We start from the raw sequence: 142,492 nt of genomic DNA, 5'->3' as shown, positions 1-142,492 counted from the left end.
TTATAAACTGCTAAGTGAAGTCAAAGGCAAGGCCCTCATGTGCCCTACATGATGAAAAAGTCTTCCTGTAAAATTACGGGTTTCTAATATATTTTTAAAATTTTGGTAACTGAAAACTGAAGTTTTTTTTTTAAATATGTGCTTATATGTTTTTAATTATAATACCCAAAGAATGTATATAACTTAACCCAATAAAAGGAGTGGATTGTCTGAGGAGAAAATGAATAAAGACATGTAGACACATGAATACAGACTGTTGGAAGGTTGGGACTCAAAAGGAAAGGCAGCTGCACTTGAAAGGCTGAAATTAGTTTAGTTTTAGAATTTGGGCTACCAGAGCACAGTGTCTGTAGATGAATCTAGAGAGGGAGGCAGGACCTGCATAGCAGAGGGTTAGGTACATCATATGTCGGAGTTCGGAGTCAGTTTCCATTAAAGAGCTGAAACTCCTCAAGCTCTGCTATGCTGATTTCCTTCTCTCCCAGTAGTACCTGGCATGTGAATCTCAGTGACTAAAATTAACCAGGCGGTAGTGGCTCACTCTTGCAATTCCAGCTACTTGGGAGGCTGAGGCAGGAGAATTACTCAAGCCTGGGAGGCAGAGATCATGGTAATCCGAGATGGCACCACTGCACTCCAGTCTAGGTGATAGAGTGAGACCCTGTCTCAAATAATAATAGTAATAATAATGGTTCATTCCCTATTTATGGCTGGGTCACTGCTGGTAAGTCTGACTTACGGCCATCTTTCAGACAGGTGAGTGTCATCTCACCTTCTTTGGGGCTATTTATCAAATGATATATTCATTTCTTTATTTTAGAAATATTTAGTGAGCTCTAACTATGCTTTGTATGTGCTATGTGCTGATCTCTCTTTCTTGCTGCAGGAAGCTACAGCTGATTAAGAATATTTGGTATTTGAATTAGAAATTATAGTTGGCTATGATCTATTCATTGTACCACATAAACGAGAACAGAAAAAGACATCCAAATCAGATTCAAAGAAGTTTCAGGAAGGGATTTTTAGAGTTGATCACAAGATTTTAAGTTTCCATGTAGAAGTTCAATACAGGGAGAAGAAAGGGGTTTGAGGCAGAAGGTGTCTTCGTGTTTGAAAGCGCAAATTTGTGAAACAGTGTTATGGGCCTTGACAATGTTGTGAACCACCTAGACCCTGTGAGATAAATTATTACAGACACTTTTTGATTGGCCATATTTTCATACCTGCAGTGTAAGTGCTCATGTGCAGTGGGTGGTCATCATTATAAAATCTGAGGGTTGGTCAGGCCCTGTAGCTCATGCCTGTAATCTCAGCACTTTGGGAGGCCGAGGTGGGTGAATCACGAAGTCAGGAGTTCAAGACCAGCCTGGCCAACATGGTGAAACCCTGTGTCTACTAAAAATATACAAAAATTAGCCAGGTGTTGTGGCACATGCCTGTAATCCCAGCTCCTCGGGAGGCTGGGGTAGGAGAATCGCTTGAACCCGGGAAGCAGAGGTTGTAGTGTGCCAAGATAGTGCCATTGCACTCCAGCCTAGGTGACAGAGTGAGACTCCTTCTCAAAAAAAAAATACATAAATAATAATAAAATAAAGTCTGAGGGTTGTTTAGCACTGTGGTGCTCACAGGATGGGAAGACACTGCCCCTCTATCCTGAATGCTGATCCTGCGGATGGCTTTAATAGGTAATTTTTGTAACCACATAAGGTAAATAAATTAAGAACCTAGGATGACTTGGCTTGAGGATGAGATGTTTGGGGCTTCCTGTGTCCTGGCAGAGCTCATTCTGGAGGAGGTAGTCAACCACGGCTGTTGCTCAAGCATGTCACCCTCAAGAACACTGAGGGGAGTTTAGATGCTCAGTGCCACCTGATAGCCTTAGTTAAAACTTGTGACCTTTGAGTCTATCCCACTTGCATATTACCTGTATAGGTTTCCGGGTCAGAGAGTTCATTTTCCCCTTGTGTTCAGACTTAGGCCTCTGTACCATTAATTCAAATAGCAGAATTAAACAAATGAATTTAAAAAGTGAATAAATAAGTTTTCTCAGTTCATAGGTCCAAGTTAAGATCCATTAGCAATAGGATGATAGGCAGAGGGGGCCAAGATGGCCTAGTAGAAGCAGCTGCAGTTGGCAGCTACCACCAAGAAGAGTGAAAATGGGAGTGAATCCTGTGCCTTCAACTGAGGTGTCCAGTTTCTCTCATTGGGACTGATTAGGTGGTTGGCATTACCTACTGAGAGCAAGAAAAAGCAAGGTGAAAGGAAGGCCCACCCAGGAGCTACATGGAGTAAAGGGAGCCCCCACTCCCAGCCCAGGGCGGCAGTGAGTGTTTGTGGTACCCTGCCTGAGAAACAATGCTCTTTCCACGGATCTGTGCAACCCATGGATCAGGAGATCCCTTCATGAGCCCACGCCACCAGGGCCTTGAACACAAGCACAGAGCAGTGCAGGCTCTCGGTGGCAGCTCAGGATGCAACAACCAGCGGCAACAGGATGGAGACTGTCTAAGATGACCACCATCACTGTGGCTCCATTCGCTGTTCTCCCCTGCTGGTGCCAGGATGACTGAGCAGTTTGGACCAGTAGGAATTCTCCACACAGCACAGAACAGTGGCTGTGGCAGATCGTGGCCAGACTGCTTCTTTAGGTGGGACCTGGATCCATCACTCTTCACTGCCAGGGTCTCCCTGCCAGAATTTCAGCACCTCTGGTCAGGTGTTTAGGACAGAACTCTGATCTCCCTGGAACGGAGCCCCTGGTGGGAGGGGCAGCCACGGTCTTCGTGGTTTAGCCGAATTAGACTTTCCTGCCTGAGAGCTCTGAAGAATCCAAGTAGTGCAGACAAGGGGATTCCCCCCAGCACAGTAGACCAGCTCAGCCACGTGGCAGAGTGCTTCACTAAGCAAGTCCTTGATCGCCTCCCTCCTGACAGGGTGAGACACCCCACACACAATGGGGGTCGCCAGACACCTTATACAGGAGTATTCCAGCCAGTATCAGGTTGGTGCCCCTCTGGGACAGAGCGTGGTCCATGGGCCCCAGCAGAGGTGCTCTCCTACTGGTCCAGCTACAGAGCCACAGCAGCACCTGGTCCAGCGAGCCCTTTGTCTGGAGCCCACGCAGCCAGTGTGGGCACACCCCGGGCCAGCCGCTAGGGCGCCTGGAGACTCATAATAAACTCTGGCAACTCCAAGTATTCCGCATTGCGCTGCAGCCAGCTGCGCTCAGGGAAGCAGTGCAGAAGCATTAGGAGCACCCCCGGCAGGTAACCCATGGTGTAGTGGTAAAGGAAGCCGTCCTGGTCCAGAAAGAGGTGCCTTTGCTGTCCTGGGCCGTCTCCTGTGACTGCTGCTGCGTGCACATGCCCCAGAGCAGTGAGTGGAACACTGACATCCCGGGCAACGTGGGTCAAGTACACCTGGCCACCACGTTCAGCTCCACCATATCAGAAAAGAGTGGTTTCAGCAGAGGTTGGGGCTGAACCGCTGTCTCTGCCACCCGCAGGGTAAGAGCGCTTGGGCGCAGCCCGTGGAAGTCACTGGAACTCACAGGAACGGAGCATAGAGTGACCGGCTACCACTGCTGGGCTAGGCGCGGCTTTTTGCTGCTCCAGTGGTGGTATCATCCAGAGCTCAGGGCAGAGCTAGCGTCCGGGCACCTGAGTGCTGTACCACTCCCTGTCGCTGCCCTGGCCCCACCACCTATTTGTCATGACTCTGGTGGACAACACATGTGGCATAATCCTTTTAATATGCTGTTGCTTTTTTTTTTTTTTTTTTTGCTAGTTTTTTGGCGCAAATCTTTGCATGCATGATAAAAGATATTGTTCTGTCGTTTTATTTTCTTGTGTCTTCATCAGGCTTTGGTATCAGGGTGATGCTTGCTTCATAGAATAACACTAAAGGTCATATACTAAAGCAACTTCAGCAAAGTTGGACAGCTGTACAGGAATTGTAAAAATATCTTTGTTGATTCTATAAGCTTTTCTATTAAGTTTATTTTTTGCTTTTTAAGCTTTCGTTGTTGAAACTAAAGACCAAACCCTCACATTAGCCTATGCCTATGCAGGATCAGGGTCATCAATATCATCGTTTTCCACCTTGACATCTTGTCTCACTATAAGGTCTTCTGGAGTAATAACATGCATGGAATTGTCATCTTCTAGGACAGCAAAGTCTGTCTGTGTAAATGGTACTCCCATCCACCTTGTTATGCAACTAATAAATTAGCACTTTATCCTTTGGCTATTTACTTTTACTTATTCCAAACAAGCCAGCACAAATCTAGTCAATTCTTACTTACACACTGAGATCATAAAAAAAAATGGTAGCGTTGACCAACTTGATATGGCTCTATTCCAAAATGCAGAAAGAACACTCATGCTATGTTGTCACATTTAACTGCAGGCACATGAAAATATTAGTATTTGCCTGGGTTGGGAAAGAAATTCTCAGGCAAAAGTTGTGTGCAGGGGTTTTATTAAGGCATGCTCTTAATGTAAGTGCATTATGAAATGTGATTGGTTGGTGCTAATCGTTGAACCATAATCTAGTTGCAAAACAGGCCTGAAGCCATGCCGTGGGGAGATATGAACCTGGAATGTCCCTTCAGAAAAGTCTAGAATGGAGCCACAGAAGGAACCCTGTTTGCCTGCATTGGAGAGGCTAATGACAGGCTGGTAGGCCTCAACTCTAAGTCATTATGGATATTTGATTGGTTAGTGCTTCTTCCCTTCTTCCATGATGTTCCTTGTAATACAGAGACCTTCACACCTCATGTCTACTCCATAGGTGCATCCCCATGCTTCTTTACCAGACCTTTTTCCTTCCTATTATTCAATCTTTCTATTTATAGGTCCAGTCCATCAGCTAATCTAGCTAGCTCCATCTCAAACTAAACTAGCTCTATCTGGAGCTCCTTCTAGTCTGTGTATATCTTACCTCGGTATTATCCTATTTATAAACAAAGTAGATAATCAGTTGTATTACTTGAAGCTCAATGCATGAGGGAGCTATCAGTCATCACTGACTATCAAGACTTCCAGAGTGCAGCATTACTTCATTAAGTTTTACTTTTCCCACATACCAAGTCCTTCTATACCTGAACCTAGCAGGGCTGTTTACTTCTGCATCTGATCACAACAGACACTCAGGCAGCTATGGGTATGCACTGAGGTGAGACACAACATTGGTGGACAGCATCATCTCTGAAACACTGGGATGTACAGTTAAGACCTTTTGTTAAGTACTCCCATTGAATTGAGATCCACATGCCAGCTCCTACTAGAAGAAATAAAAACCAGCATAGTAGAGTTTTGCAGCAACTTATTACCCCTCATAGTGGCCTGATCAAAACTCCTTAACATGACCCAAATGTTTCATTATAACAGACCTCTATCTTCCTCTCTAGCTACTCTTTTCTTTACTATTGGATCTTTGTCATTCAGGTATCAGCTTACATGTAACTTTCTCTAAGAAGCCACCTCTAAAACTGTAGGTTATATTAATAATCACTTTTGCTCCATACTTAGTGTGGTTCTCAAATTTTGCCATAGAGTACAATCATTTGTGAACCTTAAAAAATTTAATGGATGTTGACTTTCACTGCAGACTTCTCCTATGACTGCTCTGGGTGTAGAGTCTGGGCATGGGGATTCTGAAGAACCTTTCAGGTGTTTTTAATTGCAACCACAGGCTGAGTCTTACTGACTTGGCATACAATGTATAATAAAATATATGAAATCATTGCTTAAATTTTGGTTTCCCAAGAATGAAAGCACTATGATAGCAAGGTACATGTCTACTTTTGAAATCACTAGACTTATATAATATTAGTAGAAGCAATTAATATTTGCTGAAAGAAGGAAGAATAACACGTACATGTGATGAAATGCTAGTAGCATGTTAATTACTCATGTCATTTGTAAGCACTCTGGTTGTATATGCAGGAGGTTATCAAGGCCTCTTACCCAGTCATGATGGTGGGGTGGAAGGAGCTTTGCCAACATTTTTCTGGCCTCAGGTTTAGAGATTCTCAGGAGGACATCCTTGCTGAGGATCGCGGTGTCATTGTCAAAGACAATGACATTGTCTATGATGTGCACCCAGCAGTGGTGACCAGGGTGAATGCAGTGAAGTTCTCCATGCAACATGAGGGCAAACCGTAAGGGTGGAGATGATAAGAAAAACCATCTGAAGGGTCTGAAATCTCCCCAAGCCGCCAACTTGATCCAAGAAGTCCCAAAAGGCCACAGAGGATGAAGAGATTATCCCTAAGAGGAGGTAAAATGACTGTATTTATGTAAGTTCAAAGAGAAAAAAATGTTTCCTTTCCTGAAGTCCCACTGAGTGTATGTTGATCCACTGTCTTTCAATAGGCCCTGCATTCACATTTGCAGCAGGGCCGTGGAAGGTTACACATCTTACTACCATTTGGGGAGTAGAAAGCTAGCAATTTTTATTAATGTCAAAGAAAAATATTTTGCTCGGATCGTCCACCTGTTGTCAATGAAATCTGTTTAAAGTTCTACTTTGTGAAAATTTACATCATCAGTGGCACCTCGAAAATGCATCAGCCTTTGATCTCCACATTTTCTGTAAATAAATGTGGAAATCAAATAAAAGGAAAATAAACATGCAATATTGTTTGCAGTCTTTTCCAGAATATGTAATTTGTGACAATCAGAAGGGATGTACTTTAGAAATTTCCTGCAAAAAGTACTGAAAGTAAGTGCCTGGCTTGTTCAGTACTGAATTTTGACTGAAAGGCTTAGTGTAAGCTAATTAGAGCAATTCAAACATGGTACAATCCTTCTCCTTTAACAACTATCTGCTTCAGATCAAATCACACCAGAAACTCGTTTCGAAAAGGGTTTCAGAATGGGCAGAGTTAGGGTAGTGAAGGAGGGCAGGGCAGAATAAGCCATGATAAGCTGATTTTTCTGGGCTTGTTGATTTATTCACACAGCAGTTGTGAGGAACTCTTCTAGGCTCATTCCAGGGATATAGTTAAGTGCAAGATAAGGTCTTCAAGGTTCTTATAGTGAGTAAGGGATAGGAACTTAAATAATCACACTCTGATATAAAATATTTATAGTCATCTATCACATAACAACAGGAATATGCCCTGAGAAATGCCTTGTTAGGTGATTTTGTTGTGTGAACATCATGGAGTGTCCTTACACGACTAGATGGTGTAGCCTAGGCTATACAGTGTAGCCTGTTGCTCCTATCCTACAAATCTTTACAGTATGTTACTTTACTGAATGCTCTAGGCAACTGCAACACATTGGTGCCTGTGTGCCTAAACACAGCTAAATATAGAAAAGTTACAGTAAAAATAAAGTATAAAAAATAAAAGATGTTACACCTTTGCCATGATTCGATCTTGCAGGACTGGAAGCTGCTCTGGGTGAGTCAGTGCATGGGTGTTGAGTAAATGAACCAGCACTTTTAGAGATCTGGGTGTCAGCCATTTTCATTAGAGTTCAAGCAAAAATTTTTGCTATGTTAATTCCAAGAGATTATAATAAAATTTGTTTGAAGTTTAAATAATAATATATACCTTATAAACACTGTACACTTGGGCTGCACTAAATGTATAAAGAAACACTTTCCTTTCTTCAATAATAAACTATCCTAGGCTTACTGTAATTGTTTAACTTTATAAACTTTTGAATTTTTGAAAGACTTTGCCTCTTTTGTAATAGCAACTTAAAATATAAACATGTTGTACAGCTGTACAGGAATTGTAAAAGTATCTTTGTTCATTCTATAAGTTTTTCTATTAAGTTTATTTTTTGCTTTTTAAGCTTTCGTTGTTGAAGCTAAAGACCAAACCCTCACATTAGCCTATGCCTATGCAGGATCAGGGTCATCAATATCATCGTTTTCCACCTTGACATCTTGTCTCACTATAAGGTCTTCTGGAGTAATAACATGCATGGAATTGTCATCTTCTAGGACAGCAAAGTCTGTCTGTGTAAATGGTACTCCCATCCACCTTGTTATGCAACTAATAAATTAGCACTTTATCCTTTGGCTATTTACTTTTACTTATTCCAAACAAGCCAGCACAAATCTAGTCAATTCTTACTTACACACTGAGATCATAAAAAAAAATGGTAGCGTTGACCAACTTGATATGGCTCTATTCCAAAATGCAGAAAGAACACTCATGCTATGTTGTCACATTTAACTGCAGGCACATGAAAATATTAGTATTTGCCTGGGTTGGGAAAGAAATTCTCAGGCAAAAGTTGTGTGCAGGGGTTTTATTAAGGCATGCTCTTATGTAAGTGCATTATGAAATGTGATTGGTTGGTGCTAACTGTTGAACCATAATCTAGTTGCAAAACAGGCCTGAAGCCATGCCGTGGGGAGATATGAACCTGGAATGTCCCTTCAGAAAAGTCTAGAATGGAGCCACAGAAGGAACCCTGTTTGCCTGCATTAGAGAGGCTAATGACAGGCTGGTAGGCCTCAACTCTAAGTCATTATGGATATTTGATTGGTTAGTGCTTCTTCCCTTCTTCCATGATGTTCCTTGTAATACAGAGACCTTCGCACCTCATGTCTACTCCATAGGTGCATCCCCATGCTTCTTTACCAGACCTTTTTCCTTCCTATTATTCAATCTTTCTATTTATAGGTCCAGTCCATCAGCTAATCTAGCTAGCTCCATCTCAAACTAAACTAGCTCTATCTGGAGCTCCTTCTAGTCTGTGTATATCTTACCTCAGTGTTATCCTATTTATACACAAAGTAGATAATCAGTTGTATTACTTGAAGCTCAATCCATGAGAGAGGTATCAGTCATCACTGACTATCAAGACTCCCAGAGTGCAGCATTACTTCATTAAGTTTTACTTTTCCCACATACCAAGTCCTTCTACACCTGAACTTAGCAGGGCTGTTTACTTCTGCATCTGATCACAACAGACACTCAGGCAGCTGTGGGTATGCACTGAGGTGAGACACAACATTGGTGTGCAGCAGGGGTCTGAACCACCAGACTGTGCAGTTATGACCTTTGTTAAGTACTCACAATGAACTCAGATTGGAGCCCAGACGAAAGGTTCGCTAAAGATGGTTAAGGATATTACATTCAAACTATCTCAAAGAAAAATACAGGTCTGAGAATCTTAATGTCATTACCTCTCAGCAGAATATTATAGCCCATCTGTATCAGTGTTTTATGGAGGTATCTCAGGTGTTGCTCTGGTCTAATGGAGTACATTCCAGTAAGAGTCACAGTCACAAGAGACCAAAAAAAAGTTTAACAGAAGTACCTGGGCAGAAACACTGGTAGTTGGGACTGAAACTGACAGAAAATGTACAAAATGAAATGGTGCTATTTACCTCCCCATCCACTTCTGGATTCTACTTTCAGAGAGCAGGTGCACAAAACCACACACCTAAAACCACTTACTAACATTAATATAAAAGGATAGATGTCTCATAGGCAGAACCCAAAGACCAGATGTCAGATCCAAGAACTATATAGAATAACTCATTGGCAAGAGTAGGATAGTTTCTTCATCAAGGAGCACCCAACATTTGCCCAGCAGAATTTCAGAACCACTAGACAGCGATGACACTTGCATGACTCCTGTTTTCCTACATAGGAATAGTGTCATATTTAATAGACTTTTAAAATATAGTTACTTCCTAGGCATGCATTTTTAGGTCTGACATAAAGTTATTTGAAACTGAGCCATACCCCATCACCTTCTGCCCAGTTAAAATTTCCTCTTCTTGTATAATTGTGATATAGTCAGCTTGTTCCTCATGCCAGTGACACAAAACTAGCACACACTACAGCTGCTGACCACAGTAAAATCTAATGGTCAACACCAAAGTCGTGTAAATAAGTTATTCCTTAATATGTGTTTTCCTTAAACTAGACAATCTACAACCTGCACAGAAAAGCCTAGGGAATAATGCCCATGGATGTTAATAAAGGCAGAGTTCCATGGGTCCTCTTTCTCTTTGCCAGTCCCCACCTGGACTTTTTATTTTGAAGAAAGGAAAGTGTTTCTTTATAAATTTAGTGCAGCCCAAGTGTACAGTGTTTATAAGGTATATATTATTATTTAAACTTCAAACAGATTTTATTATAATCTCTTGGAATTAACATAGCAAAAATATTTTGCTTTGACTCTAATGAAAATGGCTGACACCCGGATCTCTAAAAGTGCTGGTTCGTTTACCCACCACCCGTGCACTGACTCACCCAGAGCAGCTTCCAGTCCTGCAAGATCGATGCATGGCAAAGGTGTAATATCTTTTATTTTTTATACTTTATTTTTACTGTAACTTTTCTATGTTTAGCTGTGTTTAGACACACAGGCACCAATGTGTTGCAGTTGCCTACAGCATTCAGTAAAGTAACATACTGTAAAGCTTTGTAGGATAGGAGCAACAGGCTACACTGTATAGCCTAGGCTACACCATCTAGTCGTGTAAGGACACTCCATGATGTTCACACAACAAAATCACCTAACAAGGCATTTCTCAGGGCATATTCCTGTTGTTATGTGATAGATGACTATAAATATTTTATATCAGAGTGTGATTATTTAAGTTCCTATCCCTTACTCACTATAAGAACCTTGAAGACCTTATCTTGCACTTAACTATATCCCTGGAATGAGCTTAGAAGAGTTCCTCGCAACTGCTGTGTGAATAAATCAACAAGCTCAGAAAAATCAGCTTATCATTTCATCACATGTAGGTGTTATTCTTCCTTCTTTTATTTTTTATTGCATTTTAGGTTTTGGGTTACATGTGAAGAACATGCAAGATTGTTGCATAGAGACACTTGTGGCAGTGTGATTTGCTGCCTTCTTCCCCATCACCTGTATCTGGCATTTCTCCTCATGCTATCTCTCTCCAACTCCCCAGCCCCTGCTGTCCCTCCCCTATTTCCCCCCAACAGACCCCAGTGTGTAGTGCTCCTCTCCCTGTGTCCATGTGTTCTCATTGTTCAACACCCACCTATGAGTGAGAACATTCGGTGTTTGATTTTCTGCTCTTGTGTCAGTTTGCTGAGAATAATGGTTTCCAGGTTCATCCATGTCCCTACAAAGGACACGAACTCATCATTTTTGATGGCTGCATAGTATTCCATGGTGTATATGGTGCCACATTTTCCCTGTACAGTCTATCATTGATGGGCATTGGGGTTGGTTCCAGGTCTTTGCTATTGTAAACAGTGCTGCAATGAACATTCGTGTGCACGTGTCCTTATAGTAGAACAATTTATAATCCTTTGGATATATACCTAGTAATGGGATTGCTGGGTCAAATGGAATTTCTATTTCTAGGTCCTTGAGGAATTGCCACACTGTCTTCCACAATGGTTGAACTAATTTACACTCCCACCAACAGTGTAAAAGTGTTCCTATTTCTCCACATCCTCTCCAGCATCTGTTGTCTCTGGAGTTTTTAAGGATCGCCATTCTGACTGGCGTGAGATGATATCTCAATGTAGTTTTGATTTGCATTTCTCTGATGACCAATAATGCTGAGCATTTTCTTTTTGTTGGCCTCATTTATATCTTCCCTTTTAAAGTATCTGTTCATATCCTTTGCCCACTTTTGAATGGGCTTGTTTGTTTTTTTCTTGTAAACCTGTTTTAGTTCTTTGTAAATTCTGTATATCAGCCCTTTGTCAGATAAGTAAACTACAAAATTTTTTTCCCATTCTGTTGGTTGCTGATTTACTCTAATCACTGTTTCTTTTGCCGTGCAGAAGCTGTGGAGTTTGATTAGGTCCCATTTGTCTATTTTGGCTTTTGTTGCCAATGCTTTTGGTGTTTTGGTCATGAAGTCCTTGCCTATGCCTATGTCCTGAATGGTTTTGCCTAGGTTTTCTTCTAGGGTTTTTATGGTATTAGGTCTAATGTTTAAGTCTTTAATCCATCTGGAGTTAATTTTAGTGTAAAGTGTCAGGAAGGGGTCAAGTTTCTGCTTTCTGCACATGGGTAGCCAGCTTTCCCAACATCATTTATTAAACAGGGAATCCTTTCCCCGTTGCTTGTTTTTGTCAGGTTTGTCAAAGATCAGATGGTTGTAGATACGTTGTGTTGCCTCCAAGGCCTCTGTTCTGTTCCATTGGTCTATATCTCTGTTTTGGTACCAGTACCATGCTGTTTTGATTACTGTAGCCTTGTAGTATAGTTTGAAGTCTGGTAGTGTGATGACCCCCAGCTTTGTTCTTTTTGCTTAGAATTGACTTGGCTATGCGGGCTCTCTTTTGGTTCCATATGAAGTTTAAGGTGGTTTTTTCCAGTTCTGTGAAGACGGTCATTGGTAGCTTGAAGTGGATAGCATTGAATCTGTAAATTACTTTGGGCAATATGGTCATTTTCACGATATTGATTCTTCCTAACCATGAACATGGAATGTTTCTCCATCTGTTTGTGTCCTCTCTTATTTCATTGAACAGTGGTTTCTAGTTCTCCTTGAAGAGGTCCTCTATGTTCCTTTTTAGCTGTATTCCTAGGTATTTTATTCTCTTTGTAGCAAGTATGAATGGCAGTTCATTCTTGGTTTGGCTCTCTTTATTGGTGGATAGGAATGCTTGTGAGTTTTGCACATTGATTTTGTATCCTGAGACTTTGCTGAAGCTGCTTATCAGTTTCAGGAGACTCTGGGCTGAGATGATAGGGTCTTCTAGATATACAATCATGTCATCTGCAAATAGAGACAATTTGACTTCCTCCTTTCCTATTTTAATACCCTTTATTTCTTTTTCTTGCCTGATTGCTCTGGCTAGAACTTCCAGTACTATATTGAATAGGAGTGGGAAGAGAGGGCATCCTTGTCTAGTGCCAGATTTCAAAGGGAATGCTTCCAGTTTTTGCCCATTCAGTATGATATTGGCTGTTGGTTTGTCATTAATAGCTTTTATTATTTTGAGATACGTTCCATCAATACCTAGTTTATTAAGGGTTTTTAGCATAAAGGGCTGTTGAATTTTGTCAAAGACCTTCTCTGCATCAATTGAGATAATCATGCGGTTTTTGTCTTTGGTTTTGTTTATGTGGTGAATTACATTTATGGACTTGTGTATATTGAACCAGCCTTGCATTCCTGGGATGAAGCCTACTTGATTACGGTGGATAAGCTTTTTGATGTGCTGTTGCAATCAGCTTGCCAGTATTTTATTGAAGATTTTTGCATCTATGTTTATCATGGATATTGGCCTGAAGTTTTCTTTTCTTGCTGAGTGTCTGTCGAGTTTTGGTATCAGGATGATGTTGGTCTCATCAAGTGATTTGGGAAGGATTCCCTCTTTTTGGATTGTTTGGAATAGTTTCAGAAGGAATGGTACCAGCTCCTCTTTGTATGTCTGGTAGAATTCAGCTGTGAATCCATCTGGACCTGGGCTTTTTTTGGGTGGTAGGCTCTTAATTGCTGCCTTAACTTCAGACCTTGTTATTGGTCTATTCAGGGTTTTGACTTCTTTCTGGTTTAGGCTTGGGAGGAGGCAAGTGTCCAGGAATTTATCCATTTCTTCCAGGTTTACTGGTTTATGTGCATAGAGTTGTTTGTAATAATCTCTGATGATGGTTTGAATTTCTGTGGAATCTGTGGTGATCTCCCCTTTATCATTTTTCATTGCATCCATTTGGTTATTCTCTCTTTTCTTTTTTTTTTTTAATTGTGGCTAGTGGTCTGTCTATTTTGTTGATCTTTTTGAAAAACCAGCTCCTGGATTTATTCATTATTTAAAGGATTTTTTTGTGTCTCTATCTCCTTCAGTTTTGCTCTGATCTTAGTATATTCTTCCTTCTTTCAGCAAATATTAATAGCTTCTACTAATATTTTATAAGTCTAGTGATTTCAAAAGTAGACATGTACCTTGCTATCATAGTGCTTTCTTTCTTGGGAAACCAAAATTTAAACAATGATTTCATATATTTTATTATACATTGTATGCCAAGTCAGTAAGACTCAGCCTGTGGTTGCAATTAAAAACACCTAAAAGGTTCTTCAGAATCCCCATGCCCAGACTCTACACCCAGAGCAGTCATAGGAGAAGTCTGCAGTGATAGTCCAGATTCATTAAATTTTTTACGATTCACAAATGATTGTACTCTATGGCAAAATTTGAGATCCACACTAAGTATGGAGCAAAAGTGGTTATTAATATAACCTACAGTTTTAGAGGTGGCTTCCTAGAGAAAGTTACATGTAAGCTGATACCTGAATGATAAAGATCCAATAGCAAAGAAAAGAGAAGCTAGAGAGGAAGATAGAGGCCTGTTATAATGAAACATTTGGGTCATGTTAAGGAGTTTTGATCAGGCCCCTCTGAGGGGTAATAAGTTGCTGCAAAACTGTACTATGCTGGTTTTTATTTCTTCTAGTGGGACTTGGTATGTGGATCTCAGTCACTGAATTTAGTGGCTATATTCCTATTCATGTAATGGTGGGGAAAGGCATCCAGTATGGCCATTTATCAGATAGATGAGCATCTCTGTTTCAAAGATCACTAATAGTGAGTATTTTCATCACAATGACTCACACCTGTAATCCCAGCACTCTGGGAGGCCAAGGCGAGTGGATCACAAAGTCAGCAAATCAAGACCATCCTGGTTAAAATGGTGAAACCCTGTCTCTACTAAAAATACAGAAACTTAGCTGGGCATGGTAGTATGTGCCTGTAGTCCCAGCTATTCCGGAGGCTGAGGCAGGAGAATTGCTTGAACCTGGGAGGCAGAGGTTGCAGTGAGCCTAGATTGCACCACTGCACTCCACCCTGAGCGACAGAGTGAAACTCTGTCTCAAAAATAATGTTTTTTATTGCAAATCACACTGTGTTAGGGCTACCTTGGTCTCCAGAAATCTAGAAACACAAATGAAGAACTACAATCTGTGTGATGGGGGCTATCTCGTCAGTACTGAGTGTTGTGTACAAGACACAGAAATGACATGTCTATTAAACCTGACAGTATTAAAGATGCCTGAATAGAGGCAGCTCTGGAATGCAATTCCCAGCAAGACAGATGCAAAAGTTGAGTGGCCTCCACAGTTCCAAATGAGGTACCAGGTTCATTTTGTAGATCTGGTTGGACAGTGGGAATAAATCAAAGAGGGCAAGTTGAGACAGGGCAGGGCACTGCCCCACCTGGGAGGTGCATGCAACTTGCCAGAGGATCGGGGGCTCTCCCCCTGTGGGACTTTGGTTCGGACACTGTGCTTCACCCAAGCCCTCCACAACCCACGGAACAGATCTTTCCTGGGCTGAAAAGCCCCCATGAGCTGTCTGAACAGGCTGAGCAGCAACTCCGGCCAGTGCTGGGGTTGTTGGCACAGATCTAGACAGAAGCAGTGGCTGATGCTGAGAAAGCCAGCAGGATGGAACTACCATCCCCCCAAGAAAGAAGAGGAAACCAAAAGTGGGAATCAGACCATAAGGCAGGATGGGTCCCTCCCCTAAAAACCCAGCAGGCTGAAGCACTGTCACTTGAGTTCCACAGCCAGCCTATCAGTTATAGCATGATCAGGAATGATCGAGCTTGGCGGGGGGAAGGGCATCTACCATTGCAGATGCAGGCCTAATCTTCCTGAGTAAACAAAAGATGAAGGAAATATACACAGCAGCTCCACTGAATACATGGCAGCCCAGCAGTGCCTCTGCAAGCAGACAAAAGAAAGGCCGCCTCCCCAAGCAACTACCTGAGATCAAGCTAGATAAATCCAAGATGATGGGAAAAAAACAGCACGAAAAGGATGAAACCATCAAAAACCAGAATGTCTCTCTCCCACCATGGGATCACAACTCATTACCAGCAAGGGAACAAAACAGGATGGAGAACAAATTTGATGAATTGACAGAAGCAGGCTTCAGAAGATGGGTAATAAAAAACTTCTCTGAGCTAAAGGAACATGTTCTAACCCAATGCAAAAAAAACTAAGAACCTTGAAAAAAAGTTAGACGAAATGCTAACTAGAATAACCAGCTTAGAGAATAAGTACATAAACGACTTGATGGTGCTGGAAAACACAGCACAAGAACTTTTTGAAGCATACACAAGTTTCAATAGCCGAATCAATCAAGCAGAAGAAAGGATATCAGAGATTAAAGATCAACTCAATGAAATAAAATGAGAAGACAAGAAAAGAGAACAAAGAGTGCAAAGAAATGAACAAAGCCTACAACAAATATGGGATTATGTGAAAACATCTAATCTATGCTTGATCAGTGTACTGGAAGATGATGGGGAGAATGAATCCAAGCTGAAAAACACTCTTCATGATGTTATCCAGGAGAACTTCCCCAACTTAGCAAGGCAAACCAACATTCAAATCCAGTAAATACAGAGAACACCACAAAGATACTCCTCAAGAAGAGCAACCCCGAGGCATATAATTGTCAGATTCACCAGAATTGAAATGAAGGAAAAAATTCCTAAGGGCAGCCAGAGAGAAAGTTTGGGCCACCCACAAAGGGAAGCCCATCAGACTCACAGTGGATCTCTTGGCAGAAACCCTACAAGCAAGAGAAGAGTTGGGGTCAATATTCAACATCATTAAAGAAAAGAACTTTCAACCTAGAATTTTATATCCAGCCATGTAGGGCATGTTGGGAGCCAGATGTATAGCTGACAGCCCCACAGGGTGGTGGGGTGAGCCTTATGCTGTGCTGAGGTGCAGGATCCGAGAAATAAAGAGACAGGATGCAGAAGTACAAAGAAAATGCAGCTGGGCTCAGGGGCCACACCACCTATATGCAGAGTCAGGTGAGGCCCCGAATGTCCAGAAGCATGAGTATTTATTGTGTATAGGTTAGGCGGCAGGGCAGTGAGTGAAATCATTTTTAAGGATAGTGATAGGGTCATGAGCAATAAAACATAGGGTCCACTCCCATTAGGTCATCTAGGCCAGGAGGTGGACAGTGCACAGCAAGGGACCCATTCCTGTGAAGGCAAGGGCTGTGTGCAGTAAGGGGTCCACCCCCATTAGGTCACCGAGGCTTGAAGGTGGGCCGTGTGCAGTGAAGAGGGTGCAGTGTGCAATACTTCTATCCATGGACAAACTACTTCTAAAAAGATGTATAGGAGGATGCTTTAAGTCACATAGCAGTGACAGAGCTGTCAAGGTTACCGCCACCTTCTGGCAGCTTCCAATGTGTTCTATGGGAAGATGCTTTTCAAGCAGCACAGTAGCAAGAACTGATGAAGTTCACAGTCACCAAGGTAGATTGCCGTTCTGAGGGCAGCCTTCCACAAGAACTGGAGCAAGGTCCTACAACTCCTTTATCAGGAGGAATGGCTCTCGCCCGAAGCCTGCCATACAGCAGGTATCTTTATGATACTGAACACTGCCACCTGGGTCATGGATTCTTGTCCTGGTATAACTGTTTTCCCTTAAATCATGCTCTGCAATGTGTCTGCTCTAGACATTCCTCCAATTATAAGCTGCTTATCCCTTAATTCATGCTCTGTACTGTGTCCACTCTAGGCATTCCTCCAATTATGAACTAAGATATAATTATAGGTATATATGTAGGGAAATATTCTTTAGGCACTAATACTATCAAGTATCATGTGATTATATATAGAGGACTATACAAAGGGATTCTTCAAGTTCTATTTCTATAAACTAATGTAAGATTATGTAAAGGATTATATAACAGAAAGTAGATGAGTCGTAACACTATAAAGTGAGATATTCCTCAAGCCCTAACTGTGCCAGGGTTATGCTTAGCTCTCATTCCTCAGTGCCTATATGGGGTGTTACCCACAAGCCAAACTAAGCTTCATAAGTGAAAGAGAAATAAAATCCTTTATGGACAAACAATTGCTGAGAGATTTAGTTGCTACCAAACCTGCCTTACAAGAGCTCCTGAAGGAAGCACTAAACACAGAAAGGAAAAACCAGTACCAGCCACTGCAAAAACATACCAAATGGTAAAGACCAGTGATGCAATGAAGAAATTGCACCAACCAAAGGGCAAAACAACAAACCAGTAACAAAATGGCAGGATCAAATTCACACATAACAATATTAACGTTAAATGTAAATGGACTAAATGCCCCAATCAAAAGACACAGAATGGCAAATTGGATAAAGAGCCAATACCCATCAGTTTGCTGTATTCAGGAGACCCATCTCACTTGCAAAGATACATATAGACTCAAAACCAAGGGATGGAGGAAGATTTACCATGCAAATGGAGAGAAAAAAAAAAAAAAAAGCAGGGATTGCAATCCTAGTCTTCGATAAAATGGACTTTAAACCAACAAAGATCAAAAGAGACAGAGAAGGGCAGCATAATGGTAAAGGGATCAATACAACAAGAAGAGCTAATCCTAAATATATATACACCCAATACAGAAGCACCCAGATACATAAAGCAAGTTCTTAATGACCTACAAAGAGACTTAGACTCCCATACAATAATAGAGGGAGATTTTAACACTCCCCTGTCAATATTAAACAGATCAACAAGACAGAAATCCACAAGGAATTCCAGGACTTGAATGCATATCTGGACCAAGTGAACCTAATAGACACCTACAGAACCCTCCACCCTAATCTTCTGAGCACCACATTGCATTTACTCTAAAATCGACCACATAATTGAAAGTAAATCGCTCCTCAGCAAATGCAAAAAACAGAAATCATAACAAACAGTCTCTCAGACCACAGTGCAATCAAATTAGAATTTAGGATTAAGAAACTAACTCAAAACCACACAATTTCATGGAAACTGAACTGGCTCCTGAATGTCAACTGAATAAACAATGAAATGAAGGCAGAAATAAAGATGTTCTTCAGAACCAACAAGAACTAAGACACAATGTACCAGAATCTCTGGGTCACACTTAAAGCCATGTTTAGGGGGAAATTCACAGCAATAAATCCCCAAATGAGAAGTGAGAAAAGATCTAAAATCAACACCCTATCATTACAATAGTTTTAAGAAACTAGAGGAGCAAGATCAAACAAATTCAAAAGCTAGCAGAAGACAACAAATAACTAAGTTCAGAGCACAACTGAAGGAGATAGATACACAGAAACCCCTTCAAAAAAAATCAGTAAATAGAGGAGCTAGTTTTTTGAAAAGATCAACAAAATAGACAGAGTGCTAGCCAGACTAATAACAAGAAAAGAGAAAAAAATCAAATAGATGTAATAAAAACAATAAAGGGGACATCACCACTGCTCCCACAGAAATACAAACTACCATCAGAGATTACTATAAACAACACTATGCACATAAATCGGTAAATCTGGAAGAAATGGATAAATTCCTGAACATTTGCACTCTCCAAAGACAAAACCAGGATGAAGTTGAAATCATAAATAGACGAAAAACAAGGGCTGAAGTTGAGGCAGTAATTAATAGCCTACCAACTTAAAAAAATCTAGGTTCAAATGGGTTTGAAGCTGAATTCTACCAGATGTTCAAAGAGGAACTGGTACCATTCCTTCTGGAACTATTCCAAACAGTACAAAAAGAGGGAATCCTCCCTAACTCATTTTATGAGATCAACATCATCCTGATACCAAAACCTGGCAGAGACTCAACTGAAAAAGAAAACTTCAGGTCAATATCCATGATGAACACAGATGCAAAAATCTTCAATAATATACTGGCAAACAGAATGCAACAGCACATCAAAAAGCTTATTCATCACGATCAACTAGGCTTCATCATGGGGATGCATGGCCGGTTCAACATACACAAGCCTATAAATGTTATACATCACTTAAACAGAACCAAAGACAAAAACCACATGATTATCTCAATAGAAGCAGAAAAAACCTTCAACAAAATTCAACAGCCTTTTATGCTAAAAACCCTCAATAAACTAGGTATCGATGGAACATTTCTCAAAATAATAAAATATATTTATGACTAATCCACAGCCAATATCATGCTGAATGGGCAAAAACTGGAAGTATTCCCTTTGAAATCTGACACTAGACAAGGATGACCTCTCTCACCACTCCTATTGAATATACTATTGGAAGTTATAGCCAGAGCAATCAGGCAAGGAAAAGAAATAAAGGGTATTCAATTAGAAAAAAAAATAAGCCAAATTATCTCTATTTGCAGATGACATGATTGCATATTTAGAAGACCCCATCGTCTCAGCCCCAAATCTCCTGAAACTGATAAGCAACTTTAGCAAAGTCTCAGGATACAAAATCAATTTGCAGAAATCATAAGCATTCCTATACACCAATAACAGACTAACAGAGAGCCAAATCATGAGCGAATTCCTATTCACAATTGCTACAAAGAGAATAAAATACCTAGGAATACAACTTACAAAGGATATAAAGGACCCCTTCAAGGAGAACTACAAACCACTCTCAAGGAAATAAGAAAGGACACAAACAGATGAAAGAACATTCGATGCTCATGGTTAGGAGGAATCAATATCATGAAAATGGCCATACTGCCCAAAGTAATTTCTAGAATTAATGCTATTCCCATCAAACTACCAATGATCTTCTTCACAGAACTGGAAAAAACCACTTTAAACTTCATATGGAACCAAAAAAGAGCCCATATGGCCAAGACAATCCTAAGCAAAAAGAACAAAGCTAAAGGCATCACGCTGCCTGACTTCAAACCATACTATGAGGCTACAGTAATCAAAACAGCATGGTACTGATACCAAAACAGACATAGACCAATGGAACTGTTTGGTACTGGTACCAAAACAGACATAGACCAATGGAACAGAAAAGAGGCCTCAGAAGCAACACCATACATCTACAACCATCTGATCTTTGACAAACCTGACAAAAACAAGCAATGGGAAAGGATTCCCTGTTTAATAAATGGTGTTGGGAAAACTGGCTATCCATGTGCAGAAAGCAGAAACTGGATCTCTTCATGACACCTTACACTAAAATTAACTCCAGATAGATTAAACATAAGACCTAACATCATAAAAACCCTAGAAGAAAGCCTAGGCCAAACCATTTAGGACATAGGCATAGGCAAGGACTTCATGACTAAAACATCAAAAACAATGTCAACAAAATCCAAAATAGACAAAAGGGATCTAATTAAACTCCAGAGCTTCTGTACAACAAAGAAAATATCATTAGAGTGAACCAGCAACCAACAGAATGGGAAAAATTTTTTGCAATCTGCCCATCTGACAAAGGGCTAATATTCAGAATCTACAAAGAACTAAAACAGATTTACAAGAAAACAAACAAACAAACCCATTTACAAGTGGGCAAAGGATATGAACAGACACTTTTGAAAAGAAGACATAGATGAGGCCAAGAAACATATGAAAAAATGCTCATCATCACTGGTCATTAGAGAAATGCAAATCAAAACCACATTGAGATACCATCTCACTCCAGTTAGAATGGCGATCCTTAAAAACTCCAGAGACAACAGATGCTGGAGAGGATGTGGAGAAATAGGAACACTTTTACACTGTTGGTGGGAGTGTAAATTAGTTCAACCATTGTGGAAGACAGTGTGGTGATTCCTCAAGGACCTAGAAATAGAAATACCATTTGACCCAGCAATCTCATTACTGGGTATATCCAAAGGATTATAAATTTTTCTACTATAAGGACTCATGCACACGAATGTTCATTGCAGCACTGTTTACAATAACAAAGACCTGGAACCAACCCAAATGCCCATTGATGATAGACTCCACAGGGAAAATGTGGCACATATACACCATGGAATACTATGCAGCCATGAAAAATGATGAGTTTGTGTCCTTTGTGGGAACATGGATGAATCTGGAAACCATTATTCTCAGAAAACTGACATAGGAACAGAAAATCAAACACTGCATGTTCTCATTCATTGGCAGGTGTTGAACAATGAGAACACATGGACACAGGGAGGGGAGCATTGCACACTGGGGTCTGTTGGGGGAGCACACTGAGTGGGAGGTGGGGAGGGTAGGGAGGGATCATGCGGGGAGAAGTGCCCACAGGCGATGAGGGGATGGAGGCAGCAAACCACCTTGCCATCTATGTATCTATGCAACAATTCTGTATGATCTGTACATGTACCCCAGAACCTCAAGTACAGCAAAATAATAATAATAATTTAAAAAATAAAAAAAACCTTATGGTATCTCAGGCCAGGGTTTGGAAATGTGATGCCACAATGCGTGATTTAGAAATATGAGAACAGTTACTCTCTTAGTCCATTTTCTGCTGCTATAATAGGAGGTCACAGAATAGGTAATTTATTAACAATAGAGGTTTATATGTTTCATAGTTATGGAGGCTGGGAGGCCCAAGAGTTTGGCACCAGCATCTGATGAGTAACTTTGTGCTGAATCATCTCACAGCAGAAGGTGGAAGGGCAAGCAAAGACACAAAGAGAATGGGAGCTGGATTTCATACTATTATCAGGAGCCCCTCCTGCAGTAACAACCCACCTCCATAGTAACTACATGAATCTATTCACCTCTTAAAGGTCTCATCTCTTTTTTTATTTCAACTTACATTTTATATACAGAGGGCACATGTACAGGTTTGTTATGGGTATATTGCACTCAGGTAGTGAGCATGGTACCCAACAGAGGGGTTTTTCAACCCACACCTTTCCTCCCTCCTTCCTCCCTCTAGTTGTCCACAGTGTCTATTGTTCCCATGTTTATGTCCATCTGTGCTCCATGTTTAGCTCCCACTTATAAGTAAGAACGTGCAGTATTTGGTTTTCTGTTCCCGTGCCACCTCTTAATATAATCACAATAGGAATTAAATTTCAACATGAGTTTTGGAGCAGACATTTTAAACCATAGCAGTTATCTATGGGAACTGAAAAACAGATATTTCATGACATGGGATTCAGCCTGTTTGAAGATGAAGATATGGAAAACAGTGTTGTATGGTGGATACAAGAGAACCACAGCCCAGACAGGGGAACCAGTAGATAGTTAGAAGATGAAAGCATTAGGTAAGATGAGCATGAAGAAACCAAGAAGCATACGGTTAATTTTTTAAAAAAAGAAGAAAAAGGAATTTTCTCTTTCAAGGGTTTTTGGGAGACAAAATGGCCTGTGCTGGTTCATTATAGCCAATGATATATACCACCAGACAAACACTGGAGTGGGCAGATGCCTCTGAAAACCATGAGTGTACTCGGTAATTCTGTGAGTTTGACATGTTAAATACCTCATATAAATAGAATGATGCAGAATCTGTTGTTCTGGAGCTAGCTTATTTAATTTAGTGTAATGCCCTGAATGCTCATCCGTGTTTAAGTGTATAGCAAGATATTCTTCTTTTTTATGCTTGTATAATATCCTACTGTGTATGTATGTGTATACCTGAATGCAATATTTGCCTAAGGTGTTCTGGGCACTAGAGCAGGCCCATTGCATTATCCCACACTCACCAGTCAAGTACCCAAGTATTCCCTGAGGTTACAGAGGGAGGGGCCAGAATTGTCACCTGTTAAAAGTCATTCCTCATGGAAACATGAGAATTAGGGAGAAAGTGCCCCCACTCCAAAACCTCCAGTACATCCTTGGTGATTTATTTTCATCCACTTTTTTTTTTGCATGTATAATTTTTTTTATTGCATTTTAGGTTTTGGGGCACATGTGAAGAACATGCAAGATTGTTGCATAGGTACACAAATGGCAGTGTGGTTTGCTGCCTTCCTCCCCATCACCTATATCTGGCATTTCTCCCCATGTTATCTCTCCCCAACTCCCCACCCCCCACTGTCCCTCCCCTATTTCCCCCCAACAGACCCCAGTGTGTGATGCTACCCTCCCTGTATCCATGTGTTCTCATTGTTGAACGCCCACCTATGAGTGAGAACATGTGGTGTTTGATTTTTCTGTTCTTGTGTCAGTTTGCTGAGAATGATGGTTTCCAGGTTCATCCATGTCCCTACAAAGAACATGAACTCATCATTTTTTATGGCTGCATAGTATTCCATGGTGTATATGTGTCACATTTTCCCTGTCCAGTCTAACATCAATGGGCATTTGGGTTGGTTCCAAGTCTTTGCTATTGTAAACAGTGCTGCAGTGAACATTTGTGTGCATGTGTCCTTATAATAGAATGATTTATAATTCTTTGGATATATACCCATGTGTCAAGTATACCTTAGAGAGGAGGAGATAGAGACTTGTCTTTCAGGCAGAAATTGCCTGACTCATGTCTCTTACTATCAATAGCTTTTATTATTACATGTAATACATGTGCAGAGCTATGGACCCCCTCAGGGGAGCAGCTTTGGCAATCAGTATGGGAGTGAGGGTCATGTGGGCCAGTTTCAAGCACAGCACTCTGGCCTTGGTGGTGTGTCGCATTGTCAGCAGGATTACACAGGGCCTTTCTCTCCAGGGAGTGCTCAGTATCAACAGCAGGCTTCCAGCCAGCAGCAGCAGCAGCAGCAACAAGTCCAGCAGTTGAGACAAGAGCTTTACCAGTCCCATCAGTCCCTGCCGCAGGCCACTGGCCAGCCAGCATCCAGCTCATCCCACCTACAGCCAATGCAGCAGCCCTCAACTCTGCCATCCTCTGCTGCTGGTTACCAGTTAAGAGTGGGTCAGTTTGGCCAACACTACCAGTCTTCTGCTTATCTTGATCAGACCTCAAGATGAACTATACTACCAAAGTCTTATCTGAACTAGGGGAGGAAATTTTGTCAAATCCAGCTCCCTCAAGACTTTCTACCTCACCCAAAGAATAAAAAGACAAAAATCTTCCTAAGATCACTTCCCAGGGAAAAATGCCAAATACATTATGCCTAGGTTTTTACAAATCATGATAAAAGGCAAGAAAAAAACACAATCTGAAGATTCAATGTAAGCATCAGAAACAGTCTCAAATAGTGCAATAATTTTGGAATCACCAACCAGAAATTTAAAATAACTATGATTAATATGCTAATTGAATTCCTCTAATGGAAAAAGTGAACAACAGGTGAGAACAATTGAGTAATATGATCATAGAGATGGGAACTCTAAAATGAATCAAAAACATGCTAGAAATCAAAATCACTGTAATCAAAATAATAAATAACATTGAGAGGCTCAACAATAGACTGGAGAAACTAAGGAAAGAATTAGTGAGCTTGAAAATATTTCAAAAGAAAACTCTAAAACAAAATGCAGAGAATAATAGAATAAAATATAAAACAAAGTATCCAAGAACTGTGGTAGATTTTAAAATATATATGTAATGGAAATACCAAAGAAGAAAGAGGAAGAAAAGAGCAAAATAAATACTTGAAGTAATTAAGGCTGAGAATTTTCCAAAATTAAGGATGAATTCTGTCTTAGTCTATTTTATGCTGCTGTAACAGAATATCTAAGACTAGATATGCTGCTGTAACAGAATATCTAAGACTAGATATTCTGTTTTATAATAAACAGAGATTTATAATAAACAGAAATCTGTTGGCTCATACCTCCGGAGGCTGGGAAGTCCCACATCAAGGTACTGGTTTCAAGCAAGGGCCTTATCGCTCTCTCATCACATAGCAGAAGAGTAGAAGAAAGAAAAAAAAAAGAGGGTAAAAGAGAGAAACAGGGGGCTGTACTCACCCTTTTATAATGGCTGCCAATCCCTCCCATTACAGTGGAGCTCTCGTGGCCTAAACGCCTCTTGGAAGTCTTGCCTCTGAATACAGTTACAATGGCAATTAAATTCCAACATGAGTTTTGGAGGACGTAAACATTCAAACCATATCAAATTCCCTGCAAGAAAAAATTAAAGGAAAGATGCTAAGATTTATTTCCCTTAAGTGGAGATAAGTCAATGAAGGCAGAAATTGCATTAGTGGTTAGCAGCTTTTGGGTGGAGACAATCAAACTGTGAATGAAAATGGTGATTCTTCAGGAATTGAGGAAACTATCTAATTACATAGTTATCTAAAATTAGGTATCTAATTATTTTAGATAATTATATCTAAATTAGGTATCTAATTAACATCCAATTATCTAAAATTAGATCATCCTCATGGTTACAAAGTTTTCCCAGATCCATTTAGCAAAGACTTCAAAAAACCTCTTGTAAATATGCTCAAATAACGTGTTTAAGAACTAAAAGAAAGGCAACATAACTGTGACTCATCAAAGAGAAAATATCAATAAAGATGTAGATATTACTTTGTAAACCATATGGACATTTGGAAGTTGAAGAGCAAAATAACTAAAGTACAACTCCATTAAGGTTCTCAGCAGTAAATTTGCATTGGCAGAATAAAAGAGTCAGTGAGTGTAAAAATAGAATAATACAGATTTTGAAACATGAACAGAAAAAAAAAAGAATAAAGAAAGCTAAGTAGTACACATAAAACTGACACAGAGATTATGGTGGTAAATGCTTAAAGGACAAATGTTCATTTGCAGGGACAAGGATAAAGCTGGAAACTATCATTCTCAGCAAACTGACACAAGAACAGAAAACCAAACACTGCATTGTTCTCACTTATAAGTGGTTGTTGAACAATGAGAACACACGAACACAGGGAGGGGAACATCACATAGCAGGGCCTATTTGGGAGTCAGGGAGGCTAGGGAAGGGATTGCTGTGGGTGGGGGTATTGGGGAGGGATAACATTAGGAGAAATACGTAATGTAGATGACGGGGGGGATGGATGAAGCAAACCACCATGGCATGTGTATACCTATGTGACAATCCTGCACGAACTGCACACGTACCACAGAACTTAAAGTATAATAATTTTTTAAAAAATTAATGCTTTCCCCAAAAGTTCAGGAATGATACAGGGATGTCTACTGTTGCAACTTTTACTTAAAATTGGACTGCAGATTCTACCCAGGAAAAGTAGGCAAGAAAAAGAATTAATAAGTACTTAGATTGAAAAGGAAGAAGTAAAACTATATCTATTCACAGATGATGTCATTGTGCATGTAGAAAATCCTAAAGATTTAATAAAACCTGTTAAAACTATAAATGAGTTAATCAACAAAAAAGAGAAGAGAAGATGAAGAAAAAGAAGAAGGAGGAGGAGAGAGAAAGAAAAGAAAGGAAGGGGAGGGAGGGGAGGGAGGAATAAAGGAAGGGAAGGAGAAAGGAAAGAAGGGAAAAAGAAAACATTTTATAAAGGAGTACAAGACCAGTGCACTGAAAACTAAAAACCATTGTTGAAAGAAATAAAAAATAGGAATGGCGGGGGGTGGGGAGGTGGAGGAGAGATAACAGGGGAAGAAATGTCAGATATAGGTGACAGGGGGATGGAGGCAGCAAACTAACTTGCCATGTATGTACCTAGGCAACAGTCCTGCATGATCTGCACATGTACCCCAGAACCTAAAGTACAATATAAATGAATGAATAAATGAATGACTGAATGAATGAAAAAAGAAAGAAAGAAAAAATCTAAAAAATTGAAGAAATATCTCATTATCTTGTTCTAAAGTTTTAATATTGTTAAGATGGCAACATTCATCAATTTACCTACAGATACAACTAAGGAAGTAAGGAAGAAAGGAAGGGGGAGGGAGGGAGAAAAGGAGGGAGGAGATAAAAAAGGGAAAAAGAAAACATTTCATAAAGGAGTGCAAGACTTGTGCACTGAAAACTACAAAACATTGTTCAAAGAAATAAAAAAATGTAAAAAATTGAAGAAACACAACACTCATCAATTTACTTCTAGACACAACTACTCCTCTTAAAATACCAACAGGCATTCTGCAAAACTTGACAAATTGTTTTCTGTATTAATATGGATATTCAACAATTATGAAATAGACCCAAAAAAAATTAAAAGCAAATGGGATATATAAAATCTTACCAATTTCAAAACTTCTAACAAAACTAAGGCAATCAAGACTGTGTCAATTCTGGTCTAAGGACACGTATATATGTATATATATGTATACAGATATATATATATATATGAATATATATATACAGGTATATGTATGAATAGAACTGAAATCCAAGAACTAAACCATAACATTTATGGTTAATTGATTTTCCACAAAAGGCCAAGAAAAAGGTAAAAATTCTTTTTAAAAACATAGCAGTGAGACAACTGGATATCAAGCAAAAATGTGTTTGTGCACCTGCACCACACCATGAAAAATAAAGGAACTAAAAGTAATTTATAGGCCTAAATGTAAACTCTTAGAATAAGACATAGGAGTATGTTTTTATTTTCAATTATGTGATTCTTAAATGTTGATAGCAACACTGATATAATAGCCAAAATGTGAAACCAACCGTGACTAGATAAGCCTACAATACAGATGAAAGTTGAAACTTACATTAAGTGAAACACACCAGATATAAAGAGTCGAGTATTTTATGATTCAATTTGTAAGTCCAATGTCCACAATAGGCAAATCCATAGAAACAGAGAATAAATTAGTGGTTTCCAAGGGCAACGGGCAAATAAGAAATACAGAATCATAGACCAATGAGACAGAAAATTAGCAAGGATATCCAGGACTTGAACCAGACTTGGACCAAGCAGACCTAATAGACATCTACAGAACTCTCCACCCCAAATCCACAGAAAATACATTCTGCTCAGCACCACATCTTACTCTAAAATTGACCACATAATTGGAAGTAAATCACTCCTCAGCAAAGTATATTAAAAGAAAGAAATAAAGAATTGCTGCTATGGATATGGTTTCCTATCTGGTGATAAAAAATATTTTTATTATTATTATTATTATACTTTAAGTTCTAGGGTACATGTGCAGCTCATGCAGGATTGTTACATAGGTATACACATGACATGATGGTTTGCTGCATCCATCCCCAATCATTTACATTCACTATTTCTCCTAATGTTATCCCTCGCCGATCCCCGAACCCCTGCTATCCCTCCTCTAGGCCCCCCGCCCTCCAACAGGCCCTGGTGTGTGATGTTCCCTCCCACTGTCCATGTGTTCTCATTGTTCAATGCCCACCTATGAGTGAGAATATGCAGTGTTTGGTTTTCTGTTCTTGTGTCAGTTGGTTGAGAATGATGGTTTCCAGTTTCATCCATGTCCCTGCAAAGGACATGAACTCCTCATTTTTTATGGCTGCATAGTATTCCATGGTGTATATGTACCACATTTTCTTTATCCAGTCTATCATTGATGGGCATTTGAGTTGATTCCAAGTCTTTGCTATTGTAAACAGTGCCTCAGTGAACATACGTGTGCATGTGTCTTTATAATAGAATGATTTATAATCCTTTGGGTATATGGGATTGCTGGGTCAAATGGCATTTCTATTTCTAGATCCTAGAAGAATTGCCACACTGTAATCCACAATCATTGAACTAATTTACACTCCCACCAGCAGTGTAAAAGTGTTCCTATTTCTCCATATCCTCTCCAGCATCTGTTGTCTCCTGATTTTTTAATGATCACCATTCTAACTGGCATGAGATGGTATCTCAATGTGATTTTTATTTGCATTTCTCTAATAACCAGTGATAATGAGCACTTTTTAATATGTTTATAGGCTGCATATATGGCTTCTTTTGAAAAGTGGCTGTTCCTATCCTTCACCCACTTTTTGAAGGGGTTGTTTGTTTTTTCTTGTATATTTGTTTAAGTTCTTTATAGATTCTGGATATTAGCCCTTTGTCAGATGGGTAGATTGCAAAAATTTTTTCCCATTCTATTGGTTGCCAGTTCACTCTAATGATTGTTTCTTTTGCTGTGCAGAAGCTCTGAAGTTTAATTAGATCCCATTTGTCTATTTTGGCTTTTGTTGCCATTGCTTTTGGTGTTATTGTCATGAAGTCTTTGCCCATGCCTATATCCTGAATGGCATTGCCTCAGTTTTCTCTTAGGGTTTTTATGGTGTTAGGTCTTATGTTTAAGTCTTTAATACATCTGGAGTTAATTTTTGTATAAGGTGTAAGGAAAGGGTCCAGTTTCAGCTTTCTGCACATGGCTAGCCAGTTTTCCCAAAACCATTTATTAAACAGGGAATTCTTTCCCCATTGCTTGTTTTTGTCAGGTTCGTCAAAGAGCAGTGGTTGTAGATGTGTGGTGTTACTTCTGAGGCCTCTGTTCTGTTCTATAGGTCTATATCTCTGTTTTGGTACCAGTACCATGCTGTTTTGATTACTGTAGTCTTGTAGTGTAGTTTGAAGTCAGGTAGTGTAATGCCTCTAGCTTCGGGGTTTTTATTATTATTATTATTGTTTAGGATTGTCTTGGCTATGTGGGCTCTTTATTGGTTCCATATAAAGTTTTTTTAATTGCTTTTTAGGTTTTGGGGTACATGTGAAGAACATGCAAGATTGTTGCATAGGTATACACTTGGCAGTGTGATTTGCTGCCTTCTTCCCCATCACCTATATCTGGCATTTCTCCCCATGCTATCTCTCCCCAACTCCCCACTCCCTGCTGTCCCTCCCCTATTCCCCCCAAACAGACCCCAGTGTGTAGTGCTCCCCTCCCTGTGTCCATGTGTTCTCATTGTTCAACACCTGTCTATGAGTGAAAACATGCGGTGTTTGATTTTCTGCTCTTGTGTCAGTTTGCTGAGAATGATGGTTTCCAGGTTCATATAAAGTTTAAGGTGTTTTTTTCCAGTTCTGTGAAGATCAATGGTAGCTTGATGAGGATAGTGTTGAATCTATAAATTACTTTGGGCAGTATGGGCATTTTCACGATATTAATTCTTCCTAACCATGAGCATGGAATGTTTTTCTCTGCTTGTGTCCTCTCTTATTTCCTTAAGCAGTGGTTTGTAGTTCTCCTCGAAGAAGTCCTTTATGTCCTTTGTTGTATTCCTAGGTATTTTATTCTCTTTGCAGCAATTACGAATGGGAGTTCTCTCTTGATTTGGCTCTCTGTTTGTCTGTTATTTGTGTGTTAAAATGCTTGTGATTTTTGCATACTGATTTTGTATCATGAGACTTTGCCAAAGTTGCTTATCATCTTAAGGAGATTTTGAGCTGAGATGATGAGGTCTTCTAAATATACAATCATGTCATCTGCAAATAGGAACAATTTGACTTCCTCTTTTCCTAACTGAATATGCTTTATTTCTTTTTCTTGCCTGATTGCTCAGGCCAGAACTTCCAATACTATGTTGAATAGGAGTGATGGGAGAGAGCACCCTTGTCTTGTGCCAGTTTTCAAAGGGAATGCTTCTACTTTTTGCTCACTCAGCATGATACTGGCTGTGGGTTTGTCATAAACAGCTTTTATTATTTTGAGATATGTTCCATCAATACCTAGTTTATTGAACAGTTTTAGCCAAAAGAGCTGTTGAATTTTATTGAAGGCCTTCTCTGCATCTATTGAGATAATCATGTGGTTTTTATCTTTGGTTCTGTTTATGTAATTGATTACATTGATAGATTTGCGTATTTGAACAAACCTTGCATCCCCAGGATGAAGCCAACTTGATCATGATGAATAAGCTTTTTGATGTACTACTGGATTTAGTTTGCCAGTAAGGATTTTTGCATCAATGTTCATCTGGATTTTGGCATGAAATTTTCTTTTTTGTTGTGTCTCTGCCAGGTTTTGGTATCAGCATAATATTGGTCTCATAAAATGAGTTAGGGAGGATTCCCTCTTTTTGTATTGTTTTCAATTGTTTCAGAAGGAATGGTACCAGCTCCCTTTTGTACATTTTGTAGAATTCAGCTGTGAACCCGTCTGGTCCTAGACTTTTTTTGGTTGGTAGGCTATTGCTGCCTCAACTTCAGCCCTTGTTTTTGGTCTATTCAAGTATTCAACTTCTTCCTGATTTAGTCTTGGGAGAGTGTAAGGGTCCAGGAACTTATCTATATCTTCTAGATTTACTGGTTTATGTGCATAGAGGTGTTTTTAGTAATCTCTAATGTTAGTTTGTATTTCTGTGGCATTGGTGGTGATATCTCCTTTGTCATTTTTTTATTTCATCTTTTCTATTCTTCTCTCTCTTCTTTTTTATTAGTCTGGTTAGTGACCTATCTATTTTGTTGATCTTTTCAAAAACCAGCTCCTGCATTCATTGATTTTTTTTTTAAGGATTTTTTGTGTCTCTATCTCCTTTCATTCTGCTCTGATCTTGGTTATTTCTTGTCTCTGCTAGCTTTTGAATTTGTTTGATCTTGCTCCTCTACTTCTTTTAATTGTGACATTAGGTGTCAATTTTAGATCTTTCCCCATTTCTCATGTGAGCATTTAGTGCTATAAGTTTTCCTCTAGAAACTGCATTAAATGTGTCCCAGAGATTCTGGTATATTGTGTCTTCATTCCCATTGGTTACAAATATCTTTATTTCTGCCTTAATTTTGTTTTTTACCCAGTAGTCATTGAGGAGCAAGTCATTCAGTTTCCATGTAATTGTGTAGTTTTGAGTGAGTTTCTTAATCATGAGTTCTAATTTGATTGCACTGTGATCTGAGTTTGTTATGATTTCTGTTTTTTGCATTTGCTGAAGAGTGATTTACTTCCAATCATGTGGTCAATTTTAGAGTAAGTGCAATGTGGTGCTGAGAAGAATGTATATTCTGTGGATTTGGGGTGGAGAGTTCTGTAGATGTCTGTTAGGTTCACTTGGTCCAGATCTGAGTTCTGCAATGACATAGTGCTGATGCTTGCACAACTCTTTGAATAACTGAAATACAATTGTATACTTTAAAAGGCTGAATTGTATGGTAAATGAATTATACCTCAATGAGGTATACATCTTAATAGAACTCTGAGTCCTAGTCAAGGTGCCATTTTCTCCTATATTTTATCTCCAATTCGTCCATAGCACATTGTGTACCTCACATAATATTTATAATATCAGATTAATTGTTTATGTACTCTGTCTTACTCACTGAACTATAAGATTTTTGAACCTTGTTGTACACATTATTCAAGATACTGACAGAGAAAAGGACCTCACAAATACTATCTGAAAGAATCAATATGCTAGTAAAAGTAAACCTTTATATGAGATTAACACTGGCTTACTCCTCTGGTTCTCATCACTACCACTCTCTCCACATTTCAAGTAACATTTCCAGTGTGAGTTTGTGGTATGATTTAGCATAAAGCAGAACATCGGTCACCAAAATGGAAGGCTTGCACCGTATTACTCATTTTAATTCAACTCAGATTGTGTTTATTAACTCTTAACCAAAAATTGGTACTTAACAAGTAAAACATTTGCTTTCTGTTCTTTTCGCAAAGAAATAAAAAAGCACTTCACCTTTGAGTCCCACAAATTACTCTTTCTGGAAAGGCTGCATGCCAAGTAGCAGGTTTATTTTAGTTTGTTTACAGAAAATGTGCAGACCAAAGTTCAATGCTGCTATTATGGAGCTACTACAGACATCAATAAGTAGAACATTAAACACATTTCATTGAAAGTGATACCTACCTGACTCCACAACCACTTGAGGAAATTGCTTCCATAACCCTGCTTCAAAGAGGAGAGAGGGCCGATTTAAAAGAGAGTGGGTCAGAATCAACACACGCTTAGGGTGATTGAAGGAAAGGAAATATTTTCTCCTTGAACTTATCTGGATACAGTCATTTTGTCTCCTCTTGGGGACTACCTGTTCAGCCTCAATGGCCTTTCAGGACCTCCTGAATCAAGTTAGGGGTCTGGGGAGATTCCAGATCCTCCAGATGGTTTTCCTTATAATGTTCAGCATCATAGTATACCATCACACTCGGCTGGAGAACTTCACTACGTTCACACCTGATCATCGCTGCTGGGTTCATATACTGGACAATGACACTGTTCCTGACAACAACTCTGGGACCCTCAGCCAGGATGCCCTCCTAAGAATCTCTATCCCATTCGACTCAAATCTGAGGCCAGAGAAGTGTCGTCGCTTTGTCCGTCCCCAATGGCACCTCCTTCATCTGAATGGGACCTTCCCCAACACAAGTGAGCCAGACACAGAGCCCTGTGTAGATGGCTGGGTATATGACCAAACCTCCTTCCCTTCCACCATTGTGACTAAGGTAAGAGGCTTCATTTTCCTCTCATGTGTATGTGATCTGGATATTTGAATAACACAAGAAATGAATGTGCTTCCAGCCTTTAGCCACAGGTGGGTGCTTATTCTTCATTCTTTCAGCAAACATCAATTGCTTCTCTATTGAATGCTAGATACCTGCACATTTAATAAGTCTAATGAATTCAAAAGTAGACATGACCCATAGTTCTTTTATTCTTGGTAAAACCAAAATTTAAGCAAGTATGTATGTATAATGTGTTTTTAAAAAAAATGTTCAGCTAAGTCAGTGATGCTCAGCCTGTGGTTGAAAATTATAAACCTCTGGGAGATTACTTAAAAACCCCATGTCCAGATTACACCTTACAATAGTCATATAAGAAAAAGTCTAGGAGTAAAATTTAGGTCTCCAAAAATATTTAAAAGTTCTCAAATGATCTCACTGTATGGCCAAGGTTGAGAACCATTCAATATGGAATAAAACTGGGCACTAATAATACCTAAAAGTTTAGGAATAGCTTTCAAAAGAAAGTTGTGTTTAACACCTGAATAGTGACTATCAGGTAATGCAGAAAAGGGAAGCTAGAGAGGAAGACAGAATGAAATTTGTAGGCCATTTTAAGACATTTTGATCAGGTTACACTGAGGGGCTATAAGCATTGATATGCTGGTTTCCTTTTCTTCCAGTGGAATCTGGTATGTGATGCTCAGTCACTGAATTCAGTAGCTAAATTCCTATTCATGGCTGGAATGATGGTGGGAGGCAACCTATATGGCCATTTGTCAGACAGGTGAGTGCCTATGGACCATAGGTCTCTTTAAGAGTATTCTCATTAATTCATGAATAATTTTTCATCTGGGAATACTTATTGCAAATTACACTATCCTGCGGCTCTCTTGCTCCCCAGGGATCTGCAGGCACAAAAGGAAAATTACAGTTAGTGTGGTGAGTGCTATTTTTTAAAGTGTGGGTGCTGTGCACAGGTCACAGAAATTTTATCTCCATCTGACCTGGAGGTGTTTCAAGATAGGATTTTGATAAACCCCAGGGAGGGCAGAGCAAGATGACAGAGTAGAAGCTTCCACTGATTGTTCTCCCCACAGGAATACCAAATTTCACAACTATCTACACAAAAATGCACCTTCATTCGACTCAAAAATCAAGTGAATGATCATAGTACCTGGTTTGAATTTCAATGAAGTGGGTAGGAAAGATAGTCTTGAATTGCTGACAACAAGTTACCTCTGTCCCCCAGTACTGGCCATATGGCACAGAGAATCTGAGCTCTTGGGGGAGGAAGACCACAGCAATTATGGGACTGCGTTGGAACTCAGTGCTGCCAACACAGGGCAGAACTCAGTCAGCACCTGTGAAGGAAGCATTTAGATCAACCATTGTCGCAGGGGTAAATTACCCATCCCAGTGGTTAGAATGTGAGTTTTGGTAATCCTTGCCATAACAGGCTAAAGTGCTCTGGTCCTAAGTAGACTTGAAAGACTGTCCAGGCCACAAGGACTGCCACTCCTAAACCAGTTCTAGTGCTGGGCTGGGCAAAGAACCAATGGATGTAGGGAACATAGGATCTAATGAGTAAAGAGCTTGGGTGGCTAATGGAGTGTTTGTATCACTCCCTCCCCACCACAGACAAGGCACCTTGCAACTCCAAAAGAGACTCCTTCATTCCACTTAAGGGGAGAAGAGGGAAAAATAAAGATGACTGCTTTGCAACTTGGATACCAGCTCAGCCACAGTGAAAAAGGGCACCAGGCAGAGCCATGATGCCTTCATTCCAGGACCTAGCTCCTGGATGACATTTCTAGACACACCCTGAGCCAGAAAGGAACCTGCTGCCTTAAAGAGAAGGAACCAGTCCTGGCAAGAAGTAGCACCTGCTGACTAAATATCCCTTGACTCCTGAATAATCAGCAGTGGCAACCAGGTAATACGTGCCATTGATATTCAGTGAGACTCTGACTTCAGGTGTGACCCAGCATATTCACATCTGTGATGGCTACAAGGAAATACCTTTTCTGTTTGAGAAAAGGAGAGAAAAGAATAAAGGGGACTTTGTCTTGCACTTTACGTACCAGCTCAGCCACAGTGGGGAAGACCACCAAGCAGGCCTCTGGGGTTCCCAATTCTAGGTCTTAGCTCTTGAGCAGCATTTCTGGACCTACTCTGGGCTAGATGGGAGACCACTGCCCTAAAGGGTGAGTCCCAGGCCTGGCAGCATTCACCACAAGCTGACCAAAGAGCCCTTGTGCCATAAGTTTGCACTGGTGGCACCCTGGAAGTACTCCATATGGGCCTATGGTGGTAGTGGACACACAGAGACATTCCTCTCCTGGTGGAAAGGGGAGAGAAGAGTGGAAAGGATTTTGTCTCGTGGTTTTGAGGGCAACTTCACTGCAGTAGAATAGAGTGATGAGTAGATTTATAAGGTTTCCAACTCCAAACCCTGGCTCCTGTACAGCATCTCTGGATTTGCCTGGGGCCCAGGATAACTTGACACCCTGAAAAAAAGGACACAGGTTGGCTGGTTTCACCACCTCCTAATTGTACAACCCTAGGACTTTGAGGAAATATAGGTTGTAGCAAGGAAATGGTTACCTTGGCCTTGGGCAAGACCTAGTGCTATACTGTCTTCAAGTCTGACCCAGGACAGTCCTAGTGGTAGTGGCCTCAGGGAGTTTTTGTCATCCCATCCTCATCTACAAGAGCTCAGAACAGAGAGAAAGACTCCATTTGTTTGGGAGAAGGTAAAGATCAAAAAAAAAAAAAAAAAAGAGTCTCTTCCTGCTAGTCCAAAGAATTTTTCCAGATCTTATCCAAGACCACCAAGACAGTCTGCAAGAACTACAGCATTACTAGGTTTGGAGGCCCCTAATGTGGGGGGATGTGGTTGAGGTGATCAAAAACTTAGATCACAACACTCAAGTCCCTTTGAATACCTGAAAAGCCTACTCAAGAAGAATGATTTCCAGCTTCATCCATGTCCCTGCAAAGGACATGAATTCATCCTTTTTATAGCTGCATAGTATTCCTTGGTGTATATGTGCCACATTTTCTTTATCCAGTCTATCATTGATGGGTATCAAACTGACACAAGAACAGAAAACAAAACACTGCATGTTCTCCCTCATAAGTGGGTGTTGAACAATGAGGACACATGGACACAGGGAGGGGAACATCAGACACCGGGGCTTGTTGGGGAGAAGAGGCTAGGGGAGGGATAGCAGGGGTTGGAAGGATTGGAGAGGGATAACATTAGGAAAAATACCTAATGTAGATGATAGGGGAATGAATGCAGAAAACCGCCAAGGCAAGTATACCTATGTAACAAACCTGCACGTTCTGCACGTGCACCCCAAAACTTAAAGTATAATAATAAAAAAAGAAGGATGAGTATGAGCAAGCCCAGATTGTGAAAACCATAATAAATATCTAACTTTTTGATGCTCAGACACCAACAAACATCCACAAACATGAAGACCACCTAAGAAATTATGACTTCACCAAACGAACTAAATAAGGTACCAGGGACCAATATTGAGGAGACAGAGATATGTGACCTTTTAGATAGAAAAGTTGAAATAGTGATATTGAGGAAAAATGAAGAAATTCAAGATAACACAGAGAAGGAATTCAGAATCCTATTAGATTAATTTAACAAACGCATTGGAATAATTTTAAAAAATCAAGAAGCAGAAATTCTGGAGTTGAAAAAATGCAATTGGCATATAGAAGAATGCACAGAGTCTCACTCTGATGCCCAGGCTGGAGTGCAGTGGCATGACCTTGGCTCACCACAGCCTTCACCTCCTGGGTTTAAGCAATTCTCTTGCCCCAGCTTTAAAAGTAGCTGGGACTACAGGCAAGCACCACCGTGCCTGGCTAATTTTTGTATTTTTAGTAGAGAAGGGGTTTCACTATGTTGGCCAGGTTGATCTCCTGTCCTCATAATCTCCGCCTCAGCCTCCAAAGTGCTGGGATTACAGGCATGAGTCACCGAATCTGGTAATATAAGGTTTTTATGATTATTATTTTTAAGTATTTTTTTTTCTTTAAGATGGAGTCGTGCTCTTCTTGCCCAGGTTGGAGTGCAATCTTGGCTCACCGCAACCTCTGCCTCCTGGGTTCAAGAGATTGTCCTGCCTCAACTTCCCAAGTAGCTGGGATTACATGCATGTGCCACCAGGCCTGGCCAATTTTTTTTTTTTTTTAAAGTATAGACGGGGTTTCTCCATGTTGGTCAGGTTGGTCTCAAACTCTTGACCTAAGGTGATCTGCCTGCCTCAGCCTCCCAAAGTGATGGGATTACAGGCATGAGCCACTGTTCCAAGCCAGTATTAGAATCTCTTTTCTTTTCTTTTTTTTTTTTTTTAATTATACTTTAAATTCTGGGGTACATTTGCAGAACATGCAGGTTTGTTACATAGGTATACACGTGCCATTGTGGTTTGCTGCATCCATGTCCCCATCAACTACATTAGGTATTTCTCCTAACATTAACCCTCCCCAATCTCTCCACCCTCTGCTATTCCTCCCTTAGGCCCCCACCCCCTTGACAGACCCCACTGTGTGATGTTCTCCTCCCTGTGTCCATGTGTTCTCATTGTTCAACACCCACTTATGAGTGACAACATGCACTGTTTGGTTTTCTGTTCTCGTGTCAGTTTGCTGAGCATAATGGTTTCCAGATTCATCCATGTTCCTACAAAGGACATGAACTCATCTTTTATGGCTGTATAGTATTTTATAGTGTATATGTGCCACATTTTCCCTGTCCAGTCTATCATTGATGGGTGTTTGGGTTGGTTTCCAAGTCTTTGCTATTGTAAACAGTGCTGCAATAAACATACATGTGCATGTGTCTTTATAATAGAATGATTTATAATCCTCTGGATATATACTCAGTAATGACATTGCTGAGTCAAATGGTATTTCTATTTCTAGATCCTTGAGGAATCATCACACTGTTTTCCATAATGTTAGAACTAATTTACACTCCCACCAACAGTGTAAAAGGGTTCCTATTTTGCCACATTTTCTCCATCATCTGTTGTCTACTGATTTTTTAATGATTGCCATTCTAACTGGCATGAGATATCTAACTGTGGTTTTGATTTGCAATTATCTAATAACCCGTGATCATGAGCACTTTTTCATGTTTGTTAGCTGCATAAATGTCTTCTTTGAAAAGTGTCTGTTCATATCCTTTGCCCACTTTTTGATGGGGTTGTTTTTTTCTTGTATATTTGTTTAAGTTCTTTGTAGATTCTGGATATTAGCCCTTTGTCAGATGGGTAGATTGCAAAAATTTTTTCCATTCTGTTGTTTGTCCACTCACTCTACAATCATCTAACCTTTGACAAACCTGACAAAAACAAGCAATGGGGAAAGGATTCCCTATTTAACAAATGGTGTTGGGAAAACTGGCTAGCCATAGGCAGAAAGCTGAAACTGGATCCCTTCCTCACACCTATACAAAAATTAGCTCCAGATGAATTAAAGACTTAAACATAAGACCTAACACCGTAAAAACCCTAGAAGAAAACCTAGGCAATACCATTCAGGACATAGGCATAAGCAAGCACTTTATGACTAAAACACCAAAAGCCTAGGAACAAAAGCCAAAATAGACAAATGAGATCGAATTAAGCTTAAGAGCTTCTGCAATAGCAGAATCTCTTAACAGCAGAATTGATCAAGCAGATCAAAGGATTAGTGAGTTTGAAAACAGGCTATTTAAAAACACAAGTCAGAGGAGACAAAAGTAAGAAGAATTTAAAAGAATGAAGCACTCCCACAACATCTAGAAAATTATCTCAAAACAACAATCTAAGTGTTATTGGCCTTAAAGAGGAGGGTGAGAGAGAGACAGGGGTAGAGAGTTTATTCAAAGAGATAAGAGAAAACTTCACAAATGTAGAGAAAGATATCAATATTCAAGTACAAGAAAATGATAGAATATCAAGCAGATTCAACCCAAAGAAGACTACCTCAAGGCATTAATAATCCAACTCCCTAGGTCAAGGATAAATAAAGGATCCTAAACACAGCAAGAGAAAAAACACAAATAACATCCAATGGAGACCCAATATGTCTGGCAGCAGAATTTTCCATACAAACCTGATAGGCCAGAACAGAGTGGCATGACATACTTAAAGTGCTGAAGAAAAGTAATACAAACTTTTACCCTATAATAGTATATTTGGCCAAAAATATCCTTCAAACATGAAGGAGAAATAAAGACTTTCCCAGACAAACAAAGGCTGAGAGGTTTCATCAACGCCAGACCTGTCCTACAAGAAATGCTAAAAGAAATTCTTCAATCTGAAAGTAAAGAACAGTAATGAGCAATAAGAAATTAAATGAATGTACAAAACTCCCTGGTAATAGTAAGTACATAGAAAATCACAGGATATTATAGCACTGTGGCATATAAACTACTATCTTAAATAGAAAGAATAAAAGATAAACTGCAACTTTTCAAGACATAGATAGTACAATAAAATATAAACAAAGCAACAAAAGGTCAAAAAGCAGGGAGATGAAGGTAAAATATGGAGTTGTATTAGTTTTCTTTTTGCTTGTTTGTTTTTCATATTTATGTAATCACTTTTAACTGGCTATCAGTTTAAAATAATGAGTTTTAAGATATTAATTGCAGGCCTTATGGTAACCTCAACTCTAAACACATACAATGAATACACAAAAAATAAAAAACAAGAAATTAAAACATATCACCAAAGAAAATCTCCTTCACTAAAAGGAAGACAGAAAGGAAAAAAAGAAGAAAGAGAAGACCACAAAACAAAACAAAACAAAACAAAACAAAACAAAAAAAAACAGAAAATAAATAACACAGTGGCAGGAGTAAGTCCTTACTTACCAATAATATCATTGAATGTAAGTGGATTAATCTTTGCAATCAAAAGACAAAGAGAGGCTGAAAAGTAAGAACAAAAACAGTGAACTATTGCCTACAAGCAATGCATTTTACCTATACACATGTAGACTGAAAATAAAGGGACAAAAAAAAAAGTTTCATTCTAATAAAAACCAAAAAAGAGGAAGATTCACTATACTTATATCAGAAATAAATAGATTACAAGAACAAAAAATGTAAAAATAGATGATAAAGGGTAATTTAGCAAGAGGATATAAAAATTGTAAATATATACACACAACATTGGAGCACCCAGATATATAAAGGAAATATTACATATCAAAGAGAGAGATAGGCTCCAATATAATAATAGCTGGTGATTTCAACACTCCACTTTCGACATTGGACTGATCTTTCAGAGAGAAAATCAACAGAGAAATGTTGGACTTAATCTGTGTTGTCAACACAATGGACCTAATCAATATTTACAGAATATTTCATGCAATGGCTGCAAAATACACATTCCTCTCCTCAGCACATGGATCAGTCTCAAAGATAGATGATACGGTAGGCCACAAAACAAGTCTTAAATCACTCAAAACATTTGAAATAATTTCAGATATCTTCTCTGACCATACTGGAATAAGAGAAATCAACACAACAGATTCTGGAAACTATACAAATACATAAAAATTAAAGAGTATGCTCCTGACTGACTAGTGGGTATGAATACATTAAGAAGAAAATTGCCAGGCACGGTGGCTCAAGCCTGTAATCCCAGCACTTTGGGAGGTCGAGGCAGGTGGATCACAAGGTCGAGAGATCGAGACCATCCTGCTCAACATGGTGAAACCCCGTCTCTACTAAAGATACAAAATATTAGCTGGGCATGGTGGCGCGTGCCTGTAATCCCAGCTACTCAGGAGGCTGAGGCAGGAGAATTGCTTGAACCCAGGAGGCGGAGGTTGCGGTGAGCCGAGATCGCGCCATTGCACTCCAGCCTGGGTAACAAGAGCGAAACTCCGTCTCAAAAAAAAAAAAAAAAAAAAAAAAAAAAGAAGAAGAAGAAAATTGAGGGAGAGATCCAAGATGGCTGATTACTAGCAGCTCAGGATTGTAGCTCCCAGTGAAAGTGCAGAGAAGGAGAGGAGGCCACACTTTCAGATGAATTTTTGTTGCCCACGGACCAGGAGATTCCCAGCAGAGGAGCCCCACGGGTCGCCAGTGTGACTCTTGTGGCTGGTGCAGCGGTTTTGCGGGAGCTCTGGCTCGGCCATTCTCGGTGCAGAGGAAACAGGACTGGGTCCTCTTTTCGTCGATGTTTGGAGCTCCAGGAAGGCAGAGTCACCTATTCAGCTGATTGAAAAAGGGACTCAAGAGAGAAGCCAGACTGCAGATTCCTGGGCAGAAAAGCACCAAGAATCTTAACACCACTGTTGCTGTTTTAGCCGGCACAGCGGGTTGCTCAGATTTCTGTGCTGGGAATCAACAAGTTGGATGTCCACTCAGAGACCTAATTTGTAAGTCAGTAATTACAAAGATGACAGGTGGATAAATTTACGACAGGAAGAAACCATCGTAAAAAGGCTGAGAATACTCAAAATCAGAATGCCTCTCCCTCTACAGGGGATCACAGATCCTCATCAACAAGGGAACAAGGCCTGATGGAGAATGAGTTCATTCCAATAACAGAATTAGGCTTCAGAAGGTGGATAATGAGAAACTTCTGTGAGTTAAAAGAACATGTTCTAGCCCAATGTAAAGAAACTAGGAACCTTGAAAAAAAGTTTGATGAAATCCTAACGAGAATAGACAATTTAGAGAGGACTATAAGTGAATTAACGGTACTGAAGAACACAATACAAGAACTTCCCAAAGTATGTACAGGTTTTAACACTCGAATTGATCAAGCAGAAGAAAGGATATCAGAGGTCGAAGACCAACTTAATGAAATGAAATGAGAAGACAAGATTAGAGAAGAAAAAGTAAAAAGGAATGAGCAATGTCTCCAAGAAATATGGGACTATGTGAAAAGACCTAATTTATGTTTAATAAGTGTACCTGAATGTCATGAAGAGAATGAATCCAAGCTGGAAAATATTCTTCAGGATATTATTCAGGAAAATTTTCCTAATCTAGTAAGATAGGACAATACTCAACTCCAGGTAATACAGAGAACACCACAGAGATATTCCTCAAGAAGAGCAACCCCAAGACACATAATTGTTAGATTCACCAGGGTTGAAATAAAGGAGAAAATTCTAAGGGCAGCTAGAGAGAAAGGTCAGGTAACCCATAAAGGGAAGCCTATCAGACTCACAGCAGATCTCTCAGCAGAAACCCTAAAAACTAGAAGAGAGTGGGGGTCAATATTCAATATCCTCAAATAAAAGAATTTTCAACCCAGAATCTCATATCCAGCCAAACTAAGCTTCATAAATGGAGGAAAAATAAAATCTTTTGTGAACAAGCAAGCACTCAGAGATTTCATCACCACCAGGCCTACTTTACAAGAGCTTCTGAAAGAAGCACTACACAAAGAAAAGAAAAACCAGTATCAGTCATCCCAAAAACTTACCAAAAGGTAAAGAGTATCTTCATAATGAAAAATCTATATCAACTAATGGGCAAAATAGTCAGCTAGCATTAAATGACAAAATTAAACTCACAAATATCAATATTAATCCTAAATTTAAAAGGATTAAACACCCCAATCAAAGACACAGACACACAAATCGAATAAAAAGTCAAAACCCATCTGCACACTGTATCCAGAGCCATCTCATAAGCAAGGACACACAAAGACTCGAAACAAAAGAATGGAGGAAGACTCACCAATCAAATGGAGAGAAAAAAAACAGGAGTTGTAACTTTCGTCTTTGACAAAATAGAATTTAATAGTAACAAAGATGAAAAGAAACAAAGAAGGACATTACATAATGGTAAAAGGATCAATGTAACAACAGGAGTCAATGATCATAAATATATATGCACCCAATATAGGGCACCCAGATACATAAAACAAGTTCTTAATGACTTATAAAGAGACTTGGACTCCCGCACAATAATAATGGGAGACTTTGACACCACATTGTTAATATTCGACGGATCAACGAGATAGAAAATTAACAGGGACATTTATGATCTGAACTCAGACCTGGAACAAGTAAACCCAGTGAATATTTATAGAATTCTTCACCCCATGTTCACAGAACATACATTTTTTTTCAGTATCACATTATAGCTGTTTTGAAAGTGACCACATAAATGGAAGTAAATCACTCTTCAGCATTTGCATAGCATTTCACAGATTTAAATGAAATATTGGTTAGCTGTTTGTTATTTGCGTCCCTTATTCCTTCCTGTCTCTGCTGTTAAGTACAACTATTGGCATAAAAGAGGTTTTTAATACCTATTTTTAGATTGCATTTCAGCCTGGGCAATAGAGCAAGACTACTGTTCTCTCTCCCCCTTTCTCTTTCTCTTTCTTTCTTTCTTAAAAAAAAAAAAGAAAAAAGAAAGAAAGAAAATTGAGAAATTTCTTAAAACAAATGATAATGATAATGGAAACACAATATACCAAAATCAATGGAATATGGCAAAAGCAGTACTAAGAGGGAATTTTAGAGCTACAAGTGCCTACATCAAAAAGGAAAAAATAAATTTTAACCAAACAACATAATGATGCATCTTAAAGTACTAGAAAAGCAAGAGCATATAAATCAAAAATTAACAGAAGAAAAGAAATAAAGATCAGAGCAAGAATAAAGGAATTTAAAATGAAAAGAACACAAAACATCAACACAACAGAAGCTTGGTTTTCTAGGAAGAGAAACAAAATCGACAAAACTTTAGCTAGACTAAGAAAAAAGAGAGAAAACCTAAATAAATAAAATCAGGATGGAAAAAAGAGACATTACAACTGATACCACAGAAATTCAAAGGGTCATTAGAGGCTACTTGAGCAATTATGGGCCAATAAATTGTATCCAAACCGAAGTCCCAGAGTGGGAGATCCCCTGGTCCTCCAATTGGTTGCATGCACCTCCTGGGTGTGGCAGTGTCCTGCCTTGCCTCAACTTGCCCTATTTGGTTTATAACCACTGTCCAACCAGACCCACAAAATGAACCTGGTACCTTGTTTGGGATTGTGGAGACCACTTGGCTTCTGCATCTCTCTCTGGGAGCTGCCTCTTATTCAGCCATCTTGGGTCCCTTAATGTCTAAAATCTGCAGGTTATATTTCAAGGTGTCATTGATGGTGTCTTGAGAAATCATGCCTGGAACCTTGATTTTTTTTTTTTTTTTTTGTCTTTGCCAAAACAGCTTTTTAGAGGTATTACAACCATGAAAGGTAAGTAATCTAAGGACAATATTGTCACAGACTGTAACATGGGAAGTTTGGGGTATGCTCTACCGAACCACATGTCTTCTGAAATGGCAGGAAACCATTATCATCACCCAACCATGTCTCCACTGATGGTGACAAGGGACTTGAGGTGCCCATTGCCATCCACCAGCATCGTATCTTTCTGGAAAAATGTGAATCTTGAATGTATGACAGTATAATATATAAAAGAGTTGAGAGTCAGAGGGTTAATTTCCAACAGTCCAGTAACCCAGCCCTCTGGGACAATGCCATGGGAAAATGTGAATAAGCCAATTTTAATGGATTATAGGGTGGTAGAAGATAAGATAGGGATACCAGGCAGGAGATGACAGTGGAGAACCAGCTGAAGTTGAAGGGGCAAGGTAATCTAACAATTTGGAGCTTTATCACAAATCTAGGGGAAAATATTAAATGATTATATGCAGAGAAAGCCATGATCAAATTGATACTTTTGATATAACACACTTAACTGTTCATGATATCCCCAAACTAGAAATATTCTAGAATTCCATTAATAATAGAATGAATAAATAAGATGCAGGATATTCACATAATGGATTTTTTTACAGCAAAAGGAATGAAGAACTTACTCTGTACAATAACATGGATGAATGCCAAAACCATTTTGTCACAAGAACAACAAAAATCATTGCATACTATACCACTTCACTTATGTAAAAGTGAAGAAAAGCAACTATCATGTTTGGAGTCAGAAAAATTATTCTCTTTAGGATTTCTTTGGGATTGCATTAAATTTATATAGCAGTTTGGGTTAAATTGCCTTTTTAAAATATTGAATTTTATAGACTGTGAATGTAATATCACTCTCCATTAATTTAGATTTTATTTAATTTCCTTTGTAATATTTTAGATTATAGAAAAAGTCATGCATGTTACCATTAAATTTATTCTAATTAACTTAGTTTCTTGGTTTTTTGTTTTGTTTTGTTTTGTTTTTTGAGACGGAATTTCGCACTTGTTACCCAGGCTGGAGTGCAATCGTGCGATCTCGGCTCACCACAACCTCCGCCTCCTGGGTTCAGCCTCCTGAGTAGCTGGGATTACAGGCACGCGCCACCATGCCCAGCTAATTTTTTGTATCTTTAGTAGAGACAGGGTTTCACCATGTTGACCAGGACGGTCTCGATCTCTTGACCTCGTGATCCACCCGCCTCAACCTCCCAAAGTGCTGGGATTACAGGCTTGAGCCACAGCGCCCGGCCTTAACTTAGTTTTTGAGGCCAAAAAGTTGTTCACCATAATTTTAATTTCCCATTATTTATAGCTACTATATATGAAGGTAATTGTCTTTTTTTATATTAAGCTTACATCCTGCCAACTTGATAACTAGTTCTAGTAGTATTTAGTGGATTCCCTAAAATTTTCCACTGCATAATTATGCTATTTGCATAATTTTGGAGAAATTATGTTCACAAGAACATGTGAGTGTGTGTATACTTTTGATAGAACAATTATTTTTCTATCATTTGCTTTGTATTATGTTTCTGTCAGTAGCTAGGACCTTCAATACAAAAACAAATGACAATTCACGAGAGCTGAAATTCTGCCTCACCACAGGCCACATTGTCCAAGTTATCTACAGAGAGGTCCTCTTTCCCAGAAAATAATAAAACACAGGATTCCCTTTCTATTTTTTTAACCCTCCCTGAAAATCTTAACCCACTTTGGTGTTTTGTTTCATGGGTGTTCCTTTCACATCCTTTTACTCATGGCCTGCACAGTCCTAAAATCTCATGTATAGAATTAGATCTCTTGCCTGTCACCCACTGTACAGACTCCCTACTACGCTAAAGTACGTAGGAGAGAACTTGTGTTTATAGAGCACTGTATGTTAATATAGAGGATATTTCTCTTTTTTAATTTCAGCTTTTATTTTAGATTCAAGGGGTACATGTGCAGGTTTCTTACATGGATATGTTGCATGATGCTGAAGTTAGGGGTATAAATGAACCCATCACCCAGGTAGTGAGCATAGTATCCAATCGGTAGTTTCTCAAACCCTTTTCCACTCCCTCCCTGCCAACTCTTGTAGTCCCCAGTGTTTATTGTTCCCTTCTTTATGTCCCTGTGTATTTAATTTTTAGTTCCCACTTATAAGTGAGGACATGTGATATTTGGTTCTCTATTCCTACATTAATTCACTTAGGAAAGTGGCCTCCATCTGCATCCATGTTGCTGCAGAAGACATGATTTCATCTTTTTTGTGGCTACATAGTATTTCCATTTATTGTTGATGAGCATTTAGGTTATTCCATGCCTTTGCTATTGTAAATAATGCTTCAATGAACACGTGAGTGTGTGTATCTTTTTGGTAGAACAATTTATCTTCACAAGGGACATTTCTGGTGTGTTCAGATTTCAATACCCCAGCCTGCCTTACATGTTTTCAATTTGTATCAATGATTTACTGGCAGCAGACTGGAGAAGAAACTTTGATGCACTCAGTATCTATTTACAAACAGGGAACATTCCTTCCAAGAAGAACTGCCATTGATTAACTGTTGATTCTTTTTTTTTTTTTTTTTTTTTGAGATGGAGTTTCGCTCTTGTTACCCAGGCTGGAGTGCAATGGCGCGATCTCGGCTCACCGCAACCTCCGCCTCCCGGGTTCAGGCAATTCTCCTGCCTCAGCCTCCTGAGTAGCTGGGATCACAGGCACGCGCCACCATGCCCAGCTAATTTTTTGTATTTTTTAGTAGAGACGGGGTTTCACCTTGTTGACCAGGATGGTCTAGATCTCTTGACCTCGTGATCCACCCGCCTCGGCCTCCCAAAGTGCTGGGATTACAGGCTTGAGCCACCGCGCCCGCCAACTGTTGATTCTTTAGCATTTCAAGTGTAAGGTTTCATTTGTTAAATGTTCTTTAAGTTTCAAAGTGTGGTTTCCCTTTGCTAATTTTTCCCAAAGGTTGTTATTGTTCCCATTATCTAACCTGCCCCTGTTTGTCAGGTTTGGAAGAAAGTTGGTGCTCAGATGGTGTTACCTCCAGCTCGCCATTGTAGGCACCTGCGCAGCCTTTGCTCCCACCATCCTCGTTTACTGCTCCCTCCGCTTCTTGGCTGGGACTGCTACTATTGGCATCTTTACAAATACTATTTTATTAAGTAAGTCAACACTTTAGATCCACATTTTCCAAGCCTTGGCTGTGACATTGAAACTCCACCTTTGTTTGAAGCTAAATCTTGTTTGTGTCTTCTTTTAGTTGTAGAGTGGACACCTCATCAATTCCATGTGATGGCATTGACATTGATGCTTTGTGCTAGTGGTATTGGACCTATAACTCTGGGAGGCCTGGCTTTTGTGATTCGAGACCAGCAGATCCTCCAGTTGGTGATGTCTGCACCATGCTTTGTCTTCTCTCTGTTCTCAGGGTATTAAGCTTGCATTCTTCTTTCATCATATGAGGTCCTTGAGTGCAGATGTACATGGAATTAGAACACATGAAACACATGAATTCCATTTGATTCTCTGTCTAGCCCTGAGTACAAGTTCTCCTAATCTGTGCTTAATGTGCAATTCAAGAAGCAAAACACATAGGGTTCCCTGATGAAATTAAGGACAATTAATTAAATTTGAATATAAGATAATCAAAAAATATTTCTATAAAATATCACAAATATTGCAAGAGATGTACTAAAACTCAAAATTATTCACTGTTTACATGAAATTTCATTCTACCCTAGAGTTCTATGTTTTACATAACTGAATAAAACACAGGAGGTCTCATTTAATTCAAATTTCAGATCAAAAACAAATCATTTTTAGTATAATGATATTCAAAATATGAGACATGCTTATTCTAAAATTTAAAAAATGCTGCTTATTAGAAATTTAAATTTATCCAAGCCACTTTTTAATAACAAAATATTTTTTAAAAACTTTTATTTATTTTTTTTTGAAACGGAGTTTCGCTCTTGTTACCCAGGCTGGAGTGCAATGGCGCGATCTCGGCTCACTGCAACCTCCGCCTCCTGGGTTCAGGCAATTCTCCTGCCTCAGCCTCCCAAGTAGCTGGAACTACAGGCATGCGCCACCATGCCCAGCTAATTTTTGTATTTTTAGTAGAGACGGGGTTTCACCATGTTGACCAGGATGGTCTCGATCTCTTGACCTCGTGATCCACCCACCTCGGCCTCCCTAAGTGCTGGGATTACAGGCGTGAGCCACCGCGCCCAGCCTTAAAACTTTTATTTTAAGTTCAGGCAAGTACAGGCTTTTTACTTACTTTGTTACCTAGTAAACTTGCATCATGAGGGTTTGTTGTACAGGTAATTTTTTCACCTAGGTATTAAGCCTAGTATCCATTTGTGATTTTTCCTGATCCTCTGTCTCTTCCCACCCTTCACTTCATCCTCCTATAAGCCTCAGTGTGTCTTGGTCCCCTCTATGTGTCCATGTGTTCTTATTATTTAGCTCTCACTTATAAATGGGAGCGTGTGGTATTTGATTTTCCGTTCCAGTATTTAGTTTGCTAAAAATAATGACCTCCAGTTCCATCTATTCCCTGTAAAAAAACACACACACACACAATTTTGTTCTTTTTTATGGCTGCATAACATTCCATGGTATATATGTACCACATTTTCTTTGTCCAGTCTATCATTGATGGACATTTAGGTTGATTCCATGTCTTTGCTGTTGTGAATAGGGCTTTAATAAACATACATGTGCATATGTCTTTATAATAGAACAGTTTCTAGTCCTTTGGGTATGCCCAGTAATAGGACTACTGGGAGTAATGATATTTCCTTCTTTAGTTCCTTGAGGAATCAACACACTGTATTCCACAATGGTTGAATGAATTTACACTCCCAACCTAGCCAGTATCTCTTATTTTTTGACTTTTTATTAATAGCCATTCTGACTAGTGTGAGATGGTATCTCATTGTGGTTTTGATTTACATTTCTCAATTATCAGTGATGTTGAGACTTTTTTCACGATGCTCAGTCAGATTCATGTCTTCTTTTGAAAAGTGTCTGTTGCCAGGTTCATCCATGTCCCTACAAAGGAAGCAAACTCATCATTTTTGATGGCTGCATAATATTCCATGGTGTATATGTACCACCTGGAAAGCATCATTCTCAGCAAACTGACACAAGAACAGAAAATCAAACACCGCATGTTCTCACTCATAGGTGGGTGTTGAACAATGAGAACACATGGACACAGGGAGGGGAGAACTACACACTGGAGTCCATGGGGGGGAAATGGGGGAGGGATGGGGGCATGGGCAGGTGGGAAGAGATAGCATGGGGAAAAATGACAGATACTGGTGAGGGGAAGGAAGGCAGCAAACCACACTGCCATGTGTGTACCTATACAACAATCTTGCATGTCCTTCACATGTACCCCAAAACCTAAAATGCAATTTAAAAAATAAAAAATAAAAGAGAAAAGTGTCTTGCAAATGTTCATTGTAGCTCTACTGACAATAACAAAAATATGGAATCAACCTGAATGCCCATCAATAACAGATTAATGAAAATATGATACATACACACCATGGATTATCATGCAGCCATAAAAAAGAATGAGACTACCTCTTTTGCAAGAACATGAGTGGAGCTGGAGGATATCATTCTTAGCAAACTAACACAAGAACACAAAACCAAATACCACATGTTCTCACTTATAAGTGGAAGCTAAATAATTAGAACTTATGAACACAAAGAAGAAAACAATAAACACTCAGGTCCACTTGAGAGGGGAGATTGGGAAGAGAAAGAGAAGCAGAAAAGATAACTGTAGGTACTGGGATTAAGACCTGGGTGATGAAAAATCATGTACAGCAAAATTCCATAATACGTGTTTACCTATGTAACAAACCTTCACATGTGCCCCAAATCTAAAATAAAAGTTAAAAAAAATCATCTGTTCAAGTCCTTTGCCCACTTTTTTTTTCCTTCATACTTTAGGTCCTGGAATACATGTGAAGAACAAGCAGGCTTGTTACATAGGTAAACATGTACCATGGTGGTTTGCTGCACCCATCAACCCATCATCTACATTAGGTATTTCTCCTAATGCTATCCCTTCACTAACCCCCTACCCACTGACAGGCCATGGTGTGTGATGTTCTCCTCCCTGTGTCCCTGTGTTTGCATTGCTCAACTCCCACTTATGAGTGAGAACATGTGGTGTTTGGTTTTCTCTTCCTGTGTTAGTTTGCTGAGAATGATTATTTCCAGCTTCATCTATGTCCCTGCAAATTACATGAATGCACTCTTTTTATGGCTGCATAGTATTCCATGGCATATATGGGCCACATTTTCTTTATCCAGTCTATCATTGATAGGCATTTTTGTTGGTTCCAAGTCTTTGCTACTGTGAATAGTGCCGCAATAAACATACTTGTGCATGTGTCTTTATAGTAGAATGATTTATAATCCCTTAGGTATGTACCCAACAATGGTATTGCCAGATCAAATGGTATTTCTGGTCCTAAATCCTTGAGGAATCGCCACACTGTCTTCCACAATGGTTGAACTAATTTACATTCCCACTAACACTGTAAAAGTGTTCCTATTTCTCCACATCGTCCCCAGCATCTATGGTTTCCTGACTTTTTAACGATTACCATTGTGGTTTTGATTGCATTTTTCTAATAACCTATGATAATGAGCTTTTTTTCATATGTTTGTTGGCCACATAAATGTCTTCTTTTGGGAAGTGTCTGTTCATATTCTTCACCTACTTTTAACTAAAGTTTTTTTTTCTTATAAATTTGTTTAAGTTGCTTTTAGATTCTGGATATTAACCCTTTGTCAGATGAATAGATTGCAAAATTTTTCTCCCATTGCTTAGGTTGCCTGTTCACTCTGAGGATAGTTTCTTTTGCTGTGCAGAAGGTCTTTAGTTTAATTAGATCCCATTTATCAATTTTGGCTTTTGTTGCCATTGCTTTTGGTGTTTTAGTCATGAAGTATCTGTCCATGCCTATGTCCTGGATGGCATTGTCCATGTTTTCATCTAGGGATTTTATGGTTTTAGGTCTAACATTTAAGTCTTTTATTCATCCTGAGTTAATTTTTGTATAAGGTGTAATGAAGAAGTTCAGTTTCAGTTTTCTGTATATGGTTAGCCAGTTTTCCCAACACCATTTATTAGAGAATCCTTTCTCCATTGCTTGTTTTTGTCAGGTTTGTCAAAGATCAGATAGTTGCAGCTGTGTGACGTTATTTCTGAGGCATCTGTTCTGTTCCATTGGTCTATATATCTGTTTTGATACCAGTACAATGCTGTTTTGGTTACTGTAGCCCTGTAGTATAGTTGGAAGTCAGGTAGCATGATGCCTCCAGCTTTGTTCTTTTTGCTTAGGATTGTCTTGGCTATACAGGCTCTTTTTTAGTTCTATGTGAAATTTAAAGTAGCTTTTTCTAATTCTATGAAGAAAGTCAATGGTAGCTTGATGGGGATAGCACTGAATCTATAAATTACTTTGGGTGGTATGGCCATTTTTACGATATTGATTCTTCTGATTCATGAGCATAAAAATTTTTTTTATTTGTGTCCTCTCTTATTTTCTTGAGCAGTGGCTTGTAGTTCTTTCTGAAGAGGGCCTACATGTTCCTTGTGAGTTGTATTCATAGGTATTTTATTCTCTTTGTAGCACTTGTAAATGGCAGTTCACTCCGTGTTTGGCTCTCTGTTTGTCTATTATTTGTGTAAAGGAATGCTTGTGATTTTTGCACATTGATTTTTGTATCGTGAGACTTTGCTGGAGTTGCTTATCAGCTTTAAAAAATTTTGGGCTTTGATGATGGGGTCTTCAAAATCATGTCCTCTGCAAATAGAGACAATTTGACTTCCTCTTTTCTTAATTGAATAGCCTTTGTTTCTTGCTCTTGCCTGATTGCACTGGTGAGAAGTTCCATTACTATCTTGAATAGGAGTGGTGAGAGAGGGCATCCTCGTCTTGTGCCAGTTTTCAAAAGGAATGCATCCAGCTTTTGCCCATGCAGTGTGATATTGGCTATAGGTTTGTCATAAATCGCTATTATTATTTTGAGATGTGTTCCATCAAAACCGAGTTTATGGAGAGTTTTTAGCATGAAGGGGTGTTGAATTTTAGTGAAGGCCTTTTCTGCATCTGTTAAGATAATCCTGTGATTTTTGTCATTTTTTTTTCTGTTTATAATGGATTAGGTTTATTGATTTGCATATGTTGAATCAGCCTTGTATCCCAGGGATGAAGGTGACTTGATCACGGTAGATAAGCGTTTTTTTTTTTTCTATTGTATTTTAGGTTTTGGGGTACATGTGAAGAACATGCAAGATTGTTGCATAGGTACACACATGGCAGTGTAATTTGCTGCCTTCCTTCCCCTCAGCTATATTTGTCATTTCTCCCCATGCTATCTCTCCCCACCTCCCCACCCCCATCCCTCCCCCATTTCCCCCCAATGGACCCCAGTGTGTAGTGCTCCCCTCCCCATGTCCATGTGGTGTTCTCGTTGTTCAACACCCGCCTATGAGTGAGAACATGCGGTGTCTGATTTTCTGTTCTTGTGTCAGTTTGCTGAGAATGATGGTTTCCAGGTTCATCCATGTCCCTACAAAGGACACGAACTCATCGTTTTTGATGGCTTCGTAATATTCCATGGTGTATATGTACCACATTTTCCCTGTCCAGTCTATTATCGATGGACATTTGGGTTGGTTCCAGGTCTTTGCTATTGTAAACAGTGTTGCAATGAACATTTGTGTGCATGTGTCCTTAATTGAGATACCATCTCACACCAGTTAGAATGGCGATCATTAAAAAATCTGGAGACAACAGATGCTGGAGAGGGTGTGGAGAAATAGGAACACTTTAACACTGTTGGTGGGAGTGTAAATTAGTTCAACCATTGTGGAAGACAGTGTGGCGATTCCTCAATGACCTAAAAATAGAAATCCCATTTGACCCAGCGATCCCATTACTGGGTATATATCCAAAGGATTATAAATCATTCTACTATAAGGATAAGCTTTTAATGTGCTGCTGGGTTCAGTTTGCCAGTATTTTATTGAGAATGTTTGCATTAACGTTCATCACGAATATTGACCTGAAATATTTTTGTGGTTGTGTCTCTGCCAAGTTTTGGTATCAGGATGACGCTGGTCTCATAAAATTAGTTAGAAAGAAGTCTCTTTTTTTCCTACAGTTTGGAATAGTTTCAGAAGGAATAGTACCAGCTACTCCTTGTAATTCTGGTAGGATTTGGCTCTAAATCCATCTGGTCCTGGGCTTTGGTTAGTTGGTAGTCTACTAATTACTGCCTCAATTTCAGAACTTCTTTTTGATCTATTCAGTGATTTGATTTCTTCCTGTTTTCGTCTTGGGAGGCTTATGTGTCCAGGAATTTATCCATTTCTTCTAGATTTTCTAGTTTATTTGTGTAGATGTGTTTCTACTATCCTCAGATGGTGGTTTGTATTTCTGTAGGATTAGTGGTGATATCCCCTTTATCATTTTTTATTGTGTTCATTTGATTATTCTCTCTTTTCTTCATTAGTCTGGCTAGTGGTCTATCTATTTTGTTAATCCTTTTTTAAAAAATCGGCTCATGGTATGTGGTCTATCTATTTTGTTAATCCTTTTTTAAAAAATCGGCTCATGGTATACAATCATGTCAGCTGAAAATAGAGACAATTTGACTTCCTCTTTTCCTAATTGAATACCCTTTATTTCTTTTTCTTAACTGATTGCTCTGGCTAGAACTCCCAATACTATGTTGAATAGGAATGGTGAAAGAGGCCACCCTTGTCTAGTGCCAGTTTTCAAAGGGAATGCTTCCAGTTTTAGACCAGTATGATGTTGGTTGTGGGTTTGCCATAAATATCTTTCGTTATTTTGAGATACATTCCATCAATACCTAGTTTTTTAAGAGTTTTTAGTATAAAGGACTGTTGAATATTGTCAAAGGCCTTCTTTGCATCTATTGAGATTATTATGTTGTTTTTGCCTTTGGTTCTGTTTATGTGATGGATTATGTTTATAGATTTGCGTATGTTGAACCAGTCTTGCATCCCTGGGATGAAGCCTACTTGACCGTGATGGGTAAGTTTTTGATGTGCTATTGCATTCTGTTTGCCAGTATTTTACTGAAGATTTTTACATTGATGTTCATCATGGATATTGGCCTATGATTTTCTTTTTTAGTTGTATTTCTGCCCAGTTTTGGTATCAGAATGATGTTGATCTCATAAAATGAGTTAGGGAGGATTCTTTCTTTTTGTATTGTTTGGAATAATTTCGGAAGAAATGGTACCAGCTCCTCTTCATATGTCTGATAGAATCCAGCTGTGAACCCATCTGGACTTGGACATTTTTTGGTTGGTAGGCTATCAATTGCTGCCTCAACTTCAGACCTTGTTATTGGTCTATTCAGGGATTCAACTTCTTCCTGGTTTAGTCTTGGTAGGGTTTAAGTGTCCAGGAATTTATCCATTTTCTCTAGATTTACTGGTTTATGTGCATAGAGTTGTTTGCAGTAATCTCTGATGGTAGTTTGTATTTCTTTTTTCTTTTTTTTTTTTTTTTTTTTTTTTTTTTTTTTTTTTTTTTGTCTGTCGCCAGGTGCCAGGCTGGAGTACAGTGGCGCAATCTCTGCTCTCTGCAACCTCCACCTCCCATGTGCAAGCAATTCTCCTGCCTCAGCCTCCTGAGCAGATGTGACTACAGATGCGTGCCACCACGCCCAGCTAATTTTTATACTTTGATAGAGACAGGGTTTCATTATGTTGGCCAGGATGGTCTCGATCTCTTGACCTCATGATCCGCCCACCTCGGCCTCCCAAAGTGCTGGGATTACAGGTGTGAGCCATCGTGCCTGGCCAGGGTAGTTTGTATTTCTGTGGAATCAGTGGTGATATGCCCTTTATCATTTTTTATTGCATCTATTCAATTCTTTTCTCTTTTCTTTTTTATCAGTCTGGCTAGCAGTCTCTCTATTTTGTTGATCTTTTCAAAATCCACCTTCTGTATTCATTGATTTTTTTGAAGGATTTTATATACTTAGAACACCCCATCATCTCAGCCCAAAATCTCCTTAAGCTGATAAGCAACTTCAGCAAAGTCTCACAATACAAAATGCAAAAATCACAAGTATTCCAACACACACACAAAAAAACAGACAGAAAGCCAGATCATGAGTGAACTCCCATTCACAAGTGCCATAAAAAAAAATAAAATACCTATGAATAAAACTAACAAAGGATGTGAAGGACCTCTTCAAGGAGAACTACAAATCACTTCTCAAGGAAATAAGAGAAGACACAAACAGAGGAAAAAACATTTCATGCTCATGGTTAAGAAGAATCAGTATCATGAAAATGGCCCTACTACCCAAAGTAATTTGTAGATTCAGTGCTATCTCCATCAAGCTACCATTGACCTTCACAGAACTGGGATAAAAACACCTTAAACTTCATATAGAAACAAAAAAGATCCCATATAGCCAAGTCAATCCTAAGCAAAAGAACAAAGCTGGAGGTATCACACTACCAGACTTCAAACTATACTGCAAGACTACAGTAATCAGAACAGTGACCTATTTTGGAACCAAAACAGAAATATGGAACAATGGAACAGAACAGAGGCCTTGGAGGCAATGCCACACATATACAACTATCTGATTTTTGACAAACCTGACAAAAACAAGCAATGGGGAAAGGAATCCCTGTTTAATAAATGGTGTTGGGAAAACTGGCTAGCCATGTGCAGAAAGCAGAAACTGGGCCCCTTCCTTACACCTTATACAAAAATTAACTACAGATGGATTAAAGATTTAAACATAAGACCTAACATCATATAAACCCTAGAAGAAAACCTAGGTAATACCATCCAAGACATAGGCTTAAGCAAGGACTTTGTGACTAAAACACCAAAGGCATTGGCAACAAAAGCCAAAATAAACAAATGGGACTAATTAAACTTCAGAGCTTCTGCACAGCAAAAGAAATAGTCATTAGTGTGAACCAGCAACCAACAGTATGGGGAAAAAAATTTGCAAGCTACCCATCTGACAAAGGGCTAATATCTAGAATATACAAAGAACTAAAGCAAATATACAAGAAAAAGAAAAAACAAACAACCGCATCAAAAAGTGGGTAAAAGATACGAACACTTTTCAAAAGAAGATATTTATGCAGCTAACAAGCATGAAAAAATGCTCATCATCACTGGTCATTAGAGAAATACAAATCAAAACTACATTGAGATACCATCTCACACCAGTTAGAATGGAGATCACTAAAATATCTGGAGACAACAGATGCTGGAAAGGATGTGGAGAAGTAGAAATGCTATTACACTGTTAATGGGAGTGTAAATTAGTTCAACCATTGTGGAAGACAGTGTGGTGATTCCTCAAGGATCTAGAAATAAAAATACCATTTGATCCAGCAATCCCATTACTGGGTATATATCCAAAGGATTACAAATCGTTCTGCTATAAGAACACATGCAGCCCTGTTTACAATAGCAAAGACCTGGAACCAACCCAAATGCCCATCAATGATAGACTGAAAAAAAGAATATGTGGCACATATACACCATGGAATACTATGCAGCCATAAAAAGGGATGAGTTCATGTCCTTTGCAGGGCCACGGAAGTAGCTGGAAACTGTCATTCTCAGCAAACTGACACAAGGACAGAAAACCAAACACTGCATATTCTCACTCATAAGTGGGTGTTGAACAATGAGAACACATGGACACAGGGAGGGAACATCATACCGCAGGGCCTGTTGGAGGGCAGGGGGGCGAGGGAAGGGATAGCAGGGGTTGGGGATATTGGGGAGGGATAACACTAGGAGAAATACCTAATGTAGGTGATCGGGAGATGGAGGTAGCAAACCTCCATGGCATGTATATACCTATGTAACAATCCTGCAAGATCTGCACATGTACGCCAGAACTTAAAGTAAAATTAAAAAAATAAAACAGGAGAGAATGCATGAGGGGAAGAAGGAGAATAGGGACCTCAGAAGAGTGGGGAGAGGTAATAGTACTGGTTTAGGAAATGTTAAAAAAAAGAAAAAAAAAAAACAGCTCATAGATTCATTAATTTTTTGAAGGGGTGTGTGTGTGTGTGTGTGTGTGTGTGTGTGTCTTTCAGCTCTGCTCTAATCTTAGTTGTTCTTTGTCTTCTGCTAGCTTTTAGGAAATGTTTTAAAAACAGCTTATGGATTCATTAATTTTTTTGAAGGGTTTTTTTGTGTCTCTATCTCTTTCAGTTCTGCTTTAATTTTAGTTATGTCTCGTCTTCTGCTAGCTTTTAAATTTGTTTTTTCTTGCTTCTCTAGTTACTTTAATTGTGATATTAGAGTGTCAATTATAGATGTTTTTCTCTTTCTTCTGAAGGCATCCCAGAGATTCTGGTACGTTGTGTCTTTGTTCTCACTGATTTCAAAGAACTTATTTATTTCTGCCTTAATTTTGTTCTTTACCCAGTAGTCACTCAGGAGCAAGTTGTTCAGTTTCCATGTAGCTGTGTGGTTTTGAGTGAGTTTCTTAATGCTGAGATCTAATTTGATTGCACTGTGGTCTGAGAGACTTTTTGTTATGAGTTTCATTCTTTTGCATTTGCTGAGGAGCATTTTACTTCCAATTAGGTAGTCTATTTTAGTTAAGTGCAATGTGGTGCTGGGAAGAATGTATACTCTGTTGATTTGGGGTGGAGAGTTCTGTAGATGTCTATTAGGTCTGTTTGGTCCAGAGCTGAGTTCAAGTCCTTAATACCGTTATTAATTTTCTGTCTTGTTGATCTATCTAATATTGACAGAGGGGTGTTAAAAGTCTCCCACTATTACTGTGTGGGAGCGTAAGGCTCTTTGTAGGTCTCTAAGAGCTTGCTTTATGAATCTGGGTACTCCTGTATTGCATGCATATATATTTAGGATAGTTAGCTCTTCTTGTTGCATTGATCCCTTTACCATTATGTGATGCTCTTCTTTGCTTTTTCGATTTTTGTTGGCTTAAAGTTGTTTTATCAGAGACTGCTTTTTTTTTTCTTTCTATTTGCTTGGTAAGTATTCCTTAATCTCTTTATTTTGAGCTTGTTTCTTTTCATGTGAGATGGGTCTCCTAAGTACAGCAAACTAATGGGTCTTGACTCTATGTCCAATTTGCCAGTACAGAGTTTTTCTTTTTTCTTTTTTTCTTTCTTTCTTTTTTTTTTTTTTTTTTTTTTTTTTGAGATGGAGTTTCACTCTTGTTATCCAGGCTGGAGTGCAATGGCGCAATCTTGGCTCACCGCAACCTCCATCTCCTGGGTTCAAGCAATTCTCCTACCTCAGCCTCTCGAGTAGCTGGGACTACAGACGTGCGCCATGCCCAGCTAATTTTTGTATTTTTAGTAGAGATGGGATTTCACCATGTTGACCAGGATGGTCTCGATCTCTTGACCTCATGATCCACCCGTCTCAGCCTCCCAAAGTGCTGGGATTATAGGCGTGAGCCACCACACCCAGTCAGAGTTTTTCTTTTAATTGGGGCATTTAGCCCATTTACATTTATGATTAATATTATGTGTGAATTTAATCCTTTCATTATGATGCTAAGTGGTTATTTTGCCCATTAGTTGATGCAGTTTCTTCATAGTGTCGATGGTGTTTACAACTTGGTATGTTTCTACAGTGGCTGGTACTTGTTCCCTCCCAACCCTCCCATATTTAGTGCTTCCTTCAGGAGCTCTTGTAAGGCAGGCCTGGTGGTGACAAAATCTCTTAGCCTTTGCTTGTCTGTAAAGGATTTTATTTCTCCTTCACTTATGAAACTTAGTTTCACAGGATATGAAATTCTGGGTTGAAAATTCTTCATTTAAGAGTGTTGAATATTGGCCCTCCACTCTCTTCTAGCTTGTAGGGTTTCTGCAGAGTGATCTGCTCTTAGTCTGATGGGCTTCCCTTTGTGGGTAACCTGACCTGTCTTTCTGGCTGCCCTTAACATTTTTTTCCTTCATTTCAACCTTGGTGAATCTGATGATTATGTGTCTTGGGGTTGTTCTTCTTGAGGTGTATCTTTGTAGTGTTTCTGTATTTCCAGAATTTAAATGTTGGCCTGTCTTGCTAGGTGGGGAAGTTCTCCCAGATAATATCCTGAAGAGTGTTTTCCAACTTGATTCCATTCTCCCCGTCACTTTCAGGTAGACCAATCAATCGTAGGTTTGGTTTTTTCCCGTGGTCCCATATTTCTTGGAGACTTTGTTTGATCTTTTTTTTCCTCTCTCTCTAATCTTGTCCTCAAACTTGAATATTTCATTAAGCTGATTTTCAATCTCTGATATCCTTTTTTCTGCTTGATTGATTCGGCTATTGATACTTGTGTATGCTGCACGAAGTTCTCATGCTGTATTTTTCAGCTCCATTAGGTCATTTATGTTCTTCTCTAAACTGGTTTTTTTAGTTAGCAATTTCGCTATCCTTTTTTCAAGATTCTTAGCTTCCTTCCATTGGGTTAGAATGTGCTCTTTTATCTCAGAGAAATTTGTTATTACCACCCACCTTCTGAAACCTACTTCTGTCAATTTGTCAGGCTCATTCTCTGTCCTGTTTTTTCCTTTTGCTGCCAAGGAATTGTGATCCTTTGGAGAACAGGCATTTTGGGTTTTGGAATTTTCAGGCTTTTTGTACTGGTTTTTCCTCATCTATGTGTAATGTATCTACCTTTGGTCTTTTAATGATGATGACCTTCAGATGGTGTTTTTGTGTGGATGTCCTTTTTACTGATGTTGATGTCATTCCTTTCTGTTGGTCAGTTTTCCTACTAACGATCAGGCTTCTCTGCTGCAGGTCTGATGGAGTTTGCTGGAGTTTTACTCCAGACCCTGTTTGCCTGTGTATCACCAGTGGAGACTGCAGAACAGCAAAGATTGCTGCCTGTTCCGTCCTCTGGAGGCTTCATCCCAGAGGAGCACCCACCAGATGCCAACCTGAGCTCTCCTATATAAGATGTCTTTCCACCCCTGTTGGGAGGGACATCAGGAGGCATAGGGGTTAAGGACCCACTTGAGGAGGCAGTCTGTCCCTTAGCAGAGCTCAAGCACTGTGCTGGGAGATCCACTGTTCTCTTCAGAGCCAGCAGGCAGGAATGTTTAAGTCTGCTGAAGCTACACCCAGAGTTGCCCCTTCCCCTAGGTGCTGTGTACCAGGGATATGTGCATTTTATTTATAAGCCCCTGACTGGGGCTGCTGCCTTTCTTTTAGAGATGCCCTGCCTAGAGGGGAGGAATCTGGGAGGCAGTCTGGCTACAGCAGCTTGGCCACCAAGCTGTGGTGGGCTCTGTCCACTTCAAACTTCCCCGTGGCTTTGTTTACACTGTGAGGGAAAAACCACCTACTCAAGCTACAGTAATGGTGAATGCCCCTCCCCCCAACCAAGCTCCAGTGTCCCAGGTTGACTTCAGACTGCTGTACTGTCAGTGAGAATTTCAAGCCAGTGGATCTTATCTTGCTGGGCTCCATGGGGGTGGGAGCCGCTAAGCTGGATCACTTGAATCCCTGGCTTCTGTGCCCCCTTTTCTGGGGAGTGAATGATTCTGTCTCACTGGCACTCCAGGCACCACTGGGTGGGGGGGGGGGACTCCTGCAGATAGCTTGGTATCTGCCTAAACTGTCACCAAGTTTTGTGCTTGAAACCCAGGGACCTGTTGGTGTACGCACCTGATGGAATCTCCTGGTCTGTGGATTGTGAATATCATGGGGAAAGTGTAGTATCTGGGCCTGAATGCGCCATTCCTCACAGCACAGTCCCCCATGGCTTCCCTTGGCTAGGGGAGATAGGTCCCCACCCACTTGCACTTCCCAGGTGAGGCGACACCCCACTCTCCTTCTGCTTACCCTCCATAGGCTGTACCTACTGTCTAACCAGTCCCAATGAGATGAGCCAGGTATCTCGGTTGGAAATGCAGAAATCACATGTTTTCTGCATTGATCTCACTGGGAGCTGCAGACCAAAGCTTTTTTTATTCAGCCTTCTTGCCAGCCACGCTATTTTTCCCACTTTTAATGGGGCCGTTTGTTTTTCTACTGAAATTTTGATTAAATTCCTTATAGATGCTGAATATCAGAGCTTTATTGGATACATAGTTTGCAAAAATTTTCTCCCATTCTGGAGGTTGTCTGTTTACTCTGTTGATAGTTTCTACTGTGCAGAAGCTCTTTAATTTAGTTAGATGCCATTTGTCAATTTTTGCTTTGATTGATTGCACTTGCTTTGAGTGTCTTTATCATAAAATCTTTGCCTGTGCCTGTGTCCTGAATGGTATTGCCTAGGTTGTCTTCCAGGGTTTTTATAATTTTGGATTTTACATTTAAGTCTTTAATTTATCTTGAATTAATTTTTGTATATGGTGTAATTAGGGAGTTCAGTTTCAGTCTTCTGAATATGGCTAGCCAGCTATCACAGCACCATTTATTGAATAGGGAATTATTTCCTCATTGCTTGTTTTTGTCAGTTCTGTTGCATATTAGAGAGTTGTAGGTTTTTGGTTTTATTTCTGTGTTCTCTATTCTGTTCCACTGGTCTATTTGTCTGTTTTTGTACCAGCACCATGCTGTTTCAGTTACTGTAGCCTTGTAATATAGTTTGAAGTTGGGTAATATGAATGCATGCCTCCAGCTTTGTTTCTTTTGCTTAGGATTGTTTTGGCTATTCAGGCTCTTTTTTTGTTTCATATGTATTTTTAAATAATTTTTCCTAGCTCTCTGAAGAATCTCAATGGTAGCTGAATAGCAGTAGCATTGAATCTATAAATTGCTTTGGGCAATATGACCACTTTAACAATATTGACTCTTCCTATTTATGAGCATAGAATTTTTTCTGTTTGTATCATCTCTGATTTCTTTGAGCAGTGGTCTGTAGTTCTCCTTGTAGAGATCTTTCATCTCATTAGTTAGCTGTATTCCTAGGTATTTTATTATTTTTGTGGCACTTGCGAATGGGAGTTCATTCATTATTTGGCTCTTGGCTTGGCTGTTGTTGGTGTATAGGAATGCTGGTGATTTTTGCACATTGATTTTGTATCCTGAGGCTTTGCTGAAGTTGTCTATCAGCTTAAGAAGCTTTTGGACTGAGACTATGGAGCTCTCTCAATATAGGACATGTCATCTGTGAACAGAGATAGTTTGACTTTCTCTCTTCCTATTTGGATGCCATTTATTTCTTTCTCTTGCCTGATTGCGCTATCCAGGAATTCCAATACCGTCTTGAATAGGAGTGGTGAGAGAGGGCAAACTTGTCTTGTGCCTATTTTCAAGGGGAAAGCTTCCAGCTTTTGCCCATTCAGTATTATGTAGTCTGTGAGTTTGCCACAGATGGCTTTTACTATTTTGAGGTATGTTTCTTTAATTGCTGATTTATTGACAGTTTTTAATGTTAATGGATGTTGAATTTTATTGAATGCCTTTTCTGCATCTCTTGAGACAACCATGTGTTTTTTGTCTTTAGTTCTGTCTATGTGATTAATCACATTTATTGATTTGTGTATACTGAGCCATCCTTACATCCCAAGGATAAAGCCTACTAGATGGTAGGCTTTATCTAGATCATGCTGGATAAGCTTTTCAATGTGCTGCTGGATTCTATTTGCCAGATTTTTTTTTTTGAGGATTTTTGAATTGATATTTATCAAAGATATTGGCCTCGAGTTTTCTATTTTTGTTGTATCTCTGCCAGGTTTTGGTGTCAGGATGATGCTGCCCTCATAGAATGAGTTAGGGAGAAGTTCCTACTCCTCAGTTTTCTGGAATAGTTTTGGTAGGAATAGTATCAGCTCTTCTTTGCACATCTGGTGGAATTCTGCTGTGAATCCATCTGGTCCTGGACTTGTTTTGGTTGGTATGTGTGAGAAACAAACTTAGCCGACCAAACCAAAAGAATGGACTCAGAGACCTGGAGAACAGCAGAAGTGAGACTTTCAACAATGGTCTTGCAAGATCAGGTGTCTGGCATGCAGGCACATGCAGTACAGTTTCAACAAGCAATTTATTTCCTAGTGAGCAGATCCCTTCCCTGGTTTCTCACAGGCTGAGTACTATGAGGTTACAATCTTCCTGGATGTTGCCTATTGATTGTTGGGTAGTGGCTTTGGGTGTCTCTTTTAGGGTTGTCTTGCTGCATTTTTAAACCCATAATGCATTGCAATTCTAGTTAGCTCAGGGGCATTTTAAGTATTTGACTTATAACCCAAGTAGCTGGACAGGCTGATAAGAATACACAAAGTGAGTTATTCTGGAGACTAGTAAATTTTATCTTAGACTAAATCTCTTTGGTTCAAGGGAGGGCAACTAAGTTGGGGGGAAGTGGGAAGGAAAGTCTGATAAATAGGCATCAGCTATACAAGCAGGGGCCTAGTGTATTTTGTTTCTTCTGTAGTTTGTTGGCTTGTTTGGATTGGTATGTGTGAGAAACAAACTCACCTGTCCAAATACAAAGAATGCACTCAGAAACCTGGAGAACAGCAGAAGTGAGACTTTTAAGCCAATTCAAGGCACTTTGTCTTGGAAATAGACTACTCTATACATTTTTTTTTTTTTTCAGTAGGCTATTTATTACTGCCTCAATTTCGGAGCTTGTAATTGGTCTGTTCAGGGATTCAAATTCTTCCTGTTTCAGTCTTAGGAGGGAGTATGTGTCCAGGAATTTGTCCATTTCTTCCAGATTTTCTACTTTATGTGCATAGAAGTGTTCATAATATTCTGGGGTTTGTTTGTTTTTGCCACCTTCCTGTTGATTTGCATCTCTGATAGTTTTTTGTATTTCTGTGGGGTCAATAGTAATATCCCCCTTGATGTTTCTGATTGTGTTTATTTGAATCTTCTCTCTTTTCTTCTTTATTCGTCTAGTTAGGGGTCTGTTTTATTAATTTTTTCAAAAAATGAATCTTCTGGATTAGTTGATCTTTTGAATGGTTTTTTGTGTCTCAATCTCCTTCAGTTCAGCTTTAATTTAGATTTTTTCTTGTCTTCTAGCTTTGGGATTTATTTGCTCTTGTTCTATAGTTCTTTCCATTGTGATGTTAGGTTGTTAACTTGAGATCTAACTTTTTGATGTGGGCATTTAGTAGTATAAATTTCTGCCTTATCACTGCCTTAGCTGTGTCCCAGATATGATGGAATGTTGTATCTTTGTTCCCATTAGTTTCAAAGAACTTCTTGATTTCTACTGTAATTTTCTTATTTATCCAAAAGTCATTCAGAAACAGGTTATTCAGTTTTCATGTAATTGTATGGTTTTGAATGAATTTCTTGTCTCCGTTTCCAATAGGATTGTGCTGTGGTTTGAGACACTGTTATGATTTCAGTTATTTTGCATTTGATGAGGAGTGTTTTACTTCTGATTATGTGATTGATTTTAGAGAATGTGATATGTGGCAATGAGAAGAATGTATATTCTATTGGTTTAGGTGGAGGATTCTGTAGATATATATATCAGGATCATTTGATCCAGTGTTGATGTCAGGTCCTGAATATCTTCATCAATTTTCTGTCTTGATGATCTGTCCCATATTGTCAGTGGGGTGTTGTAAAGTCTCCCACTATTATTGTGTGGGAATCTGTCTTGTTGAATGTCTCTAAGAACTTGCTTTATGGATTTGGGTGCTTCTGCATTGGATGAATATATATTTAAGATAGATCTTCTGTTGAATTGAACCCTTTACCATTATGTAATGCCTTCTTTATCTTTTTCATTTTTGTTGGTTTAAAGTCTGTATCATCAGAAAGTAGGATTGCAACCCCTGGTTTGGTTTTTTGTTGTTCCTGTTGTTGTTTTGTTTTGTTTTGCTTTTTTAATTTGTTGATTTTTCTCCATCAGTTAACTTTGAGCCTGTGTGTTATTGCACATGAGATGGATCTATTAAAGACAGCACACCAATAGGTCTTGGTTTCTTTATCCAGCTTTCCACTCTGTGTCTTTTAACTGGAGCATTTAGCCTGTTTACATTTAAGGTTAATATTGTTATGTGTGAATTTGATCCTGCCATTTTGATACTAGCTGGTTGTTTTGCCCATGAGTTGACGCAGTTTCTTCATTGTGTCAATGGTCTTTATAATTAGGTACATTTTTGCAGTGGCTGGCACTGGTTCTTCCTTTCCATGTTTAGTGCTTCTCTCAGGAGCTCGTGTAAGGCAGGCCTGGTGGTGATGAAATCTCTCAGCAGTTGCTTATCCATAAAGGATTTATTTCTTCTTCATTTATGAAGCTTATTTTGGCTGGATATGAAATTCTGGGTTGAAAGTTCTTTTCTTTAAGGATGTTGAATATTGGCCCCCACTCTTCTAACTTACAGGGTTTCTGCCAAGAGATCCGCTGTGAGTCTAATGGGCTTCCCTTTGTGGGTAACCTGATTTTTCTCTCTGGCTGCCCTTAGCATTTTTTCCCTTCATTTCAAACTTGGTGAACCTGGCAATTAAGTGCCTTGAGGTTGCTCTTCTTGAGGAATATCTTTGTGGTATTCTCTGTATTTTCTGGATTTGAATATTGGCCTGCCTTGCTAGGTTGGGGAAGTTCTTCTAGATAACATCATGAAGAGCGTTTTCCAGCTTGGATTCATCCTCCCCATCACATTTAGGTACACTGATCTAACATAGATTAGGTCTTTTCACATAATCCCATATTTCTTGGAGGATTTGTTCATTTCTTTTTCCCCTTTTTTCTCTAATCTTGCCTTCTCATTTTATTTCATTGAGCTGATCTTCAATCTCTGATATCCTTTCTTCTACTTGATTGATTCAGCTATTGAAACTTGTGCATGCTTTGTGAAGTTCTCATGCTGTGTTTTTCAGCTCCAATAAGTCATTTATGTTATTCTCTAAGCTGGTTATTCTAGTTAGCATTTTGTCTAACCTTTTTTCAAGGTATTTAAGTTTTTTTGCATTGCGTTAGAACGTGTTCCTTTAGCTCAGAGATTTGTTGTTACCTACCTTCTGAAGCCTGTTTCTGTCAATTTGTCATTCTCCATCCAGTTTTGTTCCCTTGCTGGTGAGGAGTTGTGATCCTTGGAGGAGGAGAAGGGTTCTGTTTTTTTGTGATTTCCTTTTTGCACTGGTTTCTTCCCATCTTCATGGATTTATCTACCTTTGATCTTTGAAGTTAGTGACTTTCGGATGGGGTCACTGTGTGAATGTGCTTTCTGTTGATGTTGAAGATATTTCTTTCTGTATTTCAGTTTTCTTTCTATCAGTCAAGTCCCTCTGCTGCAGGACTGCTGGAGGTCCACTCCAGATCCTGCTTGCCTTGGAATCACCTGCAGGGGTTGCAGAACAGCAAGGATTGCTGCCTGTCCTTTCCTCTGGTAGCTTCACCCCAGAAGGGTACCCATTAGATGTCAGCCAGAGCTCTCCTGTATGAGGTGTCTTCTTGGATATACGGGGGTCAGGGAGCCGCTTGAGGAGACAGACTGTCCCTTATCAGAGCTCAAGTGCTGTGCTGGAACCTCCATTGCTCCCTTTAGAGCTGCTGGGCAGGGACACTTAAGTCTGATGCAACAAAACTCACAACCACCCTTGTTCCCAGTTGCTCTGTTCCAGGAAGGTGTGACTTTATTTACAAGTCCCTGATGGGCTGCTGCCTTTTTTCAGAGATGCCCTGCCCAGCAATGAGGGAGTCTAGTCACAGTCTGTCTGCAGAGGCTTTTCTGAGCTGCGTGGGCTCCATACAGCTGCTGTGTAAATCTCTTTGTAATTTTGTTTACACAGGTAAGATTAGAACTGCTTCAGCAATGGTGGACAACCTTCCCCCCCACCAAGCTTGACCATCCCACGCCAAGCTCAGACTGCTGTGCTGGCTGCTAAAAATCTCAATTCAGAGGGTCTCAGTTTGCTGGGTTTTATGGGGTTGGGACTGACCTGCCAAGCCAGCTCACTTGGCTCCCTGCCTTCAGCTCCCCTTTTTTCAGGGGAATGGGCAGCTCTGTCTTGCAGGCATTCCAGGCACCAGCCAAAATGGCCACTCAGATTTGTGCTGAAAACCTGTGGTGCTTGTTATCTCAGTGGGAATCTCCTGGTCTGTGGGCTGTAAAGACCGTGGTAGAAGCACAGCATCTGAACCAGAGTGCTGGAGTGGCTCGAAAAGTCCCCAATGGCCTCTGTGGGGTAGGAGTAGGGGGTCTTCTGGTCTGTTGCACTTCCCAGGTGAGGCAGTGCCCTATCCTGCCTCGGTTTGTCCTCCTTGGGCTACACTCAATGTCCAACCAGTCCCATTGAGATGAACCTGGTAGCTCAGCTGGAAATGCAGAGATCATTCGCCTTCTCTGTCGCTCTCACTGGGAACTGTGCTCCAGAACTGTTCCTATTCAGCCATGTTGGCAGAAGTCTCTTCAGTGTGTTTTTGTAATGGCTGGTGATGGTCTTTCCTTTCCGTATTTAGTGCTTCAGGAGCTCTTGTAAGGCAGGTTTGGTGGTAATGAATTCCCTCAGTATTTGCCTGTCTGAAGAGAGATCTTATTTCTCCTTTACTTCTGAAGTTTAGTTTGGCCAAATATGAAATTCTGTGTTAGAATTTCTTCTATTTAAGAATCTTAATTATTGGTCCCCAATCTCTTTTTCCTTGTAGGAGCTTCAGCTGAGAGGCCCACTGTTACTCTGATGGGCTTCTTTTTGTAGGTAACCTGGCCTTTCTCTCTAGCTGCATTTAACATTTTTCCTATTATTTCAACCTTGGAGAACCAGATTATTATGGGTCTTGAGGATGATATTCTTGTGAAGTATCTTACTGGAACTCTCTGCATTTCCTGAATTTGAATGTTGGCCTCTCTAGCTGAGTTGGGAAACTTCTTATGGAAGATATCTTGAAATATGATTTCCAAGTTCGTTCCATTCTCCCAATCTCATTCAGATACATCAATTAGTTGTAGATTCAGTCTCCTGTTGTTTTTTATTCTTTTTTCTATATTCTTATCTAACTGTCTTATTTCAGAAAAGCAGTCTGCAAGCTCTGACATTCTTTCTTCTGCTTATTCTGTTTGTAATACTTGTGATTGCACTATGAGATTCTTGTAGTATGTTTTTCAGCTCTATCAGGTCAGTTACATTGTACTCTATACTGGCTATTTTTTCTGTCAGCTCCTTCATTCCTATTCATATTCTGAATTCTGCTTCTGTCATGTCAGCCATCACTACTGAGTTTTTATTTTCTAAACCAATAACCCATGAGACGGAACATAGCAATGAATCATTGCCTGGTAGTTATTCATGTTTGTGGCCATCCTTGCCTCAACAAGTATTGTGGAAACAGAAATATTACAAAAATATCTTTCCCAATAGAAGAAAATGTTTGAGTAGATATCCTTAATTGTGATCTATGTTTACATGTACACCCCTAGAGAGAAATTTGTGATGAAGTTTCAGATGGTTTTCATTGTTGCAGGTGACATTGATGACAGGAAGGGACAGCAAATTTACTTCTATACATTTCTAAGAAATACATGGTTGCTCCAGTTAAAAACATAAAGGCAAAATGAACAATTTACATCTTTTCTTGTGCTCTCTCTTCCTTCTATTTACTTTACAAACCCTAATGTATGGTTAACTATACCCCTTCCCTTAACAAGACCAGCTCAGTGGAGGAGGCCTATTTGGTCTTTAGCTAAGAGAGATAATTACAGATTTAATACACAGAGAAAGTTCAGATAGATAAAAAGATAAGTGTACTCCCTGTCAGGCTCATCCATTAGTTCATCTTATCTCTGTAACAACCATACATGGTAACATTGTTCCATTTACATAGATGAGCAAACTGAGGAAGATTTAGGTAAGTGACTTGTTAATATATCCAGTTTTGATCATAGGTGGTATGACCAGAAATGAGTCTAGTCTCTATGAGGCCTCAAGCATACATCAATTATTTCAGGGTCTTTAGGAAAAAGAACACATTATAAATAAACACTTGTTATTCCCTTACTAGGACCTTGTCAGGCAGCTGTACAAGTGATGGTTCCTTATGCTTCAGCATCAGGAGCTCCAAGATAAATTTGCTGAATAAGAGGGATGTCAATATGACTCCAAGTGTTTGTTCCCACCAGTGAATGTGTAGTGCATAGAGGGTCATCCTTACATTTTCCTGGTGATGGCACAAGAGAATGTGAGCTTTTATGTCCTGGAATAACCAAACAAGAGGTGGATACTAACTTGGAGAGAAAGGCATCTCAAAATGAATGTTATGTGAAAAAAATGAGTAAGTAGTTGTTGGCTGCATCTCTGTACTCTTGTTTGCTCAGGTGGCTGGCAGAGTCTGCTCGGTGGCTCATTATTAACAACAAACCAGAGGAAGGCTTAAAGGAGCTTAGAAAAATTGCACACAGGAATGGAATCAAGAATGCTGAAGGCATCCTAACCATGGAGGTAAGTAGGGTGAGAGCTAGATATGGGATGTTGGAAAGATACAACTTGTCATTTATACTTGTCGGTGTTCATAAGGTGAATAAGGGAGAGAAACACAAACATAGTTATGGGTTGTCTCACCTCACTATCATTCTCAATGGGTGTCAACATTGGGTTAACATCTTGAAAGAGGATATGCTGCTGCTGAAAGGATGGGACACAGATATTTGACTCAACAGAGACAGAGGCACAGAGTATTAACAATACAAATTTTGCGTTGGACTGCCTCTAACCCTGTAATAGAAAGTAACCTAAACTAGTTCATTCATTCCCAGTTATTATTCTGTTACCTTCTTTCAGGGTAGTAAGGACAGAGAAAGGAAGTGTTAGTGGGCTAACAGAAGAGAGCATAAGGAGGTTCACTTATTTGTTCACTCTGTCATACATTCTTCCATTCAAGATCTATTTAGTGAGTGCCTACCTATTCCAGATTCCATTCTTTCTTGGAAATATGACAGTGCCAACACCAGTCCAAATCTATATTGTGTGGAGTTTCTTCTACTTACTATAAGTTTGTAAAGCATGACTATGTGAAAATGCCTGGGAGAAGTCTTTCTCTTTTTTCCACCCCAGGGATTGAAGACAAATACTGCTGTCGATTATTAAGTCATGCTCCATGTCATGAACATATTTAAAGTATTTGTGGAAAAAATATGGTATACCACAAATGGTATTAGATCATGAATGACAGAGTAAATCATGGTCACAGCCTGAATGGAGCTTTTACTTTAATATGAAAGAGGAGAGCTAACGGACATATTTAAATCTAAGTGTTGGAAACTACAAAGGTATAGAAAGAATGTTAATGAAGACAAGAAAAATACATTTTACTTTATTTGACTGAAACAGGAGAGGACTAGGAGCCAGTCAATCATAGAGAAAGAATAAAACATCTCTTAAGACATGGTCAGTGATGTATCTAATGGAACTTAGTCCCAGAAGAAAGCAGAGGTCTTTTGGAAGGAGATTTCAAATAAGAAGCCTGAAAATGCTCTTGCAAGTTAATGTTCAACTGGCGATGTCAGGAAAAAATAAATATTTCTCCCAAGATCAATCCATTACAGAGATAATATCACAGGGCACCCCAATATAATGGTGCAAATATTCGCATAGCTTTTTTAAGAAAAGGAAGTGAAGTTAGATGAAACTGAATGTCATTTCTAGATTGCATATATATATACATATATATATATATATATATATATATATATATATATATATATCATAGTAATTCTTTTGGGTCAACTAAATTCTCAGGTACTATCTGTGGTTTTACACACACACCTAGCATGTGACCTACAAGGTTGGCCCAATATAGAGAATGAAAGCTACTCTTACAGAAGTTCAGGGAGACTAAAAAAACAACAACAACAACAGCTAAGTGTTGTGAAAAACAGTGGAATCAAAAAAATAACAATGCATTATCAAAGTGAATGGCAACTGATTGTTCCAGAAGAAGGAGAGTGTTCCTCAAAAGGAGAAATTAAAATTTGATTTAGGAAGTAGATTCTATGCATTAATGGGTACCTAATGTTGTGTTAACTTGATTTTTTTTTTATTTTGTAAATATTATCCATATATGTGTGGTCTTATTCCTGTTTAAACATTCATCTGACAGACTGCCTAACAAAACTGCTCTTGGCAACACTTCTAGCCTAATGCCAATCCACTTTACACCAATATCGATCCATTGATCAGTCTAGTTTTAGGGGTCAAGGAGCCCAATACATAACATTCATCTCCTATGCCCAAATCACACATAACTGAGAGTTAAAGGGTTCAGAAACATGATCAAAAATTTTAGCCTTGATAATACTGTGAAAACTGGAATAGAAGACATGACTTTACATACCTACCCTCAACAGGATTTCTAACACTTCATCCCAGAATTAACCTCATTCAACAGTCACATGTTTTCCCACAGGTGCAGAGCCTAACCTGACAAATATAGGATGTTGTCCAGAAGGCAGATTTGAATGCAATCTCTTTTTAAAGGTGTTCTGAACACTACAGCATGCCCATTTCATTCTCTTACACTCACCAACAATTGCATAGTCTTCCAAGGGCAGCTGAGTGGTATGTAGAGAGGAGCCAAGATCATCCCTGTTGAAACTTGTCCTTCATGGAAGCCTAAGGGTTAGGAAGAAAGTACCCCACTCCTAAACCTCCAGTATTTCTGAGACAAGAAGTGAATTAAATTCTCTCAGGAAATTTATCTCCTTCCTGAGACAGACAAACTGTTTTTCACCAAGAGCAGTTCAGCTGAGAACAGCTGAGCTGAGAACCAGGTCTTTGGGGCCCATCTGGTATAAATGGAGCTTGGGACTATAATCCAAGTAACTCTTCAATTTTTTCCTCATCATGATCTGAATCTTCAACCTACATATCCTTTTCAATGCTCTGCAGCCAATTAAATCTCTTGTCTAAAATAGCCTTGATACATAATTTCCCTGAGGCTTAACACTCTAATCCAACTTTCATATCATTTTAAATTTGCCAATGCAATTTTAAGGTATGTATTTTCTGCTAGATAGAAAGGTGTGTCACCTATCATGTCATCTGTTGGCTCTTACAATGCCTACCATTTTGTGACAACTGAACAATTTGTTGCTTCTGTTGTTGTTGAAGGTTTTGAGATCCGCCATGAAGCACGAACTAGAGGATGCACAGAAAAAATATTCTCTTGGTGAATTGCTCCGCATGCCCAATATATGTAAAAGAATCTGTATCCTGTCCTTTGGGAGGTAAGCTTCATGCAGTATGTGAGGAATGTTAAAATAGAGGAGATATAAATCCATGTCTTATTTTAAGTGGTAAAACATGTTGAAGAAAAAGATTTTGGGGATAAAATATGATAAATCCATAAAGAAAACTGCTACTTTTAAAGGTGTTAAAAAGGGTTGTGAAAAGACTGACACAAAATTAATTGTACAATGATTTCTGTTTATAACATCATTCTACAAAGCTAATCGCTGGAGACTTATGCTGAGAACTTCAATTATGGTATAGGTTTGGGCTCAAAGTTTCTTCATTTGTTTTCACTTTAATTTATGTAAATTGTAAACAGCAAATTATAAGAATGTATACAGATCAATGAATATTTCCATTTATTAATATCTAGCCACCACTCAGATCAAAGTACAGAAAAAACTCTAAAATACTAGGAGATGATCACATGTTTAGCAGGATGACATAATAGAAAATTCTACCCCTTAATCCCACACAGAAACACTGATTTACCAATGACTGTACAAAAATACTTCCATGGGAATTCTAAAATTGAGGTAAGACATTGTAATGCCCAGGAGCATGAAACCAAAAACAGTTGCATTGAAATGGGCAAGAAGAGTAATGTCAGTTAATACATGACAGACCTTTCCCAAAGTTGTTACAGCTCGTGCCAAGAGAGGACACCCTGGTCTATGACTTTTCCCTCAGAGGGAAGGAGAGAGTAGAGCATTCATCCATACCTTGGCCTTTGGACACACTGCATGAGGAACTGGTGTCTGTCTCCCCTCACCCAGAGCACTGATGGAACTGGCATATTTGGATGCCTGGGGTCACTGGGGACAAAGTGAGTACAAAAGCTGTGACTTATACAGCTCAGTGTAATGAAAAGAAGATACACAACTTGAGATTTCTCCCTCTGGAGGAAAAGGAGTTCCGTATATGTCTGATACACTGATTTTCCAGGGAGATGCCCAAGAAATTAGTTTCTTTCTTGCCCAACCATTATGCCAGTAGGACCCCACACACTCTACATGTCTCAGAACTACTGAGAACAAAGAATATCTGGATGTCAAGCTGATGCATCAGAGGACTCATGGTATGGCAGACAGAAAGCAAGAGATTACCAGTTCCTGAAAATCAGAAACCAGGAAATCCCGCTAATTAGGAATCTACACACACAAATACAGAGAAGATACTTTCACAGAGTAGACTTGACAGATCCCCAGAATCTCTGTCTGGGCTGATTGTAAAAGCCAGTCTGGTAAGACAGTAAGAGGTGGCTATTTCTTCAAATGTATAGATACCAATTCAAAGCTACAAAGAACATGAAGAAACAGAAAAGTATGACACAAAAGGGAACAAAATAAATCTTTAGAAACTGATCATAAGAAAATGGAAGTATATAGACCGGACACAGTGGTTCATGCCAGTAATCCCAGCACTTTTGGAGGCCACAGAAGGCAGGTCAGGAGTTCGAGACAAGCCTAGTCAAACATGGTGAAACCCCATCTCTACTAGAAATATAAAAATTAGCCAGTCATCATGGCACTCACCTGTAATCCCAGCTACTCAGGAGGCTGAAGCACCAGAATTGCTTCAACCTGGGAAGTGGAGGTTGCAGTGAGTCAAGATCGCACCACTGCACTCCAGCCTGGGTGACAGAGCAAGACTCTGTCTCAAAAAAAAAAAAATGAATTACAGACTTAAATGTAAAATCTGAAACTATGAAAATACTAGAAAAAGCATTGAGGAAATGCTTTAGGACACTGATATGAGCAAAATTTTCTTGAGTAAAAACTCAAAAGCACAGGCAAACAAAGCCAAAAAATGACAAATGGAATTACATCAAGCTAAAAAGCTTCTGCACAGCAAAGCAAAACAATCAACAAAGTGGAGAGACAACCTACAGTATAGAAAAAGACTTGCAAACTATTCAATTGGGATTAAAAAATCAAACCTATAAGGAATATAAACAACTCAGTAGCAAACAAATAACTTCATTTTTAAATGGGCACAATACCTAAATAGACATTTCTTAAAAGAAGACATACAAATGGCCAACAAGTATTAAAAATGCCCTATATCACTAATCACCAAAAAAATACAAATCAAAACACAATAAGATAGTATCTCACCCCACTTAAAATATTATCAAAAAGACAAAACAATAACAAACGCTGGTGAAGATGCAGAGAGAAGGGGATGTTTGTACAGTGTTGATGAAAATATAAATTAGTGCATCCACTATGCAAAACAGTATAACATTTTGTCAACATATTAAAAATGGAAATACCATATTATCCAGCAGTCTCAGTGTTGGGTATATGTGCAAAGGTAGAAAATCAGCATATTGAACACATAGCTGCATTTCTATGTTCATTGCAGCACTATTCCCAATAGCCAAAATATGATATCAACCTATATGTTTATCAATGGCTGTATTTTTTTGGCAAGTCGTGGTGGCTTACACCTGTAACCCCAGAACTTTGGGAGGCCAGGGTGGATGGATTGCTTGAGTCCAGAAGTTCAGACCAGCCTGAGCAACATGACAAAACCCTGTCTCTACAAAAAGGTACAAAACATTAGCCAGGCATGGTATAGCCCCAGTTACTCTGGAGGCTGTGATGGAAGGACAGCTTGAGCCTAGGGAAATGAAGTGTCACTTTTGAATTAGAGTGTCACTTTTAAGACAGAATGAGACCCTGTCAAAAACAAAAAAGAAAGAAAGAAAAGAAAATGGGATACACACACATACACACACACACACACACACACACACACACACTCACAATGGAATATTATTCAGCCATAAAAATAATACATTCCCATCATTTACAGCAACATAAAAGGAATTGGAAGAAATTACTTTAAGTAAAGTGATCCAGGCACCAAAAGGCAAATATTGCATGTTCTCACTCATATGTGAGAGCTAAAAAATTTATCTCCAGGTGGTAATAAGTGGAATAGTGACTACCAGAAGCTGGGAACGGTACTGGGGAGAGAGTATTAAGAGGGATGGGATAATGGATACAAAAACACAGTTAGATAGAAAAAATAAGATCTAGTTTTCAGTAGCACAGTAGTTAGAGTTGACTATAGTTAACAACAAAGTTCTTTTATATTTCAAAATAGCCAGAAGAAATATTTAAAATGTTCTCAACACACACACACACACACACACACACATAAAATCATAAACTGTGAAATAATGGATACCCCAATTACCCAGGTTTTATCATTCCATACTGCATGGTTATATCAAAAGATCACAGTGCCCCATAAATACGTATAACTATCACATATCCATAAACATTAAAAAAAATTTAAATACATCTAAACATTTTATAATAAAATCATCAAAAGAAAAGAAAGAATTTGGAAAGCAGCAAGAGAAGTGACTTGTCCTGTACTAAGAGAACCTCCATAAGACTTTTGGTTTGTTTTCCTACAGGAAGTTTACAGGCCAGCAGAAAGTATAATGATATATTAAGAGATGAAAACTGCCAACAAAAAGCACTATATCCAGCAAACTGACCTTCAGAAATGAAGGGAAATAAAGATTTTCCCAGACAAACAAAAACTGAGTGAGTTTGTCAACACTAGATTTGCATTATAAGAAATGCTAAACAGAACGTTTCATGTTTAAACAAAGCATCTGAAAGAGCAACATGAGAGCATATTAAAGTATTAACCTACTAGTAAATGCAACTAGAAGTCCAGAGCTAACATCGTACTTAATGAATAACTGAAAGGTCTTCCTTTAAGATCAAGAATACGAACCACTACTTCTATTGAATATAGTACTTAAAGTCCTAACCAGAGCAGTTAAGGAAGAAAAAGAGATTAGAAGCATTGAAATAGGAAAGGAAGAAGTAAATTCAGCTCTACTCACAGATTATATGATCTTATAAGTAAAAATCCTAAAGATTACACACAAACATTAGAATAAACAAATTTAATCAAAAAATACACACGTTAAAAATAGTTGTGATTTTATACACTAACAACAAACTATCCAAAAACAAAATTAAAAAGTGATCTCATTTATAACACCATAAAAAATATATAATGCTTAGGAATAACTTAAAAGGAGGCAAAAGATTTGTACACTGAAAACTACAAAACATTGATGAAATAAAGAAAACAAAGATAAATGAAAAGATATATGCATGAATTACAAAACTTAATATTACTAGATGTTCACACTACTCTGGAGACAACAGATGCTGGAGAGGGTGTGGAGAAATAGGAACACGTTTACACTGTTGGTGGGAGTGTAAATTAGTTCAACCATTGTGGAAGACAGTGTGGCGATTGCTCAAGGACCTAGAAATAGAAATTCCATTTCACCCAGCAATCCCATTACTGGGTATATATCCAAAGGATTATAAATGATTCTATTATAAAGACACATGCATATGTATGTTCATTTTGGCACTATTTACAATAGCAATGACCTGGAACCAACACAAATGCCCATTGATGATAGACTGGACAAGAAAATGTGGCACATATACACCATGGAATACAATGCAGCCATAAAAAATGATGAGTTCATGTTCTTTGTAAGGACATAGATGAATCTGGAAACCATCATTCTCAGCAAACTGACACAAGAACAGAAAACCAAATACCACACATTCTTGCTCATAGGTGGGTGTTGAACAATGAGAACACATGGACACAGGGAGGGGAGTATCACATACTGCGGTCTGTTGGAGAGGGCTGAGGGAGGGACAGCATGGGGCGGAGGTTGGGAGAGATAACATGGGGAGAAATGCCAGATATAGGTGATGGGGGGATGGAGGCAGCAAACCACCTTGCCATGTATGTTCCTATGCAACAATCCTGCATGATCTGCACATGTACCCCAGAACCTATAGTACAATTTTTTTAAAAAAGAAGACATATATGAGGCCAACATATGAAAAAATACTCATCATCACTGGTCATTAGAGAAATGCAAATCAAAACTACATTGAGATACCATCTCATGCCAGTTAGAATGGCAATCATGGGGGGAAATGGGGGAGGGACGGGGGGGTGGGGAGGTGGGAAGAGATAGCATGGGGAGAAATGACAGATACAGGTGAGGGGAAGGAAGGCAGCAAATCACACTGCCATGTGTGTACCTATGCAACAATCTTGCATGTTCTTCACATGTACCCCAAAACCTAAAATTCAATTAAAAAAAAAATCTGGAGACAACAGATGCTGGAGAGGATGTGGAGAAATAGGAACACTCTTACACTATTGGTGGGAGTGTAAATTAGTTCAACCATTGTGGAAGACAGTGTGGCGATTCCTTAAGGACCTAAAAACAGAAATTCCATTTGATCCAGCAATCCCAATACTGGGTATATATCCAAAGGATTATAAATCATTCTACTATAAGAACACATGCACACGAATGTTCATTGCAGCACTGTTTACAATAGCAAAGACCTGGAACCAACCCAAATGCCCATCGATGATAGACTGGACAGGGAAAATGTGGTACATATACACCATGGAATATTATGCAGCCACCAAAAATGATCAGTTCGTGTCCTTTGTAGGGACATGGATGAACCTGGAAACCATCATTCTCAGCAAACTGACACAAGAGCAGAAAATCAAACACCGCATGTTCTCACTCATAGGCGGGTGTTGAACAATGAGAACACATGGACACAGGGAGGGGAGCACTACACACTGGGGTCCATTGGGGGGAAATGGGGGAGGGACGGGGGGTGGGGAGGTGGGGAGAGATAGCATGGGGAGAAATACCAGATATAGGTGAAGGGGAGGAAGGCAGCAAATCACACTGCCATGTGTGTACCTATGCAACAATCTTGTATGTTCTTCACATGTACCCCAAAACCTAAAACGCAATTTTAAAAAATAAATTGTTTTTAAAAATTTTCAAATTAAAAAAAAAAGAAATCAGGATTGGGAAGAGACATTTGCACTCCCATGTTCACTGCAGTATTATTCACAATTGCCAAGATGTAGACGTAACATAAATGTCCATTGACATATGGATAAGTAAAATGTACTTATGTACACACAATGGAACATTAGTCAGCTTTGGAAAGAAAAATGTCATATCCAACATTATGAATCTTGAGGTGATCATGCTAAGTTAACTATGTCAGAACAGAAGGACAGACACCACCCAATTCCCTTTATATGAGATATCTAAAATAGTCAAATGCATAGAAGCAGAAAGTAGAATGGTAGTTTCCTGGGGCAGAGGACAAGGGGAAATAAGAGGTTGCCATTTAATGGACATAAAGTGTCAGTTATGCAAGATTCTGTACAACATTATGCATACAGCTAAGAATATTTTATTATATACTTAAAAATATATATTAACAGGGTAAAACTCATGCACTTTTACCCAATTTTTAAAAGTAAATACATGCTTTGAGAGCTCCCAGCTAAACTGGGATTTCAGCAAGCCTACCCTAAGGAAAAAAGAGGGAGCTAGATGTGGGTGTTTTCAGTGCCTTTTACAGGATACATCTTTTACCTGGTGGATAGTCTAATGCCCAATTGTCCAAAATATAACTGGGAAAGTTTGGACAAGTAGGCAGTCACACAGAAAAATGGTTTAGACTGGCATACGCCCTTGTGGTTCTTGCCTGATCCATGTGCAATTTATGCCTGTCTAACCATTACTCTGGCACTGGGAGCCCAATCTTGTGTTCTCATTGCTATCCTGGAGGAAATCCAACTTTGAATAACCAGCCCCTAGTTCTTCCAATGGAAAGTATTGTACAAAAGGAAACAAGTTAAAGAAGTCTAGTTACAGATTCGGGGTGAGAATCCCCAGATCACATGAGGCAGAAGTAAAGAATCAGGCACAGAGAGAAAAAAGCACATAGCAACTAGCAGTCTACATAAGGAAGTAGGTTGTGGGTAACTTAGAGCTTGCAGGCAAATGCCTAAATGGTCCATTTATAAGAAGCACTGGAAAAGTCACAAACCCAAGCTGCTAGGCAGGAGAGATTCCTCTAAGTTTTATCTCTGGCCATTGGCTTGAGGCACTTGGGAGTGGCACAGAAATGGAAACTGTCAAGGGTGACTGAGCCCTGCCTCTGGTATAAGAAAGTTAAACTTGAATTCAAAATGAATGCTGAAGTAACATAAAATTATAAGTATTCACTACAATGAGATATAAATGTAAGTTACATATATAATAAAAAGTTATTGACTGCCTCTTTTTTTAAATTATACTTCAAGTTCTGGGATAAATGTACAGAACGTGCAGGTTTGTTACATAGGTATATATGTGCCATGGTGGTTTACTGTACCCGTTATCTCATTATCTAAGTTTTAAACCCCACATGCATTAGGTATTTGTCCTAATGCTCTCCCATCCCTTGAACCCAGCAGGCCCTAGTATGTGATGTTTCCCTCCCTGTGTCCGTATGTTCTCATTGTTCAATTCCCACTTCTGAGTAAGAACATATGTGGTTTGGTTTTCAGTTCCTGTGTTAGTTTTGCTGAGAATGATGGTTTCTACCTTCATCCATGTCCCTGCTAAGGACCTGAGCTCATTCTTTTTTTGGCTGTATAATATTCCATGGTGTATATATGCCACATTTTCTTTATCTAGTCTATCATTGATTGGGCATTTCAGTTGGCTCCAAGCCTTTGCTGTTGTGAATAGCGCTGCAATAAACATATGTGTGCATGTGTCTTTACAGTAGAATGACACACTGGGATCCATTGGGGGGAAATGGGGGAGGGGCGGGGGGGTGGGGAGGTGGGAAGAGAGAGCATGGGGAGAAATGACAGATACAGGTGAGGGGACGGAAGGAAGCAAAGCACACTGCCATGTGTGTACCTATGCAACAATCTTGCATGTTCATCACATGTACCCCAAAACCTAAAATGCAATAAAAAAAAAAGACTTAAAAAAAAAAAAGAAAAGAAAAAAATAATAATAATAATAATCTTAAAAAAAAAAGAATGATTTATAATCCTTTGAATATATACCCAGTAATGGGATTGCTGGGCCAGACTATTTTTGGTTCTAGACTTTTGAGGAATCGCCACACTGTCTGCCACAATGTTTGAACTAATTTAAACTCCCGCCAACAGTGTAAAAGCGTTCCTATTTCTCCACATCCTCTCCAGTATCTATTGTTTCCTGACTTTTTCAGGATCACATTAGGCTGTCCACCAGGTAAAAGTAGTATCCTGTCAAAGGCACTGAAAACATCCACATCTAGCTCCTCTTCTAACTGGTGTGGGATGGTATCTCATTGTGATTTTATTTTCATTTCTCTAATGACCAGTGATGATGAGCTTTTTTTCATGTTTGTTAACCACATAAATATCTTCTTTTGAGAAGTGTCTGTTTACAGCATTTGCCCACTTTTTGATGGAGTTGTTTGATTTTTTTCTTGTAAATTTGAGTTCCTTGCAGGTTCTGGATATTACTCCTTTGTCAGATGGATAGATTGCAAAAATTTTCTCCCATTCTGTAGGCTGCCTGTTCACTCTGATGATAGTTTCTTTTGCTGTGCAGAAGCTCTTTAGTTTAATTAGATCCATGTGTCTATTCTGGCTTTTGTTGCCATTGCTTTTGGTGTTTCAGCCATGAACTGCTTGCCCATGCCTATGTCCTGAATGGTATTGCCTAGGTTTTCTTCTAGGCTTTTTATGGTTTTAGATCTTACATATAAGTCTTTAATCCATCTTGAGTTAATTTTTGTATAAGGTGTAAAGGAGTCCAGCTTACATTTTCTGCATACGGCTAGTCAGTTTTCCCAGCACCATTTATCAGATAGGAAATTCTTTCCCCGTTGCTTGTTTTTGTCAGGTTTGTCAAAGACCAAATGGTTGTAGATGTGTGGGGTTATTTCTGAGGCCTCTGTTCTGCTCCATTGGTCTCTATATCTGTTTTGGTACCACTATCATGCTGTTTTGGTTACTGCAGCCTTGTAGTATAAATTAAAGTTAGGTAGCATGATGCCTCCAGCTTTGTTCTTTTTGCTTAGGATTGTCTTGGCTATACAGGCACTTTTTTAAATCCATATGAAATTTAAAGCAGTTTTTTTTAGTTCTGCGAAGAAAGTCAATAGTAGCTTGATGGGGATAGCATTGAATCAATAAATTACTTTGGGAAGTATGGCCATTTTCATGATATTAATTCTTTCTATTCATGAGTATAAAATGTATTTCCATTTTCGTGTGTGTGTCTTCTCTTGTTTTCTTGAGCAGTGGTTTGTAGTTGTCCTTGAAGAGCTCTTTCACGTTCCTTGTAGGTTGTATTCCCAGGTATTTCATTTTCTTTGTAGCAATTGTGAATTAGAGTTCACTCATGATTTGGCTTTGTCTATTATTGGTGCATAGGAATGCTTGTGGTGTTTGCTTGTGGTTTTGTATCCTGAGACTTTGCAGAAGTTGCTTAATAGCTTAAGGAGCTTTCAGACTGAGACAATGCAGCTTTCCGAATATACAATCGTGTCATCTGCAAACAGAGACAATTTCACTTTCTCTCTTCCTCTTTGAATATCCCTTATTCTCTTCTCTTGCCTGATTGCCCTGGCCAGAACTTCAAACACTATGTTGAATAGCAATAGTGAGAGACGGCATCCTTGTCTTATGCCAGTTTTTCAAGTTTCCAGCTTTTGCACATTCAGTATGATATTGGCTATGGGTTTGTCATAAATAGCTCTTATTACTTAGAGATGGGGCCCATAAATACCTATTTTATTGAGTGTTTTAGCATGAAGCGGTGCTGAGTTTTACCAAATGCCTTTTCTGCATCTATTGAGATAATCATGTGGTTTTTGTCATTGGTTCTATTTATGTGATGGATTAGGTTTATTGATTTCCGTATATTGGACCAGCCTTGCATCACAGGGATAAAGCCAACCTAACCATGATGGATAAGCTTTTTGATGTGCTGCTGGATTTGGTTTGCCAGTATTTTATTGAGGATTTTTGCATCAATGTTCATCAGAAATAGTGGTCTCAAGTTTTCTATTTTTGTTGTGTCTCTGCCAGGTTTTGATATTAGGATGATGCTGCCCTCATAAAATTAGTTAGGGAAAAGTCCATCATTTTCTATTATTTGGAGTAGTTTCAGAAGAAATGATTCAGCTCCTCTGCACCTCTGGTAGAATCTGGCTGTGAATCTGTCTGGTTCTGGGATTTTTTGGTTGGTAGGCTATTAATTACTGCCTCAACTTCAGAACTTGTTATTGGTCTATTCCGTGATTTTTTTCCTGGTTTAGTCTTGGGGGGGCGGGAGTTGAATGTATGTGTCCAGGAATTTATCCATTACTTCTAAATTTTCTAGTTTATTTGGGTAGAGGTGTTTATAGTATTCTCTGATGTTACTTTGTATTTCTGTGGGATCAGGGGTGATATCTTCTATATCATTTTTATTGTGTCTATTTGATTCTTCTCTCTTTTCTTCTTTATTAGTCTGGCTAGCAATCTATTTGTTAATCTTTTCAAACAGCTCCTGAATTCATTGATTTTTGAAGGGCTTTTCATGTCTCTATCTCTTTCAGTTCTGCTCTGATCTTAGTTATCTCTTGTCTTCTGCAAGCTTTTAAATTTGTTTGCTCTTACTTCCCTCGTGCTTTTAATTGTGGTGTTAGGATGTCAATTTTAGATCCTTCCTGCTTTCTCCTGTGGGCATTTAGTGCTATAAATTTTCCTCTTAACAATGCTTTAGCTGTTTCCCAGAGATTCTGGCACATTGTGTGTTTGTTCTCCTTGGTTTCAAAGAACTTACTTATTTCTGCCTTAATTTTGTCATTTTCCCCCTAGTCATTGCGGGTTGTTCAGTTTTCATGTAGTTGTGCCATTTTGATTTGAGTTTCTTAATCCTGAGTTCTAATTTGATTGCACTGTGGTCTGAGAGACTGCTTGTTATGATTTCCATTCTTTTACATTTGCTGAGGAGTGTTTTTCTTCCAATTATGTGGCCAACTTTAAAATACATACAATGTGGTACTGAGATAAATGTATACTCTTTTGATTTGGGGTGGGGAGTTCTGTAGATATCTATTAGGTCTGTTTGGTCCAGAGCTGAGTTCAAGTCCTGAATATGCTTGTTAATTATTTGTCTCATTGATCTAATACTGACAGTGAGGGGTTAAAGTCTCTCACTATTATTGTGTGGGAGTCTAAGTCTCTTTGTAGGTCTCTAAGAACTTGCTTAATTTATCTGGGTGCTCCTGTGTTGGGTGCATATATATTTAGGTTAGCTCTTCTTATTGCATTGATCCCTTTACCATATGGAATGCCCTTCTCTGACTTTTTTTATTTTTGTTCATCTGAAATCTGTTTTATCAGAGACTAGAATTACAGTCCTTGCTCCCTTTTTTTTTCTTTCTTTCTTTCTTTCTTTCTATTTGTTTGGTAAATATTTCTTCACCCATTATTTTGAGTCTACGTGTGTCTTTGCAAGTAAGATAGTTCTCCTGAATACAGCACACCAATGGGTCTTGACTCTTTATCCAATTTGCCAGTCTGTGTCTTTTAATTGGGGCATTTAGCCCATTTACATTTAAGGTTAATATTGTTATGTGTGAATTTCATCCTGTCATCATGAAGCTAGCTGGTTATTTTGCACATTAATTGATGCAGTTTCTTCGTAGTGTTGTTGGTCTTTATATGTTGGTATGTTTTTGCAGTGGCTGGTACTAGTATTTTCTTTCCATATTTATTGCTTCCTTCAGGATCTCTTGTAAGACAGAACTGGTGGTGACAAAATCCCTCAGCAGTTGCTTGTCTGCAAAGAATTTTATTTTGCCTTCACTTATGAAGCTTGGTTTGGCTGGATATGAAATTCTGAGTTAAAAATCCTTTTTTTGGCCGGGCGCGGTGGCTTATGCCTGTAATCCCAGCACTTTGGGAGGCCGAGGCGGGTGGATCATGAGGTCAAGAGATCGAGACCATCCTGGTCAACATGGTGAAACCCTGTCTCTACTAAAAATACAAAAAATTAGCTGGGCATAGTGGCGCGTGCCTGTAATCCCAGCTACTCAGGAGGCTGAGGCAGGAGAATTGCCTGAACCCAGGAGGCGGAGGTTGTGGTGAGCCGAGATCGCGCCATTGCACTCCAGCCTGGGTAACAAGAGCGAAACTCCATCTCAAAAAAAAAAAAAAAAAAAACAAATCCTTTTTTTAAAGAATGTTGAATATTGGTGTCTACTCTCTTCTGGCTTGTAGAGTTTCTGCTGAGAGATCTGCTGTTAGCCTGATGGGCTTTCCTTTGTAGGTAACCTGATCTTTCTCTCTGGCTGTCCTTAACATTTTCTTTTTATATTTCAACCTTGAAGAATCTAACAATTATGTGTCTTGGGGTTGCTCTTCTCGAGGAGTATCTTAGTGGTGTTCTCTGTATTTCCTGAATTTGAATGTTGGCCTATCTTGCTAGGTTGGGGAAGTTCTCCTGGATAATGTCCTGAAGTGTTTTCCAACTTGGTTTCATTCTCCCTGTTACTTTCAGCTACACCAATTGTAGATTTGGTCTTCTTGCAGCGTCCCATATTTCTTGAAGGTTTTGTTTATTCCTTTTCATTCTTTTTATCTCTAATCTTTTCTCACAGTTTATTTCATTTAGTTGATCTTCAGTCTCTCACAACCTTTTTATATTTGATCGATTTGGCTATTGATACTTGTGTATGCTTCACAAAGTTCTCATGCTGTGTTTTTCAGCTCCATCAGGTCATTTATGTTCTTCTCTGAACTGGTTATTTTAGTTAGCAATTCCTGCAACATTCTATAAAGGTTTTTTAGCTTCCTTTCATTGGGTTATAACATGCTCCTTTTGCTCAGAGGATTTTGTTATTACCCACTTTCTGAAGCCCAGTTCACCTTCTGTCAACTTGTTGAACTCATTCTCCATCCAGTTTAGTGCCCTTGCTGGAGAGAAGTTGTGATCATTTGGAGGAGAAGACGCATTCTGATTTTTGTTATTTTCAGCATTTTTGCACTGGTTTTTCCTCATCTTTGTGGATTTATCTACCTTTGATCTTTGATGCTGATGGCCTTTGGATAGGGTTTTTGTGGGGACATCCTTTTTGCTGATGTTGATGTTATTGCGTTCTGTTTGTTAGTTTTCTTTCTAACAGTCAGGTGCCTCTTCTGCAGGTCTGCTGGGGTTTGCTGGAGGTCTACTCTAGACCCTGTTTGCCTGGGTATCACCAGCAGAGGTTTCAGAACAGCAAAGATTGCTGCCTACTTTTTTCTCTGGAAGCTTCATTTTAGAGGGGCACCTGCCTGATGCCAAACAGAGCCCTTCTGTATGAGGTGTCTGTCAACTCCTGCTGGGAGATGTCTCCCAGTCAGAGGAGGCACAGGGATTAGGAACCCACTTGAGGAGGTAGTCTGGCCCTTATCAGAGCTCAAGCACTGTGCTGGAACATCTGCTGCTCTCTTCAGAGCCAGCAGGCAGGAACATTTAAGTCTGCTGAAGCTGCACCCACAGCTATCCCTTCCCTTAGGTGCTCTGTCTCAGGGAGATGGGAGTTTGATCTGGGAGTAAGTCCTTAACTGGGGCTGCTGCCTTTCTTTCAGGATGCCCTCCCCAGTGAGGAGGAACACAGAGAGGCAGTATGGCCACAGCCACTTTGTGGCAATGCAGTGAATTCCACACAGTTTGAACTTTCTATGCAAGCCTCACCAACAGTGGACATTCCTCCCCCCACCAAGCTCGAATATCTCATTTTCTGACTTCAGCTCCTGCCCCTTTTCAGAGGAGTGAACGCTTCTGTCTCACTGGGGTTTCGGGTGCCACTGGAGTATTAAAAAAACAAAAAACTCCTGCAGCTAGCTCGGTGTCTACCCAAACAGCCACCCAGTTTTGTGCTTGAAGCTCAAGGCCCTGGGGGTGTAGGCACATGAGGTAATCTCCTGGTCTGCAAGTTACAAAATCCATGGGAAAAGCATAGTATCTGGGCTGGATAGCACAGTCCCTCACAGCTTCCCTTGGCTGGGGGAGGAAGTTCCCTCGTCCCTTGCACTTCCTGGGTGAGGTGATGCCCCACCCTGCTTCTGCTCACCCTCTGTGGGCTGCACTCACTGTCTAACCAGTTCCAATGAGATGAACTGGGTACCTCAGATGGAAAGCAGAGATGATTCACCTTCTGTGTTGGTCTCACTGGGAGCTGCAGACTGGAGCTGTTCCTATTCAGCCACTTGCCGTCTGTCTCTATCAACTTTACTTCTTATTCCATAAAATAAAACCATCATGAGGTTAGATGCCATTAAACATACATAATATGATTCGCGACCCGGAGCTGCGCGGGCGCGGACGAGCCGGGGCTCCGGGTGCACGGCGGCGGCGGTGGCACCCTGTGCTGGCTGGAGGCCGCAGAGGCTCACCATGCCCGGAAAACTCTAGCTCCCATAGAGTCGGCCGACTTCTAGGCGGAGCCGCGGCCGCTGATGAGCAGCCACCTGCAGAGCCCCCCGCCGGCGCCTAGCAGTGCCGCCTTCGGCTTTCCCGGGGCGCGGGCCCCGCGCAGTCTCTCGCCCCTCTTGCCGCCCAGGAGCCGCTGGGCTGCATCTGCGAGCACTAGACGTCCACCGACATCAGCGCCTACATCGACCTGGCCGCCTTCAACGAGTTCCTGGTCGACCCGTTCCAGCACAGCCGGCAGCAGAAGGCCAAGGTGGCCACGGGCCCCGAGGGCGGCGGCGGCGGCGATTTTGACTACCCCGGCGCGCCCAGGGCCCGGCTGCGCCGTCATGCCCGGGGAAGAGCACTGGCCCCCCGCCCGGCTACGGGTGCGCGGCCGCCGGTTACCTGGACTGCAGGCTGGAGCCCCTGTACGAGCGCGTCTGGGCGCCGGCGCTGCGGCCGCTTGTGGTCAAGCAGGAGCCCTGCGAGGCGGACGAAGCCAAGCAGCTGGCGCTGGCCGGCCTCTTCCCCTACCAGCCGCCGCCCTAGCACCCGCACCCGCCGCCCACGCATCTGGCTGCCCCGCACCTGCAGTTCCAGATCGCGCACTGCGGCCAGACCACCATGCACCTGCAGCCCGGTCACCCCACGTCGCCGCCCAGGCCCGTGCCCAGTCCGCACCCCACGCCCGCGCTCGGCACCGCCTGCCTGCCCGGCCCGGCGGCGCACTTAAGGGGCTGGGCGCTGCGCACCCAGATCTCCGAGCCTGGGGCGGAACTCACTGAAATGGGGGTCACCAGTGGAAGCCACCACCCCAGTCAGACCAGAAAGCTAGATAGTGGGTCAGCTCTGAGGATGTATACCCCTGGAGAGGGAGGGGAGACCTGGAGATCTGGCCGTGGGGCGGGCGTGGGGGGTGAAGGGCCACTGGGACCCTCAGCCTTGTTTGTACTGTATGCCTTCAGCATTGCCATAGGAACACAAAGCACGATCAGTCCATCCCAGAGGGACCGGAGTTATGACAAGCTTTCCAAATATTTTGCTTTATCAGCTGATATCAACACTTGTATCTGGCCTCTATGCCCTAGCAGTGCCTTGTGCAATGTGAATGTGCGCGTCTCTGCTAAACCACCATTTTATTTGGTTTTCGTTTTGATTTGGTTTTGCTCGGATACTTGCCAAAATGAGATTCTCCGTCGGCAGCTGGGGGAAGGGTCTGAGACTGTTTCCTTTTAGTTATGGGATTACTTTGGATCCTGGGGGACCAATGAGATGAGGGGGGTTCTCCTTTGCCCTCAGCTTTTCCCCGGCCCCTCCAGCCTGGGCTGCCCGCAAGGCTTGTCACCCAGAGGCCCTGGCTCCTGGTCGGGAAGGGAAGTGGCCTCCCACCAACGCATCACTGGGGCTGGGAGCAGGGAAGGACGGCTTGATTCTCTTTTTTGGGGGAGAACATAGAGTCTCACCCTAGATGTTTTATGTATTATATCTATAATATAAACATATCGAAGTCAAAAAAATAAATATACATAATAGAAAAACAGGTTTTCTTATTCTAATCTAGATTTGCTACACAAGACCATCTACAGAATGAATGCCATGAATATACAATCTGTACCCAATAAGTTGTACATTTTAGTAAATGTTCCTGATTGGAAGGGTAGCAAATGGAATTTCTGGCTTCTTAGATCTTTACTGTAAGTTTGACTGATTATCAGGATATTTTGATTTTTAATTTCATATTTTCAATACTGTGAACTGTTTTGCAGTGATTTTTTGGTGCCATGTGGCAAAATTGGCTTTAAAATATTAATAAAATCCATTGTTTATAAAATAAATAAACTCTAGGCCCCATAGCACATCGTCCATAAAACATCTGCTGTCTTTCAAGGTACAATTGTTACCACTATCATCTAACCATTATTTTATGATAACTATAAAATCATCACCTCACAAGAAAATATTCCATAAAATAGACTTTGCCTTTATACTTTAAGAGTCTACCTGAGCCAACATTATTCTCCTTTGTAGGATTTAGATTCCACAGATTATAATATGTGACTTTTTCTGTATTCACTGCAGATTTGCAAATACCTTACCTTTCTGGGGCTTTAATTTGCACCTCCAGCATCTGGGAAATGACATTTTCCTGCTGCAGACTCTCTTTGGTGTAGTCATCCTCCTGGCCATTTGTGTTGCACCTTGGGCACTGAAGCACATGAACCGTCGAGTAAGCCAGATGCTTCTCCTGTCGCTACTGTCAGTCTGCACCCTGGCCATCATCTTTGTGCCACAAGGTGAGAAAAGATCCCAGGTAGAGGAAAGAAAATGCCTTTTTCTCTTTTCTCAGGGATGGTACGAATCATACCTATCTGAAGCCAGAAGGAAAGGGAGAATCAGGTTCTCAGGATTCCCTGACACCAATCTGGAGATTTAGGACAGATTCTGCCACAAGTTACTGGAAAACAAGTCAAAGATGAGTACGATTGGCTCAGATATATGGTTGTCTTCACCACATTTGAGAAGCATTAAGAAATTGGTGTTATTTATTCATGATAGTTTCTCTAGGACAGCAATCGATCGCTTGCCCTTTGGCCAATCAAACTCTTAGTAAGTATTGAGGTGGTGAGGCTTTGTATCCCAATATGAGAACACAATAGTGCTATTTCCTCCATCTGGGCTCTTTCTTATTATTACAGCTTCAGTGATAAAGTATGCCCTAATCCCTACATATCCACTTGTGTGCCTTGTATTAGGTCACCATAACTGCAATCCAAGTTCAGGGGAGTCATCTTGACTTCAAAGGAACAAAAGTCCCCCATCATTATATACAAAAATGTCCAGGAGGCAGAAGGCAATTGTCAGTTAAGACCTTCTCTTAGAATCTAGTTTCATAAATTAAATGATCACATGCAATAAATAAGGGAACCCAAGTTGTTAACAGGTTTCACCTAACTCCCAGAGTAGTAATGTATTTAACAAGATCCCAGGTTGGTGTGCTCCAGTTCGCCTCTTGACGGTAAGCAATGATACAAGTCTGGTACAATGCAACAGAACCCACTCCAATGGCAAGAGGCAATTATAACATTTTTATCTTAATTGGATAGAATCCTGCCTCTGAAACTTCCCTTCATTGGTTTCCAAAATCTGATATTTTTCTCCAATAAAGGTCTTTATTCTTCATCCTTGAAACACTAATACTCTCCAACTTGTCCTTGAACATAGGAACCCTGTCCTTTTATGACTGTCTTTTGCAATCATAGCCCCATGTTAATATTGTGTATATATCTGGGTTTTAAAGTCTATGAGGACATAGATGAGTCTTACTCTCCCTAGTATTGCACACACGACGGTCCTGTGTTCTGCAAGGAGGGCAGAGGGGTCCCTGGACAGAATAAATGAGACAAAAAAAAAAAAAAAAAAAAAAAAAAAAAACCTCTTTAACTCTAATGTTTCCTCTCCTCCTATGGTGTAGCCCTGATATATAGTGAGAATTGAAGCATCAACTTTTATTCACTATTAGCCACTGCACATTCTTTGCCTCTATGCAGTTTTCCTACAATAAATTTTAGCCTTGGAAACACCTCCAATGCAGTCCTTTTCACTTCTACCTTGGGGGATTCTGATTCCTTCAGCTCAGATTTCCTGAGGCCTGTGGTCTTCCTTTCTCTAGAAATGCAGACTCTGCGTGTGGTTTTTGCAGTCGTGGGCTTGGGAGCTTCTGCTCTTGCCAATACCATAGGTATTGCCCAAGGAAATGAACTAATTCCTTCCATAATCAGGTATGAAAGCTTATATGTACTCTGTCATTCTCAAAATGGACCTTTCTCAACCAGTTGACACTTAACGAGGGAAAAACTCTAAGACTAGTTTAAAAAAACAATCAAATGTAATAGCCATAAAAACAACAAATTACAGCCCAAGTTTATATCACAGTGACCTTATGCCAGACACTGTGTTAAGTCTTTTGATGTAGTATCCCACGTAAACTTCTGAACCACCTGAAAGGTTGGTGCTAAGGATAACAGTATTTCATAAATGATGAAAATGTGTCTAATTCAGTTGTGAATTTAAAATAACTTGCTAGCAAGTAAGAGGAAATTTCAAAAGCAAGAGTATGTTATTACCTCCATGTATCTAAATGCTCACTCATAATCACAGCACAATGATAAATCACAAATAATATGTGTGATTTTTAACAACTTTTTCTCTATTGTCATTTGCACCCCAAGGGGAAGAAGTATGGGAATCACTTCAACCTTTGGTAATATTGGGGCAGCTCTGTCTCCCCTCGTGATTATCCTAAGCATATATTCTCCATCCCTGCCCTGGATCATCTATGGAGTCTTCCCCATCCTCTCTGGCCTTGTTATTCTCCTCCTTCCTGAAACCAGGAACAAGCCTCTTCCTGACAGCATCCAGGATGTGGAAAATGAGTGAGTAAATAGCCTAGCTGCCCCTCAGAGGATCTGTGTGCTATAGACCTATGCTGAGGAAGGCAAAACATCATTTAGGGCCAGCACCCCTCAAAAAGGCTTAGACCTACGCTATTCCCATGTAGTCAGTGCCTTTGGTCTAGATATAGCCTCATCCCTTCCACAGTGACCTCCGACATCTCCCAAGGCTCTCCAGGTCACACAGACCAGCTCTGCCCAGCCTGTCTAGGAGGTTAATTTGTGGCAGCCCTAGTATAACATGCATACTCTTGAAGGTATTTTACAAACATGCAGAGATCCAAACACCAGCTTCTCATACCTGGGGAGCCCTCAGCCCAGTGAGTGTACCTGTTAGCGGTCTGCGATTGCCAGTGCTTACAGGCCCTGACTCCCAGGACACTGAAGAATTTGTGAGAGACTGTATAGAAAATAAGAGCCCCTCACACACATGATATTTATATCACATGTGAGATTCAGTCCATCTAATTTTCACTGGGAAAAAAGTGTTGGAAAGGGGGAAAAGAAGTGGTAAGTAAAGTGATTTTTTAACTGACGAAGAATGAGAAAAGGTTCTAAAACTTTTCTGCGCTTCTCTTGCCTTTTCCAAAATCCCTTTGGCCAATGTCATGACATTCAAATTTGAGAGTAGAAACTATTAAAACTGCCTTCCCACATTCTAGGCTGGGAATTTGGTATTTTACTTCACAAGGTTTACACAAACACTTGGGGGCAGAGGCATGGTTTTTATTAAAGCTGGTGGGCCAAGAATCAGTATATCCTAAAGAATGCAGGACTTACGGTGTTTGATTTTCTGCTCTTGTGTCAGTTTGCTGAGAATGATGGTTTCATGTTTAGTTCATGCCTTTCATTTTTGTGCTTTTTTCTTTGTTGGTTTCTTTATATTTCTACCAGGAAAAGATGCTCCAGAAGAGCAGGGCAGGAAGATACCTGCAGCACAGTGACACGATTTTAAGGAATTCCAGGTGCTGACTGCTGATTAAACAGCAAGACAAAAGAAAAATCGAGACATTTCTAGATATTAGTAAAATTCAAAAAATAAATAAATAACAAGATATAATGGATAAATACATTCCATTTACAACTTTGATACTAAATGATTAAATATAAAATGTCTACAAATAATCATAAGAAGTTTGAAGAAAGTCATAACACTTTAAAAGGAATCATAATAGAACATTTGAATAATTGTATGTACTTAGCATGTTTCTGGATATGAAGATCAAATAATATTAAAAACAATGATTCTTCATCAATTATTTAATAGAGTAATTGCTGAAATCATTACAATGTAAAAAACTCATTTTTTGTAAGAACTTTAAAAATAGTTCCAAAACTGAACATCCATATACAGAAAGATAAAACTAGACCTCAAATCAAAATGAATTAAAAACTGGAATCTATGACCTCAAACTATGAAACTACCACAAGAAGGCATTGGAGAAAATTTCCAGTACACTAGACTGTGACGGCTATGGGGAAATTTTCCTTTTACTTGAGAAAAGCAGAGGAAGAAGTAGAGGACCTTCGTATTGCACCTTGGGTACTGGCACCACCACAGGTTGGCAGAGCACTAAGCAGGCTCTTGGGGTCTCTAATTCTAGGACTAGATTCTTAAATGTTATTTCTTGACCTGCCCTGGGCCAGAGAGGAGCCCACTGCCCCAGAGGGTAAGTCTCAGGCCAGGCAGCATTCATGACAAGCTGACTTAAGATCTTGAACCTTAAGGAAACATTGGCAGTAGGCTGGCCTCGTGGTCAGTGGTGGCAGTGGCTACAAGGCTAGGCTCCTCTGCCTTTGGAAAGGGGAGAAAAGAACAGAAATAACTGCATCCTTTGGTTTGAGGGTCAGCTCAGCCATGATACAATAGAATAACAAGCAGACTTTTCAGTTATTTGATTCTAGCCCCTGATTCCCAAACAGCACTTCTGGACCCACTGACAGCCTGGAGGACCTGGCCACCCTGAGGAGAAGGACACAGGCCTAGCTGGCTTTGTCACCTGCTGATTATAGAACCCCAGGGCCTTAAAGGAACACAGGCAGTAGCCAGGGAGTGGTTACAGCAGGCCCTGGTGACAGTCAGTGCTATGTTGGTCTTAGGTCTAACCTAGTGCAGTCCTGCTGGTGGTGGCCACAGGGGTGCTTGTGTCACTCCAACTCAAGATTTAGTTGGCTGAAAGAAGAGACTCTATATTTTAGATAAAGTAAGAAAATGAAACAAGAGTCTCTGCCTCATAATCCAGAGAAAGTTTCCAGATCTTTTCCAGGACCATCAAGGCAATATCTCTATGACAATGTAAGAACCATAGTGTTACAAGGCTTGGGGTGCCCCCCAAAGCAGATATAGCTTAGGTCACAACACCCAAGTCCTTTCAAATATATGAAAAGCCTTCTGAAGAAGGGCAGCTTTACATAAGCCCAGGCTGTGAAGACTACAACATATACCTAACTCTTCAATGCCCAGAAACCTAAGAACATCTACTACCATCAATGCCATCCAGGAAAACATGACCTTACCATATGAACTAAATAAAGATACCAGGGACCAGTACTGGAGAAATAGAGATATGTGACCTTTCAGCCAGAGAATTCAAAAGAGTTGTGTTGGGAAAACTCAAAGAAATTCAAGATAACACGGAGAAGGAATTCAGAATTCTTTAAGTCATTTGCGACAGCACAGAAAGAACTGGAGATAATTACGCTGAGTGCAATAAGCTAAGGACAGAAAGAAGAAAGACAAACATTGCATCTTCTCACTTATTTGTGGGATCTAATCAAATCAATTGAACTCATGAAGATCGAGAGTAGAAGAATGGTTCCCATTGGCTGGGAAGGGTAGTGGGGCATTGTAGTGGAGGTGGGGATGGCTAATGGGTACAAAAATAATAGAAAGAATAAATAACATTTAATTTTTGATAGCACAATAGGGTGACTGCAGTCAATAATAACTGTATATTTTTAAATAACTGAAATAATGTAATTAGATTATTTGTAGCTCAAAGGATAAATGCTTAAGGGCACGGATACCCCATTCTCCATGATGTGTTTATTTCACATTGCATGCGTGTATCAAAACATCTCATGTGCCCCATAAATATATACACCTATGATGTACCTACAAAAAGTTTTTAAAATAATAAATAGCTAACAGACACAGAGATCAATGGAACAAAACAGAAAGCCCAGAATTAAATGAATGCATTTATAGCCAACACATTTTTTACAGACATGAAGAATATTCATTGGGGAAAGCACACTCTCTTCCATAAATTTTGCTGGGAAAACTGGATATTCAACTGCAGAAAAATGAAACTAGATCCCTATCTCTGACCATATACAAAAATAAAATCAAAATCAATTAAAGACTTAAAATTATGAAATTACTGGAAGACTAAAACTATGAAACTGAAACTAAAGATTAAAACAATAAAACTGCTGGAATAAAACACTGGGGAATGCTCCAAAACTTTGGACTTGGCAGAGATATTTTGTGTAAGAAATCAATGCAGACAACCAAAGTAAAAACAGACAAAGAGGTATGCTGGGAAGATGGCCGCCTAAGAACAGCTCAGGACTTCAGCTCCCAGTGAAAGTGCAGAGGGTGAGTGGACGCCGCATTTCCAGACGAACTCTTACTGCCCACAGACCAGGAGATACCCAGGCAGAGGGGTCGCCAGCATCGCAGTCCCAGCCGGTGCGGCTGTTTTGACCCCTGTGGAGCTGATTCCGCCGGCGCGGCTGCTGTGACCACTCCCTGTTGCTGCGGTTCTCCGGACAAAAGCCACTGGTCTGGGAGCCCTCTTAGCGGGCGAGCAGAGCCCTGAGACGGCAGAGTTGCCCATTCATCTGAAATAGCGAGTCAGGCCAGGAGATTCCTAGGCAAAAAATCCGCCAGGAGCCGGCGCCGCAGTTCGAGCCGACTCCGTGAGTCGCAGCACGGGAGATCCCGGCGCCTTTTCAACAAGCGACCGGAACGCGGGGTCGTTCAACTTAAAAGAAAAGACTCTGAGTCAGGGAGCCAGGTGATCAGGCTCAGTTGGTCCCACCCCTCCACCCCCAACAACAACGAAAACAAAAACAGTAATTGGAAACCCTCTGGGTTGAGCCCTTCAAACCAAGCACAGCTGAATCGGGACGGTCCGGCTCCGTGGGGGACGGGCTTCCGCCATTACTGAGACTCTCCACGGCTACGGAGGCAGGCTGCCATTGCCGAGGCAACCCGCCGTTGCCGAGGCAACCTGCCACAACAGAGAGAGTCCACCATAACAGAGGCGGGGCCACCATTGCCAAGACAGTTCTAACTACGCCCATATAAAAAGGACTACAGGGAAGAGCTCAGGGCAGCTGGGCGGAGCCCACAGCAGCTCAGCAAAGCCCCTGCGGGCAGGCAGTGGCTAGGCATGCTGCTAGCTGGGCGGGTCAGACCTGAAAGAAAAATCAAAAAAGGCAGTAGTGCAACGGAAACTCATAAAGCTCCAACTCCCTGGGACAGAGACAGACAACAGGTGGATAAACCCACAAAAATGGGAAGAAACCAGCGCAAAAAGGATGAAAACTCCCGAAACCAGAACACCTCTCCTCCTAAAAGGGATCACAACTCCTCACCAGCAAGGGAACCAGACCGGATGGAGAAGGAGGGTGATGAAATGACAGAATCAGACTTCAGAAGGTGGGTAGTAAGAAACTACAATGAGCTAAAAGAACATGTTCTAACCGAACACAAAGAAAATAGGAACCTTGAAAAAAGCTTGGACGAACTGCTGACGAGAATGGACAGCATAGAGAGGAGTATAAGTGAATTGATGGAGCTGAAAAACGCAAGACGAGAACTTCGTGAAGCATGCATAAGCTTCAATAGCCGAATTGACCAAGCAGAAGAAAGGATATCAGAGGTCGAAGATCAACTCAATGAAATAAAAAGAGAAGGCAAGAACAGAGAAAAAAGCACAAAAAGGAATGAACAAAATCTTCAAGAAATGTGGGACTATGTGAAAAGACCTAATCTACATCTGATAGGTGTACCTGAATGTGATGAAGAGAATGAATCCAAGCTGGAAAATACTCTTCAGGATATTATCCAGGAAAACTTCCCCAACCTAGCAAGGCAGACCAATATTCAAATCCAGGAAATACAGAGAACACCACAAAGATATTCCTTAAGAAGAGCAACCCCACGCCACATAATCGTCAGATTCACCAGGGTTGAAATGAAAGAGAAAATGCTAAGGGCAGCCAGAGAGAAAGGTCGGGTTACCCACAAAGGGAAGCCCATTAGACTCACAGCAGATCTCTCAGCAGAAACCCTACAAGTCAGAAGAGATTGGGGGCCAATATTCAACATCCTTAAAGAAAAGAACTTTCAACCCAGAATCTCCTATCCAGCCAAACTCAGCTTCATAAGTGAAGGAAAAATAAAATCCTTTGTGAACAAGCAAGCACTCAGAGATTTCATCACCACCAAACCTGCTCTACAAGAACTCCTGAAGAGGCTCTACACATATAAAGGAACAACCAGTACCAGCCACTCCAAAAACACACCAAATGGTAAAAGAGCATCAACACAATCAAGAATCTGCATCAACTAACCAACAAAACAGCCAGGTAGCATCAAAATGACAGTATCAAATTCACACATAACAATACTATCCCTAAATGTCAATGGACTAAATGCCCCAATCAAAAGACACAGACTGGCAAATTGGATAAAAAGCCAAAACCCATCAGTGTGCTGTATCCAGGAAACCCATCTTACATGCAAGGATACACAAAGGCTCAAAATAAAGGGATGGAGGAAGATCTACCAAGCAAATGGAGAGCAAAAAAAGGCAGGAGTTGCAATTCTCATCTCTGATAAAATAGATTTTAAAGCAACAAAGATCAAAAGGGACAAAGAAGGACATTACATAATGGTAAAAGGATCACTGCAACAAGAAGAGCTAACGATCCTAAATATATATGCACCCAATACAGGAGCACCCAGATACATAAGGCAAGTTCTTAATGACTTACAAAGAGACTTAGACTCCCACACAATAATAGTGGGAGACTTTAACACCCCATTGTCAATATTAGACAGATCAACCAGACAGAAAATCAACAAAGATATCCAGGACCTGAATACAGACCTGGAACAAGCAAACCTAATAGACATTTACAGAACTCTCCACCCCAAATCCACAGAATATACATTCTTCTCAGCACCACATCACACCTACTCTAAAATTGACCACATAATTGGCAATAAATCACTCCTCAGCAAATGCAAAAGAACAGAAATCATAACAAACAGTCTCTCAGACCACAGTGCAATCGAGTTAGAACTCAGAATGCAGAAACTAACTCAGAATCGCACAGCTTCATGGAAACTGAACAACTTGCTCTTGAATGTTGACTGGATAAACAATGAAATGAAAGCAGAAATAAAGATGTTCTTCGAAACCAATGAGAACGAAGACACAACATACCAGAATCTCTGGGACACATTTAAAGCAGTCTCTAGAGGAAAATATATAGCAATGAGTGCCCACATGAGAAGAAAGGAGAGATCTAAAATTGACACCCTATCGTCAAAATTGAAAGAGCTAGAGGAGCAAGATCAAAAAAACTCAAAACCTAGCAGAAGACAGGAAATAACTAAGATCAGAGCAGAACTGAAGGAAATAGAGACACAAAAAACTCTTCAAAAAATCAATAAATCCAGGAGCTGGTTTTTTGAAAAGATCAACAAAATAGACAGACCACTAGCCAGATTAATAAAAAAGAAAAGAGAGAATAACCAAATTGATGCAATAAAAAACGATAAAGGGGATATCACCACAGATTCCACAGAAATCCAAACCATCATCAGAGATTATTACAAACAACTCTATGCACATAAACTAGTAAACCTGGAAGAAATGGATAAATTCCTGGACACCTGCATCCTCCCAAGCCTAAACCCGGAAGAAGCCGAAACCCTGAATAGACCAATAACATGGTCTGAAGTCGAGGCAGCAATAAAGAGCCTACCACCCAAAAAAAGCCCAGGTCCAGATGGGTTCACAGCTGAATTCTACCAGACATACAAGGAGGAGCTGATACCATTCCTTCTGAAACTATTCCAGACAATCCAAAAAGAGGGAATCCTTCCCAAATCATTTTACGAGACAAACATCATCTTGATACCGAAACCCGGCAGAGACTCAACAAGAAAAGAAAATTTCAGGCCAATATCCATGATGAACATAGATGCAAAAATCTTCAATAAAATACTGGCAAACCGATTGCAACAGCATATCAAGAAGCTCATCCACCATGATCAAGTAGGATTCATCCCGGGGATGCAAGGCTGGTTCAACATACGCAAGTCCATAAACGTAATTCACCACATAAACAGAACCAAAGACAAAAACCACATGATTATCTCGATTGATGCAGAGAAGGCTTTTGACAAAATTCAACAACCCTTTATGCTAAAAACCCTCAATAAACTAGGTATTGACGGAACGTATCTCAAAACAATAAAAGCTATTTACAACAAACCAACAGCCAATATCATACTGAATGGGCAAAAACTGGAAGCATTCCCTTTGAAATCTGGCACTAGACAAGGATGCCCTCTCTCACCACTCCTATTCAATATAGTACTGGAAGTTCTAGCCAGAGCAATCAGGCAAGAAAAAGAAATAAAGGGTATCCAAATTGGAAAGGAGGAAATCAAATTGTCTTTATTTGCAGATGACATGATTGTATATCTGGAAGACCCCATCATCTCAGCCCAAAATCTCCTGAAACTGATAAACAACTTCAGCAAAGTCTCAGGATACAAAATCAACGTGCAAAAATCACAAGCATTCCTATACACCAGTAATAGACTTCAAGAGAGCCAAATCAAGAACGAACTGCCATTCACAATTGCTACAAAGAGAATAAAGTACCTAGGAATACAACTAACAAGGAACGTAAAGGACCTCTTCAAGGAGAACTACAAGCCATTGCTCAACGAAATAAGAGAGGATACAAACAGATGGAGAAACATTCCATGTTCATGGTTAGGAAGAATCAACATCATGAAAATGGCCATACTGCCCAAAGTAATTTACAGATTCAACGCTATTCCCATCAAGCTACCAATGACCTTCTTCACAGGACTGGAAAAAAACACCTTAAACTTCATATGGAACCAAAAGAGAGCCCGCATAGCCAAGTCAATTCTAAGCAAAAAGAACAAAGCAGGAGGCATCACACTACCGGACTTCAAACTATACTACAAGGCTACAGTAATCAAAACAGCATGGTACTGGTACCAAAACAGAGATATAGACCAATGGAACAGAACAGAGGCCTCAGAGGACATACAACATACCCACAACCATCTGATCTTCGACAAACCTGACAAAAACAAGCAATGGGGAAAGGACTCCCTGTTTAATAAATGGTGTTGGGAAAATTGGCTAGCCATGTGCAGAAAGCAGAAACAGGACCCCTTCCTGACACCTTACACCAAAATTAACTCCAGATGGATTAAAGACTTAAACATCAGACCTAATACCATAAAAACCTTAGAAGAAAATCTAGGCAAAACCATTCAGGACATAGGTGTAGGCAAGGACTTCATGACCAAAACGCCAAAAGCAATGGCAACAAAAGCCAAAATAGACAAATGGGACCTAATCAAACTCCACAGCTTCTGCACGGCAAAAGAAACAGTCAGTAGAGTGAATCGGCAACCAACAGAATGGGAAAAAATTTTTGCAGCCTACCCATCTGACAAGGGGCTGATATCCAGAATTTACAAAGAACTAAAGCAGATCTACAAGAAAAAAACAAACAAGCCCATTCAAAAATGGGCGAAGGATATGAACAGATACTTTACAAAAGAAGACATACAGGAGGCCAACAAACATATGAAAAAATGCTCATCATCACTGGTCATCAGAGAAATGCAAATCAAAACCACATTGAGATACCATCTCACACCAGTTAGAATGGCGATCATTAAAAAATCGGGAAACAACAGATGCTGGAGAGGATGTGGAGAAATAGGAACACCTTTACACTGTTGGTGGGAATGTAAATTAATTCAACCATTGTGGAAGACAGTGTGGCGATTCCTCAAGGACCTAAAAATAGAAATCCCATTTGACCCAGCAATCCCATTACTGGGTATATATCCAAAGGATTATAAATCATTCTACTACAAGGACACGTGCACACGAATGTTCATTGCAGCACTGTTTACAATAGCAAAGACCTGGAACCAACCCAAATGCCCAACAATAATAGACTGGATAGGGAAAATGTGGTACATATACACCATGGAATATTACACAGCCATCAAAAACGATGAGTTCATGTCCTTTGTAGGGACATGGATGAACCTGGAAACCATCATTCTCAGCAAACTGACACAAGAGCAGAAAATCAAACACCATATATTCTCACTCATAGGCGGGTGTTGAACAATGAGAACACATGGACACAGGGAGGGGAGCACTACACACTGGGGTCCGTTGGGGGAAAATGGGGGAGGGGCGGGGGTGTGGGGAGGTGGGAAGAGATAGCATGGGGAGAAATGACAGATACAGGTGAGGGGACGGAAGGCAGCAAACCACACTGCCATGTGTGTACCTATGCAACAATCTTGCGTGTTCATCACATGTACCCCAAAACCTAAAATGCAATTTAAAAAAAATGGAAAAAAAAAAAAACAGACAAAGAGAATATGTCAAACTATTCATCTGACAGGGAATTACAAAAATATACAAGGAGTTCAAACAACTCAATAGAAAAAAAAATCCAATTTAAAAATTGGCAAAAAAAAAAAAAACATGAATAGGCATTTCTCAAAAAAGATATACAAATGGCCAACAGGTATATGAAAAAAATGCTGAGTATCACTAATTATCAGAGAAATGCGAATCAAACGCACCACTAGGAGGTGTCATCTCACCCCAGTTACAATGGTTATTATTAAAAAGACAAAAATAGGCTGGGTGCTGTGGCTCACACCTGTAATCCCTGCACTTTGGGAGGCTGAGGTACGCAGATAATCTGAAGTCAGGAGTTCAAGACCAGCTTGGACAAGATGGCAAAACTCCTTCTCACTAAAAATACAAAAATTAGCTAGGTATGATGGCACATGCCTGTAATCCCAGCTACTTGGGAGGCTGAGGCAGGAGAATCCCTTGACCCCAAGGGAGGTTGTAATGAGCCAAGATCGCACCACTGCACTCCAGCCTGGGTGACACAGCGAGACTCTGTCTCAAAAAAAAAAAAAAAAAAAAAAAAAAAAAGACAAAAATAACAAGCTGGCGAGGATGTGAAGAAAAGGGAGCTAATATGCTATTGATGGGAATGGAAATTAGTACAGCCACAGTAGAAAACAGTATGGAGAGTGCTCAAAAAAACTAAGAATGGCACTATCATATGATCTAGCAATCCCACCGCTGAGTATATAGCCAAAGAAAAGAAAATCCACATATCAAAGGGAGGTGTACATTCCCATGTTTGTTGCACAACATTGCACTGTTCAGTGCCAAAGATACAGACTCAACCTGTGTCCATCAACAGATGAATAGATTTTAAAAATTTTGGTACATATATACAATGGGATACTATTTAGTATTTTTAAAAAATAAATAATAGCATTTGCTGAAACATGGTTGGAACTCGAGGACATTATATTAAGTGAATAAGACACCAAAAGACAAATATCAAATGTTCTCACTCATATGTGAGAGATAAAATGTTGATCTCATGAAGGTAGTGAGTAGAATAATGGATACCAGAGACTTAGAAGGGTATATGAGTGTGGGAAGTGGGGAGAGAAAGAGGTATTAGTTAAGGTGTACAAATATACAGCTAAATAAAATGAATAAATTCAAAAGTTCTATAGCAGAGAAGGGTGACTATAGTTAACAACCATGTATTCTATATTTCAAAATACCTAGAAGACTTCCAATATATAGACATGATAAATACTTGAGGTGATGGACACTCCAAATACCCTGGCTTAATTATTGCATACTCCATACATGTAACTAGATATCACACATATCCCATAATATGTATAGAAATTAGATAGCAAATAAAAAGTTAAAAATTAAAATTAAAAAATAAAAGGAAAATGAAAAAAAATCTATAATCAAGAAGTAAGGGGTAGGTACCAAAACTAACCTATGAACAAGCCCAAAAGAATTTTCTGGGAGTAGGAAATTGTTCTACATGTTGACAGGATTGCAGTTTACACTGGTAGTTAAATTTATTTAAATACCTTCAATTTGCAGTTAAGATTGCATATTTCACAATGTGTAAACTTTACTTAAGATAAATGAGCCATAAACAAAAAAATGATATGCCTGTATGATATTTTTACGATTATCTAAATAGTGGTTACTCACAGAAAAGCAGGAAGACATTTTATTCTGAAGTGGCACACAGGTGTTTTCTTAATTATGCTTAAGTTGTATTTTGTCATGTGAATGATGATTAAATAATTTATGTTCTGTATATAATAATTCTTTTAAATATACATATGTGTTTTAGGTACACTTCTATATGTAAATTTCAATACTCCTACAAGGTTAAAAATGTATGTAGAATAATATAGATTTGCTGATAACTATGCTATTTTTGAAAAGAGGAATAAAGCTAAATGACTTTCCCTGCCAGATTTTAAACATATATTATACAAAACAAATGTTTAAAAACAATGAGGTATGAGAACAGGAGAAACAGTCTGATCAGTAAAACAAAACAAGTGTTCCTTTGCACAAAGTATAATATCTATTAAATGATTCAGGAAGCAGAACATATTGAGGAGGTAGACAGGCATTTTTAGGACATCATAATGGAAATATAGCCTACTCTGAAAACAAATACAGTATGGGTGAATACCACAGCATCTGTTAAAGTGGAACCCCAATATAAGCAAAGGTAAGATGTCCTTGCAAACTGCATGTATTAATCAGGGTTCTACAGAGAGACAGACCAGTAGAATATGTATCTATGAATGACAGAGGTTTCTTAGGCTAATTGGCACATGTGATTATGGAGGCTGAAAAATCCTGTGGCAGGTTGTCTGCAAGCTAAAGACCCTGGTATGCTGGTAATGGGTTCGGTCCAGTTCTGAAAACTTCAGAACCAGGGAAGCTGCTGGTATAAGTTTTGGGGTTCAAAGGCCAGGTAGGCTGGGGTTCTGATGTCCAAAGCAGAAGAAAAGTATATCCTGAACCTAAAGTGCAATTATTCATATATATATATATATATATATATATATATATATATATAGAGAGAGAGAGAGAGAGAGAGAGAGAGAGAGAGAGAGAGAGTGAGAGAGAGAGAGAAAGGCTCTGGAAAGAGAGAACAATTTACCTTTTCTCTGTTTTTGTTCTGTTTGAGCCCTCAGCAGATTGGATGGTGCCCACTCACATTGAGGGAGCATCTTTCTCACCTAGTCCACTCAGACTCACAAGCTAATCTCTTCTGGAAACACCTCCCTCTAAGTACTTTTCAACAGAGTCAAGTGGACAGCTAAAATTAACCATCACACTACATTTCCAGATTCTGTTGGCAATTTTATTGTGATTAGGTCCAGGCAATAAAAGATAGTGGAATATCGGAGAGCAAAAGGAAAGCAGAAGCCCACTTGATTAGACAGGACCTACATCAGTGACAATATTTCCTCTGTTGTTCCAGCTCCCACCGTCTGGCTTAATTATTACATACTCTATACATGTAACTAACATGTAACTTCCTGGTGCATTTCTAGCCCATTTCCTCTAGATTCCTCTGGGTTATCCTACCACCTGAACACAGGCAGCATTAACTCTTCCACTTGTTCTCCAGTTCTAGTGGTAGTACCTTCTTCCATTGCTGATGTCTGAGTTGTCTTATTATTTCTTGTCTGAACTTTTCCAAGTTAGTTCCCCATATTAAATTCTCTCTATTGAATAAATGATATGGTTTTTATGACAGTTTACCAATACCTTAGAATGTTTCATGTTCCTTTGTTCAGTGTTTCACAATTATTTATTTGGCACTTAACATGTTCCAAAAACCCTTCAAGATGATGAGGATAAAAGAAAGAACAAAGCAGACTGTTTTATTTCACTGGAAGTACATTCAAGTAGTGGGGAAATAGGTAATAAGCAACTATATGGCTGGTAATGCTCAATGGCATGAAGAAAATGAAACAGAATGAGGATATAGGTAGAGAGAGAGATGGTATCTAGATCAATATGTAAGGACAATACCTAAGGAAAGCCTCTCAAATGTGGTAACATTTGGCTGGAGAACTGAAAGAACTTATGGCATTTTTGAAGTATTTTGTGGAAAAGTCAATGCAGAAATCCTGGAGTGGCAATTGAAACATAAAGGCATCATTTGAAACATAAAGGTAGAGAAAAATGAGGTAAAGTCATATAGGTTAAGGGACAGAGGGGACCAAACCTAATAAGAACCTGAAGATAGTAGGGTGGTTGACATTATTCTGCAGAAGACAGAAACCACATGACATATTTGAGATTTGACATGACATGACAAATTGGAAACTGTATACTCTAGAATTTATGTGGAAGAAAGGTAGGGGGGGCAGGGGAATCATCCAGGTGAGAAATGAGGTGACTTACACTTGGGAGGTAGTAGGCTGGTAGTTAGGAGAAGTCAGGTTCTGGACATCATTTGAAGGTAAAGCAAGTTTTAAAACTTGGAGTTTAGGGGAGAAGTTTGCTGCAGATAAAAATCTAAGCTCATGCTATAGTTTGGATATTTGTCCCTCCAAATCTCACATTGAAATTTGACCCCAATTATTGGAGGTGAGCCCACTCAGAGATGTTTGGGTAATGAGGGCAGATCTCTCATAGGTGAGTTACCACTCTACTAATTCCCTTAAAAACTGGCTATTTAAAAATATCTGGGGCCGGGCACGGTGGCTCAAGCCTGTAATCCCAGCACTTTGGGAGGCCGAGGCGGGTGGATCACGAGGTCAAGAGATCGAGACCATCCTGGTCAACATGGTGAAACCCCGTCTCTACCAAAAATACAAAAAATCAGCTGGGCATGGTGGCGCATGCCTGTAATCCCAGCTACTCAGGAGGCTGAGGCAGGAGAATTGCCTGAACCCAGGAGGCAGAGGTTGCGGTGAGCCAAGATCATGCCATTGCACTCCAGCCTGGGTAAAAAGAGCGAAACTCAGTCTCAAAAAAAAAAAAAAAAAAAAAAATCTGGTACCTCCTCAACTGCATTCTTGCTACCTCTCTTGCCACTTGATCTCTGCAACACCCTGGCTTCCCTTCACCTTCTGCAGTGGAAACAGCCTGAAGCCCACCCCTGATGTAGATGCTGATGCCACAATAATTCTTTTATATATATATATATTTATATATACTTTAAGTTCTGTGGTACATGTGCAGAACGTGCAGATTGTTACATAGGTATACACATGCCATGGTGGTTTGCTGCATCCATCACCCCATCATGTACATTAGGTATTATACAGTCTGCAGAAGCAGGAGCCAAATAAGCCTCTTTTCTTTCCAAGTTACACAGCCTCAGGTATTCCTTTATAGCAACATACAACTAAGATAGAAGCATTAGAAAATAAATTAAGAAAGTGAGTACATGTAAAGAAGAGAAATTATTATAGAAATTAGCCCTCCAACACTCCAATGTTTGAAGCACCGGCACAGAAAACTGAGAAACTAGAGCCCGGAATTTTTGCAGTTTACCCACCTGACAAAGGGCTGATATCCAGAATCTACAAAGAACTAAAACAGATTTACAAGAAAAAACAAACAAGCCCATTCCAAAGTGGGCGAAAGATATGAACAGACACCTTACAAAAGAAGGCATACGTGAGGCCAACAAACATATGAAAAAATGCTCATCATCACTGGTCATTAGAGAAATGTAAATCAAAACTACATTGAGATACCATCTCACGCCAGTTAGAATGGTGATAATTAAGAAATCTGGAGACAGCCAGGTGCAGTGGCTCCTGCCTGTAATCCCAGCACTTTGGGAGGCCGAGGCGAGTGGATCACGAGGTCAAGGGATCGAGACCATCCTAGTCAACATGGTGAAACTCCGTCTCTACTAAAAATACAAAAAATTAGCTGCGCATGGTGGTGTGTGCCTGTAATCCCAGCTACTCAGGAGGCTAAGGCAGGAGAATTGCCTGAACCCAGGAGGCAGAGGTTGCTGTGAGCCGAGATCACGCCATTGCACTCCAGCCTGGGTAACAAGAGTGAAACTGCGTCTCAAAAAAAAAAAAGAAAGAAAGAAAGAAATCTGGAGACAGCAGATGCTGGAGAGGATGCGGAGAAATAGGAACACTTTTACACTGTTGGTGGGAGTGTAAATTAGTTCAACCATTGTGGAAGACAGTGGTGATTCCTCAAGGACCTAGAAATAGAAATTCCATTTGACCCAGCCATCCCATTACTGGGTATATATCCAAAGGATTCTAAATCGTTCTACTATAAGGACACATGCACATGAATGTTCATTGCAGCACTATTTACAATAGCAAAGACATGGAACCAACCGAAATGCCCATCAATGATAGACTGGACAGGGAAAATGTGGCACATATACACCATGGAATACTACGCAGCCATAAAAAACGATGAGTTCAGTGGATCCAAGATGGTAGATTAGACACAACTCCAGCACACAACACCCAGCGAGACAGAGGCAGAAACCCGGAGATCTAGCTCCAACCAAGGTACCAGGTGCATTTCAACAGGTCTGGTCTGAGGGTGAGCAAAGCCCACTCAGGGCAGACTGAGGTGGGAGGGGTGCTGCTTCACCCAGAAAGTGCATCTGACCAGCGAGTAGGAGGCTCCCCCTCTAGTGCTTTGGTCCAGATACAGCACTTCCCCCAAAGCCTCAGCAATACACAGAACAAGGGATCTTTACCAGTCAAGCGCTGGGAATTACAAGTGCAGAGTTGAATTAGAGTCTGCAGACTGAGCTATCACCCCCTTCCCCCACCTGGAGAGAGAGGGATCTGTAAGCGGGAGCAGCTGGGAGGCCCCTACCCCATGACTGGACAGAGAAAAAGCTGAAAAGAGGAGCCTTCCGGGTGCAGCCGGGCGGATCCCTACCCCCCCCCACGACCCCCCCTCTGCCACAAACCCCAAAGGGCTGAAGCTCTGACTCTAGTGGGTTGCATAGCCAGTGCCACAGTCTGAGATGAACCCTGAATGATCCAGCCCAGTGAAGGAAGGGTACAACTCACCACTAGAGAAGTGGGACTGGGCTACATGTTTTAACAGAAAACACAGGAAGCCTAAGTAGCAATGGGACAGCATTCTTGACAACCCAGCAGTGCCTACAGTTCTGCGGAAGAGGTGGGCCTAATCTCCCAGCATAAACAAAAAAGACACAGGAAGCTTCCCTAGTAACCTAAAGGAGTCCCTAGAAACCCAGTAGCGCCCCCACAGGCAGACAAGCGACCTCATCAAGCAGCTCTCTGACACCAGAGCCAGGTAAATCCACAAAGATGGGGAAAAAACAGCGCAAAAAAGGTGAAACCATCAAAGACCAGAACACCTCTTCTCCTTCAGGGATCACAACTCCTCAACAACACAGGATCACAACTTGACTGAGAAGGAGTGCGAAGAATTGACGGAAACAGGATTCAGAAGGTGGATAATAACAAACTTCTCAGAGCTACAGGAACACGTTCTAACTCAATGCAAAGAAACCAAAAACCTTGAAAAAAGGTTAGACGAAATGTTAACTAGAATAACCAGCTTAGAGAACATAAACGACTTGATGGAGTTAAAAAACACAGCACGAGAACTACGTGAAGCAAACACAAGTTTTAATAGCCAAATCGATCAAGCAGAAGAAAGGATATCAGAGATTGAAGATCAACTCAATGAAATAAAAAGAGAAGGCAATACAAGAGAAAAAAAGAGTGAAAAGAAAGGAACAAAGCTTCCAAGAAATATGGGATTATGTGAAAAAACCTAATCTACACTTGATTGGTATACCTGAATATGACGGGGAGAATGAATCCAAGCTGGAAAACACACTCCAGAATATTATCCAGAAGAACTTCCCAAGCCCAGCAAGGCAGTCCAAATTTCAAATTCAAGGAATACAGAGAACTCCACAAAAATATTCCTCAAGAAAGGCACATAATCGTCAGATTCACCAGGGTCAAAAATGCTAAGGGCAGCCAGAGAGAAAGGTCAAGTCACCCACAGAGGGAAGCCAATCAAACAGCAGATCTCTCTGCAGAAACCCTACAAGCCAGAAGAGAGTGGGGGCCAATATTCAACATCCTTAAAGAAAAGAACTTTCAACCCAGAATCTCATATCCAGCCAAACTAAGCTTCATAAGTGAAGGAGAAATAAAATCCTTTAGGGACAAGCAATTGTTGAGAGATTTTGTCACCACCAGACCTGCCCTACAAGAGTTCCTGAAAGAAATGCTAAGCATGAAAAGGAACAAGTACCAGTCACTGCAAAAGCAAACCAGTTGGCAAAGACCAAAAATGCAATGAAGAAAATGAGTCAGCTAATGAGAAAGAAAAGCAGCCAGTAACAAAATGGCAGGATCTAATTCACACATAACAATATTAACATTGAATGTAAATGGCCTAAACACCCCAATCAAAAGACACAGACTCGCAAAATGGATAAAAAGTCAAAACCCATAGGTGTGCTGTATTCAAGAAACACATTTCACATACAAAGACACACATAGACTCAAAATAAAGGAATGGAAGAAGATTTACCAAGCAAATGGAGAACAAAAAAAAAAGCAGGGGATGCAATCCTAGTCTTTGATAAAATGGACTTCAAACCAACAAAGATCAAAAGAGACAAAGGAGGACATTACATAATGGTAAAAGGATCAATCCAACAGGAAGAGCTAACTATCCTAAATATATATGCCCCCAACAGAGGAGCATCCAGATACATAAAGCAAGTTCTTAACGACCTAAAATGAGATTTAGACTCCCACACAATAATAGTGGGAGACTTCAATACTCCATGTCAATATTAGACAGATGAACAAGACAGAAAACTAACAAGGATATCCAGGACTTGAATGCAGAGCTGAACCAAGCGGATCTAATAGACATATACAGAACACTCCATCCCAAATCCACAGAATATACATTTTTCTCAGCACCACATGGCACTTGCTCTAAAATTGACCACATCATTGGAAACACATCACTCCTCAGCAAACGCAAAAGAACAGAAATCATAACAAACAGTCTATCAGACCACAGCACAATCAGACTAGAACTCAGGATCAAGAAACACACTTGAACCCACACAATCACTTGGAAACTGAACAACTTGCTTCTGAATGTTGATTGGATAAACAATGAAATGAAGGCAGAAATAAAGATGTTCCTCAAAACCAACCAGAATGAAGACATAACTTACCAGAATCTCTGGGACACATTTAAAGCAGTATTGAGAGGGAAATTTATAGCAATAAATGCCCACCAGAGAAGAGATGAAAGATATAAAATTGACACCCTATCATCAAAATTGAAAGAACTAGAAGATCAAGATCAAAAAAAAATCAAAAGCTAGCAGAAGACAAAAGATAACTAAGATCAGAGCAGAACTGAAGGAGATAGAGACACAAAAAACCCTTCAAAAAAATCAATAAATCCAGGAGCTGGTTTTTTGAAAAGATGAACAAAATAGACAGACTGCTGGCCAGGTTAATAAAAAAGAAAAGGGAGAAGAATCAAATAGATGCAGTAAGAAACGATAAAGGGGATATCACCACTGATCCCACAGAAATACAAACTACCATCAGGGATTACTACAAACAGCTCTATTCACATAAACCAGTAAACCAAGAAGAAATGGATAAATTCCTAGACTCTACCAAAACTAAATCAGGAGGAAGCTGAAACCCTGAATAGGCCAATAACAAGGGCTGAAGTAGAGGCAGCAATCAAAAGCCTACCAATCAAAAAAAGTCCAGGTCCAGATGGGTTCACAAATGAATTCTACCAGACGTACAAAGAGGAGCTGGTTCCATTCCTTCTGAAACTCTATCAAACAATACAAAAGGAGCGAATCCTCCCTAACTCATTTTATGAGACCAACAGCATCCTGATACCAAAATCAGGCAGAGACTCAGCAAGAAAAGAAAACTTCAGGCCAATGTTCATGATGAACATCAATGCAAAAATCTTCAATAAAATACTGGTAAACAGATTGCAACAGCACGTCAAGAAACATATCCATCACAACCAAGTAGGCTTCATCCCGGTGATGCAAAGCTGGTTCAACAATGCAAATCCATAACTGTAATCCATCACATAAATGAAACCAAAGACATAACCACATGATTATCTCAATAGATGCAGAGAAGGCCTTTGATAAAATTCAACAGCCCTTCAGGCTAAAAAGTCTCAATAAACTAGGTATTGATGGAACGTATCATAAAATGATAAAAGCTATACATGACAAACCTACAGCCAATATCATACACAACAGGCAAAAGCTGGAAGCATTCCCTTTGAAATCAGGCACTAGACAAGATGCCCTCTCTCACCACTCCTATTCAACATAGTATTGGAAGTTCTAGCCAGAGCAATCAGGCAAGAAAAAGAAATAAATCGTATTCGATTAGAAAAGGAGGAAGTCAAAACTGTCTCTATTTGCAGATGACATGATTTTATATCTAGAAGACCCCACTGTCTCAGCCCAAAATCCTCTCAAACTGATAAGCAACTTCAGCAAAGTCTCAGGATACAAAATCAATGTGCAAAAATCATAAGCATTCCTATATACCAATAACAGACAAACAGAGAGCCAAATCAAGAGTGAACTCCCATTCACAATTCCTACAAAGAGAATAAAATACCTAGGAATACAACTAACAAGGAACGTAAAGGACCTCTTCAAGGAGAACCACAAACCACTGCTCAACGAAATAAGAGAGGACACAAACAGATGGAGAAACATTCCATGCTCATGGTTAGGAAGAATCAATATCATGAAAATGGCCATACTGCCCAAAGTAATCTATAGATTCAATGCTAATCCCATCAAGCTACCAACGACCTTCTTCACAGAAATGGAAGAAGGAATAAACTTTAAACTTCATATGGAATCACAAAAGACCCCACATAGCCAAGACAATCATAAGCAAAAAGAACAAAGACGGAGGCATCACACTGCAAGACTTCAAACTATACTACAAGGCTACAGTAATCAAAACAGCATGGTACTGGTACCAAAACAGAGACATAGACCACTGGAAAACAACAGAGACCCCAGAAGAAACACCACACATCTACAATGATCTGATCTTTGACAAACCCAGCAAAAACAAGGAATGGGGAAAGAACTCCATGTTAAAAAAATGGTGTTGGGAAAACTGGCTAGCAATGTGCAGAAAGCAGAAACTGGACCCCTACCTGTCACCTTACATTAAAATTAACTCCAGATGGATCAAAGATTTAAACATAAAACCTAAACACCTTAAAAACACTAGAAGAAAATGTAGGCAAAACCATCCAGGACATAGGCATAGGCAAGGACTTCATGACTAAAACACCAAAAAAATGGCACTAAAAGCCAGGATAGACAAATGGGATCTAATTAAACTCCAGAGCTTCTGTACAGCAAAAGAAACAATCATTAGAGTGAATTGGCAACCAACAGAATGGGAAAAAATTTTTGAATCTACCCATCTGATAATGGGCTAATATCCAGAATCTACAAAGAACTAAAACAGATTTACAAGAAAAAAACAAACAACCTCATTCAAAAGTGGGCGAAGGATATGAACAGACACTTTTCAAAGGAGGACATATATGAGGCCAACAAACATATGAAAATATGCTCATCATCACTGGTCATTAGAGAAATGCAAATCAAAACCACATTGAGATATCATCTCACGCCAGTTAGAATGGCAATCATTAAAAAATCCAGAGACAACAGATGCTGGAGAGGATGTGGAGAAATAGGAACACTCTTACACAGTTGGTGGGAGTGTAAATTAGTTCAACCATTGTGGAAGACAGTGTGGCGATTTCTCAAGGATCTAGAAATAGAAATTCCATTTGACCCAGCAATCCCACTATTGGGTATATACCCAAAGAACTATAAATCATTCTACTATAAAGACACATGCACACGTATGTTCATTGCAGCCCTGTGTACAATAGCAAAGACCTGGAACCAACCCAAATGCCCATCAATGATAGACTGGACAAAGAAAAATGTGGTACATATACACCATGGAATACTATGCAGCCATAAAAAACGATGAGTTCATGTCCTTTGTAGGGACTTGGATAAATCTGGAAACCATCATTCTCAGCAAACTGACCCAAGAACAGAAAGCAAAGCACCGTATGTTCTCAATCATAGGTGGGTGTTGAACAACGAGAACACATGGACTCAGGGAGAGGAGCATCACACACAGGGGACAGTTGGGGGAGTAGGGGAGAGACAATGGGAGATGGGGAGGGAGGGGAAGGTGGGGAGGGATAACATGGGGAGAAATGCCAAATATAGTATGCACCAGAAGTAAAATAAATTTTAAAAAAAAAATGCGTTCGTGTCCTTTGTAGGGACACGGATGAACCTGGAAACCATCATTCTCAGCAAACTGTCACAAGAACAGAAAATCAAACACCACATGTTCTCACTCATAGGTGGATGTTGAACAATGAGAACACATGGACACAGGGAGGGGAGCATCACACACTGGGGTCTGTCGGGGGAAATAGGGGAGGGACAGTGGGGGGGTGGGGAGTTGGAGAGAGATAGCATGGGGAGAAATGCCAGATATAGGTGAAGGGGAGGAAGGCAGCAAACCACACTGCCATGTGTGTACCTATGCAACAATCTTGCATGTTCTTCACAAGTACCCCAAAACCTAAAATGCAATAAAAAAAAGTAAAAGCCAGCCGGGCACGGTGGCTCAAGCCTGTAATCCCAGCACTTTGGGAGGCCGAGGCGGGTGGATCACGAGGTCGAGAGATCGAGACCAACCTGGTCAACATGGTGAAACCCCGTCTCTACTAAAAATACAAAAAATCAGCTGGGCATGGTGGCGCGTGCCTATAATCCCAGCTACTCAGGAGGCTGAGGCAGGAGAATTGTCTGAACCCAGGAGGCGGAGGTTGCGGTGAGCCGAGATCGCGCCATTGCACTCCAGCCTGGGTAACAAGAGCGAAACTCCGTCTCAAAAAAAAAAAAAAAAAAAAAGTAAAAGCCAAAAAATATATATATTTTAACTACAAACTTTTGTTTCTTTATCAGATATATAAGGCTACTTAAGTTATCTATTTCTTCTTCATTAATTTTTCTCCTCACTAAAGGTCATCTATTCCTGCTAATTCAAAGATTAGGCATAGTACATTTTATTACAAATTTTCAGCTTAGAGCAAAGTTTGAAGTTTTTCTGAATGTAGAACACCATCCTCTCTTATAAAACACAAAATGGCTTTGGATATTAGCTTATGCTATGAACTTAGTAATGTTTCTTTATGAGTTCAACCTAAAATTATAAAATGAACATCACTTACAAGTAAATTTATACTACTCTAAAGTCACTCCAATGACAACTAATATTTGTTGAATCACAAGTAGTATCAACTGCTTTGTAGACTTTCTGTGCTGCCAAATGTTAAAGCAAGAAGCAAGATCTATACTTTCACACAAATTTACAGCAAATGTATTTTTTTAGTTCAAATTATAGCTCAGCAACATTTTTCATATCTCAATGCAACTGCTAAGGAAATTTCTATGTTTAAATATCCATTTGGGCTGGGTGCAGTGGCTCATGCCTGTAATCCCAGCACTTTGGGAGGCTGAGGCGGGTGGGTCATGAGGTCAAGAGATCGAGACAACCCTGGCCAACATGGTGAAAACCTGTCTCTACTAAAAATACAAAAATTAGCCAGCCGTGGTGGCACACACCTGTATCCCCAACTACTCAGGAGGCTGAGGCAGGAGAATCACTTGAACCCAAGAGGTGGAGATTGCAGTGAGCTGGGATTATGCCACTGCACTCCAACCTGACAACAGAGTGAGACTCCATCTCAAAAAAAAAAAAAGATTATAAATATCCATTTAGCCATGCTATTGAGGAGCTTTCACACAAACTATTATCAAGAGAACACTCTAATAGAACTCCATAAATATCTTCCAAGCAATATGTATGCTCATGGATGAATATCAGTATTTAGCAGTAATAGCAGTATTTGGCACCTGCCTGTGTGAAAAGAGAGTTTCAAAGATTAAAGATGTACAATCTCATTATGGATTATTATTAATAAATTAACATTTGTAACTGGTTTCGATGATAGGTAACACTAACTTTTAACTCCAATTAAGTGAAATATTACCTCAAAAGAAAGTGAATTCACGAGCACTTCAGATCCTTGGGGAAAAAATGGGCAAGCTGCCTACGTGGTGGGATTTAGCTGAGAAACATGAGTGAAGCCCTAGTATGTGAGAGGATCAGAGATTCACCTTTCCACTAGGGATCCATGTAACCCAGGACACAGGAGAGCACCATTTTTTCTCCCAAGCCCCAGAGCTAATTTGGGAAAGGCTAGGAGACTGTCAGAGGGAAAAGCACTGGGAAAAGCTGCAGGCATTTTCCCAGATCCCGAACCAAGAAGAGAATGCTAATTTCAATCCTGGCTCATATGAAGTCAGTCCTTCTGGCGACTCAGCAATGGCAGCCGCTGCAGGCATTTTAGTCTTGAGCCAGAGATTGCAGCACTTGGTCTGGAACCAGGTAAGGGCTTCACCCAGCCAGAATTGAGTGGCGAGGGGGGCATGCACTCCAATCGTAGGTGCTGGAACTAGGCTCTCTCCCATAGCAAGACTGGAGTGAAAGGATATTTGCTGAAGCCACAGTCTCTGCCAAGTGGTGATATTTGTGGCTAGGAATAGCATTGTTGTGACCTGGGACAAGTCTGTGTGTGACATTGCTGGGAGTCCCAGCCTGCCTCCTCGGCAGTCAGAGGAGTGAGTCTACCAATTTTAAGGAGAAGAAGAAAGGTGGATTCTACTTCCACTCACCTGGTTTGGGAGCCACTCTTCCCCTCCTGTGCAAAGAACTTACTGCCAGACGGCTTCTCCACTCCTAGCCCATCAGCTCCAGGCATTCTCACCTTCAGGCATTCAGCATGCCTGCTCAGTACCCCCAGACCTGAGCCAAGGTGGAAGACGCCACACTGGCTGTGCACCGACTGAGGGCCTCCATGCTGCTCAGGCAGCCTCAGTCCTTGTGTCTCCACATCGCTGGATCTTCCACAAACATTCCCCGGAACCCATTCAGACTACAGCAACCACAAAGGGCTGGCGGGACCCAGGGGAACTGTAAGATTCCTGGAGATCTAACCCTTAGGGCAGGCTGGCCCTAGGAGAAGGAAGAGTGCAGCACACCAAAGTACCCTTTGAGACAGAGGAAACCACAGTGTATATTGTCCTGTGCCCAAGGGCTCCCTGCTTGGGAACTGAAGGTGACCATGTCCTTTCCAGCAAAGGCACGGGCATAATGCTGGGCTCTTTAGAGTGATTTTGCCCCAGCAGTCAATGGGCACTGTTGCTTGGGACTGGACATGGAGAGGGAGACTTTTTCTCCACCCATTGCCCACTTGCCCTTTTTGCAGCCATGGCTGTTCCACAGGGAGTAGGAACAGGTGCCATGTGGATGATATCCTGGAGCTATTAGCTACCACTGCACCCCCACTGGTAGTGTGAGCATCAGGCCTGGGCTTGTACAAGCGTGGGGTCCCTCTCACCCTTTCTTCACATAGCCACAGTGTTCCTACAGCAGAGATCAAAGTGGGCCACAAAACTCCCCCCTTAGGGCTGAAGAGAAAGGTTCCCTCCCAAGACCACTTTGGCTGAGAGCCACAGAACAGGCGCTTTGCACAGCTCTCCACCACATGGTGGCTGGGAGATAAACAGTGTCTTTCTGAACTGAAAGTCACAAGCCCTGGGACAGATGTGTGATAGGAAGGTGAATCGCATTTTTGCCTGTCCAGGATGTGGAGCTGGTGCAGCCCTCTACCTGCATTCACCATGACCTTCAATGCATTCACCATGACCTTCTCCTACCACCCCCATCAGGGCGGGGCTTGTGTTAGAGCAGGCAGGTAGCTAGACACGAGCAGACCAGGGGAGCCTCTGAGAAAAGGGGCGTCTGGAAAATCTCAGACCCCAGGAACCACCCGAAACCTGTATGGTAGAGATGAGCAGAGAGGAGAGGAGTCACCTATGCAGGAAGGGATGCCCAGTAAGGTGCCCAGTAATTATCTACTCCACAGTTAACCTGTCAGAATGTAGCTTGACGCATGCTGATAAGCGGAAAGAGGGAAAAGAGGAAATTCCTAAGAGATACACAGGCGCAATTGATATCCAACACCAGGCCCACACATGCACACCAACTAATAGTAAGGAAGGGTCCCACAAGCCTGGGGTGGGAACCAAGTGAGGAAACGGAAGAGACTTAAGGCAGAAGTGGGAAAACTAGACCCAAAAAAAAAGGTGGAGACATAAGACAGAGATGGGAACCTCAAAAAAAAAAATCTGACATCGTAAAAACCCAACACAGAACTCTCTGGGTGCTGCAGGCTCACCCCCCTCAGCAGCCTGCTCTGCCTTATATTTTCAGGTTGTATTGCATCTCTAAATAAATTCTCTGCTCTCTATTTTCCTTCCATAAATTCCCTTTTTTTAGCTAAACCAGTCGTTTGGCAGATTTCTTTCTCCAAGTAAGACTAAGAACCAAGGATTCGTGCACTTCCCGGTAACATTTGCACTCCTCATTGGGGTATCCGAGGGCAAGCTGGTGGTTCAGCTATGCCCAGCGTTGTTCCCCATTCCGAGGATGAGCAAAGTACTCGGGGCACCAGATAGTCCCCAGACCAGTCTATCGCCTGAGACCACAGAGAGCCCCTCCTAGTAGCAAAGATCCAGCACACACCCATCGGCTTCTGCTGCAGCTGGTTCTTACCCACAAGCGCCACCTTCTGGCCTGCGGGTTGAACTGCGCATCCCGGTACTAGTACTACACCTGCGGTCAGAAGTGCACTATGCTGGAGAAGGAGATAAGCTTCCCAAGACCTCTGAAGTTCCAGTCCTGCAGAAGGTAGTGAGTCTGCTCTAGGCCCAGTACATCGCTATTATAACCAGCATTTGAGAAAGCCACTGTACAAAGACCATCTGTTATATAACCAAGAGACTCATACAGAGTTTTGGCCCCCTGAAAGCCCCACAGTCAAAGCCAAACGACCATATACAGCATACATTGCAGTCAAACGCTCAGGCCTAGGGGTTGAGGGATGGAGGGAGATTTTTTTTAGGTCCCATCCAAAGGAAAGTAAATTGAAAAATAAGAAATCACGTCCTGGCTCCCTGCCCCGTCGGGTGTGGCTCAAGCTGGAAGCACGCAGGGCCAGAGACACCGCAAACACACGACCCAGAGCAGCTCAGAGGCAGTGAATGATAGTTCCTCAAGTCTGCAATTTTAAAAAATGGCCTCCAGTAAAACTACACTGCAAAACATGGGAAAGAAAGAGAATAGAAAGAGTTAAAAAGTTGAAGAGGCAGAGCCTGGAGAATTTGTGGTGCCCTGCATCACAGCTGCTCCAGTCATGGCTGAAAGGGGCCAATGTAGAGCTTAGGCTGTGCCTTCAGAGGGTGCAAGCCTCAAGCCTTGGCAGCTTTTCACGTGGTGTTCAGCCTGTAAATGCACAGAAGTCAAGAACTGGGGTTTGGAAACCTCTGGCTAGATTTCAGGGGATGTAGGGAAAAGCCTGGATGCCCAGGCAGAAGCTTGCTGCAGGGGCAGGGCTCTCATGCAGAACCCCTGCTCAGGCAGTGCAGAAGGGAAATGTGGGGTCAGAGCCCCCCACACAGGGTCCCTATTAGGGCACAGCCTAGTGGAGCTGTGAGAAGAGGGCCACTGTCCTCCAGACCCCGGAACAGTAGATCCACCTACAGGTTGCACCATGCACCTGGAAAAGCCACAGACACTCAATGCTGGTCCATGACAGCAGCCAGAAAAGAGGCTCTACCTTGTAAAGTCACAGAGGCAGAGCTACCCAAGACCACGGGAGCCCACCTCTTGCATTGGCATGACCCAGACCCGAGACATGGGGAAAGGACATCCTGTTGAATAAATGGTGCTGGGAATGGATAGCCATATGCAGAAGAATGAAACTGAACCAATACCTTTCACCATATACAAAAATTAATCAAGATGAATTAGAGACCCTAATGTAAGATCTAAAACTATAAAACTCCTAGAAGAAAACCTAAGAAAAACTCTTCTATACGTGGCCTAGGAAAATAATTTATGACCAACTCCTCAAAAGCAACTACAATAAAAACAAAAATAGACAAATTCGACTAAATTAAACAAAAAACTTCTGCACAGCAAAGGAAAAAATCAACAGAGTAAACAAGACAACCTACAGAGTTGGAAAAAAAATTGCAAATTATGCATTCGACCGAGGGTTAATATCCACAATCTAACCAATAGTCCCATTAAAAAGTGGACAAAGGATAAGAATAGATATTTTTCAGTAGAAGGCATACAAGTGACTGACAAACATATTAAAAATTCTCAACATCACTAATTGTCAGATATATTAGTTCCTTTTGCGTTTCTATAAAGGAATACCTGAGGTTGGGTAATTTATAAAGAAAAGAAGTTTATTTTGGGTCATAGTTCTGCCATCTATACAAGAATCATAGTGGCATCTCCTTCCACTGGTGAGGGACCCAAGAAGTCTACAATCACAGTGGAAGATGAAGGTAGGGAAAGCATGTCACATGGCAAGAGAGGGGACAAGAGAGAGGGGAGAAGGTTCTTTTTAGCACTCAGCTCTCACATGAACTAGTACAGTGAGAACTAACTCATTACTATAAAGACAGCACCAAGCCATTCATGGAGGATCCACCTCCACAACCCAAACGCTTCCTACCAGGACCCACCTTCAACAATGGGGATCACATTTCAGCATGAAATCTGGAGGGGATAACCATCCAAACTATATCATTCCGTCCCTGGCCCCACAAATCTCATGTCCTTCTGACATTGCAAAATACAATTTTTCTTTTCCAATAGTCCCCCAAAATCTTAACTCATTCCAACAACTCTAAATTCTAAAGTTCAAAGTCTCATCTGAGACTCTAGGCAAGTTCCTTATAGCCATGAGCCTATAAAATCAAAAAATAAGTTATTCCACAATACAATGGTGGTATAGGCATTGGATAAACACTTCCATTTCAAAAAGGAGAAATTTGCCAAAAGAAAGAGTTAACAGGCCCACACAAGTCTGAAACCAAGAAGAGAAGACATTAAGGCTTAAAGCTCCAAAATAATTATTGACTCCATGTTCCTCATCCTGGGCATACAGGTGCAAAGGGTAAGCTCCCAAGGGCTTGGGCAGCTCCACCCCTATGGTTTTGCTGGACGCACCCTCTGTGTCTGCTCTCATCAGTTGGAGTAGAAGGCCTGCAGCTTCAAGAGTGCACACTATTGGTGGCGCTACCATTCTGGAGTCTGGAGGGCAGCAGCACCTTTCCCACAGGTCCTGTAAGCAATGCCCCAGTAATGACTCTGTGTGAGGGCTCCAATCCCTCATTCTCCCTTGGCACTGCCCTCGTAGAGGTTTTCTGTGGGGACTCCACACCTGCAACAGGCTTCTGCCTGGGCACCCAGGCTTTGCCATACATCTGCAGACAACACCACGTGAACACTGCCAAGGTTTATGGCTTGAACCCTATGCAGCAGTAGCCTGAGCAGTATCTGAAGCTATGATAATCCCAAAATCAAAACTAGATAACAACAGGGCATAAAAATAAAACTTAGATCTTCCAGCATGGTTTCTCCAGGGCACTTGTGGTGTAAGACTCAGTTTCTCTCTCCATTTCTTGGCTTTCTTTCCATGATGTTGGCTACATGCTCATCAGAATTTCTCTTCACAATTACCTCTGCCAACATCCTCTGGAAATACGTGCTTTCAGGTACCAAAGCAGATGAAGACTGAGTCCTTAACCCAAAATTGCTGGCCCAATTTTTATAACATCTCATGAACTCTGATTTGGTCAATGCTCCTGAATGAACCAAACATTCTACCAGAGAAATGTAATTGGCATGAACCTCTGAGCCAGGCAACACTTCAGGAAGGCAACACTTCAGGAAACATATGACCATGAGTGGGGAAAAAGAGTCACTTCCCAGAAGGAAATTGAGATTGAGCCTCTAGAGGCCTGAATGGATGCGAAGCGGCCAAAGAAAATAAATATTCACCGCAGAATACATATGATCTGTGTCTTTGTGCCCATCTCTTGTCCAATTATATCTATCAATATAATATAAATACAGATCTTCTCAATTGCAAAGTGAAATTTAAATCAAATTATGTTGGAGAATGACCCAAATCACTGGCAAAGCCAAAGGGAACCTAATGTAGTTAAAAAGTAAGATTATATTAGCTGCATGAGGAAACATCAGAACTTTCAAGACAGTATTTTCAATACAAAGGATTAAGAGATGTCCTTTGGAAAATTGAAGAAGCCCTCTAATACTTTGAACAATTGACCTCTTTGTGAGCATGTTACAAAAGATAAACACTATGTAAGTTCCTAATCTTAAAAAATAAGTATATTTTCCTGTTTGATCACTAGAAGTAGCCCAACAGCAACAGAACTTTTGCCCACCACAAACATTTTTGTTACTCCCTAAGCCCAGATTTTAATCATGAATACTGCTCACCACAGAAGGAACTAGGGCTTATTGGAGGAAGTTTACATAAACTTTGGAAACAGAAAAAAAAGATCCAACATAAACTAAGTGGTTCCAGAAAGCAATAATGCTGTCAAAATTGAATGATTCTTAAAGGACCAAGAAGACAGTTTATAGAGGCTCCTTTTTGCAGTGTTGAAATAATTTACCTTCACATTCCCCTTGAAAACTGGCACAAGACGAGGAAGCCCTCTTTCACCACTTCTATTCTACATAATATTGGAAGTCCTAACCAGAGCAATCAAGCAAAAGAAAGAAATAAAGTCCATCCAAATAAGAAAAGAGAATGTTAAACTATCTCTGTTTGCAAACAACATGATTCTGTATCTAGAAAACCATAGTCTCGAACAAAAAGCTTCTTCACCTGATAAATGACTTCAGCAAAGTTGCAGGCTACAAAATCAATGTACAAAAATCACTACCATTCCTACACACCAACAACAGCCAAACTGAGGCCAAATCAGAAAGGCAATCCCATTCACAATTGCCACAAAAAGAATAAAATACCTAGGAATACGGCTAACCAGGGAGGCTGAGAATTACAAAATGCTGCTCAAAGAGATCAAAGAAGACACAAACAAATGGCAAAAATCCCCTGCTCACAGATACAAAGAATTCATATTATTAAAATGACTGTACTGCCCAAAGCAATTTATAGATTCAATGCTATTCCTATCAAACTACCAATGACATTCTTCACAGAAGTAGAAAAAACTATTTTTAAATTCATATTGAACTGAAAAAGAGCCTGAATAATGAAGGTAATTCTACACAAAAGGAACAAAGCCAGAGGCATCATGTTATCTGACTTTAAACTATACTACAAGGCTACCGTAACCAAAATAGCATGGTACTGGTACAAAAATAGGTAGATCATTGGAACAAAATAGAGAGCCCACAAATAAGGCCACACATCTATGAGCATCTGATCTTCAACAAAGTTGACAAAAACAAGCAATGGGAAAAAAAAATTCCATATTCAGTAAATGGTGCTGGGATAACTGGCTAGCCATGTGCTGAAGACTGAACCTGAATCCCTTCATTTCACCCTACACAAAAATCAACTCAAAATGGATTAAAGACTTAAATGTAAAATGTAAAACTATAAAAACCCTGGAAGACAACCTAGGCAATACAATCCTGGACATAGGAACTGGCAAAGATTTCATGACAAAGACAACAAAATCAATCAGGACAAAAGCAAAAATTGACAAGTGGGATCTAATTAAACTAAAGATCTCCTGCACAGCAAATGAAACTGTCAACAGAGTAAAGAGACAGCCTACAGAGTGGGAGAAAAATTTTGCAAACTATGCATCTGACAAAGGTCTAATATCCATCATCTATAAGGATCTTAAACAAATTTATAAGAGAAGAACAAACAACCCCACTAAAAAGTGAACAAAGAACATGACCAGACACTTCTCAAAAGTACAGCCAAGAAGCATATGAAAAAAACTCAGTATCCCTGATCATTAGAGAAATGCAAATCAAAACCACAATGAGATACCATCTCACGCTAGTCAAAATGGCTATTACCAAAAAGCCAAAAAATAATAGATGCTGGCAAGACTGAGGAGAAAACACTTCTACATTGTTGGTTTTTGTTGGCAATGTTCCACATTTCACATGTACACGAATGTTTACTGCAGCAGTATTCACAATATCAAACGTGGAATCAACCTAAATGCCCATTAATAACAGATTAGATAAAGAAAATGTGGTACATATACACCACAGAATACTAGGTACCCATAAAAAAAAAAGAACAAGATCATGTCTTTTGCAGGAATGTAGATGGAGCCAAAGGCTGTTAGCCTTAGCAAGCTTCTACAGGAACAGAAAACCAAATACTACATTTTCTCACTTATAAGTGGGAGCTAAATGATAACAACTTATGAACACAAAGAAGGAAACAACAGACATTGGGGTCTACTTGAGGGTGGGGGTGGAGGGAGGGAGGGGAGCAGAAAGGATAATTAGTTATTGGGTACTGGCTTTAATACCAGGGTGATGAAATAATATGTTCAACAAACCGTTATGACATGTGTTTACCTATGTAACAAACTTTCACATGTACCCCCAAACCTAAAAGTTAAAAAATAAATAAATACATAATTAATTTAAAATGAATAAATTAAAAAAGAAAGAACTCTGTTTCAAGGAGAAGCATAAGGAGGGAAGGGATGGAAAGAATAAAGGGGAAGAATGGTTAATTGAAAAAGATGAGTACGTGAAATTCCAGTAACTCATAATAACATTCAAAAGAGAAAATTAATGCAAAGTATGCAAAAAGGGAGTTACAAATACCAAAATTAAAGGTGAATTATTAATTTTTGTTGATTTAAAACAAATAGATTTTTTTCCTTCGAACTTTTATTTTATTTTCTTAACCATGCAAGGAGACTGCTTATTTCTAAAGTTTTGCAATAAACATAGTGAATAGGCTCCAGGAAGCTGTTCTAGTCTCCCTTATCCTCGTCCTCATATAAGTTGATGCCTACTTTCCCATAATCCTTCTCCGGGGCACCCATATCCTACGGGGCATGAGAGAACTCTCTCTCCTCCATGCCCTTGTCCACATACCAGTACACAAATGCCCTCTTGGCATACACAGGTCAAACTTGTGGCCCAGGCAGTCTCAGGCCTCAGAGATGGTGGTCGTGTTGCTCAGCATGCACACGGTATGCTGCACCTTGGCCAGGTCACCACCAGGCACCACAGTGGGCTGCTGGTAGTTGACACTAACCTTGAAGCCCCTGGGGAACATTTCGTCTTGATGGTGGCAATGGCAGTGTGAACATCCTTGGGCATCACATCTCCATGGTACAGCAGGCAGCAGCCCGTGTACTTGCCATGCTGGGGGTCACACTTCACCATCTGGTTGGTAAGCTCGAAGCAGGCATTGGTGATCTTGGCCGCCGACAGCCGTTCGTGGTATAGCTTCTCTACAGAGATGATGAGTGAATAGGTAGCCAGGGAAGTGGATGCAAGGGTAGGGTGCGAGGTTGGTCTGGAACTTCATCAGGTTCACACTGAGAGACCCATCAAAATGCAGAGAAGATGTGATGGAAGAGATGATTTGGCCAATGAGGCAGTTGAAGTTGGTTAAGGTCGGGCGCTCTATGCCCAGGTTGCAGCAGATGTCACAGATGGCTTCACTGCCCACCATGAAGGCATAGACTGAATGCTCCAGGGTGGTATGGATGGTCAGGATGAAATTGCAGGACTGTCTACAATTGTAGACAGCTGGGGAGCTGAGTAGATAGAGAATTGCAGCTTGGATTTCTTGCCATAGTCAACAAAGAGCCACTCCATTTGGAGTGAGTTGAAGCCAGAGCCAGTGTCCCCAACAAAGCTGTGGAACACCAGGAAGCCCTGAAGTTCTGTGCAGTGGTCAGAAGCTTGCAGATCTGCTCTAGCACTGGGTCAATAATCCCCTGGCCAATGGCATGGCGACCACAGGCATAGCTGTTGCAGCATCCTCTTTCCCAGTAATGAGCTGTTCTGGGTGGAAGAGCTGTCAATCTGGGGCATCAGATCTCATCAATGACCACAGGCTCCAGATCCACAAAAATCTGGTGGGGGCACATGTGTTCTAGCACCAGTTTCACAGAAGAAGGTGGTGAAGAAGTCACCCTCTCCACATGACCTTGTCACTGGGCATCTGTCCATCAAGCTGAGTCCCATGTTTCAGGCTGTACAGCTCCCAGCCAGGCGCTGCCCATCTAGACACCTGCCTGCCGCACATGAACTGAAACCCATTCACACATGGTGAGTCCGGGCAGTGTATCTAACAGAGTCATAGTGACAGGTGTCAGTGAGAACTGAATTTTTAAGTTCAAGGAGTATATGTGCAAGTTTGTTACATGAGTAAATTGCATGTTGCAGGGGTTTGGTGTACACACAATTTTGTCACCCAAGTAATCAGCATAAAACCCCATAAATAGTTTTTTAATCCTCATCTTCCTCCCACTCTCCATCTTCAAGTAGGCCCCAGAATTGATTATTCCCTTCTTTGTGTCCATATGTACTCAGTGTGCAGCTCCCACTTATAAGTGAGAACATAAACAGTATTTGGTTTTCCATTCCTGTGTTAATTTGCTTAGGACAATGCCCTACAGCCCATCCACGTTGCTACAAAAACATTATTTCATTCTTTTTTATGGCTGTATAGTATTCCATGGTGTGTATGTACCATATTTTCTTTATCCAGTCTACCACTGATGGCATCTAGGTTGATTCCACATCTTTGCTACTGTGAACAGTGCTGTGATAAACATGCACATGCATGTGTCTTTATGATAAAAAGATTTATATTCCTTTGCGTACATATCCAGTAACGGGATTACAGGGCCAAATGGTAACATCTTTTAAGCTCTTTGAGAAATCTCTAGACTGCTTTCTACAGTGGCCAAACTGACTTACATTCCCACCAGCAGTGTATAAGTAGTCCCTTTTCTCTTCAACCTCACCAACATCTGCTATTGTCTGACTTTTTAATAACAACCATTCTGGCTGGTGTGAAATGGCCTCTCATCACAGTTTTGATTTACATTTCCCTGATGATTAGTGATATTGAGCATTTTTTCATATTTTTTGGTCATCTATATGCCTTCTTTTGAGACGTATCTATTCATGTCCTTCGTCCATTTTTAAATGGGGAGTTTTTTGTTTTCTGCTTGTTAATTTAAGTTCCTTATAGCTTTTGGATGTTAGACCTCTGTCAGATGCGTGGTTTACAAACATTTTCTCCCATTCTGAAGGTTGTCTGTTTGCTCTCTTGATGATGTCTTCTGTGCAGAAGGTCTTTTGTTTAATTAGAACACACTTGTCAATTTTTGGTTTTGCTGCAGTTTTGGAGTTTTCATTATGAAGTCTTTGCCAGAGCCAATGTACAGAATTGTATTCCTAGGTTCCCTTCTACAGTTTTTATAGTTTTAGGATCCATTCTTAAGTTTTAACTTATCCTGAGTTGATTTTTGTGTATGATGAAAGGGAGGGGCCCAGTTTCAATCTTCTGCATATGGCAAGCCAGTTATCCCAGCACCATTTATTGACTAGGGAGCCCTTTCCTGTTTGCTTGTTTTTGTTAACTTTGTCAAAGATTAGGTGGTTGGAGGTGCGTGGCTTTACTTCTGGGTTCTTGCCCTGTTCCATTGGTCTTTGTATCTGTTTTCGTACCAGTACTATGCTTTTTTGGTTACTGTAGCCTTGTAGTATAGCTTGAAGTTGGGTAGTGTGATGCCTCCAGCTTTGTTCTTTTTGCTTAGGATTCCTCTGGCTATTCAAGCTCTTTTTATTCCAAATGAATTTCCAAATGATTTTTTCTAATTCTGTGAAAAAATGTCCAAAACTGCTTTGAACAGGGTGGTCACTTTAACAATATTGATTCTTCCTAGCCATGAGCATGGAATAGTTTTCCCATTTTGTTTGTGTAATCTCTGATTTCTTTGAGCAGTGTTTTGTAATTCTGGTTGTAGAGATGTTTCACCTCCCTGGTTAGCTATATTCCTAGGTTTTTTGTTTGTTTGTTTGTTTGTTTGAGACAAGAGTTTGGCTCTTGTTGCCCAGGCTGGAGTGCAGTGGCAAGATCTCAGCTCACTGCAACCTCTGCCTCCCAGGTTCAAGTGATTCTCCTGCCTCAGCCTCATGGAGAAGGTGGTATTACAGACACCCGCCACTACACCTGGCTAATTTTTTGTATTTTTAGTAGAGACGGGGTTTCACCATGTTGATCAGGCTGGTCTCAAACTCCTGACCTCGTGATCCACTGGCCTCAGCCTCCCAAAGTACTGGGATTACATACATGAGCCACCACACCTGGCCAGCATTTTATTTATTTATTTTTTTTTTAAATGAGATCTATTATAAATGAGATTGTGTTCTTGATTTGGCTCTCAGCTTGGCTATTGGTGTATAAAAGTGCTACTGATTTTTTGTTCACTGATGTTTGTATCCTGAAACTTTGCTGGAGTTGTTTATTAGATCTAGGAGCCTTTGGGCAGAGACTATGGGGTCTTCTAGGTGTACAATTACATCATCTGTGAAGAGAGATCATTTGACTTCCTCTCTTCCTATGTGGATGCCCTTTCTTTCTTTCTCTTGCCTGATTGCCCTGGCCAGGAATTCTACACCATGTTGAATAAGAGCGGTGAGAGTGGGCACCCTTGTCTTGTTCCTTTTGTGGTTCTCAAGAGGAATGCTTCCAACTTTTGTCCATTCTGTATGATACTGGCTGTGGGCTTTTCAGTGGTGGCTCTTATTATTTTGAGGGGTGTTTAGTTTTTGAAGTTTAGTTTTTTTTGGATTTTTAACATGAAGTGACGTTGAACTATATCAAAGGCCTCTTCTGCATCTATTGAGATAATCATGCAGTTTTTGGTTTTAGTTCTGTTTATATGATGAGTCACATTTATTGATTTGCATACGTCGAAGCAACCTTGCATTCCAGGAATAAAGTCTACTTAATCATGATGGATTAGCTTTTTGATGTGTTGCTGGATTTGGTTTGTTAGTGTTTTTCTAATAATTTTTGCATCTGTGTTCATCAGGGATATTGGCCTGAAATTTTCTTTTCCTATGTGCTAGATTTTGGTATCAGAATTATGCTGGCCTCATAGAATGAGTTAAAAACATGTCCCTCCTCCTTGATTTTTTTGGAATAGTTTCAGTAGGAATGGTACCAGCTCTACTTTATCCATCTGGTAGAATTCAACTGTGAATTCATCTGGTCTAGGGTTTTTGTCTGGGTGGTAGGAATTTTTATTATTGATTCCATTTCAGAACTTGTTATTGGTCTTCTCAAGGTTTTCATCTCTTCCTGGTTCAATTTGGAGAGGTTGTATGATTTCAGGCATTTATCCATTTCTTCTAGGTTTTCTAATCATATGCACTGAGGTGTTTACAATAGTCTCTGAGGGTTTTTGTATTTCTCTGGGGCCAGTGGTAATGCTCCTTTGCCATTTCTGATTCTGTTTTTGGGGATTTTCTCTTTTTTATTAGTCTGGTTAGTCTATCAATCTTATTTATTTTTTAAAAAAACTAACTTTTGGTTTCAATTATCTTATGTGTGGTTTTTCTCATCTCCATTTCATTCACTTCCACTCTGATTTTGGTTATTTTTTTTTCTTAAATAGAAAAATATTTATATACTTGGACTTTTTGTTTCTTCTAGTAAATATATGTCTGTCTGTAAGTAATTAATATGCAATGAATTCCATTTATGTATGTAAAAAAGGGTATAAGCCAAATGGCCTGGAAAGAGTAGGAGGTATACGAAAACAGGAGGGACTAATCAGCATCAGTTGTAAATCAAGTAATTCATCCAACAGCGAACCAGCATAGGTGGTCAAACAAATGGCCAAGTGCAAGGGGTAGGTGTCAACAGTACATGGCAAAGTGATTCATCAGTTAAGTAAAACAAGAATAGAACTGACTACCAGACTTCATCATGCATCTCCTAGTAGATGAAACTTCCAGATGGCACTCCTAAATATAATAAGATATTGGTGGGGGAGACCTCATAAGTGCCAAGGCAGGAGTCAGAAGCCTCAGCCTATTCCCATGTAAACAATGAAGAAGAAAATAACTAGACATATAACTATAGTAGTTATTCATAGGTGACCTTAGTTACTCACATTTGATCTTAGTTATTCATAGGTGATCTCAGTTCTTTTACTAATGCCTTTCAGGTTTCGTGTGAACAGTGGGGTGACATTGTGAAAGCAATGACCCTAAGGCAAGACACTTTAAGCCCTCTGTCACGCCCAGGTAAGGCCAAGATGTCTCCTTCCTCAGTTAAGAGAAATCTCCACTCCTCCAAGCTCTTGTGGTAGGCCCGACGGCTGTCAGGGAAGCCCACAGACAGCTGGGGGCTTAACTGTCTCTATGTGGTGCTGTGCTTCAGCGGTTACGTTCCATATCCACTCTCATGTTCTGCTTCTGCACCTGGTTCCTTTTTCTTAGAAGAGATAATCAGTAAAAGTAATATAAATCTTAATGTCTTTTTTCTTTCTTGACAAGTATGGAAAAGTGCTGATCCAGTATGCTCCTTACCTCATCTTGGCTACTAGAAAGTCTTGGCCCCCTACCTAAATGACACGTGATGTACTTGACCCTATCACTGACCATCAATGCCATGCCCTACCTACCCTTCCCCCAGCTTTGCACTCAATAAAAGTCAGAGTGTGTGGACACTCAGGGCCACTGCCGGACTCCACGCTTTGGTGGGCAGTGGACCCCTGGGCCCAAACTCTCTTTTCTCCATCTCTGTGTCTTGTGTCTTTTATTTCCACAGTTTCTTGTCTCTACACCAGCAGAGAGGAGCTCAAAGGACCCTGTAGGGCTGGACCCTACAAAGATGCTAATAAGGCTAACAAAAGTTTTTAATAAATGCTAACAGACCAATTTTTCATAATCATAATGATAGGACACTAGCTATAGGGGATTCTAAAAGTACATCCCTGGGCCAGGCTATAAAACCCAAAAATCTGGTTGATATAACAAGTTAACAAACAAGGAAGCAAAGCCTAATGACCAACGGCTTGGGTCTGAATCCCCTCAGAAATCCCCTGCCCTAACAAAAGCCAAAATTATTTAACTCAGATTATTTCACCTCAGCTGGTTTAAGGATTTGTGGCAGAAACTGCCAGTTAATTTCCAATATCCATTTTCCCATTCTTCTATAATAGATATTTGGCCACTGAGAAAGAAGCCTACATCTCACAGCCTTTCTTATAGGAAAGTGTAGCCATATGACCCCTCAGCAAGTAGTGTTTTCTGGACAGTGGGATGTGAGCAGAAGTAATGTGCACCACCTCCCTCCTCCTCCCCTTTTTAACCCAGCCAGCCTGTCTTTAGGGGGTAGGAAGCAGTGTCAGGGGTACTAAGTTCTTAACCATAGTGTTTTATGTGTTATATGTCCATTTGATCCAGCTTGCTCTTCTGTCATCCCTAGGTGATTGCCCTCACATCATCATGGTTCAAAATAATCGCTGCCCTCGCTCCAAAATGATTCCTGGAAGGGAATGGATGCCAAGGCAGTCAATGGCTTCAGATCCCAAACTCTGAACACTATATTCTACTGCCCTCTAGTGGAATGTTCCGGTGCTTGACACTATCATTGCATAACTACACTGGCAAGAATGAAAACTGTACGTGAAAAGGGCCACCAAGGCATGGATCGGTGTGCAACAAGAACAATATTGGGCACATAAAAGGGTATCTGCAGAGCCTAGAAGAGAATTCCTAATCATTCCCTCCACCACCTGGCTCAGGACTCCTGCCAATTCTTTGGTGAAAATAACTGAAAGTCGGTATCAGAACTGAGTACAGAAAACCCATGGTTGCTAGCCTAAATTTCTGTCTCTGCCATTTGCATTGTAAACGTATTGACTGAACACCCACAAAGTGCCAGGCACAGCTCTGTCTCTATGATCGAGACAAACAAGGTCCCTGCTCTCAAAGGTGTGCATTCTATTGGGGAGAGGAGGGTAAGGATATGCAAACAAAAAGACAATAACAGAAATGAACCAACAGGCATGGTGACTCACACCTGTAATCCCAGCACTTTGAGAAGCAGAAGTGGGCAGATCACTTGAGGCCAGGAGTTGGAGGCCAGCCGGGCCAACATGACAAAACCTCATCTCTATTAAAAATACAAAAATTATCCAGGTGTGGTGGCCTGTGCCTGTAATCCCAGCTATGGCAAGAGGCTGAGGCAGGAGAATCATTTGAACTCAGGAGGTGGAAAGCTGCAGTGAGCCAAGATTGTGCCACTGCATTCCAGCCTGGGTAACAGAATGAGACTCTGTCTCAAAAAAAAAAAAAAAAAATCAACACGAGTGGTATCAGATAAAGCTAAACGGAGAGCCAGATTGTGAAGACTATTAAATGCTTTGGAGAGTTTTAACATAGAGGTAACATGCTTAAGATTCAGGTTTCTAAAACATCACTGGGCTTCTAGGTGGAAGACGGATTGTGGAAGACAGGGAAGGAGGAGGGAGACCAGAGGAGTGGCAATGGTAGCTTGAATTAGAAAGGAAGCAGCAGAGAACGGGGCATGAAAAGACTGGTTTCCATCACAGAAGTAAAGCCAATCGGCCTTAGTCTGTTCAGGCTGCTATCATAAAAATGCCATATACAGGGTGGCCAATACAAATCAGAAATTGATTTCACACAGTTCTGGAAGCTGGAAATCTGAGATAGGTGCCTGCTTGGTCAGGCTCTGGTACAAGCCTTTTTCCAGGTTGAAGACTGCTATCTTCTCATTGTCTCCTCGCACGGCAGAGGCTGGAGGGCTCTCTGTGGGTCTAGTTCAAGGGCATTAATCCTATTCATGAGGCCTCTACTCTGAAGATCTAATTATCTTCCAAAGGCCCCACCTTCTAATACTGTGCTATTGGGGGTTAGGATTTCAACATAAGAATTTGTAGGGGATGCAAACATTCGGTCCATTGCAGGGGAGTTAAGGAAAAGGAAAAATTCCAGGATTTGTATGCAGTTCTTATTTCAGACCAGGAGTTCCATCATTCTCAATATATCCTCTTTTTTTGCTTCACAAAATGCCAATTTAAAGAACCGTCTAGACCAGGCGTCCCCAAACTACGGCCCGCGGGCCACATGCGGCCCCCTGAGGCTATTTTTCCGGCCCCCCGCCGCACTTCAGGAAGGGGCACCTCTTTCATTGGTGGTCAGTGAGAGGAGCACAGTCTGTGGCGGCCCTCCAACAGTCTGAGGGACAGTGAACTGGCCCCCTGTGTAAAAAGTTTGGGGATGCCTGGTCTAGGTGACTGGTCTGGATGGATCCCACCTAACACTGAAATGATTCTTTTTTTTCTTTTTTTTTTTTTTCGAGATGGAGTTTCGCTCTCGTTACCCAGGCTGAAGGGCAATGGGTCGATTTCTGCTCACTGCAACCTCCACCTCCTGGGTTCAGGCAATTCTCCTGCCTCAGCCTCCTGAGTAGCTGGGATTACAGGCATGCGCCACCATGCCCAGCTAATTTTTTGTATTTTTAGTAGAAATGGGGTTTCACTATGTTGACCAGGATGGTCTCGATCTCTTGACCTCATGATCCACCTGCCTCAGCCTCCCAAAATGCTGGGATTACAGGCGTGAGCCACCACGCCCGGGCTGAAATGATTCTTGGTTTAAAAAACCATTGGTTTTGCCCATTCCTGAATCAAGAATCATTTCAAGAGGTAAGAAGCCTTCTTCTAGGGATGGCGTATAGCAGCTGTGCAAGCTGCTCATTGAGCTTCTGCGGTCCCTATCCTGGAGCAGAGTAAAATAAGCCAGCTCCCAGTGGCCCAGCATCCTCCAGGCATGCAGGGTCTGTCAGTCCTCATCCCAAAAGCCCACTGCCCAAGAGGCTTTAGAGACACCTTGGAATAAGCCCTCTCTACAGGAGTCCTAAGGACATCCCCTCTTTCCAGCCCCAGGCAACAGCTCAGTATTTTGTCATAGGAACGCTTGCTAAAGGAAAAACCTTTTCAGTCTCCAGGTCCTTAACCCACACCTGAGGGCAAAGAAGGGTACAGGTGAAATGGCTGACCCAGTTTTAGCCACAGGAGGTAAATGCCAATTTAACCAATACCTCCTGTGGCTAAAACTGGGATAGTCTTTAACTCATCAGGCAAACCCTAGAGGCAAAAGTTTTTAAAAACATAAAAGCTGGCCAGGCGCAGTGGCTCACCACACTTGGAATCCCAGCACTTTGGGAGGCCAAGGCGGGTGGATCACGAGGTCAAGAGATTGAGACCATCCTGGCCAACATGGTGAAACCCTGTCTCTACTAAAAAATACAAAAATTAGGTGGCGCGCGCCTGTAGTCCCAGCTACTAGGGAGGCTGAGGCAGGAGAATTGCTTGAACCTGGGAGACGGAGGTTGCAGTGAGCCAAGACTGCGCCACTGCATTCCAGCCTGGCGCCTGGCGACAGAGCAAGACTCTTGTCACACACACACACAAAAAAAATTAAAGCTGAAGGAGCAACTTCAAATACTTTCTTTATTTGATAAACAAAAGTAGTTTTTCTAACTACTTAGAAATGTAATGTCCCAAATTCTATTCTTTTCAGTTTATTCAGGGGTATGGTTATGGGTTGGATTGTGGCACCAAAAAAGATATATTGAAGTTCTCAGACTGTGACCATGTTTGGAAATAGGGTTGTTACAGATGTGATTAGTTAGGATGAGGTCCTACTGGAGCAGAGGGGGCCCCTAACCCCGTATGACTGGTGTCCGTACAAGAAGACACAGACACACAAGGATAACACCATGTGGACACGGAACATGGCAGTGATGTACCCACAAGCCAATGAATACCTGGGGCTACCAGAAGCAAAGAGAGAGGCATGGAACAGATTCTCCCTCGGAACCCTTAGAAGGAACCCAGGAAAACCAGGTAACCATGAAGCTCCTGCAGAAAGGCTGAAGCTGGGATCTGGACCTTCAATCAAAGCCTTAGATGGGAGATCTCAAGTTTCAACACCACGTTCTGGAAAAATGTCCAATGCTTTACCAGCCTTACCTAAAGCTACCAAAAAGGCTTTTGTAACTGTCAACAGGGGTACAGAAAAGTGAGTAAAGACGAACAGACTCCTCAAACTAAAATTGCCAAATTTATCTGCCAAAAAGATGACCAAGAAGGCTGTTCAAGCAAAAGTTTTGTTACTGCCTCAGATAATGCCTATCCAGAAATAGAACAAGTCTTTCACTTCAATTCTAGATTTTGAGACTTGTAACCTACCTGAAGAGCACCAGATAGCAGGCCTCTCCTTGAGTGGAGCGCCTCTCATGATCTTTGATTAGGAGAGAGAGCTTGAAAAGCTGCTTCAGCTGGGCCCCCCTTCGCCTGTGAAGATGCCCTCTCCACCATGGGAATGCAATCTGTCGAAGTCTTCTTCAACCCTTCTGTTGACCCTGGGTGATGAATTGCCACCTGTTTGCTATGACATAAACATTTACATTTCTTAATGAGTTTGTGTGTATTTGTATTAATAAAGCATTCTTTAACAGGAAAAAAAAAACTCACCCTGCTAACACCTTAATTTTGAACTTCCAGCCTCCAGAACTGTGAGACAATAAATTTCTGTTGTTTTAAATCACACAGTTTGGTGTACCATGTTACAGCAGCCCTAAGAAACTAACATAAAGTCAGCCATGTGGAGAAGCTGGGCGCTGACACACAGTTGCAGGTCTCTCATAAAATCCGCTCTCCTGCCAGGAACCTGGGCACATCTAGGATGTCAAACTGGGGAGACCTAGGTGTCAACGCCAGAGTACTCATGTGCTTACTCCAGAAATATTAACTTCTCTAGGCCCTTCTTCTTCTAGAGAAACAGAGGGAGAAGGGGATGAAGCAATCTAACTCAAAATCCTAATGAGGAATTTATGTCAGTTTCATTGATGATTTGGGAACATAAACATTAGTTTTAAGGTGTTTAGGGTTTTTTTTTAATAATTTATGTGGGAGTTTTTTGTTTTTCATGTTTTCGGTTTTTGAGGTTTTTGTTTTGTTGGTTTTTGGTTTTGTGAATGTGGTTGTTTCTGAGTGTTTGTTTTCATTTTTTTGTGTTTTGTTTTTGAGACAGGATCTCATTTAGTTGCCCAGGGTGGAGGGCAGAGGTGTGATCACAGCTCACCGTGGCCTCTGCCTCCCAGGCTCAAATATTCCTCCTACCTGAGCCTCCCAAGTAGCTGGAACCACAAATGCGCACCATGCCTGGCTAATTTTTTGCATTTTTTGTGTTATAGACAGGGTTTCACTATGATGCCCAGGTTGGTCTCAAACTCCTGAGCTAAAGTAATCCACTTGCCTTGGACTTCCAAAGTGCTGGAATTACAGGCATGAGGCACCACACCTGACCTATTATTTTATTTTTTATTTTTGTGGGTATACAGTAGTATACATATTTATGGAATACATGAGATGTTTTGATACAGGAATGTAATGTGAAATGATCACATCATGGAGTATGGGGTCTCCATCCCTTCAAGTATTTATCCTTTGTGTTACAAACGATCCAATTACATTGTTTTAGTTATCTTTAAATGTACAATCAAGTTACTGACTATAGTCACCCTATTGTGCTACCAAATAGTAGGTCTTATTCCTTCTCTCTAACTTTTTTGTACCCGTTAACCATCCCCATTGTATTAGTTGTTTTCACACCACACCGATAAAGACATACTCAAGACTGGGCAATTTGCAAAACAAAGAGGTTTAATAGACTTACGGTTCTTTGTGGTTAGGAAGGCCTCATAATCATGGTGGAAGGTGAAAGTCACTTCTTACACAGTGGCAGCAAGAGACAGAATGAGAGCCAAGCAAAACGGGTCTCCCCTTATCAAACCATCAGATCTCATGAGACCTATTCTACCAAGAGACAACTACCAAGAGAACAGTATGGGAGAAACTGCCCCCTTGCTTCAATTATCTGTCACTGCATCCTTCCCACAACATATGGGAATTATGAGAGTACAATTCAAGATGAGATTTGGGTGGGGACACAGCCAAACCATAACACCCATCTCCCCCACAGCCCCCCAATGTTTGGGTTTATTATAAATTAGCAAACAGGCCGGGCGCGGTGGCTCAAGCCTGTAATCCCAGCACTTTGGGAGGCCGAGGCAGGTGGATCACGAGGTCAAAAGATCGAGACCATCCTGATCAACATGGTGAAATCCCATCTCTACTAAAAACACAAAAAATTAGCTGGGCATGGTGGTGCATGCCTGTAATCCCAGCTACTCAGGAGGCTGAGACAGGAGAATTGCCTGAACCCAGGAGGCGGAGGTTGCGGTGAGCCGAGATCGCGCCATTGCACTCCAGCCTGGGTAACAAGAGCGAAACTCCGTCTCAAAAAAAAAAAAAAAAAAAATTAGCAAACAAATCCATGATTAACCTTAAAGGTAATTGAATTCATGTCTTGCGTATATTAGACTTTGGAGGCTGTGGTAGGTGGATTCTAAGGTGTCCCAATGATCCCCACCTCCTGGTATCGGAACTCTTACGAAATCCCTCCCTCTTAAGGGTGGACTGCATTTACTGCCTTGCTTCTAACAAATAGAAAACAGCAAACGTGACAAGCTGTCACTCTCGAGATTCCATTATAAAAGAACTGTGGCTTCCATCTTGAGAGTCAGAGTCCCTCTCTCTCATAGCTCACTCCAAAGGAAGCCAGCTGCCATGCTGTGAGGTAGCCATGCAGAGGGGCCTGCCCGGTGGGGGCCTGAAACCTGACAATGACCACATGGAACCGGATCATCTGCCCTAAAAGAGCCTTTAGATAGGACGCCAGGTCTAGCCACCAGCTTGACTGCCACCTCATGAAGGACCCTGAGCCAGAGACCTCCAGCTAAGCTGGGTTCAGAATCCTGATGCACAGAAACTGTGAGCTAGTACAAAGTTGCTTTTGTAAACCACTAAGCCAGGATTGGTGGTGGGAGTAATTTGTCACACGGTGATAATGAATAGAGAGATGTCCTTTGGAAGCCTCAGTTTTTGTGGCAGGGTCTGAAATGTGTATTCCGAAGACTGGAGTTTGTGTTTTCCTCGAATGACATGGACATTAAGAGAACAGACTGGCGGTCAGGGTCCATTTGAACACAAAGGATGACGCGCACCTTTTGGGTCCAGGAGCTTCATGGCAAACCTCCACCTCCGAGCTCTCCCAGTACCTGCTTCCTCCCATATCTATACTTTTTCTTTTTTTCTTAACTTTTATTTTAGGTTGAGGGTTACAAATGCAGGATTGTTACATAGGTAAAACTGTGTCATGGGGGTGTTTTGTACAGGTTATTTCATCACCCAGGTGCTAAGCCTAGTACCCAATGGTTACTTTTTTCTGCTCCTCTCCCTCCTACCATCCTCCACCCTCTAATAGGCCCCAGCGTGTGTTGTTTCCCTCTGTGTGTCCATGTGTTCTCATCATTTAGCTCCCACTTATAAATGAGAACACGCATATTTGGCTTTCTGTTCCTGTGTTACTTTGCTAAAGATAATGGCCTCCAGCTCCATCCATGTTCCTACAAAGAATGAGACATGATCTCATTCTTCTTTAATAGCTGCACAAAATTCCATGGTGTATATGTACCACATTTTCTTTACCCAGTCCATCACTGATGGGCATTTAGATTGATTTCACATCTTTGCTATATATGCATGTGGTCTTTATAGTAGAATAATTTATATTCCTCTGGGTATTTGCCCAGTAATGGGATTGCTAGGTCAAATGAGAAAACAATCCTCATCCATACTCTTTCTCTCTTTCCACCTTTACAAAATTGAGCGAGATCAATCTAGCTTCCCAAATCCACTTGTAGAGAACTGAAAGGCAGTTCCCAAAAAGATATATCTTCATCCTAATCTCCAACACCTGTGAATATAACTGTAAATGATTTTAAAAATGTGATTAAGTTAAGGGTTTTGAAATATATGAAAAAATGCTCAATATTACTAATGATCAGGGAAATGCAAATCAAAACCACAAAGCAATACCACCTTACTCTCCTGCAAAAATGGTCATAATCAAAAAATAACAGATGTTGCTGTGGATGCAGTGAAAAGGGAACACTTCTACACTGCTGGTAGGAATGTAAACTAGCACAACCACTATGGAAAACAGTGTGGAGATTCCTTAAAGAACTCAACGTAGAAAAACCGTTTGATCCAGCAATCCCACTACTGGTACCCAGAAGAAAAGAAGTCTTTACTTAATGGCATTTGCAGGAACCTGGATGGAACCAGAGACTATTATTCTAAGTGAAATAACTCAGGAATGGAAAACCAAAATTATATGTTCTTACACGTAAGTGGGAGCTAAGCTAAGAGAATGCAAAGGCCTAAGAATGACCCAATTGACTTCGGGGATTCAGAGGGAAATGATGGGAAGAGGGTGAGGGATAAAAGACCATAGTACAATTCGGTATACACTGCTCGGATGATGGGTGCACCAAAATCTCACAAATCACCACGAAAGAATTTATTCACATAACCAAATACCACCTGTTCTCCCAAAAACCTATGGAAATACAAAGTTCAAAAATAAAATTAATTAACTATTTTTTAAGTTAAGGGTTTTGAGGGGAGGCGCTCATCCTGGTTACCTGGGAGGGCTCTAAGGCCAGTGACAAACATCCTATGACCATGAGGCAGTAGGAGATTCCACCCACAGCAGAGGAGACTGTGTGACCATAGAGGCAGAGATCGGAGGGTGCGGCCACAGGTCAAGTAAGACCCAGAGCCACCAGAAGCTGGGAGCAAAACAGAACTGATTCTGCCTGAGAACCTCTAGGAGGAGTGTGGCCCTGCTGACCCCGACCCCCACCCCAGCCCATTGCAACCCTAATCTGAACCCTAATCCTAACCCTAACCCTAATCCTAACCCTATCCCTTCATCCAGGACCAAGCAGGGCTCAGGAATGTTCGCTGCACTATACCTTGGTGTTCAGGAAATGTCATGTGATTGCTCTAGTTTCTTCCCAACCACAAGGGCAGAGCTACCCAAGGCCATGGGAACCCACCTCTCACATCAGTGCAGCCTGGATGTGAGACATAAGTCAATAGACATCATTTTGGAGCTTTAAGATTTGACTGCCCTGCTGGATTTTGGATTTGCATGGGGCCTGTAGTCTCTTTGTTTTGGCCAGTTTCCTCCATTTGGAATGGGTGTATTTACCCAATTCCTGTACTTCCATTGTATCTAGGAAGTAACTAACGTGCTTTTGATTTTACAGGCTCATACGCAGAGGGGAGTTGCCTTGTCTCAGATGAGACTTTGGACTGTGAACTTTTGAGTTAATGTTGGAATGACTTAAGACTTTGGGGGGGCTGTTGGGAAGGGATCGTTGCTTTTAAAATGTGAGGACATGAGGTTTGGGAGGGGCCAGGGGTGTAATGATATAGTTTTGCTGTGTCCCCACCCAAATCTTGAATTATAGCTCACGTAACTCCCACGTGTCATGGAAGGCACCCAGTGGGAGGTAACTGAATCACGGGTTGGGTGTTTCCCATGTTGTTCTCATGATAGCGAATGAGTCTCACGAGATCTAATGGTTTTACAAGGGGAGTTCCCCTGCACACACTGTTTTTTGCCTGTCACCATGTAAGATGTGACTTTGTTTTTCCTTTATCTTCCACCATGATTGTAAGGCCTTCCTAGCCATGTGGAACTGTGAGTCCATTAAACCTCCTTTCCTTTATAAATTACCCTGTCTCAGGTATGAGACCCCACGCAAGAAGGCTGCCTGTGGGTGACCCCAGCAGAAAAAGCCTTTGTTGGTACTACTAGGGCAGAGTGTGAGAGATCAGCTGGGCTTCACTCACATCAAGAATGATGTAGGAGCCTGGTGCAGTGGCTCATGCCTGCAATCCCAGCACTTTGTGAGGCCGAGGTAGGTGGATCACCTGAGTTCAAGACCAGCCTGGCCAACATGGTGAAACCCTGTCTCTACTAAAATACAGAAACTGGCCAGGTGTGGTGGTACAAACTTATAATCCCAGCTTCTAGGAAGGCGTAAGCAGGAGAACTGCTTGAACCCAGGAGGCAGAGGTTGCAGTGAGCTGAGATTGTACCCCTGCATTACAGCCTGCGTGACAGAGTAAGATTTCATCTCAGGAAAAAAAAAAAAAAAAAAAAAAAAAAAAAACGTAGTGTGGCCAGAGTTCCTGGAGGGGAAGCCCAGCAGTACATCCCACATGGATGACAAGAGCACAAATGAGGAGCCCTCTCATTTTCCTTTCCTCCCTCCTCCCTTCCCAGACCCTGAAGGAACTGGAAGCAGCTGCAAGCAGTGGGAGAGGAGGTGAATCAAGAGAGTAAGGACACTGGCCACACACCCACTGCCCATCCCTTCAACCTTCCCCACTACGGAAAGCTAGGCCTGGGTCAGCTTGAATAGGTGAGGTTTCATATTGGATGGGAGATAAATATGTTTATTTAGATAGGACTGGGTTTATTTTCTTAACTTGGCAAAAGCAGTTTCCTTTTTGCCCAACATTTTATAAGAATTTTCAAACATACAGAAAAGTTGAAAGAATAGTATAATAAACACCTAAATATTCACCACCTAGATTCAAAAATTATTAACATTGTGTGTGTGTGTGTGTGTGTGTGTGTGTGTGTGTGTGTGTATACATGGTCTTGCTAAACCATTTGAAAGCAAGCTTCAGACATCATGACTTCATTCTTAAATGCTTCAATGTACATCTCCTAAAAGAATCAGACTTTCAATGCCTGAAGTTGAAATTGATCTAATACCTGAACGAAATGGGTAAACTATACTTAGCTGAAACATTTTCAAGGAGTGGTGCTATGGTTTCAATGTCCTCTCCAAAACTCATGTTGAAATTTTACTGCTATCATAATGGTATTAACAGCTGAGGACCCAGCCAGGTGCCTCACGCCTGTAATCCCAGCACTTTGGGAGGCCGAGGCGGGTGGATCACTTGAGGTCAGGAGTTCAAGACTAGTCTGGCCAACATGGAGAAACCCCATCTCTACTAAAAATACAAAAATTATCTGGACATGGTGGCATGTGCCTATAATCCCAGCTACTTGGAAGTCTGAGGCAGGAGAATCGCTTGAACCTGGGAGGTGGAGGTTGCAGTGAGCTGAGATCGTGCCACTGCACTCCAGCCTGGGAGAAAGGAGCAAAAACTCCATCTGAAAAAAAAAAAAATAGATGGGAACTTTAAGATATGATTAGGTCCTGAGGGCTCTGCCCTCATCAGTGGATTAATGATGTTATCAGAGGAGTGGGTTAGTTATCCTGGGAGCAGGCTCCTGATAAGAGGATAAGTTCAGCCCCCACTTCTCTCTGTGTCTCACACTGTCTCACCCTCTCTCACCATGTGATGCTTGACACCATGTTATGATGTAGCACTAAGGCCATCACTAGAAGTGGTGCCATGCTCTTGGATTTCCCACCCTCCAGAACCATGAGCCAAATAAATCTCTTTTTTTATTTTTATAAAGTATCCAGTCTGTGGTATTCTATTATAGGCAACAAAAAAGGGACTAAGACAATGTGGGCAGAGAGAAGCAACAGAGCAAATGCAAGGATGAAGCCAGAAGAAAAATAAAAACTGTATCCTATTTTGCACTCTACAAGTCCAGCCCACAAAATGACTGTTTCATAAAGATAAGACGATTTCAGAGAATGACAGGTGCTATGAAGAAAATCAAACAAAACAGGTGATAAGAGTAAGGCTAGAAGGTAAAGCAACATTACAGTGGCTGGTAAGAATGAAATACCCAGAAAAAGAAGGTGACATTTGAGATGAGACCTTGATGACAAGGACAACCCGACAACATAAGACAATCAGGGGAACAGCATTCAAGTCAGAGCAACCAACGAGGCCAAAGGCCTGGAGGCAGAAGGAACATGGAATAATATCTTGGTGAGGGAGAGGTGGCGGAAAGTGCTGAGGGAGAGGAGGTGATCAAGACCAGATCCCGTTGGCCAAGAAGAGGAGTGTGGGGAGAATCTTAAGCAGGAGAGTAGCTGATCTCACCTAGGTATCTAGATGTTACGGCTGCTTAGTAGCAAAAGACTTGCTGGGGAGGGCCAAAGTGAAGCTGGGAGACCATCAAGGAGGCAGTTTGCAATCCTCCAGGTGAGAAAGTAT

General features: G+C 40.6%; 2 protein-coding genes and 2 pseudogenes across 4 annotated transcripts; 3 read left to right on the top strand and 1 right to left on the bottom strand.

The window, feature by feature from the left end:
• Window positions 1–33,268: 33,268 nt before the first annotated feature.
• On the top strand, window positions 33,269–95,936 carry LOC101043682 (solute carrier family 22 member 25). Of its 3 annotated transcripts, XM_003920262.4 has the most exons (10): window positions 33,269–33,878; window positions 34,559–34,662; window positions 48,126–48,280; window positions 48,379–48,547; window positions 70,381–70,504; window positions 73,172–73,287; window positions 89,715–89,929; window positions 91,306–91,414; window positions 91,865–92,068; window positions 92,981–95,936. In XM_003920262.4, the coding sequence occupies exons 1-10, from the start codon at window positions 33,477–33,479 to the stop codon at window positions 93,039–93,041; spliced, it is 1,659 nt and encodes a 552-aa protein (XP_003920311.3). In that variant the 5' UTR covers window positions 33,269–33,476; the 3' UTR covers window positions 93,042–95,936. The 3 variants fall into 3 exon arrangements, with proteins under 3 accessions (XP_003920311.3, XP_010334180.2, XP_074257715.1); XM_010335878.3 differs by lacking the exons at window positions 48,126–48,280; window positions 48,379–48,547 and having other exon boundaries at window positions 92,981–95,935; XM_074401614.1 differs by lacking the exons at window positions 89,715–89,929; window positions 91,306–91,414; window positions 91,865–92,068; window positions 92,981–95,936 and adding an exon at window positions 86,384–86,531.
• LOC104651063 (CCAAT enhancer binding protein alpha) lies at window positions 87,538–88,420 on the top strand. The gene is given in 4 exon segments (XM_010336755.2): window positions 87,538–87,737; window positions 87,740–87,961; window positions 87,964–88,347; window positions 88,350–88,420. Coding segments are annotated over 4 exon segments (735 nt in total). The 5' UTR covers window positions 87,538–87,679.
• A 28,382-nt stretch (window positions 95,937–124,318) lies between the features above and the next one.
• Window positions 124,319–125,629, bottom strand: LOC101043356 (tubulin alpha-4A chain pseudogene; annotated as a pseudogene).
• Window positions 125,630–134,151: 8,522 nt separating this feature from the next.
• LOC101036570 (securin-like) lies at window positions 134,152–134,835 on the top strand (annotated as a pseudogene).
• The last annotated feature ends 7,657 nt before the right edge of the window (window positions 134,836–142,492 follow it).

Source organism: Saimiri boliviensis, chromosome 6 (genome assembly GCF_048565385.1).
Source record: "Saimiri boliviensis isolate mSaiBol1 chromosome 6, mSaiBol1.pri, whole genome shotgun sequence".
NCBI classification, from domain to species: Eukaryota; Metazoa; Chordata; class Mammalia; order Primates; family Cebidae; genus Saimiri; species Saimiri boliviensis.
Note: the sequence above shows the minus strand (reverse complement) of the source record. Positions and strands in the feature narration are given on the sequence as shown.

Bases quoted from the DNA above. Each gene is read 5' to 3' on its own strand.
- LOC101043682 (XM_003920262.4), top strand. From the start codon at position 33,477: ATGGCCTTTCAGGACCTCCTGAATCAAGTTAGGGGTCTGGGGAGATTC. The intron at 48,281-48,378 runs GTAAGTCAACAC...GTCTTCTTTTAG, and splicing joins TACAAATACTATTTTATTAA to TTGTAGAGTGGACACCTCAT. The intron at 92,069-92,980 runs GTGAGTAAATAG...TATTTCTACCAG, and splicing joins ATCCAGGATGTGGAAAATGA to GAAAAGATGCTCCAGAAGAG.